This window comes from Mercenaria mercenaria, chromosome 9, assembly GCF_021730395.1.
Source record: "Mercenaria mercenaria strain notata chromosome 9, MADL_Memer_1, whole genome shotgun sequence".
Taxonomy (NCBI): domain Eukaryota; kingdom Metazoa; phylum Mollusca; class Bivalvia; order Venerida; family Veneridae; genus Mercenaria; species Mercenaria mercenaria.
This window is the reverse complement of record NC_069369.1, coordinates 74,289,591-74,431,408: the sequence shown is the minus strand read 5'-3', so window position 1 is coordinate 74,431,408 and position 141,818 is coordinate 74,289,591. Positions and strand designations below refer to the sequence as shown.

The window sequence follows — 141,818 nt, the reverse complement described above, 5'->3', positions numbered from 1 at the left end:
GTTTTAAGCAAATAATTTAAAATTCATACACAATAGATTTCATATTTTCACAGTGTGAGCGATGAGATGTGAAAATATTTAACTGATAGAATACAGTATTTCATTAGTTAGCATAAAATAAACCCTTTTATTACATGTTTGACGTCGCGGGTCAAATAAATCCATTGCATAAATTTAATAATACACTAGTGTAATAAAGCTTTGACATTGACGTCGTTTATTTACAGGAGACGTTGGGCGAATTTACTCGGTCTATAATAGGTAAAGAAAGAAGAAATTTAGATGTTTCAACAAGAAAAGCGTACACGTGAGAAAACGAATATTACATTTGTGTCTTTCCACATTTAAAAAATCAAAAGAAAAGTTTGCGTTATTTAGAACAGCCCTCGTACTCCAGAGGTTTTGAATAGATTTGCAGTGATCAGTAACGATAAACCTTATTGTTTAAAATAGAGAAAAATGCATTCTTTTTACAGCAACAGAATGGCAGAATATGAGTAAGACAAAACCCAAACTGAATAGATCATACATTTTTACATTTTCCATTTTTTGGAACATTTTGCTTCTATGAAATATTTCGGGTTTCACACCTTTTTTCCAACGATAATAAGTTGTTAGAATCTCACCAATCGTATAAATAAATTTGTTTGTCTAAATGTGTAACTTTTAGGGTTACAGAACACCATTATGTAGCTATTTAACCCCTATTGTCTTTCAAATTATTTGTATATAACTTTTATGAAAAGTAGGTTCAGGAAAATTAACATTCTTATAAAATGAGTAAGTTAGTTCCGAAGTAATAATATATTAAATTAAATGTATAAAGATGTATAAAGATTTAAATTAATGACCCTTAACTTACAAACATTTACGGGTTTTTTTTCCCCCAAATATTCGAAACCATACTGGCCTTAAACGTTTGGGTAGCCTAGTTGTAGAACGTACACTTCGAGTGCGGGAGGTCGTGAGTTAAATCCCCGGCTGCATCATACAAAGACATGAAAAATGGTACATTAGCTCGCTTGCTTGGCGCTCAACATTAAGGTATACAGACACTAAATAGGAAAATGTCACGAAAAATAATATAGTCGTATACTGGCGGATTCAAACAGTTCTCAGATTGTTTAAAAGTAATTTTCTTGATTCAAACATGATCTCTAGTTTTCTTTTCATTTTTACTCAGCACTGAAAACATTCTTCAAGAAAATGTAATTTACCAGCATTTAGAAAGAGCCATAAAAGATCAACTATAAAAAGAAGTTAGGTCGTAAAGAGTATCTGACCTCTTCTCCCATGCCCTCGTGGTGATGGATTCCGTCAGGAATGAGGTGTTGAGAGTGACTGATACAAGTTTTACAACTTGTCTTACAAAAGACTTAAAATACATTAGTGTAAGCTAAACTTCTCATTGATCTATAGAACGGAGCTATCAGAAAATAATGCGCTTCAGAATCAATGTGTAAAAACTAATAAATGACTATATTGTCTCTCTACGTCGTTAAATTTACATGAAAATCGCGGGAATGTTCGGGTGGCGCCATTTCCTTTTGAATTACCCGTTTTGGGGCAGTTATACCATTATGCTTACAAATGCTCACATTTTATTCTTTTCTGTTTCGTATGTTTCAATATCCATTCAGGAATAATGAAATTATCGTTAATAACCTGAATCGACGTTAAAATAGCAACAGAGGTGGTACCGTCACATGGAAGGTAATATATGGAAAGTTTATTGACACCCCAAATCATATGTAAAAATGACACAAAATGGGATATGCCGACTGCATAGCTAGCAAACAATTCTTGTGAAGATTTATTGAAATCTGAACAGCAATGGTTGTATGATGACAGAATCTCTATGTAGACTGTTGTTAAACCCTTACTTGAACTAGGTGCTATGTTATTTCTGGTTCTTCGGGATCATTGAATTCATCCAAAAGGTATTTGTTGTCATGCCCTTATTAAAAAGACCTTCTAATTACTGATCCGTTTCTTTTATCAGCAATTTAGGGAAAGTTGTGGAACGTGCATTTGTTTGTTTTGGGTTTTACGCCGGTTTTCAACAGTATTTCAGTTATGTAACGGTGGGTAGTTAACCTAACCAGTGTTACTGAATCTGTACCAGTACAAACCTATTCTCCGCAAGTAGCTGCCAACTCTCCACATGAATCAAAGGTGGAGAACGAATGATTCCAATTTCTTTTATCAAATCGTCAAGTAGAACATACGCCTCGCCCGAGGACCGAACTCACGATCCCCGATACTCGCAGACATGTTCTCTTCCTATTGAGCTAAACGGGCAGGCGTTATAGAACGTGTAAAAAATGTTTAAATATATCTATATCTATTTTCATGCAAAAAATGTTTAAAAATCAATCAGGATTTATCCCTAATTAATGTATCAGTTGATATATATTTACAACAGTATTTGTTAAGCATTTGAGGACAAGAAAAACTACGTGCATTGCTTTTTAGCGATATTAGCAAAGCCTTCGACCATGCCAGTTTGGCATAAGGAACTAATTTTCAAATTGAAGCAAAACGGACTGTGTGGAAATATACTATTACTATTAATTGGATCTTTACTTATCTTAAAAGCCGTAAACAGAAAGTTTTCGTTAGGGCTACCTATTAGGCAGTGGAACTAAAAGTACAAACTCCAAGTAGGCACTATCTATTTTAGATATATGTGTAGCTTACTGCATCAAAGTACACAGTGTGAAAAAAATATTGAAAATATCATTTTCTGAAAAAAAGTTACTTGAGCTGTAAAAATGATCCTGGGTAAATATTAAAAAAAATAGAGAATTCTGCTAAAAATTCATTGTAGGCTTAGGTGACTATGTACAAAGTATCTCATGCAAACTATGCACTTTTTACCCCTAGGCATGAAAAATCATGCATAATTACTGCAGTTGAAAAGAAAATTATGTAAAAATGATATCATTTAATGCCCTGGAGGAAAGTTTGACATTTTTGTGGTGATATTTGTCAACGAACAGACGATTAAAAAAAAAAACACACAGAATTTCACATGTTAAAATACGTTGAGAAAGCTATTGCTGGAAAGAGAACAATCTCTGCTAGTGATATATATGCGTCAAATATCAGAAAAATATCTAGAAATATGAAACAATTAAAAAAAAAACAATTTTAGGACTATTAGATGCATGACTGTTCTCTTGTATAGCATGTACATAGATAGCTTACTTTTCCATTGCGCTGATATAACATGGACAGGATTAAGATTCACAAAGGGTGTTCACTCAACAATTTCATTCTCTAAACAGATTTTTTCCCTTGTGTAAAGAAGGCATAGGGTAAGTCTCTATACCTATTCTGAAGAAAACATCAGAAATACCGGCGTGCCATAGGGTTCGGACCTTTACTGTTTCCTGTATAAGTAAATGATATTGCTGATTTATTTGCTGAAGACATTTCATTTTCAGTTAGTTCTATTAATATCAATCATATAGAGATTACTTAAATATCGTATATCATATTAGACAAACCAAAACCAAATTAAAACCGGCCAAAACCGAAGTATTATTTACTTCACTCGCGAAACAAAATCTGAATTTGCCTTTACTTTATTTATAGAACACTCGTTTAACTTTTGTTGATATTCCTAAATATTTAGATGTTAATTTAGCAAAGATGGCTCCTGGCACAACATATTTCTAATATAACTTTACCAGCATCAAAAGTTTTAGGAAAAATGACAATGTTAAATTTTAAACTTAAACGAAATACTTTGAATCAGATATACATTTATTATTTTCGACTAATAATTGTGTAATTAATTGACAACATTCAGTTTGACGCGTTGCGAATAGTTACAGGCTTTTAAACGAGATACGATTGCTGTTTCATTATCCGGCTGAAGACACATGCAAAAACTATTTTTCATTTATAAATATAGCCGCGGCAAATTACGTAGATATCTCTCAGGAATTACCCAATGTCGTATTAGAAACCAATATCATACGTTGATGAACAATGCAGATTACGCTACTATAGCATGCCGGCTTGTAATCTATGCTAAATCTGTAATATCGTAATCTATTAATTATTATATTATTATTATACCAGATTTATATAGCGCCCTTTTCATGATAAACACGTTCAAATGCGCTTTACATATAGCAAACGCAGCTACACAGGGCGCAAAATTCATCCTCTACTAGTACAGACACAGAGCGATCTGACCAGAGGGACAGAGTGAGATAAAGCCCCCCAGAACAGACGGAGAGGAATCATTTAGATACAGGCCTGTCCGGCTAACTTAGTACAGGCCTCTTAGTTGGGCGGGAGACACTCAAGAGCATCTCAGAAATTTCCAGTGCCTGGACCGGGATTCGAACCCCGGACCTCTGGATTGACAGTCAAGCGTGTTACCACTAGACAACAGTAGTTAGATATATAGCGTTTTTGGCGTTTTGACCTCGTATGACCCCCCCCCCCCGTGACTCCTTGTCCATATTCTAAAAAATCCAATGCCGGACAATTTAAAATCCACAGGTTTTAAACCCAGCATTTAACCCAACCCTAAACTTATAATACTAACTCGCGAAGCTAAAACCTTCGGGGTCTTTGACCCAGTCAGACCTACAGTCTTCGGTTGCACTCGGTACACTTGTACCCTCAAAATCTAACGACACCGGTGTCATTTTCTTTAACAAGTTTATCAATCAATATCGTTTGTAAAGCGGCACCGGTGTCGTTCTATTGGTATTTACTTTCATTCATAAAGTTAACCGATATGTTTACATTTGTAGTACAATTCATTTAAACTTCCTTGTGATCGATTTACGTTTTACAGCTGATTTAATATAAGTGTCAAAGATAAATTAAGTGCATTTTTTAAAAATGATAATGCGGGAAACCACAAATTCAACCAATCAAAAGCCTGCCATTTTTCTGCCAAGTTGGCAGACACTGCCACATTCCTGCCACTTGGCAGAACTTTGGCAGATTATTTTTATTAATAAAATGTAATGTATTTGATTTTATTTTCAATTAATAAGTATATTATTAGGGTACACATAGTAATTAAAACTTTAATTAAGCTTTTAATTCAAAAGTTTGTTTCCATCATAAGATACAGGTTCATCCGATATGTAGAATTTGATGTAACTATCCGCCAAAAGCGAAAATGTTACTTCTGTAGATTTTGAATCGTCATAAGGATGAATATCAATCACTGTCTCTTGTTTTAGATAAATTTTAATTTTTTTCTTATACATAGATATTAACAGATCAGTGTCAAAGTCCTCAGCTGTGATATTTACATTATCAGATGTATTCAATAAAAGAAAAGTTGGAATAATACTCCGCCACCTAAATATAAAATGTGATATTGGGCTTTTAATCGGTTTATCCGGTTCACCTATAGGCCTGGCCCCCGTTAATAAAATATTAATATCTATTATATAAATTCAGGTTTTTTCGACTATAAACACACCCCTCAAAATCACATCTTGTACAATTAATTTATATTGTTGGTTTGTTTTTATAAAATCTTTATAATCTACAATAATTCCAGGTCTAAATTGAAATGTATTTAAATAGTTCAGGCCGGTCATATTTTCATATGTTGAATATATCCAGGCACCACCACGGTTAAAATACTTTTTCATTTTTACATAATCATAAAAACTTTTATTATAGTATTCAAAGAGAAACACTTCATGTCTCACTTTTTCTATTTCTTTTTCCAATTCTTCTTTTATTTTTTTGTCTTTCTTTTTAAGTTTAAGAATTATTTCAGCTAAATCATCAAGTCGTTTTGTTGTAGCAACTTCAGAAGCAGATAAATTGTCAACAACACCTTTTGTTCTGCTAATTGTGTTTCTTTTTTAAAAAAACTTTTTCTTTTGTAATTTTTTGATATTATGGTAATTTCTTCGCATTACGGTTATTGCTTTAGTATTAGCAGAATTTACTTGGGTTTTACATGATTGATTCCCTTTTTTTAGCTTTTTTTTTAAAACTACAGAGTCTAAATCATTTATTATATTTTAATTTTTTCTTTAAAATTTTACATAAATTCATTAATATTTTTTTTGTAATAAACCTTAAGTTTATTTAACCTTCGTATTTTATTGTGACGTTTAACATTTTTAAATCATGTTTCAAGTTGTTTTCTAAAATTTTTCTAGCTGATTTTTAAACTGTGTTAATTGTTTCAGTATTAGCAAATTAACTTCCTTGTTTAACTGTTTTTTAAACTACAAAGTCCTTTCTTTTTTATTTCCCAAATTTTAGCTTTAAATTTCAAATACATCTTGTAATTTTTTGAAATAATTAAGCTGCATTTTTTAAAATTATGAGGGTCGTCAAAATACTAATCCTTTTCAAATTTTTTTTTTTAAAGTAATTATTTTGAATTGAGCTTTTTTTTAAAGTCCCTAATGCTTTTCATATCATCACCTCTTTGTGAAGCTCCCTTTTCCCCGGGGTAGTTTTATTTTCTGCAAGTTTATTTAAAATTTAAATTTTTAATAAATCTTATGTTTTATTTCGTTTCAGTATTTATTTTATTTATTTCGTTCGTTTTAACTGATACTTTTTTGAAATTTTTTCCTTTTTCAATAATTTGTCTTTTAGTTCTTAGTTTAATCATACTTTTTTTTAATTCTTGAATTTGGGTGAATAAAATGTTTAAATTAACTCGAAATCTTTTTTATTTAATCACGCAAAAAAAGTTTCTCTTAAAAGTTTTTAAAATAAATCAACCATAGCTTTTTTCTTTTCAATTTTTCCCTTGTAACGTTTAATTAAATAATAATTCTTTTAAAATTTTTGTTTAATTCTTCAATTTTCTTTATTTCTCTTCAGTGTTTTTTTTAATGTTTTGTTCTTCAAGTTTATATCACTATTACCCCTTAAATTTTTTTTAAAACTAAATCGTCTTGAAACACATGGGTGGATTTATCTGGATTTCCTAGGTTGATTTTTATTACCTCCCAATCAAATGCTCTTTTCGGGTTTATCAATTTTCCTTATTTCTGTGAAGATAAAAAATTCCATGCCCCTTTCAAGTTTTTTGATTGTTTTTTTAGTAGCTAACACTTAAATAAAATCAATTTAACTTTACTTAACTTTCGGGTTCACTTATTTTTTTTAACATCATTAAAACTCCCTTATACTTACCATAAAGTTTTTTTTTAAAAACTTCCTTGTTTTTCAAATATAAAAAATCATACTCTGTTTTGTTTTAAAAATTAGCAAATGAATCACGATCTTATTTGTTCACAAAATCCTATCATTTTCCTTTAACCTGGACTTTTCAAAAAAAATAATGTGAACATTAATTCGAATATTTTTTGGGTGTTTTATAGTAAACTGATTAAATAAATAACAAAATTTTTTGTGTCGCCCTTTGAAAAAAGTTTTTTTGTTTTTCATTTTGAACTTTTTTTATTTTCACATACAAAATCATCAAAATTTTACTATTTTTTTGTTTTTTCTGATTCAAGTTTTCAAAAGGGTTTAAATTTTGGGTTTGGGGGTCACTGAATATTCAAGTATTTCATTTGATCATTTAAATTTTTTTTTTGCAATTTGGGTTAAATTTTTAAATTAAAATCCTGTATTAGAGTTCTAGGTTTTAGCAAAAAGTAAAATTTATATAATATAAGAGGTTTTCGAAGTTATGTTTGTTTTTTTTTTTCCCAGATCCAAAAATTTCCACATATTAACTTTCTAAAACATGAACGGCAAAAAAAGGATAAAATTTTTTTAAAGTTTTTGGGTTTTTATCATTTTTTTGTACATAATTGGAATTCCATTTAAAATAATTTTACATTATTTTACTTTATTTTACAATACTTACATTATTTTACATTATTTTACATTATCTTACATTATTATTAATGCAATAAAAATTTAATGAAATAAGAATAAGAAAAAAATTAGTCGGCAAAAGATAGAGATCTTAAGAAAAATAATGGAAAAAAAAAAAAAAATTTACAAATGGGGAATGTATAGGGGAAATTTTATAACCCAATTACTAAAGGGAATAGAAATCAAAAAGAACAATTATCAATCAGTTTAAAAGCATTACCGGGAAATTTAAAAAAAAACTGCATTAATTCCAGAACAGTTTGCGATAAAAAATAAATAAAAAACTAAAAGTTTGGAAGGCTTTCCGAAACCCCAACACATTATTACCCCCGAAAGTCAAGGGGTTTGAGATGAAGATATGATTCAAGACACTAGAAAATTTCCCTGAAGAATTTCCAAAAATTGTTGGAACCAAAACCAAAAGCAAGGAAAAACTACAGAATTTTAAATGCGGTTTGGATCTGATGTTTTAGAAGAAATGGTTTTTCCAAAACCGCTGAAATGTTGACTTTTTTACGAAATGTAATTACCCTAAAAAAAAGTAAAGGCATATTGAAGAACAAAATGTGTTAAACAATACAAAAAATTAAATGGTTCAAAACTAGCAAATCAAATCGAAAGATCCAAAAAAAAAAAAAAAAAAAAAAAAAAAGAATTAAACATGAACAAACAACTGAAAAAGTACAAAAAACGTTGAAAAAATATTTTTAATTTAGCTCCTCATAGGACAGGAATAAAACACATAATCCATTAAAGTTCGCCAAAAATGGAAAATGGTAATTTAATTTTTAATTTAAATAAATTTATGGTCAAAAAAATTTTAAATTGCTAAGGAGAAAAACTGGAAAGGGAAATTAATTAACATAAAGTGATGATGATTTAATTGATTTGATTAATAAAGATAAAACAAAAATAAAAACATCAATTCATCAAAAAAAATATTAAAAATTAACAAAAATCGGATTACTATCAATAAAAGACTATAAATTTAAAAGAGTAATTAGGGGAAAAGGGTTTTATGACATTGTCCTTTAACCCAAAGGGAATTGGTTAATGACTTGGAGTTAATTTGTGGTTAAATTGATGCGGAAAAATAATGAAGAACAAAAAAATGAAGGTTTAGAAAATTGATGAACAAAAAATAATTCATCTTACCGAACAACATAAAAAGTTTTAAAAAATTATTTTTCTTAAATTTAAAATTTTTTTAAAAAGATATGTTTGAAAATTAATAAGGAAACAAAAAAAAGTATAAGTTCGAAACAGTTAAAGAAAATAAAAAAACTCCGAGTGATTTACAACATTTTATCGTTCTTTAATTTAGATAAAAAAAAACTTTATTTTGGGTTTGGATAGTTTTAACACAGACCATTTTTGGCAAAAAAAGTGATGTATGACAATAAAAAAATTTCTTACAAAAGGAAAGGGATTGAAAGAATTATTTTTACAAAGGGGTTCTTACTTTTTTTTTTCACTGATATTAAAATTACAAAAGGGGGAAACATTAATAAGTAATGAGATTTTGAATTTAAATAAATCAAAAATTTGCTCCAAAAATTTGGGAATTTGTTTAATAGTTTTAAGTTTTTGTTTAAATTTACAATTTTTTAAAAAGTGGTTTTGGAAATATCAATTTTCATACATTGCTTGGATTTGAGAAAAAAAAAAATTGGAAAATCTGAAGGGGGAACTACAACCCAAATATAACTAACTCGTGGAAAATTTTTACATTATTGTGTTTTTATTGAAAATTCACTTTTTGATGGAAATTTCAGTGATATACCCTTTTAAGTACTCAGATTAAAAAGAGTTTATCCTTTTACAAAAGGGGAACCACAAAAAGTTGGATATTCTAAAATTAAAAAAACTTTTTAAAATTTTCAATAAGAATATTTTTTACAGATGATTCGGTAAAAAATTTAAATTTTTTAAATGAGGTTAAAAACAAGTTTACGCAAATTTAAAAAAGAAATTAATTAAAACAAAATTTTAAAAAACTTTAATTAACTTTTATTAAACTTTTTTTAAAATTTTTAGTTTTATATAATTAAAAAAAAAGTTTTGAAAAAAATAAAAAATATTTATTTTGTTGATGCTCACACGGGAAAAAAATTACACAACAGGACTTTGACATTTAAAAACAAAATTTTTTTCAAGGGGAGTTGCATCTTCTTTTAAGCACAGCGGAAAAAAACTTGGGGAAACAGCAGGAAAAGCCACTTGAAAGTGGAACAAAAAAGGTTTGGAACAGAATTTGGAAATTTACTGCAGCAAAGTTTTGGAAGCTTCAGGGAGATACTAATAAAATTGTTAAAAAATTTTAAAAAAAAACCCTGCTCCGATTTGGTTTTTTAATTGCCAAGGAATTCAAAAAAAAATAAATAAAAATATAAGGAGGAGGGGGAATTTTCATATGAGAAAAATAAAAATTGTCAGGATCTGGAACCCCACCCCAAAACAAAACGTATTAAAAATTAATTTTATAAAAACAAAAGGGGTTTAACTTAATAAAAAAAAAAATAATATAAATATATACTGTTTAAACAAAACAATATGCGAAAAAGAATTTAACTCCTATTCAATTAGAAAACCTTTTAATATCGTCCTGGGAAATAATGAAAAACAAAAAAAAAAAGGATATCATTTTACAATTAATGATAGAATTCATATTTTGTTTGGGTTTTAAAATTGTTTATTTGAATAATTTTAAAAAAGTAAATAAGTTTGTAATGGAAAAATTATGATGTTAATGAAAAAATTGCTTTAATTAATAATGCAGCTTCATTAATTGATCATTTAGGGGTTAAAACAAAATAAAAAAAATTGTTTTGATTGTAAAAATTTTATACAAAGTAAAAAAATTAAAAGTTTTTTTGAACATTGAGATTATGCAAAATCATGGAACAAATGATTTTATTTTTTGATAAAAACGCTAGCACTGAACCAGACCCCCAAGGGGATATAATGGGGTTTCCTATTAAAAAGGGCTTTAAATCCAAGATAATAAAGGGGTAAATGCAAATCCATTAAATAATTTTTCTTTTTCAGGTTTAAAAACTATTTTTTTACCTCCAAGTCAAATTCAATAACCTACAGCGACAGATGATGAAAAATTAATTTTAGAGTAAGCTGTGATGGGGGTAGAGTAATTGTAAAAAAAATTAATTCTGGTTCCACTTTTAATTTTAATAAATTTGGGTTTGATCTAATTACTACGAAAGTTTTAAAAAAAGCAAGGGGGTCATCCCTTCGGTGTGACGAAAACCACGAACACAGAAACTAAATAACCTTTAGAATAACGGCCGGGTAAAAACAAAACCACAACATTATTTGTTTTTTTACAAACCTGACAAAAAAAAAAAGAACAAACCCCACATTTATTAGTACATTTAAAGTTAATGCACCCAAATAAAAATTTCCCTTTTGAGTCTTGCGTTTTGAATTTGGTAATGGTGTTTTTTTTTCCAAAAACAGAAACACAAGTAATCAAGAATTTAGTTAATTAATTAAAATTATAACAAAAAATAAACTCTGGAAGTTTTTTAAAAATAGACAAATTTTTATAATTATTTTGGATTGTTCTTTTTAACTTGAATAAAAAAGGAAGTAACTACAGAAGATCCTAAGCAATAACTTAAAACAGCTAAATTAAATTTTCCCCCCAGCAGCTAAATTGGGTTTTTACGCAATGTAATATGAGGAAACAGTTGAAATAAATCTTTTGGGAAATAAAATTTTTATTGTTTAAATAAAATAAATATAAATTATTATAATGATATTAAAAACAGGGTTTGTAAACAACCACACATCAAATTATATTGAATATAAAATTAACCTTACGATGGACAAAGAAAAATTTAGCACAAGCTTAAAATAATAAAATTCCCCCATATTTTTAGATTAAAACATGAACAATTCGGGGAAAATTTCCCTTTACTTTTAACAAAAACAAAAATTAATCAAAAAAAAAAAGCGTTGCAAAAAATAAGGTTTAGAAATTAAAATTTTCAAAAAAACAAAATGTCCTCAAGGTAAAAATGGGGATTTTGGGAGCTTTGGCTTTTTTTGGGAAAACAATTTTTTCCCAAATGGAGCAAAAATACCCAAAAAAAAACCCCCTTAGGCTTTGGTGCTTTGTCTGGCTAGCCATACGGTGCAGTAAAATATTTGGAAAAATGGTATGATTTCGGAGCTAATGAAAGAGAAATATGATATCACCATATTTTACCCCTAACAAAAAAACAACTAGTAGGATCGGATGTTTAAATTTAACACAAAAAAAAAACAAGAGGGGGGGGGGTTTTGGGGTATTTTGCTATCTAGGGATACCTTTGATAACATCTTTGTTAAGGGGAAAAGGACTACGATTATTCACAAAAGGGGACCTTTTCGACGAATCCCATGAAAAAAAAAATAAAATTTTTAAACAAAAACCCATTTTTAAATTTTAAAAATTTAACAAAGGGGAAACCAAATTAAAATTAAAACTTTAGGGGTTGTTTGTAGAAATAATTTTTTTAAAATTAAAAAAAAAGGGGAATGTGGAATTATAAATTTGACGACTCTGTTGTCCGAAACTTGGTTTTTACTTAAATAATTATCTTTATCCGTTTGGATTCCCCCCACCAAAAATAATTCAGTATTCCAAAAGTAAAATACAACAATGTTAAATCCGACAAAACAATATGCTTGCGGGGTATTTTTGTTTACCTTAAAAGACAAGATAAAGTACCGTTGTAAATTTTGATAAAATACTAAAAATTTAAAAATGATAAAAAGAAAAAACTATTATAAATTATTTTTTTAAAAATAAGGCATTTATTTAACGAATAAATTAATATAAAGGAAATTTAATAATATAAAATGAAAAAGGTAAAAAAATAAAAAAAAATAGAAAGCAATTAATAAAAAAACCTCCATTTTTTTTAACAATTATACCCAAGATACTGATGGGGATTTTTTTCAAAGGAAAACGTAAATCTAGCCTGTTTTGTTCAGGGTGGAATTTGCAATTTAAACAAAAATTCATCTTTAAATTTTTCTTGTTGATGCAATTAAAAATTGATAAAGGGGAAGCTAAATTACAAATAAAAAAAAAAAAAGTTAATTCTTAAAGTTATCCGTAAAAAAAAAAAAGAAAAAAAAATCTATTTCATTAATTTTGCAAATGATTTAAAAGATTGTTTTTTATATAAATTTTTTTAAAAAGTTACGAGTATTCAGTTAACAATTTATGGTTTTATTATTAAGTTTTAATTTAAATTTTAATTTAAAGTTTTTAATTTTAAAAGTTAATTAAGAAAAAGCAATTAAAACCATTTCAAGAAAATTTTCTTTACGTTAACATGATAAAGTGTTTTATTTTAAAATAACTGGGGAAAAATTGTGTTATCAGAAGAATAATTTAAAGGTGTGATTACTTTTTGTTGAATAAACAAAGTATCTTTATAAATTTTTTTGAAAATTGTTTTCTTAACAACATTTTTTAATTCCTTTCTTTTTTTTAATTTTAAATTCATTCTAATAATAAGAATACATTTACTTCTTAAACCACAAATCAAAATGGGAATGCCGGCAGCTTCTTTTAAATTTCCAAATTACTTTTTTATTATTTCAAAAAAAATTTTGAATTCATGTAATCATATTTTTCAAATAAAACTTTGTCCTATAAAATCCTCATATGCACTTTGGTTTTTATTTTATAACATAAGAATCATTTAGTGAATATAATTTACAATTAACCCCCATACTTTTCCTTTTGTAATTTAATGAAAATCTACTTTAAAAAATTTTTATAATCTAGAAGCACATTCCAACATAACAAGGGCTGTTTTTAAACCCCAATTTCTTTTATTTTTATGAAAACCAAAAGGTTGAGTTAAACATCTTGAAAAAACAAATGAAGGTTTGGTAGGGATTTTAATAAATTTTTCATCATGAGTTAATTTAAATTAACCCCCTTGCTAAATTCTCCTCTCTTACGAATACAAATTTTCATTAACTTAAAAAAGTCTTTTCAAAAGAATTTTTTTGCTTTAGATCTTTTTTTAGTATTAAAAACAATATACTTTTTTAACCCAAAACTTTCGTCAAAAATTAATATTTTGTGTTTTTTGGGTTTCTTTTAACCCTAATTTTGTAATAGTTTAAGATTTTTATAAAGAATACATAAATTTTTTTTTTTTCATTAAAGTTGGAATAATTTTTTTTACATTACTTTTTTCCCATTTTTAAATTTTTTTTAATATTTTTTCAAACAGAAAGCCCTTTATCGGTATTTTAAAAATTTTTTAGGAGCAAAGGATAAACGTTGGGTTTTTTTAATTTTTTTGGATTTCAAGATCACATTCAACATAAAGTTATTTTACCTTTGCAATTTAATTTCTTAAATTGTTTTTCGGAAAAATTTAAAATTTTCCCAAGGTAAGGGTTTACCTGCCCCCGTGGTTTTTTGGGGTCGAGGTAATAAGTATTTCTTCTTTTTGAATTATAACCTTTTTTATTTATTTTTTGCTTTACTGTATCTGTTTTTAAATATAACTTATTTCCTCCATCCCTTTTAATAAAAAGTTTAAACAATATCGTTATTAAAACTAACTTAATTTAGTCATTTTTTAACTTTCATCCCCAAATAACCCGGCTCTAAAAAAATGCAAGGGCTAATTTGGTACCCAAACATGTTTTTTAAAATTTCGAAAACACAGCTTAAAGTAATCGTCAGTTTTTTAAATATAGATCATGATATTCCCCTTGTTTTAAATTTTTTTTAAATTTTTTTTTCCAAAAATTTTTTTCATGTTCATATTCTTTTCGATATAGTGTTTCATTTTTAAAAATTTAATAAAACTCTCTTTTAAAGGAATTCTGTTTCTTTGAATTTTTTTTAAAGAAACCATGTAATCATATGGAAAAAAACCTTTGTTTTTTAAAAAATTAATGCTTTTTGCAATCAAATTCATTGAAGTGTATTTTAATTTTGGAAAATTTTTTTTCTAAGTTACCAATGATTGAGAATAAATTGGAATGAATCAATAAAAAACCAAGTCAAAACAAAATGCCCTAATTTTTTCCATATTGTTAGGAATAAATAATTTCTTTTTTAAATTTCCCCATTTTTGCATAATAAAATGACCGTCATAACCTCTTAAAAAATTAAAAAAAAGGAAATTTTTTGTGTAAGTTTAAAATTAATATTACATTTTTGAGTGAGCACTTCCTCTGAATTTTCCTTTAATACAATGATACACGGCACTTTACCTTTAAAATTCTTTTTCAGATATCAAAATTTTTTTTTAAATTCACTTTATCTTTTTTTTGACATTTTTAGTTCTTTGTTTAAAATTAACACTAAAAATTCTTTCAATATTCCCCTTCCTCAACATTTTTTAAAACATAAAATGCATTAGGGGCCTCTATAAAACTGGGGGGGTTTAGTTATTTTCATCATAAAAAACAAACAACTTTTTAACCTAACCACAATCTAATGATTTTGATATGGTTTAGTAAATGAAGATTCGTTGATGGAAAGCAGTTAAAATTTTTTTTGTTATTGATTCAAAATCAGCATAAATTTCAAAGGTAAAAATGCAAACCTTTTTTTAAATTTTTAAAATTTTACTTTTCTTCCCCTTTTTTCATTTTTTTCATTGGTACCATTAATACTAAACAATTTGGAATATGTTCATTTAATATTCTTTCTTGTGAAAAATTTGTAACATGATTTTCAAAAAAGTTTTTTATTTGATATTTTGTTTTTTTGAAACATTAATTTTTAAAATCTTTTATCCAAAAAAAATGTTCACTACAGTTCTTAGGGCTTTACAGTCATCACATTATTTTTTTTTTTTATTTTTTCATTAGTAATTAGCAACATTCACAGTGTTCTTCGATTGATATTTTGTATTATAATGGGTAAATCTTTTTTTTTCATACCAAAATATTAAAAGATATTTTTTAAAACTTCTATTTTAGGTATTTGATTTAATGTAAAAGGAAATTTAATTCCAGTATAATCAAGATGTTTTTAAAGTTTTTTTTAAATTTTAAATTTTTTCAGGGTCTTTTTTAACAGGAAATTTGTAAGCTAAATGACACCTCTAAAAAAATTCATTACACATTCTTTTTAAAAATTTAAACCTTTTTTGGAGTTGTAAAAAGGTTTTTGGGAATTCTAAATAACCCAAGCAGCCAATGGACTATACTATATCTTTTAATAATGAGAATCAACTGACTCTATTCTCCAGCCACTTCCTTCAGAACCAATTTCCAATTTTATTTTTTTTTCACAAAAGCTTGATGAAAGTTTTTTTTTTTTCGTTGTGTTTAAAATTTTTAAAGCCTTTTATTTGAAATAAGTGATTTTAAAATTTTACAGTTTTTAAACCCTTTTTTCAAAAGTTATTTTTAAACAATTTTTTTTTATATTCTAAAGTTTTAATTCAGATTTAAATATTTTATAAGAGTGTTTTTTGTTAAAATAATTGATTTTTTGGGTCTTGTCTATATGAATTTTAATTTTTAAATTTCTTATAAATTTTTTTGTGGACTCTCGATTCCATCTATATATTAATTTAGAAAAAAAATCTTAAGCAAAAAAAGGGTTAAAAATAATTAAAAAAATAATTAAAAAAATAAAAAATAAAAAAAGTTTTAAATTATCTTTAAAAAGAAAAAAAATATTTTAAAATTTTTTTTCTTTTTCCATTTAAATTTTTTTATTCCCCCATTTTACCCCGGGTTTGTCCCCCTTTTTTTAAAAACCCTTTTTATTTACCCAGCATTAATACCCAAATTTTTTAGATGCTTTGTAAGTGCTTTTATATGTTTTTTCTTCATTGTACAAACGGTTACAATAACTTTTTTTAAAGGGTTTTTATAAATTTTTTGGTCTGGGACAACATAATCTTTTGCATTTTCTTTTTCAGTTAATAGACAACCCCGTCCCATTCAAATAAAGTTCTTTAAAGAAATAAGGATCTATAAATTTTGTAATTTTCAATAACGTGATTTTTTTATTTACGCTAACTATTTGACAAGTTTTGATTTAAAAACATTTCTTCTTTTAAGAACTTTTTATAGAATTTTTGTCTGGATTCATTTTTCCCTAAGTCTAGATAATTTTTTGGGATAAACATTCTATCTACCTTTCTATTAACCCTTATATAAATAACTTTAGAAAAAAAAACTTAAAAAAAGCACCTAAGAAAAATATTGATTTGAGAAATTTGTTTTATTTTATCTATATCTTTTGAATAAGATTTTAAGTCATTTTTTAAAATTTTTATCAATGTTTTAAAATTTTTAAACCCTTTTGAAACATTCTGTTTAACCATTCTTCGGGTTAATTTGTGTATTTTTCTAAAAAATCTAAACAACTTTGTTTTCTTTTCCCTTCTGTTTCTTTTTTTTAAATCTTTTTAAAAAAATATTCTGGGGGGTTTTAACATAAACAAAACCCCTCATTGGATTTTTTCCGTTGGTTTTTTATATGATCAGTTTAAGAAAAGATTTTAACTGCCCAATCGGGGGATTTATAACACCATTGCGTGATGTTGTTTTGTAAAAACGTTACTGTTAGTTAAAAAACATTTTTAAGGACAGAAACACCATCAAACTGTTTGCAAAGAAACATTTTTATAGACGTTTAAAGTTGTTAACTGAAAAAGGGAAAAAAATATTTGGAAAGGTTTTTGAGCAGCAAGCAAAAAGGGGATAAAATTTTAATTTGCGGGAACTGGACCCCCGGTTGCCGTGGGCCATAACATTTTGCCATTTTGTGAATTTGGGCTGGAAATTTAAATTAAAATTAGGATTATATTTTTAATAATATCTAAAAAGTACTTTTTTTCCCACAATATTTACCCTTCAACTGATAAATTTTTCTCATTTTTTAAAAACTTTTAAAAAAATCTTTAATTTAAAATTAATACAAACCTTTTTCTTTTTACTTTTATACCGTTAAGTTTAAATTTCCTTTATGGATTTCAAGAGGTGTTGAAAATTTTTTTCTTTCTGCATTTAATATTTTTGTAAAAATATCCTGAAAAACTTTTTTGGATCTTCTTTATTTACTTTTCCGATCCGTGCTTTTGTTATAGTTGTTTTTTTTGTGACGATGTCTTTAAAAATAAATTTCTTGTCGGGCAAATTTTAGTCTGTTAGTAAATATGGTAATTTCTGATGGAACGCACCGAACTGCTACAAATACAGAATAGCTGAACAAGTACTCACTGAACAACCAAAAAACCTGCTTTTAAAATTTAATCCGGGACTTACTCTCCCACAAAAATTTTTAACTTTTTCTGAAGCAAAGCTAGTTAGTTAAGTGAATAAATTTTTGTTATTGTTTTTATCCATTTTATTAAAATAAGATTTTTATTTCTCTTTATTAATTAAACTTTTTTTTTCTAAAATTTTAAATTTTTTCAAGATCGCAAAAGGGAACCCAACATTTAAAATTTTTCATTTTACCCTTTCCCCCCTTTTTTGTTTTTTTTTTTCTTATAGTCCGTTAAAAACTTTTTCTATTTTAAAACTTCTTTGTTAGGAAAAAGTTCTTTTCAAAAAAACCTAAATTTTTTCATCATTTTAAAAAATTTTTAGTGTATGTTCTGGGGTTTTTTAAATTTTTAATTTAAAAAAATTTAAAAAAATTTCCTCGTCCAATTTGGGGTATTCCTTTTTTTAAAATGTCTTTAAGTTTTCTTAAACGAACCGATCACCAATTTTAAAATTTTTTTTTCTCTTTGTATTTTAATCACCATTAAAATTTAAAATAAACGTACCTTTATTTAAGTTTTTACTAGCTTCGGTTGGTGTCATTTTTATACTAAAAATGTTTTGTTTTGTTTTTATTTATCAACCATATCCTGTAAATTATCTAAATAAGTATAAGTATTATTTGCTGTAAAATATTTCCACATTATTCTTTTGAAACTTCTTTTAAAATCTTTCTATTACTACAGCCTTTCCTTCATTAAATGTATGATACATATTAATCTTATTTTTATTCAAAAATGATTCAAACTTTTTATATAAAATTCTTTTCCTTCATCTACCCATAAATTTACTGGTAATCGTCTTTCTAAAATTATTTTTTCAAATGCTTCAGTAACAGATTCTCCAGTTTTATTCTTTAATGGAATAACCCAAGCATATTTACTAAATATATCAATAACGGTTAACAAGTACTTTACTCCTTTATTATATTTTGAAAAAGCTTGCATGTCAACTAAATCAGCTGACCAAGTATCATCAATATCATTAACTATCACTCTTCGTTTCCTAAATTTCCTTTTAATTGGTTTGTGTAATTCTTCTGCTAATTCATCGCTCCAGCGGTAGCTTGGTGCAGTGATTCCGGGGGTATACTCTACCCCCTTTTCCCGTTTTTTGACTTTTGTTTTTGTCCGAGACCAAGTGTGTATTTCGTTTTGATAGCTGGTTTTACAACCAAATGTTTTGCAATCTTTTCTCCAAATGTTTTTGATTTAGTTTTATTTAAATTGGAAAGCATTTGCTTATCACATGTACCCTTTTTTACACCACTGTCATAGCAAAAATCATGGTCCATACATACTGCATCCAGTTCATTGACAGGGGTCCATTATCTAGGGGATTTCCTGGCCCACAATAATTATATCCTGGAAGTGTTAAACCTTTCTTAGGTAATAAAGGTAACATTGCTTTGTGAATATCTAAATTACCCCCTGTACTTTTAACAAACTTTGATTTTATTTTTCCACAAGATGAACAAGTAGCCCTTATCATTTTTCTCCCGTTTTTTGTTGTAACATAATGAGGATTTATATTATCAGTAAATCTTCTTTCTTTCAAACAATATATTTTATTCTGTAAACTCATCTATATCATATGTATTTAAAACTTTTAATTGGGTTTAAAACCTGTGGATTTTAAATTGGCCGGTATTGGATTTTTTAGAATATGGACAAGGGGTCAGGGGAGGGGGTCATACGAGGTCAAAACGCCAAAAACGCTATATATATAACTACTGACAACCGGCCCACCTGTATTTACATTGGAATGACTTAAGTTTCCACAATGTGGACACTATATCAGCCTTTAAATACAATTCAAAACTTTAAACGGCACAAAGTCTTTCTTTTAACCTTTCTCGTGACAGATTTTTTTCAGGTCCATCAATCAAGAATATGACAAATGTAGCAATCCACATTAAGACTTATTCTATAACCATTTACGTAATGGTCAAATGTGTAACAGTGGATATATCACAGAAGACTCAGAACACTTGTTTTTCAGTTTTCCACTCTTTTCTCCACAACGTCAACTGTTATCATTTGTACTTGTCAGTACCACCCCTTAAGTTCAAACAAATGCTTTTTGGATTCGATAACCTTTCATAAGAAATCAGTGGCACCATTTTTGGTCATGTACACAAATATATAAAGAAAACTAAACGTTTTAGCTGAAATATTGTAACCGGAACCGGAAAATGAACCTTCACATAATGTTGAGTGTGCAGCGGCAAGCAAATGATTCTATTTCTGCTTCTTTTAAGTTTTCTTTTATTGGTTTGTTAAAAATAATTACTCATATTTTGTTCTTGCTTCCTAAATATACATTGTTCAATTTATTAATTTTGGCCAAACTTTGCTTTCAACAAATTACATGTTTCTGTTTCCGCGTTGTTCTATTTTGTACTAATTATGTTACATTTTTTTTAAAGCTATAAAATATGATTAAATCAAATATTTGTTTCTAAAGAATAAAATTCTAAAGTTCATGTGGGATCATGTCTATTCAACTGTTATGAGAAATCGGTTATAACATATAAATGTGGGGGCCTCATTGGCTGACTTAAATCACTTGCCCCGTTGAATTCTACATGTGAGGAAGCCATCCAGCTGGCTTACGGAAGGTCGGTGGTTCTACCCAGGTGCCCGCTCGTGATGAAATAATGCACGGAGGGGCACCTGGGGTCTTCATCCACCATCAAAGCTGGAAAGTCGCCATATGACCTATAATTGTGTCGGTGCGACGTTAAACCCAATTACATAATTAAATAAATAGCATGTAAATGTATACAATTGTATTTCTCAAATGAGAGCAAGGTTTTCCAGTGATCTATATCAATGGTAATGTCATTTACATGCGAGTTGTTTTGATGAAAACTTAGTCTAGTGATCCAGTCTTAAACTTCCAATAAGGAACTGTTTGATATATATTGATAGGCATGAGCCGGAATTGGTATAATATTTGATATTCTCAATGCCTGTCCTCAGTCAGAGCGGATGCTCTGCTTTAACTGGAAATCATTCAAATACTTAATATTGTCAAGTAGAATTTGATACAATGCTACATTTTGTACATTCAAGATAACAAGGCGGCGTGTCATGTGACAGTGAACGACCAAAACCTTTGGATCAAATATCAAAGTGACACGTTTGAGTTATTTCTTTAAGTGTTTTACATATTTTCACTAAAACGTTTTTATAAAAGAATAAAAGAGAAAACCAACATAGTGCATTTGCGACCAGGATGGATCCAACCCGCGCATCCGGGCAGTCTGGTCAGGATCCATGCTGTTCGCTAACGTATCTCTAATTGCAATAGGCTTTGAAAGCGAACAGCATGAATCCTGACCAGACTGCGTGGATGCACAGGCTGGTCTGGATCCATGCTGGTCACAAATGCACTATGTTGGTTTTCTCATGGTGCGGCTCATATATCCTATATATAGTTAACTATATCCTTTCCGCTAGCGTAACGTAGAAAAACGTCTTAGCGTCTGATGGCCCTTTCACGCTTCCGTAGAATCAACATTTATTGCAGGAAATTTATTTTAAAAATATTTCTGAAATGTATAGTCAGTAGCTCTCAAATAAGGAAATATATTACATCCGAAGCATATAATGACACTTTCAGACAACATCAATAAAGACCTTTTGAACGAAGTTCCAAAAATCTCCATATACCCTTGCTCCGTTACGGACCCCTGTGGGATTTGTCTTTATTACCAATGTAGCGACGAATTTTAGACAAAGGTTTGCTCTACCTATTTTGCTCGTATTTTTTTTAGATTCTCACTATTTGCATAAGTCTGAGATTAACTCCGCCCCGCAAGGTCGAATAAGATGTACTATACCTGCAATTTATTTTTTGTTGATAAAATTTCAATTATATGTACCCTCTTGCTGTATTTGATGATACTTCTGACGATGGATGAAAAAAAAAAACACACAGATACCCACCCGTTTGTACATAGATACTGTCCTCGTTATGTCAATGAACATTTATAAAAACTCCCCGCAGCGATAACTTCCTCTTACGGTACAATGTGTCGTAAACTCCAGTTCTGGGGTTACATGTTCAACGAGGACATAAATTGTGGTTGTTGGCAATGGTCTTATTGCTCGGGTTTTTTGGTTAATACTTGAGGATGACCGACACCACTGGCTAAATTATTTTAAGGAAAAGCCAGATTCCTTATAAAGCCACTTTCTGGGCTATTTCAAAGTTATTATAATGCCAAGTGCTGTATTAATAAGTTTAATTATTATAACACCTCTTATATTATAAATTGGAAAAGTCAACACATTATGTAGAATTAAATGAAGACACAAGAGTAAGTTCAGTTTTATAAATCTATTTTGGTCTTTTCTTTTCTGTATTTTTCCCGTCAGATATATTTATATTGTACAAGTTCAGAATCACCAGAAATAACAAAAGCTTGAATGCAAGTGCACTAAAGTTGTAAAAGTTCTACAAGTTTTCCTGTTAATTCTAAAATTAAAGCCTGTAAAACACTTTACAGTTGTCCAAAATTGCAACCCACTGTTCCTGATAATGATAAAAAGTATAATACAAAATTGCACCCAAGATAATTGCTCCTAAAACTGTAAAATTCAGAAGAAGGTTAAGAAACAGTGCAATAGTTATCAGCCACATTTTTCTAAAGTCACAAATTGATTTAATTAATATTTAAATAATTTCAAGTCCAAATTTCTAAATAATATCCACAAAAATAATTTTACCAGTTAAGTTTTCCAAAAAGATGTTGCTGCTTTAATATAAGATCCAAAAGTGAAAAGTTCTCTGACCTAGATTCTGTTTCCTTGTATAGACAGGGAGCCTGACCGCTGCGTTTTGATTGGCTAATAATTTTCAAAGGAATTTCAATATTTTCCCCATTTAATACAAGAATTAGAATATGTGTCATCAAAAACAAATAACATATTCTACAGAAAAAACTACATCATCACAATATGTTTTAAATACAAGGTAACAGATAACTCTGTTAAACTGATAAAATTAAGTGTCAAAGAAATTGCATAATTTGTCCCCCAAATCCAATATGGCGGCCAAATTCCACACTCACTTCTAAGGGCCTTTTTTAAGGATTACAAGAGAACAAAGCTTGTAAAAAATCTATAAAATTCACTACAACTAAAAACATCATTCTTGACATGGTAGTAGAATTTCCTTCATGAAAAACGTCTTTAAATATTTTTAATAAATATATTAATTGGCAAGCTCTAGTTCCAAGGAATTGACTAGAGAAATTGCAGACAAAAGGACATTTTCCAAAATTGCTCTAAAACTACAAAATATCATGTCCCTAAATTTTGCATAGGTATTAAGGCATATATTAAGAACATATATAATGAGAAATGGCACCAGAAAATATATAATATGACTATAAGAGCATTTAATGTTTTCTGCTGATAAACTTTCTCGAAGTCCGGAGTTTTTTTTTATATTTTTGGGAATAGCTCGAACAATATTTACTCAATAAGGTTCAAATTTTCAGCAAAGCTCCGTCATAATGTATTCTTTAATGTATGGTAAAAGACCATGGTAACTAAAACTATTTATTTAGATATGTTAAAAAAGCAGAATATTTCACGGCCAAAACCGAGGTTTACCACACATGGAAGGTACCGCTATGAGAAACGTGGTAATTTGTAAGAACTAGATGATGGAGTACATCATGTGAAACCCGACCTTTAGTAGATCTATATGATTAGAATGTTAACTTTTAAAATGTAAAGAAGTGAGAGTGGACCGTGTTGACAGTATTTCACCAATATTAAGACTTCCCTTACACCCACACTCTACCCCTACATATTATATCCTCTCGTCTTCTTGAAGTTCTTCTTCTTTTTTCTCCTTCAGTCTATTTCTAAAAACGACAAAATTTGTGGACGCACCATGCACTTGTTCATATGGTAAGACCTTCCCTTTCTTCCTGAAAGATAATTCGGACCCCCTCTCCTGATCTGCGCATGTATGCGTATAGGGAGAGGCTTCGGCTTCATCAATTTGCCTTATATCGTATCGGGTAATATTCGCCTCGTTTAGGCGCAACCTCCATTAAGGTAGTGCTCATTGCGCGACTTATTTACAAGTGCATACAATATACACAAATTGGTTTGTTCATACTTCAACTTACTCCCCGGCTTCAGATACATATTTATAATTTGCAATACATGAATTCACAACATGACGACAGACGCCATGTAAGATGATATTTTAATAAAGTTTAAGTATCAGACGAGCTGTAATACCTTTGAAATAATAAACAAATAGTTACCTAGAACAAGCATAGGGTTGATCCAGGATTTTTATCAATGGGGCCAAAAAGTGTACAGTCTCACCAAAATTTCTCGTCGTTTTCACTTTTTTTTCATTTCCCACCATTTTAGGTCCGATTTTCAACATTTTGATTATTAGCAATTTTCTTGAGGCTTGATTGTGTCCGACAATCCTGCAAACCTACTAGAGAGGATAACAATGAAACATTGTTGTTACTGTCAGTCTCAATTTCAATTTCTGCAGAACCTATGGTCCAGGTCTCTTCGCTTCATAGGGGCGTAGGAACGGGGACGGGGGCAAGGGGGCTAGTGCCCCCCAATCATGGCCAAAGTTCGAGTAGCAGACATTAACAAAAGGAATGTCAAATTTACATCTCCAGTAAGGGAGCGTCACAATGTCTATAGGCAATACTTCTATCTGTAGACACCGCTGCAATGAAATATTAGTGGAACAGCCAAAATCATATCTTGATGGGTGAATATTTTGAACAAGACAAACAGATTCTGCTGCTTCTGAAGTCGCAATTCAATTGGTAATTACACACAAGAATATGGATGGATCTTGGTAGCAAATTTGAAGAAATTATGCCGGAAGAAGTTTTCTTCGGATAGGCTGCTTCCAGTAGCTGAAGGGTATAGAAGACCCGTGTTTTCTCTTTATCTTGGTTAGTCATTGCATATTACAGCTGAAACTCCGAAAACCGGACCCTGTCCGGACCAAGTCAAAAGTCCGGCTTTCAGAGAATTCCTGTTTTTAGAGGGTTTTGCACAAGTTTCTGTGAGGATTTATATATGTATATTCTTATTTATTTCATTTGACTTATCATGTCCAATGTCTTTTAGTTTTTTATCTTTTCCCAAATCTGCATTGTATGTCTATGTTATATATTAAAACTGAATTATTTCTAACAAAAAACATCACTTAAAATGATACTTTATAATAAAAAGAATGCTTTGCTCCTGTAAGTCATTGAACACGCCTACAACATCTTCGTTTTTGTCGTGTTGAGCGACCTGTGAAAATTCCACTTTTCTCTATTTTATTATCACAGCAGCGTTGTTTGTGCCGTGTGGCGGCCGTAAAAAGTCTACCCGTACATTGAATCAGGGCTGTTATATTTCGATCTTCTCAGATCGTTCAGCACGACTTTTATGTCGTGTTATTAGTACTGTTTAGTTTCTCAATATGACCATTTCGGCCCGGGTGGTTCCAATACTCCCGCTTTCATAGACTTGGGTATTGCATAATCACCGCTTGGATATGGTGCCTGCTTTTTAATTTTGTCTTTTGACAGTTCCTGTGATACGCAGGCTCTATAACCTCAGATCCCCTTCCTACATTCCATTTTGTTTAGTTCTGCCCATTGTTTTCTCGTTTGGGGCAAACCCTTTACTTTATCTGGGGACCAAACGCGCTCTTCATGGAATTACACGCCTCAACACGTGTATTATTGAAGGTTCCATGTTCACCGCCGTTTGAATACATCTGCGGATGTCTTTAAATTGCTTTTTGTACTTTTAGCATGTGTAAATGTTGAATTCTGCTCAACCCGGGGCTAGCGGGCTTGGACGGTAGCATGCATTTCCACTACCGTCCATGAACAGGCTCAATCAAACCGAGCCTGCAACATTTTCGTTTTTGTCGTGTTGAGCGACCTGTGAAGTTTCCACTTTTCTCTATACATGTATTATGTAAATATCGATATTTAATAATTAATACCATTACCAATAGTAATTAATAAGAATAAAAATCTTTTTCATATTAAAAATTTTATGAAACGTCACCTGTACACAAATAGACCAATTAACTTCTCTCTATTAGATTAAAATGTTTTGCGCTTTATAAGGTAATCTTTTATATACAAACACACAGATGAATGTGTTCACACAATACTTAAGTTACATTTTTGAATGTTAGTTGGTGAACAAAAGATTATCACCTGCTTGAGATTATGTTTTTAAAATCAATTAAAAAAGTGTAACACACATTAGTTTTGACACTTACTGTCCGGTTGTCAGAGGATTTTTTATATATAATATTCCTTTGTGGCCATGAAAAATCGTCCGGTTTTCAGAATTCAGTTTCCTGTATTCAGAAAGCTTTTTCAGAAATTGAACTTATAAGAGAAAAACTTGGGACTTTGAAAATAGCCCGATTTTCAGACGAATCCGGTTTTTGGAGGGTCAAGTTTTCGGAGTTTGTACTTTATCGCTAATTTTTAGAAGAAGGGGTCTGCGTCAATGTAATGTTCATTTAAATAACGGGGACAGTATCCGCTCAATTGACAAAAACAACGAGGACTGTATCATGGTACATCGTCAGAGGTATCCCTTTTTCTACACACAGTCTTATTACCTTTATAGTGCTTCCAGTTTTTGTGAAACGAAAGCAATGGTTAACACACAAAATTCCTGCTTTTCATTTTCTTAACAAGGAATTTCTAATGAACTCGCATGGTTTCGTTCATACATAAATGCAGAACATTCCAGAGTTCACAATGTTCAATAGGGTAAAGTTGTGTACGCCAGTTTGTCATATGACGTGACGTCAGGACGTTTTCTCTTCCAACAGCCGCTGCTTGTTGACGATTTTTTTAGTTTTGGAAATCAACATTGGATCAATTATTTTTTTTTTTTTTTTGTTGGATTTAACGTCGCACCGACACATGATAGGTCATATGGCGACTTTCCAGCTTTAATGGTGGAGGAAGACCCCAGGTGCCCCTCCGTGCATTATTTCATCACGAGCGGGTACCCGGGTAGAACCACCGACCTTCCGTAAGCCAGCCGGATGGCTTCCTCACATGAAGAATTCAATGGATCAATTAAGATGTGACAGGAGTAAACAAAGCATAGACCACTGTATAATAATTTCCATTTGGGTATTAAATATATGGCTGTGCTTAATTAAAAGTGCGTGTGGTGGACTTGTTTCACAACAAATCTATATATATTTTATACCTATATGAAAACCACTATATCGCGATTTATTTCTGTTCCCTTCTATTTATTTGCGCGAAGAAGGGCACAGAGGGAAATAGTAGTCATATTTCAAGAATGCGCCAACCCTGTATGAATGAGTAGATGATTGACTGTAACTTAAACAAGAGGACCAAAGGGTCCTAGGTCGCTCACCTGAGAACAGCATCATCAAATTTAATGAATATCCTGCTTAAAATGCTAATTTGATTTGACTGGGTGACCTAGTTTTTGACCCCAGATGACCCATTTTCGAATTTGACCTAGATTTCATCAAGGCAATCATTCTGACCAAATTTCATGAGCATCAATTGAAAAATACAGCCTCTATCGCATATGAAAGGTTTTTCTTTGATCTGTCCGGATGAACTAGTTTTGACCCCAGATGATCCATATTCAAATCTGACTTAGATTTCATCCAGACAAACACTGTGATCAAATTTCATGAAGATCAAGTGTAAAATGCAGTCTATATTGTATACACAAGGTTTTTCTTTGATTTGACCTAGCGACATAGTTTTGACCCCAGATTACCGATATTCGAACTTGACCTAGATTTCATCAAAGCAACCATTCTGACTAAATTTTATGAAAATCCAGTGTAAAATGCAGCCCCTATTGCGTAAAACAGGTCTTTCTTTGATTTGACCGGGTGATCAAGTTTTTGACCCCAGATAACCCATATTCTAACTTGACCTAGATTTTGCCCAGACAAATATTCTGTTCAAATTTCATGAAGATTCCTATAAAATGAAGCCCCTATTGCATACACAAGGGTTTTCTTTGTTTTATCCTAGTTATCTAGTTTTTGATCCCAGATGACCCATTTTCGAACTTGACCTAGATTTCACCAAGGCAACTATTCTGACTAAATTTTATGAAAACCTAGTGTAAAATGCAGCTCATATTGCGAACACAAGGGTTTTCTTGATTTGACCGGGTGACCTAGTTTTTTACCCCAGATGACCCATATTCAAACTTGACCTATATTGCATCCACAAAAACATTCTGATCAAATTTCATGATGATCCAGAGTAAAATCTAGTCCCTATTGCATACACAAGGGTTTTCTTTGTTTTGACCTGGTGACCTAGTCTTTGACCAAAGATGATTTATTTTCGAACTTGGCCTAGATTTCATCAAGGCAATCATTCTGACCAAATTTCATGAAGATCAATTGCAAAATACAGCTTCTATCGCATACACAAGTTAAATGTTGACAGGCGACAGACGCCGGACATCGAGAGATCACAAAAACTCACCTTGAGCTAAAATTTGTTACAAATGAAAAGAACTGGAAACAAAGATGAAACAATCAAAGGAATATACTGGGACGCAACTTGGGATGGTCAGTGACAAAACACCACTGAGGAGTGTTATCCTTTTTAGCTCGACTGTTCATAGAATAGTAGAGCTATTGGACTCGCCCATGCGTCGGCGTCCGCGTCGGCGTCCCGATTTGGTTAAGTTTTTGTATGTAAGCTGGTATCTCAGCAACCACTTGTGGGAATGGATTGAAACTTCACACACTTATTCACTGTGATAAACTGACTTACATTGCACAGGTTCCATAACTCTGTTTTGCTTTTTTTACAAAATTATGCCCCTTTTTTGACTTAAAAATTTTTGGTTAAGGTTTTGTATGTAAGCTGGTATCTCAGTAACCACTTGTGGGAATGGATTGAAACTTCACACACTTATTTACTGTGATAAACTGACTTACATTGCACAGGTTCCATAACTCTATTTTGCTTTTTTACAAAATTATGCCCTTTTTCGACTTAGAATTTTTTGGTTAAGGTTTTGTATGTAAGCTGGTATCTCAGTACTCACTAATGGGAATGGATTGAAACTTCACACACTTGTTCACTGTCATGATCTGACATGCACAAAGCAGGTCCCATAACTTTATTTTGCTTTTTTACAAATTATGCCCCTTTTTCAGCACAGAAATTTTTGTTAGTTTTGTATGTAAGCTGGTATCTCAGTATCCACTAATGGGAAAGGATTGAAACTTCACACACTAGTTCACTGTCATGATATGACATGCAGTGCAAAGGGTCAATAACTCAACTTTGCATTTTACAAAATTATGCCCCTTTTTGAACTTGGAGTTTTTGGGTTAAATTCTTATATGTAAGCTGGTATCTCAGTACCCACTAATGGGAATGGATTGAAACTTCATACACTTGTCCACTGTCATGAGCTGATAAACACTATGCAGGTTCCATAACCCTATTTTACTTTTTTACTAAATTATGCCCCTTTTTCGACTTTCTTATTCATTCAAGCGACAAGGCTGTTAAATAGTCGAGCGTTGCTGTCCTCCGACAGCTCTTGTTTTGTTAGCACTTCTCAAATTGAAGACATTGCGATGACCTAATTATTACGTTAGGTCATTTGATGACTTCTCCAGATTTTGTTGGTGAATGAACACCCTGGGAACCACCGACCTTCGGTAAGCCGGCTGGATGGTTTCCTATCAATCGAAATTTCCAACCAACGACGGAAATGATTCGAAGTCAGCGACCTTAAGCACTGGGCTAAAACGTTTGAAAAGAAAAAAAAACATTAAAATGGGAACATTTGCAGTTGTTTTATTCTTATGATTATTTTACTCAAATATGTTGTAATGTTATATGTTATAATCTACAGAGTTTAGTGTTTTTTTCCCTAGAACATTTTCATTGTTTGTTGATGTACTTTCAAATTCTAGTTCGCATTGTTACAATTTACCTAGAATTATATACATTTTATGGCTATTCTTATTCCATCAGCAGTTAAAACATCTAAAGAGTCCGCATGACTTTCCTATATTTGAGAAAAACCTGGCACCAAATTTAGAAGTTGCTAGTTATTTAGGTTTAATGTTTGGAGGGTCAAGGGACAAACAAATGTACAGTACAAAATACCGCTTTTGTAAAATCATTGTGTGACTATGATTTTTTTTCGAAAAATATGTAACTCATACTGTCATTCTACTACATACATCATAGCATGGTTTGTTAAAATTAATAGAACAGAACAAGATATATAGCTAGCACTGCTGCACACACAACGTTTAGACTTATTTAAACAAAACGAAAACCAGATTGTGAAATTTTATTTAATCAAAGAAAACAAAATCATGACATAAACATGGTGATTATCGAGCTCTGTTATGAAAATATTTCACAATATTTGTTATATCAGTTTATATTGTACGAAGTAAACATCATAAGTAAAGACATCGATATCTTGGAATGTGCTGTTTGGTCAGATACGTACCTTTATGTAACATTTAAGACCACAGCTGTTACATCACAAATATCCTGTATCTTTAATGAAGACTGGTTAAAATGTATAAACTTGAAGAATTCTACCTTAGCTTAACAGATTTCTTATTTCTCAAAAAGTTACTAAATGATAAATAAGCAAATCTGATCTGAAATGCACCTAGTTTTTGCTTTACAATCAACAAAGTAAGACATACAAGGCAATACTTTAAACAAGAGGACCATGATGGTCCTGAATCGCTCACCTCTTCCCACACGATCCAGTTTTGAGAATGACGTCGTTTTTTCTATTATTTGACATAGTGACCTAGTTTTTGAGCTCATATGACCCAGTTTTGAACTTGACCTAGATATTATCAAGATAAAAATTCTGACCAATTTTCATGAAGATCCATTGAAAAATATGGTCTCTAGAGAGGTCACAAGGTTTTTCTATTATTTGACATATGGACCTAGTTTTCGAAGATACGTGACCCTGTTCTGAACAGAGAGGTCACAAGGTTTTTCTATTTCAAGACCTACTGACCTAGTTTTTGATCGCAGTTGACCCAGTTTCAAACTTGACCTATACATCATCAAGATTAACATTCAGATCAACTTTCATACAGATCCCATGAAAAATATGGCCTCTAGAGAGGTCACGTTTTTTCATTATTTGACCTACTGACCTACTTTTTGAAGGCACGTGACCCACTTTCGAACTTGACCTACATATCATCAAGATGAACATTCTGACCAATTTTTATGGAGATCCATTCATAAGTATGGCCTCTAGAGAGGTCACAAGGTATTTCTATTTTTAGACCTACTGACCTAGTTTTTGACCGCACATGACCCTGTTTCGAACTTGACCTAGATATCATCAAGATGAACATTCAGACCAACTTTCATACAGATCCCATGAAAAATATGGCCTTTAGAGAGGTCACAAGGTTTTTCTATTATTTGACCTACTGACCTAGTTTTTGATGGCACGTGACCCACTTTCGAACTTGACCTAGATATCATCAAGATGAACATTCTGACCAATTTTCATACAGATCCCATGAAAAATATGGCCTCTAGGGAGGTCACAAGGTTTTTCTATTATTTGACCTACTGACCTAGTTTTTGATGGCACGTGACCCACTTTCAAACTTGACCTTAATATCATCAAGGTGAACATTCTGACCAATTTTCATGAAGATCTCATGAAATATATGGCCTCTAGAGAGGTCACAAGGTTTTTCTATTTTTAGATCTAGTGACCTAGTTTTTGAAGGCACGTGACCCAGTTTCGAACTTGATCTAGATATCATCAAGGTGAACGTTCTGACCAATTTTCATGAAGATCTTGTGTAATATATGGCCTCTAGAGAGGTCACAAGGTTTTTCTATTTTTAGATCTATTGACCTAGTTTTTGATGGCACGTGACCCAGTTTCGAACTTGACCTAGATATCATCAAGGTGAACATTCTGACCAATTTTCATGAAGATTTTGTGAAATATATGGCCTCTAGAGAGGTCACAAGGTTTTTCTATTTTTAGACCTACTGACCTAGTTTTTGATGGCACGTGACCCACTTTCGAACTTGACCTAGATATCATCAAGATGAACATTCTGACCAACTTTCATAAAGATCCCACAAAAAATGTGACCTCTAGAGTGGTCACAAGCAAAAGTTTACGGACGGACGGACGGACGGACTAACGCACGGACGGACGGACGACGGACGCTGCGTGATCACAAAAGCTCACCTTGTCACTATGTGACAGGTGAGCTAAAAATACTACAAATATTTCCATGTATCATTAATGCCATTCTTTAATTGGTGACCACTTAAAGCAGATTTAAAGTTCAACTGACGTTTTTTTCCAAGCAGAAATCACCTCCAAATTTTCTACACTAAACAAGATTAGGGAGTGCAGTTTTCGTATAACCGCAGGTAATTTTTCATCTAGATTCAGAACAATCGACTTAATAACTCAAAAGAAAACATTCAAAACTTAAACTGTAAACACAAGAACAAGTTGATAGTTAAATCATTTTATACTAATATAAATATTTACAGCGGTGAATTAACACAGTTTACCATTAGAATTATTATATACGAACAACCTCATGCCATATTAACGAAAATATACGTTAAGTGATTCTAATTCTAATGAAATATAAATTAGATATTTTACAATTAAATATTAATTACAGTTCAACGAATAGATATAAGTTACATGTTCTACGATCAATTCACCAAAAAAGGTTCCGAGTATAACGTAAATCAATCATAATCCGCAAGACACGATAACGACAGGAAAACAAAAGAATAAATTTCACTAATGTGACAGAATACACCAAGGCCGAGAAACTGGTTTATGAAAATTATCACAGAACCAGAGTAGTTTGGAAGGCACTACTGTTTTATTATGTACTAATTAGACTAAAATTTCAAAAACAATTTTGCTCCATTATAACACTGCGTCATTTTTAATGCATACCACATTCAGTTAGGTATTTCAAATACTTTATGAAATAATGACAAAAGTCTAACAGCAAGAATCATATTCAAAGAACTCATCCTTCAAAACAGCACTGTGCAGGAAATGAGGATGTCTAAGTCTTTACATACAACACAACACAGCGAAATAGGGGTACAAGTAAATTTGTTTTAAGTCCTTCCATACAGCACTCCACAGGAAATGAGGATGTCTAAGTCTTTACATACAACACAACACAGCGAAATAGGGGTACGAGTAAATTTGTTTTAAGTCCTTCCATACAGCACTCCACAGGAAATGAGGATGTCTAAGTCTTTACATACAACACAACACAGCGAAATAGGGGTACAAGTAAATTTGTTTTCAAGTCCTTCCATACGGCACTCCACAGGAAATGAGGATGTCTAAGTCTTTACATACAACACAATACATGGAAATAGGCGTACAAGTAAATTTGTTTTCAAGTCCTTTCATACAGCATCCATCATCGAAACAGAACTATTTGTAAACTTAATTTTAAATTCCTTTCATACAGCAGTTAACAAGAAAATAGTGATACGTGGTGTAAACTTTCGTCGACACTCCACATGAAAACAGAGATACGTGTAAATTTATTTAAAAGTCATGTTTGTTGAAACAAAATGTATTAAGATAAAATATACAACACTATACTTTTTTAGCTCATAATCCTCTGAACATACGTCAGTTGGTAACGTTACCCCATATGAGTCGTAACAAGAAAGTGCGTTCACACTTCTTGTTTATAAAACAGTATATTTACGTTCTGTTTTAGAGTCATCGGACTTAACTCGTAGGTCAAAATATATCGAAAAAGAATAAGACTAGAAAAATACATATTCCGAATATGATAAATATTTTAATGAAATTTTCTTCAGAATAAACAAGACGCGTAAATGAGGCAACAACGTCATTTGATGAGGCCCTTGCATTCCGGACATTGTGTTAAAAGACGTTTAGTGAACATGCATGAAGCGGTTCGTTAGAAAAAGTTATTAAAAGGTTTTTCTTTCTGCGTCTACCTCTGGTAGTCTCAAAGCAGAGTACATGTAATTTGAAAACAAATCAGGTGTAAACGGATGTTTCTTATAAAGTTTGATAAACATCTATATAGAGGCTTTTAAGAAATCACTAAAAACTGTTCTTTGCTTCGCCCTGGCAGTCCCTGAATACAGTCAAGCAGATTCAACTGAAATAAAATTGATAATGGTCCATACATGGTTCTGGTGAACATCCAGAAGTCGGTTCATGAAAACACGCCATATTATTTTTTGTAATTCATTTAAATCTCTGACGACATCTAAATGGAGCCAAACAGGCGAAGTTACCTAAACACTTTGAAGAAAGATCTAGGCAAGAATGTGTCTGACAAAGTTATCATCTTATTCATGTCATGCAGTTGTTTGAAATAAAACGTACCCTTACGACGGGTGCCGGACACAGAAAAGGAAACTGCCTGAAAATTGTGACTGCGCATTAGTCTAATTCGCCTGCAAACGGAAACGTAATAAACAAGAGCTGTCGGAGTACAGCAACGCTTGACTACTCAACATCCTTGTCAATATAATTAATATAAACGTCGAAAAATATGAAACAAGAGGGCCATGATGGCCCTATATCGCTCACCTGTTATCATTGCACTTGAGGTCAAGAAGGTCCTCAGAAAAAATATCTAAGTCCAAAGGACAGGAACAACAAAGGGAAGAAATTTAACCAAAAAGAAAAAAAAATCTTACAAGGTATAGATATGTTAAAATACACCTAAAAATTGGAGGTACCATCCATGTTTTCCCTACGGCCAATAATAAAAAAGTTACTAAAAATAAGCTATTTGTACTAACGTAAAAGGGAAGTAATTAAAAAAAATTGTAAGTGGACAAAAGAAGGATCTGCCAAATAAATCTGTTGACATAAATGAAATTTCAGATCAGTATCTTCATTAGCTATGGAGATATAACAATTTTAATTTGAAATAAAGGGAGGTAATTTGACATAAAATCAGTCCATAGTTATCTACCCTGATTGTCTCAGTCCAACTAATAACAATAATGAAATTTCAAATTAGTCTTGTAAGTACTTACTGATACAAATCCATTTTGATTACAATCAGGGGAGGTAATCAGATATAAAATAACTCTGGAAACTATGATTGGATCTGATTTGTCATGGAATCCAAGATTTATTGTTGTTGAAGATATTTTGGAAGTTTGTATCAAATAAAACCATAAATGAAGTCTCTATTTGGCTGCAAAAGCCAAAATAGCCAATTTTGGACCTTTAAGGGGCCATAACTCTAGAACCCATGATAGAATCTAGCCAGTTGAAGAAAGGAAGCAAGATCTTGTGGTGATACAAGTTGTGTGCAAGTTTGGTTAAAATCAAATCATAAATGAAGCTGCTATTGTGCAGAAAAGGTCAAAATAGCTAATTCTGGCCCTTTCAGGGGCCATAACTCTGGAACCCATTAAGGGAACTAGCCGGTGCAAGAAAGGAACCGAGATCTTATAGTGACACAAGTTTTGTGCAAGCTTGATTAAATTCAAATCATAAATGAAGCTGCTATTGTGCAGACAAGGTCAAAATAGCTAATTCTGGCCCTTTCAGGGGCCATCACTCTGGAACCCATAATGGAATCTCGCCAGTTCAAGAAAGGAAGCGAGATCTTATCGTGATACAAGTTGTGTGCAAGTTTGGTTAAAATAAAACCATAAATGAAGCAGCTATTGTGCAGAGAAGGTCAAAATAGCTAATTCTGGCCCTTTCAGGGGCCATAACTCTGGAACCCATAATGGAATCTGGCCAGTTCAAGAAAGGAACCAAGATCTTATGGTGATACAAGTGTGTGCCAGTTTGGAAAACATCAAATCATGAATAAAGCTGCTATTCTGCAGACAAGGTCAAAATAGCTAATTCTGGCCCTTTCAGGGGCCATAACTCTGGAACCTATAATGGGATCTGGCCAGTTCAAGAAAGGAACCGTGATCTTATGGTGATACAAGTTGTGTGCAAGTTTGGTTAAAATAAAGTCATAAATGAAACCACTATCGTGCAGACAAGAAATTGTTGACGGACGGACGCACGGACGGACTGACGACGGACGTCGGGTGATCACAAAAGTTTACCTTGTCACTATGTGACAGGTGAGCTAAAAAAGCTTGAAAAAAAATTAAAAAGCAGAGTTGTGGAACTTATACAGTGCATGTCAGGTCATTACAGTGGACAATTATGTATTCCCATTTGTGGGTAACGAACTACTAGGCTTAGCTTGCATACAAAAACTAAATCATCACATGTTATGTCAAATGGGACATATTTAAAAACATCGCGTTAAAGTTAGACCCATGTTGTGCAATGTCAGATCATCACAGTATGTGAAGTTTCAATACATTCACATTAGATGGTAATGAGATACGCTTACACACAAAAACTAAAACAAAGACTTCTTAGTCGAAAAAGGTGCATAATTTTGAAAACCTGCAGAGTACAGTTATGGAACCTGTGCACTGCATGTCAGATCATCAAAGTTAATTAGTGCGTGAAGTCTCAATCCATTCCCATTAGTGGTACTGAGATAACAGCCTATATACAAAAGCTTAACCAAAAATTTCTATGACGAAAAAGCGGTATAATTTTGTAAAAAGCTAAATGTGTTATTGAACCTGTGAAATGTAAGCCAGTTTATCATTGTAAGTAGGCGTGCGAAGTTTCAATCCATTCCCACAAGATCAGCTTACATACAAAAAAACTTAACAAAATCAGAAGGCCGACGTGGACGCCGACACATGGGTGAGTCCAAGAGCTTTATCTATTCTTCGCATAGTCGAGCAAAAATGAATGTTCTATTCAATGAAGCCCTTCGTGACAACTGAAACCAAATCTGTCTCCAGAAAAAATCTAAATATGCATCTTAACTTGAAAAGGTTAACAATATAGTCAACAAAGCATACTGTTAAAATGGAGGTGTATGTGTACAAAACTAGAGATGCTTTTGAGAAAAGCGCATGTCTCCCACAACTGCCCCTATGAAAAATGTCTAGTGTCTCTAGATGGCTTAGATGAGTGGATCCAATTAGATGGTCTGGACGAGTGGATCCAATCAGTAATTCAAAGGACCATAAATCAAAAAAGCCTGGGCGGATTTGGCTAGCTATCGAACCTGGCTAAGGCCTTATGGAAAAACACATTTTGTTGAAGTTTGGTGAAGTTCGGATGAGAAATGTTCGACTTAGAGAGCGGACAAGAGTAAAAAGGCAGATTTTTCAGTAATTCAAGGGCCGTAACTCCAAAATGCCTCGACCGATTTGGCTAGTTATCGAACTTGGCCGAGGTCTCATGGTCAAACACATTTAGTTCCAGTCTGGTGAAGATCGGATGAGAAATGTTCGAATTAAAGAGTGCGGACAAGAGTAAAAAGGCAGGTTTTTCAATAATTCAAGGACTGTAACTCCAAAATGCCTGGATCGATTTGGCTAGTTATCTAACTTGGCTGAGGTCTCATGGTCAAACATATTTTGTTCAAGTTTGGTGAGGATCGGATGAGAAATGTTTGAATTAGAGTGCGGACAAGAGTAAAAAGGCCGATTTTTGATAATTCAAGGGCCATAACTCAAAGACGCCTGGACCGATTTGGCTAGTTATCGAACTTGGCCGAGGTCTCATGGTCAAACACATTTTGTTCAAGTTTGGTGAAAATCGGATGAGAAATGTTCGACTTAGAGTGCGGACAATCTTTGTGACAGACACACACACACACACTGGAGTAAATCAATATGTCTCCCACACCACTGTGTGGTGGGAGACATAATAACTTGCACAATAATAAACAAATATTATCATCGATTTCTTATGACATTTCATTGAAAACTAAATGAAGGAAAATTGTAATACGTAAATATCAGAACGTATATGCCTACATTATAACATGCATGATAATAATGATTTAACTAGAAAGTAACACGGATTATTTTGATAATTCTTAATTAAAATCTAAATACAGACACAAAGAAAACATTAATTGTCGTTCAATATACATTTAACTTTTACAAATATTAATGCACCCCCCTCTACCACCCCCGCGACAACAAAACAACTATCATGTGTATATAAACGTCAAAATGTTAAAAGAAAACCACACTTGCAGTTAAGTTAACAAGCAATCATCTGTCAAAAATAGTACTGATCACACTAAAACTGACTGGGATTTTCACAGGCTCATATAATTGCTGACTTTATTTTATCAAAGTCATAAAAACATTTTGATTTGTTTACTTTTCACATGTTCTGTTAGCATGTGTCAAAAGTCGATTAAGTACTGTTAGGTCCGTAATAAAAGTGTACGCTTTATTTTAAATTTCTAGTTTTACTTGTCTGTTTGATAAATATTGGTGTATTTCAACAATCTGCACCAACAGGCAAGACTGAAAACTGTATGTAGCTTCGGGATTATGGACTTCGTTTTTTGTAATGTAAAATGGTTGCAAGAGGTAATTATTTTACAATTTTTCATCTCCAATTGTTCTAATTCATATAAAGTAAAGTACATTAATCAAATTTATATATATGTTAAAATTCTCTATCGTAGTAGGGCAACCAGGACAGAAAAATACGTACAGTAAAAATCTATGTATTAAGATCTTAGTGAATATTAGTATGTCTAACTGATTAGACATTAGAGTTTCAAACAAACCTATAACTTGATAAAACTCAGGTTGGTCACATAAGTATTCGGTATATATTTACTGATACATCATATAAGAGTATCCATTAACTAGTGAACTAAAAACCTATCTGTTAGTCATGTTTTACAACCATAATGTACAAAATCAAGTACACTAAGACAACAACGTAATGACACGTAGCTCCGACATTAATTTATAACTGCATCACAAGCCATATTTAGTAAATGTTATACTTGTATTTATTACTAGAAAATGTTGTATGCAAAATATGTAATCTGTTCATGTGGTAAATGTTATGATGTACGCAGGGTATGCCTGTGTGTCATTAAATATGACAAACTCCATCGGGTTTTGTAGATTATCAACAGCGCAATCATACAAGATAGTGGGATCTTTGGTGTCAACTGCCGGTAGATACCTCATGCCTTTCTTGCCTTGACACATTTGACCTGTTAAAGTGAAAATAAAAGATACTTTTAAAATGTCGTTTTATTACAATGAGAACAATCTCGACAAATGCCGAAACTGAATGTTTAACGGTTTTTGTCAAGTATACAGAAATAAAAGGTGCGAGCATGAAAACGTCATGAAAAGACAGTTGCTGTCAGATATAGCTTGTTTAGCTAACTATTTCTAAAAATGAATATTACCGTAGGATTTTTTTTTATTTTTTGCATTTCCTAAATGATTAACGTTTTCATTAGTGATAAAAACATGAACTTCACTAAAATCATCGTCTTAGCTTGGTTTCCAAAAGGTATATATGAAAGAAGTGACGTTACAAGATCTGTTCTAGAGGAGTTCTTATTAATTGTTTCAAGGGTTCATAATTCAGAAGTGTTGCAAAGTAACATAGTTACAGAACACTTACCAGACAAAGTTTTGACAAGAAACATGTATCCCTTGCTACCGGCGCCAGCACCAGACAGCCAACCTCGTGCGGAATATGACGCATTACCAGCAAAATATACCCCTTCTCCGTACCATGGATCACCTAGAAAATGAAATAAAAAATTAAAAATAGTTTTAAAAAAGCAAATAAAATGTAGAATCATTCTTGAATTGAAAAAAAAATAATAGAGAAACAGTGCATATCTATATGAAGTAAACAAATGAAGTATGAAGTGACGATAAGAACTATGACAAAGCAGGGTCATCTTCGTTATGATAAAAACTATGACAAATGATGCATGAGCCATGTCATCACATATGACACAACAAGAGGGTCATGATGACACTGAATCGCTCACCTGAGTAATATGAGCAACACGTTTCAAATGTCAAACTGATGCTAAAATATTAAAAAAGTCGGTAGGTCACATTCATAGTAAATGCAATTCAGTTTTATTATCGGTGTGCAAAACTGTACATGTCATCCAAATTTCAAGGCTGTATCTTAACAAGAGGGCCATGATGGCCCTATATCGCTCACCTGAGTTTAATTGCTTTCTTGAAAAAAATTCTTTGCTAAAGCTAAACAAATAACCCCATGGGGTGGGGTCAATTTGACTCCGGAGGTAATGATTTGAACAAATTTTGTAGAAGTCTACTAGGCAATGCTACATGTCAAATATCTAAGATCTAAGCCTTCTGGTTTATTTTTAGAAATTTTTTGAAGATTTTCCTATGTAAAATCAAGTGACCCCTGGGGTGGGGTCAATTTTGACCCGGGGGTAATGATTTGAACAAATTTTGTAGAGGTCCATTAGACAATGCTACATGTCAAATATCTAAGCTCTAAGCCTTCTGGTTTATTTTTAGAAATTTTTTGAAGATTTTCCTATGTAAAATCAAGTGACCCCTGGGGCGAGGTCAATTTTGACCCCGGGGTCATGATTTGAACAATTTTAGTAGAGGTCCACTAGGCAATGCTACAAGTCAAATATCTAAGCTCTAGGGCTTCTGGTTTTTGAGAAGAAGATTTTTTAAGATTTTCCTATGTAAAATCAAGTGACCCCCGGGGCGAGGTCAATTTTGACCCTGGGGTCATGATTTGAACAAACTTGGTAGAGGTCCACTAGGCAATGCGTCACACCAAATATCTAAGCTCTAGGGCTTCTGGTTTTTGAGAAGAAGATTTTTAAAGTTTTTACTTTTGGTTGCCATGGCAACCAGAATTCTGTATGGAATTCAATTCTTTGAATAATTTTTAAAGAAGACCATCCAAGGAACAACCCTGTGAAGTTTCATCAAAATTGGCCTGTTGGTTTAGGAGGAGATGTTGTTTAAAGGAAAGTGTGGACGGACGGACGGACGACGGACGGACGGACGGACGACGGACGGACGGACGGACGGACGCCGGACGGTGAGTGATCACAATACCTCACCCTGAGCACTTTGTGCTCAGGTGAGCTAAAAAGAGGGCCATAATGGCCCTAAATCGCTCACCTGAGTGGAAGAGAACATATGCAATACTTAATCAGATCTGTGTTACTGCCAATAATAACTGTGTTCAGTGATAATCCAGAGGGTGACTGTTCATAACCAACAGGATATCATTTCTATGGCAAGCAAAATTTTAAACATTGCAGACCTTTTTGACTCAAATATGACTTCATTTATCAATTAATATTTTTTTATTTATAGACAATTTAACATTTTAAACTTATCAACACATTCACAGATGACACTAAACTTTCAGAGACATACATGCTTGATATAACTCATATAACAAGTGACCCCTGGGGCTGGGCCTCTTTTCACCCAAGGGACATAATTTGAAAATCTTGTTAGAGATCCACTAGGCAATGCTACATACCAAATATCAAAGACCTAGGCCTTGAATTTTCAGACAAGAAGATTTTTTAAAATAATTCCTATATAAGTCTATGTAAAACTTGGGACCCCTAGGGCAGGGCCTCTTTTCACCCCAGGGGCATAGTTTGAACAATCTTGGTACAGGACCACAAGGCAATGCTACGTACCAAATATCAAAGGCCTAGGTCTTGTGATTTCAGACAAGAAGATTTTTAAAGTTTTTTTCTAAATAAGTCTATGTAAAACTTGGGACACCCTGGGTGGGGCCTCTTTTCAACTCGGGGGCATTATTTGAACAATCTTGGTAGAGGACCACTAGGCAACGAAACATACCAAATATCAAAAGCCTAGGCCGTGCAGTTTCAGACAAGAAGATTTTTAAAAAAATTCCTATATAAGACTATGTAAAACTTGGGACCCCCGGGGCAGGGCCTCTTTTCACCCCAGGGTAAAAATTTGAACAATCTTGGTAGAGGACCACAAGGCAATGCTACATACCAAATATCAAATGCCTAGGTCTTTAGGTTTTAGACAAGAAAATTTTTAAATTTTTTTCCTATATGTCTATGTAAAATGTGGGACCCCCGGGGCGGGGCCTCTTTTCACCTCAGGGGCATAATTTGAACAATCTTCATAGAGAACCATTAGATGATGTTACACGCCAAATATAGAGGCTCTACGGCTTGCGGTTTTAGACAAGAAAATTTTCAAAGTTTTTCTTTTTGGTTGCCACGGCAACCAGAATTCTGTATGGAATTCAATTCTTTGAATAAGTTTTAAAGAAGACCACCCAAGGAACATCCCTGTGAAGTTTCATCAAAATTGGCCTGTTGGTTTAGGAGATGTTGTTTAAAGGAAAGTGTGGACGGACGACGGACGGACGGACGGACGCCGGTCGGTGAGCGATCACAATACCTCACCCTGAGCACTTTGTGCTCAGGTGAGCTAAAAAACAAAAAAGTAGGTCAGCAGGTCAAGGCCACAGTCAAGTGACATCATACTTCTTAGGGTCATCAGGTAATTATTATTAAAGTCTTGGAAATAGGATCAGATAATTTTGCAAGTATTTTTCCTATATGTCTATATAAACTATGTGACCCTCGGGGCGGGGCCATATTTGACCCTAGGGGGATAATTTGAACAATTTTGGTAGAGGACCACTAGATGATGCTACACTCCAGATATCAAAGCCCTAGGCCGTATGGTTTTGTACAAGAAGATTTTCTAAGTTTTCCCTATATAAATCTATATAAACTATGTGACACCTGGGGCGGGGCCATATTTGACCATAGGGGTATAATTTGAACAATTTTGGTAGAGGACCACCAGATGATGCTACACTCCAGATATCAAAGCCCTAGGCCCTATGGTTTTGGACAAGAAGATTTTTAAAGTTTTTCCTTTCGGTTGCCATGGCAACCAGAGTTCTGCATGGAATTCAATTCTTTGAACAAATTTGAAAGGGGGCCACCCAAGGATCATTCCTGTGAAGTTTTGTGTAATTCTACCCAGTGGTTTTCAAGAAGAAGATTTTTTTAGAAATTGTTGACGGACGACGGACGACGCACGACGGACATCAAGCGGTCACAATAGCTCACCTTGCCACTTCGTGAAAGGTGAGCTAAAAATAACAGAAACTAGAACTATCACTAACTTTGATACAGGGAAAGTTAAATATGTGTGTGTTCGGGTTTAACGTCTTTTTCAACAATTTTTCTGTCATATAAACGACGGAAAGTAAAATATAGTGTCCATGACCTTTGACTTCCGGGTGTGACTTTGACCTAGGACCTTGTGCCCTTGATCATGCACACCACGTTGTCTTGATGAAATTAACAACTGATACTGATACCTGGTTAAAAAATCTAACGATTTATCAGATATGAAGCGGACACAAAATAAAGAATTTTCACAGCAAAGTGTGACACTAAACTTGGACTTATTGACCTGGGTTATGCGTGATTCTCGTTGTATATTTGTGTAGTATTTATATGAAACTTATTCCAGCGATTGAGAAGACATGGAGCGGACACGAAATCAGGCAATTTAATGTTTAACTCTAAAGAACGACATTGACCTTGCACCTAGTGATCCTGATCATATACGGGTTTGTCGTATTATGATCATTAAAGTATTTATGTAGTTAATTGAAATTCCATCAAATGGTTTCAGAAGAAGCCTCTGGAAAGGGCTTAGGACCGACAGACGGATGTCAATAGAGCCCGATACACTTTGTATCTGGAAGCTAAATAGTGAGGCGTTTAAACAGGCTTACCATTTGCATTCCCACTGTAGCTCCTGTTGAAGCCGTGCATCTGTATACTTGTAACTGCATCATACTTGGTCCCGTGCCATAACTCTCTCTCAATGGGCATGTTTGCTGGCAGGTTAGGTTTCTGCTCAGTCATTTGTCTTCTCTTTGCCTGGTATTGCTGGTACAGTGTCTTGTTTTGTATCCTTTCAATCTGTTAAAGACACATAGAAATAGTGTACTTCAAACAGATTAAACAAAGACTTGAATATGTATATACGGTCATTTGAAGGTAGCAAAATATTAGTAGACGCGGTTTGATCAAATCTGCTTGTTTGAGGTTATGAAACGAGTCAAAATCCTCACAACTTATAGTATCCGTGAAACTGCATCCTGTTTTTTAAGTATCTACTGTTAAACAAGAGCTCGTAGAAACGAAATGCCCCCCTTGTTGCATTCAGTAATTGCACAAGGAACAGAAATTATGTGGTCACTGTGCACAAAAGTTCTACTGTTCTTGGTCAAAGTGACATTGACCTTTGACCTATTGACCTCAAAATCAATAGGGTTCATCTGCTGGTCATGATAAACCTCTCTATTAAGTTTCGCGATCCTAGGCCCTAGCAGCATTCTCAAGATATCGTCCAGACACATTTTAACTGTTCCAGGTCATTGTGACCTTGACCTTTGACCTACTGGCCTCAAAATCAATAGGGGTCATCTGCTGGTCATGATCAACCTCCCTATTAAGTTTCGTGATCCTATGTCCAAGTGTTCTCAAGTTATCGACTGGAAACGGTTTTACTGTTCCATGCCCCTGTGTCCTTGACCTTTGGCCTACTGACCTCAAAATCAACAGGGGTCATCTGCTGGTCATGATCAACCTCCCTACCAACTTTCGTGATCCTTGGCCAAAGCATTCTTGAGTTATCATCCGGAAACCGTTAAACTGTTCCTGGTCATTGTGACATTGACCTTTGTCCAACTGGCCTCAAAACCAACCTCCCTATCAACTTTCATGATCCTAGGCCCAAGCGTTCTTGAGTTATCATCCGGAAACCGTTTAACTGTTCTGGGTCACTGTGACCTTGACCTTTGACCTACTAATCTCAGACTCAATAGGGGTCATCTGCTGGTCATGACCAACCACCCTATCAACTTTCATGATCCTAGGCCCAAGCGTTCTTGAGTTATCATCCGGAAACTGTTTAACTGTTCTGGGTCACTGTGACCTTGACCTTTGACCTACTGACCTCAAAATCAATAGGGGCCATCTGCTGGTTATGACTAACCAACCTATGAACTTTCATGGTCCTAAGCCCAAGCGTTCTTGAGTTATCATCCGGAAACGGATTGGTCTACATACCGACCGACCGACCGACATCTGCAAAAAAATATACCCCTCCTTCTTCGGAGGGGGGCATAAAAAGAACTAGAAATAATCGCAAAACTAAATCGCTGGTTTATATGTCATTCAAATGCTGTTGTGTTTTATTTAAGACAGCTCTCAGGAAGAATTTTTTAGCTTTTATTATTTAACGGACAAGAAAAGCCTGACAATAAGTCTATTTCATATAAAAGTCATCTTCAAAACTTTCATAATGCTGAAAGAATTTTTAAAACCGGACCACTATTGAAAAAGATATGGCAGTCTGAAATTTAAGAAAATTGCTGATCATGGAGGCAGCCGTTGTGTGTTTATGGCGTCATTTAAACACTGTTGAATTCCTTACTTAGCTAATAACCTTTAAAATAGATTAATTTAATATGTTTCTTGAGTGTAAGATGCAACACATGGTAATTTCTTTCAGTTTAGCTGGAAAAAATAGAGAAAATATTTTACTGAAATAAGTAAATACAATTCAAATGTGTCTAGAAATTTAATAAATCCGCCATTTTGTTTTTTGTTGCCATGGAAACAAAATGGCCGCCAAGTTGATGAAATATTTAAATGCTCATAACTTTCTCATTTTTAAGTCGATTTTGAAAATTCTTTCACTTCTCTAAATGATTAGAGAAATCCCAGCAGATGGAATTAACATCAAAACAACATTGCCTTTCCCTGTAATGTTCAAAGTTTACTACTACTTTTATACCTTTAGTCCCTTTACAATGAAGAATTCATTCATTTTGCACATGGGTGAAATGTATATAATACTGAATATGACGGTTACGCAATATGACAGAATTTCAGTAATATGAACTCGCATTGAGGATGGTTTAACTGTTACACTAGTATGCTAATATTCACCTTGTTCACTTGCAAATTGTTTGGATTAAAATTAAGTCTGTGTGCGTATGATCCAGTCTTAACTTCTGTAAGGAACCTGTTTGAAATATCTAGATAGGTCTGGTCTGTATTCGGAATTGATACAACTTTGATATTTTCATTGTCTTTCATGGCTGCCCATTCCTCAGGAAGAGCTGACGCAGCAGCTGAAATTTGACAGTAAACTTGTTACGAACAAACAATAGTAATTATTTGTTTTAATAACTATTAAAAGTATCTTTGAAGTAGTTATGTTGATCTTTCATGCCTGCCTGTGCAATTCTGCATTTCCGGAGTGGCAATGGAGAGTGAAAAATAGTTTTTTTATCCGCGGTGTACCGACTGTTAGAAAAACAACTGACACTGGCAGACATATAAGGTCATTATCCTTGGCTACCGTTAAAATAACGGAAACATTTCCAAAGATATTAAAATTACAAGAGGGTCATGATGACCCTGAAGCGCTCACCTGAGTAATAAGAGCCACATGTTTAAAATGGCAAACTGATGCTAAAATATTAGAATTTAGAAAGTGGGTCAGTAGGTCACATTCATGGTCACTGAAAGTCAGATTTAAGATCGGCGTGCAAACCTGTACATGTCATCCAAATGTCAAGGCTGTATCTCAAAAAAACAAGAAAGTAGGTCAGTAGGTCAAGGTCACAGTCAAGTGACCCCTAATCACTTGGGGTCATCAGGTAATTATAATTAGCAGTCTAGGAAATATGATTTGATAATATTTGAAGTATTTATTCCTATATAACTCATATAACAAGAGACCCCCAGGGCTGGGCCTCTTTTCACCCCAGGGGCATAATTTGAACAATTTGGTAGAGGACCACAAGACAATGCAAAATATCAAATATGAAAAGCCTAGGCCTTGCAGTTTCAGACCAGAAGATCTTTAAAGTTTTTTCCTACTATATATATGTAAAACTTGAGATCCCCACGGGGCAAGGCCTCTTTTCATCTCAGGGTTATAATTTGAACAATTTTGGTAGAGGACCACAAGGCAATGCTACATACCAAATATCATAAGCCCAGGCCTTGCAGATTCAGACAAGAAGATTTTTAAAGTTTTTTCCTATACAAGTATATATAAAATTGGGACCCCCGGGGCAGGGCCTCTTTTCACCCCATGTTATAATTTGAACAATTTTGGTAGAGGACCACAAGCCAATGCTACATACCAAATATCAAAGGCCCAGAGTTCTGCATAGAATTCAATTCTTTGAACAATTTTGAAAGGGGGCCACATAAGGATTATTCCTGTGAAGTTTAGTGTAATTCTGCCCAGTGGTTTTCAAGAAGAAGATTGTTTAAGAAAATGTTGACGGACGGACGACGCACGTCGCACGTCGCACGTCGCACGACGGACACTGAGCGATAACAAAAGCTTACCATGAGCCTTTGGCTCATGTGAGCTAATAAAAGCGCATACAGTTTATAAATTCGCATGATGTCTTGGAACTGGTTTTCCAGATGCAGAAAATAATGTGACCTTCTACTCAGATAACCATCTCCTTTCCCGCTAGGGAACCAGGGAAAACTAGTCAGAAAACTCTACATTCATCATTAATTTTTAATTTTGGATGTTTTATTTGAGCTAATTTGTCAGTTAATTGCTACATGACAGAAAATAAGTATGATTTTATTTATCTTAAAACTCCTGTGTTTAGATTTCCGCATCGTTAAACAAGAGGGCCAAGATGGCCCTAGGTCGCTCACCTGAGTAACACACCATAACAGTGTAAACATGTTACACCTAGTGATTTTACGGAGACAAATATTCTGACCAATTTTCATAAATATTAGACCAAAAACGTGGCCTCTTGAGAGTAAACAAACATTTTCTTTGATTTGACCTAGTGACCTAGTTTATTATCCCACATGACCCAGATTCGAACTTGTTTAAAATTTCATGAAAACATACATTCTGACATAGTTTGGGGAAGATTGGAGCAAAAAAGTGGCCTCTAGAATGTATACAAGCTTTTCCTTTGATTTAACCTAGTGACCTAGTTTTTGACTATATTTATTGAAATCGTCCAAGACTTCATGATAAACATTCTGACCAAGTTTTATGAAGATAGAATAAAAAATGTGCCCCTAGTATGTAAACAAGCTTATTCTTTGATTTGACCTGGTGACCTAGTTTTTGACCCCACATGACCCAGATTACGATTCATCAGAGATTTCATGCAGACAAACTTTCTGACCAAGTTTCATGCACATCAGATGAAAAAAGCAGCCCCTACTGCATGCACAGTGTTCCTTTGATTTTGACAGGTGACCTAGTTTTTTACCCATGATGATTCAGATTCGAACTTGGGCTAAAGATCATCAAGTTAAACCTTCAGAATAAGTTTCATAAAGATTGAGTCACAACTGTAGCCTCTAGTGTTCACAAGCTTTTCCTTTGATTTGACCCATATTTGAGCTTGACCTAGAGGTCATCAAGACAATCATTCTGACCAATTCCCATGAGTTTCGAACTTAAATTGTGGTTTCTAGAGTGTTAACAAGATTTTCCTTTGATCTGGCCCAGTGACCTTGTTTTTGATCCCACATAACCCACTTTCAACCTTGACCTGGAGATCATCAAGACAAGCATTCTGACCAAGTTTCATAAAGACTGAGTCACAACTGTGGCCTCTAGAGTATTCACAAGGTTTTCCTTTGATCTGACCGGGTGACCTAGTTTTTGACCCCACATGACCAAGATTTGAGCTTGACCTAGAGGTCATCAAGACAATCATTCTGACCAATTCTCATGCGTTTCGAACTTTAATTGTGGTATCTATAGTGTTAACAAGACTTTCATTTAGTCTGGCCTACTGACCTAGGTTTTGACCCCATAAAACCCAGATTCGAACCTGACCTAGAGATCACCAAGACAAACATTTTGACCGAGCTTCGTAAAGATTGTTTATTTATTTATTTGGGTTTTACGGCGCACCAACACAGTATAGGTTATGTGGCGCCAAACAGGACTACAAATTTTGGTTTCACATCTCATTTACATCGAAAAAAAACAACACATGAGGTATGGAACCAACATTTGCATACCTGCTGGAATCACATAGTTACAACAAAACCAAGTGTTAAGACCCTATTAGTCGCCTCTTACGATCATGCAAGGGTAAGGCAGTGGCTCCAATTCTTTTCATACACAGATCGTCCCAGAACCACTTGGGGATCATAAAGATTGAGTCACAATTGTGGCCTCTAGAGTGTTCAAAAGCTTTTTCTATGATCTAGCCTATTGACCTAGTTTTTTTATCCCACATGACTCAGTTTCGAAGTTTACCTAGAGATCATCAAGACAAATATTCTGACCAAGTTTCATAAAGATTTAGTCATAACTGTGGCCTCTAGAGTGTTCACAAGCTTTTCCTTTTATTTGACCGGGTAACCTAGTTTTTGACCCCACATAACCCAGATTCGAACTTGACCTAGAGATTCTGACCAAGCTTCATAAAGATTGGGTCACAACTGTGGCTTCTACAGTGTTCACAAACTCTTTCTATGATCTGGCCTGTTGACCTAGTTTTTTGATCCCACATGACCCAGTTTCGACCTAGAGATTATCAAGAGTAACAATTTGACTAAGGACGACGCATGACGGACGACGGATGACGCAAGACGGACGCCAGACAATGACAGGTCACAATACCTCACCTTGATCACTTCGTGCTCAGGTGAGCTAAAAGCTAGCACAGCAAATGTGCTTCGTAGACAGTCTTATTGCATAGGGAAGAGAATCGAGTCAACAGCTGTAAATTATCATCAAAGAAGAACTCTGATATAAGCAAAACTAAATACATAATTAACCTAAAAACACTTATAATCAATATGAGCAAGAAAATGCAAATAAACCCCTACATTTCAGAATATCCTTTCTCAGTACTCTTAGTTTGTCTTGGTCATCAGACTTCCGGTATTCTATAAGCTGTTTGAAGTCAATCACAAATTCATCACCGTCGTCATCTTCGAACTCGAATGCAGACTTATTGGCTTTATATGCATGTTCGATCTTCTGATTCAAGGTTTTGTTATATGGTATTAGTTTAAATTCAGTCATTGTAACCTCCTCGTATTGCCACTGTACAAGTTTAAAGAGCTCTTCTGCAGATTTGATATCATGCCTTTTACGCTCTAGTTTCAAGAGTTTCATTTGTAACTCATGTGTAACGTCAGATACTTGCTTTGTTGGTCCTTCTATTGTTATTACACCTGATTGTGGATCTATATTGATATTTGCTAGCGCAATTACGTCTAGTTCTTGCATCTGAAATTAACACCAATTGTATACTAGTATTTATACTGGAATCTGTTATCAATAGTATGATATTAAGCTAAAGTCCAGGGGAGAACAGAAAACAGATCCACTGATTTCTAGTTATATATTTTGCTTCTTCTCCCTTTCCCTACCCACCACACCGTTTATATCTTGTATTAGGTCTAAACAGTTCTCATCTTCACTTTATCTGAAAGCAATTATTATTCAAATACCATATGAGCCACACAGGTCCATAATCATGATGTTCAGGTATTATTCATTATATAACAAGAGCTGTCACTGTTAGTGACAAATGCCCCCAAAGCATGCCCGAGAATGTTACAGTTGTCTGCGCAAAATATGCCAGGAATCATTTTGGGACCATGAATGACCTTGACCTGGGAAACCCTGGTCATATGCGCGTCACACCTTCTCGATATGGTTAACATTTGTGTCAAATTATTTTCAAATCCCTTGATACATGGCAGAGTTATGGACACAACAAGAAACTGACCATGTTAACCTTCTGAGTGTGACCTTGACCTTGATGCTAGGGATCTGGTTCTTGCGCATGACACGTTATCTCATTATAGGGAACAGTTATGCCAAGTAATCTTTAAATTCCTTCATCGAATTCAGAGTTGTAGAGCGGACAAGAAACAGACCATGTTAACAGTTAACCTCTAAGTATGACCTTGACTCTAGAGTTAGGGGTCTGGACCCTGCGCATGACACATCGTCATGAAATGAAATAAATGAATGGTGTTATAGACCGGACACGAAACAAACCCTGTTAACATCTGACCTCTAAAAGTGACCTTCTTTTTGGAGCTAATGGTCTGGGTATTGCGCATGACACGTCGTCTGATCATGGTGAACAATTATGCCAATATTGTTTTTAAAATCCCTTCATGGATGAGTTAAGTACAGCAAGGCCAGACAATTTACACGGACGCGCATACACACATACGCAGACGGACGCAGACGAAGTCTAATATATTGCCCGCCTCAGGGGCATAAAAAGTCCAACAAATGGGAGAAGTATTTTCCAAATATATACAAAATGCACCAAGCGTCTGCTCAATTTTTTTTCTACGGACTTGATCATGAAGCAACTCAACAACCCTCAAAATAATTTTATACCATGCTATGCTAGAAAAACTACATTACTGTTCCAATTACGGTACTGTAAGTTCGTCAAATTGCTCTATAGATCGATATTTAATCAAAGAGCTTGCATTAGCTAATTCATATGTCACAGACGAATACTCAATACAGAATGCACGACTTGGTCGGCTTGTTAAATTTTGAATACTTAAGTATATACAAAGATTTTCAGATAAAAAAAATGATATTATCTTTGAATATATTTGATAAAAACTCTGGTTTTTAAGTTTGGAAAAAATTCTTACTGCCAACAAGCATTTTTCTTGCTCCAGTGCAAATTCACCTCATCCACCGCCATCTCCACTGAGTTCGAATGTCGAACCTTAGCGGGTCCATATATATCGATTTATGACACAAAGCGCGAAAGCGGATTATAGTAATTTTTGCAGCGACAAGTTACTGTCAATGTTTACCTCTGTCTAACATGAACAAAGAAACTGATGGAAAGTTTTTGGTTGGAGTATTAGGTAGATGGTAATCCAATAAATCTCAGGTAGCACAAATATCAATCCTGAATATTTCAAAATGGTTCTATGACACATTTCAAATTTTTTCAAGATATATGCAACGCTAAACATATAAGCACTTCGTGCATATTTTTCTACTAAGTCAAGGATCATAACTGAATAACAATCATATAAGGTTAAGTGAACCTATATCTAAACTTTTTGCGTGCGACATAAACTTTAAAGCTCTATAAGCAAATTTAAGTCAAGAGCCATATTCCTGGTCTGGCAGAGTACAATCCGCAACCAAAACCTCATAGTGACCAACATCCTCTCAATAAATTCCTCAATTTTTCGCGATCCCTATGCAAATGCACAAAAGAAACGCGTGACAAAAAGCCTTTATGCCTTTGTGCATATTTGTTTTTACTAAGTCAAGGGTCATAACTCTGGCTCTCCTAAATCATTAAACACCAGGAGCATAACTTCATACACTGAGTAACAGACCTTTTCGGACTCTAGAGCAATTCTTTTTGAGATATGCACGATCCAATCTCGAAGGATGGGCATTTAAACGGACGGACAGCTGTACACACAAGCAAGGGAAAATCTAAATACCCACCCCCCACCCACGCAAAAGAAAAAAACACCACAACAAAATTTGGGAGAGGTTTTAGATCGTTTTTCAACGGGACTTCAGTCATATTACGACGGGTAATTACCCTAACCAATGATCCTGGATTCTGTACCAGTATAAACCAGCTCCCGTAAGTAACTACCAATTCCCCCACATGAATCAGGGGTAGCGGACCGATGTCAGACACACTGTCTTTTATTAAATCGTCACGGAGAACATACGCCCCATCCGAGGATCTTTTTTTCCAAATAACCTACCATCCAAAAAACATGTTTCATATAAAGTTATTGTAATGTAAACGTATCTTTTGTGACTGACTTACGGACAAAACGGCGGGCGAACAGACTGACAACATAAAATGTGCGCATGTTCTACATATTGCCTTCTATATATGTTCCACGTTCAACAAAATGATCTTTAAAGTTATAAAAGAACAAGTGAATGAAGTATTGCCATGCAATACAAAGTCCCCTACTGGAAGGCACCTAATTTTCTCTACTGTAGTATAGCATAATGAACTGATATCTGTCAATGATGTATAAACATTATTGTACTATATATAGAGTATGTTATAAACAAAAGACTTGGATTAAAATTTGTATAAATAAAACTCTGTAGCTGTTTTCATATAGCATTTTTGGCTGATTATCAAAAAGGTAACGTTATTCATAGTAAAAAAAATCCATATAAGTCCACATAAAACTACTTACCAGGTAGAGATAGGTCGAAATACACCTAAAACTTGGATGTAACATAGTGGTGAACATTTGTTACATCAAAATCCCTCCATACATAAAGAAGAAATGCTCCGGACAAAGTCATTCTTCAATTTGGCATTTGACCTCTAAGCGTGACCTTGACCTTAGACCTAGGGACCTGGTTCTTGCGCACAACAATTCGTCTCATGATAGTGAACATTTATGCCAAGTTACATCAAACATCAAAATCCCTCCATGCACGAGGAAGTGTTCCAGACAAAGTCATTCTTGTATCTAACCTTTGGCATCTGTGTGTGACCTTGACTTTCGACCTTGGGACCAGGTTCTTGTACATGACACTCCCTCTTATAGTGGTGAACATTTGTGCCAAGTTATATTCAAATCCTGTTTTGCATGACAAAGTTAAGCACCGGACAGGAAAAAATGTCCCATTAACCTTTAATCTCCAAGTGTGACCTTGACCTTTAAGCTAGGGATCTGGGTGTTGCGCATGACACGTCGTTTTATCATGGGGAACATTTATGCCAAGTAATATTAAAATCCCTTCATGGATGGCAGAGTTATGGACCGGACACGAAACAGACCCTGTTCATGCCATGTTAAACTTTGACCGCAAGTGTGACCTTAACCTTTGAGCTAGGGTCTGAAAGTTGTGCATGACATGTCGTCTTATTATGAGGTACATTTGTGCCAAGTAATATTAAACTCCCTTCATGGATGACAGAGTTATGGACCGGACAGGAAAAAAGCCCTGTTGACCTTTGACCTCAAATTGTGACCTTGACCTTTAAGCTAGGGGTCCGGGTTTTGCGCATGACACGTTGTCTCATCATGGGAAACATTTGTGCCAAGTAATATTAAAATCCCTTCATGGATGACAGAGTTATTGACCGGACACGAAAGTGAGGACGGACGGAAAAGCGCATTCCTATAGTCACCGAAACTGGTTTTCAACCAGTAGGGGACTAATAAACTATTTGTGACTGACAAACAGAACAAGAGGGTCATTGACCCTAAAGCGCTCACCTATGTACAAGGCTTCAAGTATGCTTGTATAAGATTCTTCTATGTTAACCTATATTACATACATGTCACATACACTTTTGAACCTAGGGCAATAATTTGAACAATTACGGTAGACATTACAAATCTGATATCACATGCCAAATATCAAGGTTCTCGCTATTATTGATTCAGCGAAGAAGATTTTCAAAGTTTCTAATATAAAAGCCTATAATAAGTACATGTCAGACACAGGGGTGTGGCCATCTTTTGACTTTGGGGCAATAATTTGGACAAGTATGGTATACATAAAGGGAAAAGTGACCACGCCCCCTGGCAGCCATGATTTTTGACAAATCGGAATAATTTTAATAATCTTGGTAGAGGGTCACACAAGAACCATTTGTGTAAAATTATTTTAAAATCGGGCTTCCAGCTTCACACATGAGTTGTAAAGTTTCCACTATATACGTATAGGGAAAAGTGACCACGCCCTCTGGCGGCCATGTTTTTTGACAAATCAAAATAATCTGAATAATCCTGGTAGAGAGTCTCACAAGGCCTATTTGTGTAAAATTATTCCTAAATTAATCGGGTGCCACCGCAGTTTTCACACAAGATGTTTTATTACAATAGTGCACTTCCACAATTTAAATTACATATAATAGGGAAAAGTGACCACGCCCTCAGCCTGCCATGTTTTTGACAAATCAAACTAATTTGAACAATCTTTGTAAAGGTTAATTCAAGGACCATTTGTGTAAAATTATTTCAAAATCGGGCCAGTAGTTTCACACAAGAAGATTTTTAAAGTTTCCACTATATACATATAGGGAAAATGACCACGCCCTCTGGCGGTAATGTTTTTGACGAATCAATATAATTTAGACAAGAGCGCCGCCAAGTGGGGCAATATACGCCTGAAGGGTTACATCAGAGGATGGGAGAAAAATTAAAAGAACTTGACGGTTGAAGCCCTAAGGACAGGAACAGCAAAAAAGAAGAAATTCAAAAAAAAAAAAAAAATATTTCTAAGTCCACAAAAAAATTCTTACCAGGTAAAGTTATGTCAAAATACATCTAAAAATTGAATGTACCATCCATGTTGTACCACAGAAAAGTGGTCTCGGTTTTTCCCTACGGCCAATAATAAAAAATGTTCAAAATAAGCTATTTATAGTAATAAAAAAGGGAAGTAATTCAAAAAAAATATTGTAAGAGAACAAAAAGGGATCTGCCAAATAAAAAAAAACAAGAGCACTGCAATGCAGAGCAATATACACAAAGCAAAGTCATATATGACATTTGATCCCTAAGTGTGACCTTGACCTTGAAGCGAGTCATCCAAAATATGCGCCCTGCACGTCATCTCAGTGTGGTGAACATTTGTGCCAAGTTTCTTTGAAATCATTCAAGCAGTTCAAGAGTTACAGAGCGATCACGAAACACACTCATATGACCTTTCACTCCTAAGTGTGACCTTGACCTTGAAGCTAGTCATCCGAAACAAGCGCTCTGCACGTCGTCTCAGTGTGGTGAACATTTATTCCAAGTTTCTTTGAAATCCTTTAAGCAGTTCAAGAGTTACAGAGTGGACACGAAACACACTCATATGCCCTTTTGACCCCTAAGTGTGACCTTGACCTTAAAATGACACATCCAAAACATGCGCTCTGCACGTCGTCTTGGTGTAGTGAACATTTGTGTCAAGTTTCTTTGAAATCCTTCAAGGGGTTCAAGAGTTACAGAGCGGACATGAAATTGCTAACGGACGGACAGACGGACGGACACCGGGACCATTACATAATACGTCCCTTCGGGCGTATAACAATCTTGGTAGAGGACATAAGGACCATTTGTGTGAAATTATTTGAAAATCGGAAAAGATGTGTTTGAAGATGTTTCTATTTTTAGCGCTGGCGGCCCCTATGTCCAACCAAGCGGAACCGTTTGAACAACTTTGTTAGAGGACCATCCAAGGAATATCCATTTCAAGTTGCATCAAAATCTATTCAGTGGTTATGGAGAAGATGTCTTTTAAACACAATTGTTGACGACGGACGAACGGACGACTGACACCGCGTGATCACAACAGCTCACCATGAGCAATGTCAGGTGAGCTAAAAATGAACATACCAATGGACAAACCAAGACGATTAAATACCGTGTATATTATTCACCTTGTCTTCTATCAAACTTACATGAAAATATGTCTCGTAGTTAAAGCAGGATCCAATTTTTGTACTATCTTTAACTATTTATTGCTATAGCAACCACATTCATAGACACAGCAACAAAAAAGGAAGCAACGAAAGATGCACATATTTTCAATATCGCCAGCAATTCATATACCCAATTACATGAAAAATATCTTACTCTATTCAAAGCGCAAGGAATGCCTGATGATAATTTAGTTTTATATGAAAGCCATCCTCAAGCCTTTCATAACGCTAAAATATTTTTTAATAATCGGTCAACTATTCAAAAAAATATGGCACTTTGAACTTTTAGAAAATGGCCGACCATGGCGGCTAACATTCTTCTGTTTTTATGACGTAATTTACAAACTGCTGAGTTCTTTCTTCAGCAAAATACAAATGTAACCTTGTGAATAGATTAATTTGTATGCATCTGGAATGTAAGATGTAAACATGGTAATTTCTTTCATTATTGCTGGAAGAAGTAGAGAAATTATCTAAAATTTGCAGAAATAGGTAAATACAGTTCAAAGATGTATCTGGAAATTTAATAAATCCACCGTTTTGTTTTTTGTTGCAATGGAAACAAAATGGCCGCCATTCTGATAAAATATTTAAATGCCCATTTTGAAAATTCTTCTACTTCTTTAAATGCCTTATGAAATCCTAGCAGATCGAATTAACATAAGAAAAACATTGCCTTTCCCTTTAAGTAACAGAAGAATCCACTTTTGTCATATCTGTGAATACCTGCTGTTATGGCAAACAATTTTGTAGTCATCGCAATAAAATAAAAGAACTTGACTATTTTCCATTTTGCCATCAATCCGGGAACCAATTTTCATCACAAAATATCTTAAATATTTTACCAGAAGCCACTTTTTTGTAATATTTTTGATTTATGTTTGCCATACAAACCGAAAGCGGTGCCTATTGTTCATGCAAAATAGCTTAAAGTCATTACAGGATCGAACTTTGTGTGACGGGCGGGCTGACTGATTGCGGCAAACCATGAATCACTGATATGGGACTAAAACTTCTGGTACGGTAAATAAGTATCTATTAATAACAATAAAGGTACCTCTTCTTGTTTAAGAGATTTAACGATTTCTTTGTAGTTTTCGATTTTTTTCTTCGTATACAACTTTTCTAGTTTAGCGTCCAGTTCCTTTTTGCACTTTTCAATATTAGTCTTGCTGTCTGAGTAGATCTGAATTTCCATCGACGATGTTTCTTGAAGGATTTTCTGCATGTCTTGTTCGGATATAGTACCTTCTTCCTTGCCACTTACAGCAGCTATAGCCTTCTTCGTATATTTTGCAAAAGCTGTAAAATGATACCGTATTTAAACATTGTTTTTGATTTAATTGATATGGTTGTACGTGGGCAATTCTAATCACAAAGACAATTGACATGCAAGAAACTAGTGTTTTACATGAATGATACACGAATGACTCCTATATAACGCTGCAAAATTTAAATGAGAACTATTAAACCATTTCGGAGATTTTTAATTTTGTACAAGGTGTAGTCATACACACTAGTAAGGAAAATACATGTAACTATGAAGAGCGAACAAAAATCTGAAATTACAGCGTACACTAAACAAGAGGGTCATGATGACCCTATATCGCTCATCTCTTAAATTTGGCCTAGGAATCAGGATGATAAATATTCTGACCAAGTTTCATGAAGATAAATGTCGCCTCTACAGTGTTAAGAAGCTTTTCCTTTGAGTTGCGTGGTGACCTAGTTTCTGACCCCACATGACCCAGTTTCGACCTTTGCCTAGGAATCATCGCGATAAATATTCTGTGCAGGTTTGTGTCAAATCAATGCATAAATGAAACCTCTATATGGCTGAAAGGGTCAGAATAGAAAATTTTGCATTTCAGGTGCAGTAACTTTCGAACGTATGATGGAATCCAGCCGGTTTTCGAAAGGAACCAAGATCTTATAGTGACTTAAGTTGTGTGTAAGTGTGGTTAAAGTCAAATGTAAAATGTCACTTCTATTGTGTTCACACGGTAAAAATTAACAAATTTTGTCTCTTTCAGGGGTGAATCAGGGGCTGTTACTCCGGAACCCATAATTGGATCTGACGGATTGCCAAAATGTATTGTTGTTAAAGATATTTTGCAAGTTTGTATCAAATCAAACCATAAATGAAGTCTCTATATGGCTGTAAAAGCCAAAATAGCCAATTCTGGCCTTTTAAGGAGCCATAACTCTAGAACCAATGAAGGAACCTGGCTAGTTTTCGAAAGGAACCGAGATATTATGCCAATACAAGTTTTGTGCAAGTTTGATAAAAGCTGATTGCAAAACGTGGTCTCTATCGTGTTCACAAGCCAAAAATAGCAAATGTTGACCATTTAAGGGGCAATAACTCTGTAACCCATAGTGAGATCTGGCCAGTGAGTTTTCGAGACGAACCGAGATATTATGCCAATACAAGTTGTGTGCAAGTTTGATCAAAGTTGATTGCAAAATGTCGTTTCTATCGTGTTCACTAGCCAAAAATAGCAATTTTTGGCCTTTAAGGGGCCATAACTCTGGAACCCATGGTGGGACCTGGCCAGTTTTCGAAAAGATGCCAATACACGTTGTGTGCAAGTTTCATTAAAATTGATTGCAAATGTGGTCTCTATCGTGTTCACAAAAAGCTGTGGACGGACGACGGACGGAACGACCACGGACGAAGGGCGATCACAAAAGCTCACCCTGTCACTACGTGACAGATGGGCTAAGAAAAACAAATGCGTCCTCGGACTGATCTCCGCAGTCTCCAGTTGACCCATGACAACGCTGCGGCTCACAAAAGTGCCATCGTTCAGAAGTTTCTGCGAGATGAAAAAGTGGTACAAATCAACCATCCCGCCTTTCCTCTTTTTAGAAGGGAAGCTGACTAGGTGCAAATATTTATCAAATAATGCATTTGGAGCGGCTTTTGTAGTTATTAAGACCACATCAAGGGGATACTAATCTGCAGCGTTCATCTTTTGTATTCCTCGACTGGGGAAGAGTATTAAGTCAAGGGCGAGTACTTTAAAGTGATAAACTAAATTTGAAGTCTGCACAAAGCCTTTGTACCACATTCCAACACGATTGTCATTATTTGTACAATCACCCTCGAAACGTCATATAATCCAGCTGATAATTCAGTTAACCATTTTCTTTCTATTCTCTGCTTCACGAGTCAACACCATCTATATATAATATATCTTTTGAACTGATTATTCAGATTCTACGAAATATCGGACCTAATATCAGATGTTGATTCCTAAAATATGTCATGGGTGATGTTAATTCTGCAAAAGGTAAACCTTTCTGCTGAAAATTTTAAGGTTAGTCTCCTGAACAAAATTCACTATATAGAACTAATAAGTCAAAACTCCCTATTATAACCCTTTAAGAAGTAAACTCACTTTTAGAAAATATTTTAGCCAACGACCCGTCTTTTCCTGAAGCTGTAGCAGCGTCTTGAACTTTCTTATGCAACTTATCCATAATTGGAGTGAACATTGTGGGCTGTCCTTTGTAAACAATTAAGCGAATATCCTTGATTGATGGATTCCTGTTTGCCTTCATGAAGTCATCGATTGCATCAAACATACAACCAGCAATTGCCTCTGGGTGGAAAGTTGTAAATCCTTTTCCTAAAATGAGAACAAATCCCACGTTTTCTACCACTCATGTACGAGATATTAGGCAAAATCTACGATGCTCAAAAGTTGTAAAGATTTTAAGAAAGTCAGTCCGAAACTGCTTTTGTACAACTGAATGAAAGGGGTTAATTCTTTGATAGTGTTTTTATCCAGTAAATCTTAATATACAATACACCAGGAACAAAGCTCCGAAAGGCATATTTAGGAATATAAACTCTGCAGCAGTGTATGAATTGTTGTGAATATAACAAATTTGATATGAACACAAAAGCTTAGACAAAGTAAAACTATATTTTTAAGAGAGAACAAACACAGAAAAGGAAAATGGCTCACTACCTTGGAACAACACAACTTGGGAGAAGAAACCGGTTTATTGTACAGTAACACTTTGATTTTAATCCCTACCATATTACAAAGTTATATAATAGTGTAGATTAAAGGCTACCTCCCCATGAAAATTTCTTGATAAAAAGGGATCTAATTGTCGCAAACTTGAGAATTAAAATTGCTAGCATTATTTCAAGTGGCCAATACACTGTTCTTTGTTAAAGTAATGTTATCCATAGACTGACTAAATGGGTTTTGAAAGTCAAAGTAATTGGTGTTGTTCAGATTTGAAAAAAAATGTATTAACTACATGAATTTCCAGCTAGCAGGTGATATCACATGTGTGACATTAAATTTACATTTAATTTTGATGTGTTTCTACCACCATCTTCCATGACGCAGGCATTTGTAAAATATTTTACACGACAGGCGGCGACTGGTCAATTACATTCTGCGTATGTTGTTCAGCAAAATATTCACTGCATTTAATTTTCAAAAAATAATTACGCATCATATATTCCAGAATGAAACTTCACACATTTAAGAATAAATCTCATAAAAAATTTAAGAATGAAATCTCAAACATTTAATAAATTTGGAAAATACAAATACCTCTAAGTGACAGTCAACATGGCGAATGTTTCACAAAATACATTTATCATCTTACCTGTACCCAGCACAGGAAAGGCAATCGTCTTTAAGGACTTTTTGTTTGCTTTCTCTAAACATTTACGGAACCGATCTTGCCATTCGTCGAGTTTCTCTGCATATCTTACATGGATAACATATTTTGCACGAAGTTCAAAACCTTTGGTCATCACAACACCCTGTGTATGCAGCTTTTGCACCCGATCTACAGACACAAAAATAAATAAATCATTCAATAGAAGTAGAATATACATGAAAATGTTGATTTATCATTTTTTGGCTAACTGACTTTCCATTAGGTAAAATAAAATATCAGAATCATATTTTCCAACCTATTATTTACAACACCGAAATCAAATCAGACAAGTAAAATAGAAAAAGTAGAAACTCCACAGGTCGCTCAACACAACAAAAACGAAAATGTTGCAGGCTCGTTTTGATTGAGCTTGTTCATGGACGGTAGTTAAAATGCAGTAAGTCAAAAACTGGGAAACGTTTGAAACAAATATGAAGTTTGAAGGCAACATCGCCATATTTTATCAGTCTACGCTATTATCCATTAATGACATGGTAATTACCTTTTCTATTACACTCGGGTTCCATCTTCGGGCATTTCTTTTTCAATTCAAGAGCTACAGCGCCTGCAAAATGAACAAAAGATCCAAAAGAGATTCATGTAAGATCTCAGAGATAAATTAATATCTGAATTAAGCTTTTTTTCACTAACGTTACGAAGATAAAGCATTATAAATTTTATCTATAGTTTTACAAGAGTTAAGTATAGTCAGTGAACAAAGAAATAGCATCAGCTATTATACCATTGGTAAATAGTGCTTAGAAACTGTTTACATAGGCACAAATAATTTACAATAACAAACTAACCTAGGAATTCAAAGTCCTTTCCAACACTGGATACAACTGCATCTGTCTTCTGTGACAGAATATCATCTTTGAAAACACTTAACTTTATCTTTCCAATATGTACACCTGTGAAAAATATGGAAGAAACAATCTAATTGCTTATGCTTTAAGAGGTAAAGATTTTACAGGATATGATTTATATCTGGGCAATATGGGAGAAATAATGCAGTTGGTAAATCTAGTGGTATTACAAGATTTATGTCCGACACAACTCGGAATAATGACACTGACAGCTTAATTTCAGGAACTAACTGTATCTTAAACGTATAGAAAAAATTCCCACCATCGGGATGTGCATTGTAGAAGGACGTTTGTCGTGGGGCAGGAGCTGCTGTCTTTGGGCGAGAGCCTGGATATTTCGGATCTATAGTTGAATGCCTGCTTTCTCTTCTTCCCCTTCCTCTCGCATTCAATATGTATGACTTGAACCTCTAAAGAAATATAAAAGATGACAATATATGATCTACAAAATTAAAATCGCATTTTTACAGACTTAATACATTCACATTTGTTTCTAAACACATTCAAATTTTCATGTGCATGAAGAGATAAATTTATCAAACATTTTAATTGATTTAACCATTTCACTCAAAAAAGAGCATGTATTAATTTACAACAAGAGGGCCATGATGGCCCTATATCGCTCACCTGTTATCATTGCACTTGAGGACAAGAAGGTCCTCAGAAAAAATATCTAAGTCCAAAGGACGACAGGAACAACAAAGGGAAGAAATTTAACCAAAAAGAAAAAAAAATCTTACAAGGTATAGATATGTTAAAATACACCTAAAAATTTGAGGTACCATCCATGCTGTACCACAGAAAACTGGTCTCGTGTTTTCCCTACGGCCAATAATAAAAAAAGTTACTAAAAATATGCTATTTATAGTAACGTAAAAGGGAAGTAATTAAACAAAAATATTGTAAGTCTAAAGTGGACAAAAGAAGGATCTGCCAAATAAATCTGTTGACATAAATGAAATTTCAGATCAGTATCTTCATTAGTTATGGAGATATAACAGTTTTAATTTGAAATACAGGGAGGTAATTTGACATAAAATCAGTCCATAGTTATCTACCTTGACTGTCTCAGTCCAACTAATCACAATAATGAAATTTCAAATAAGTCCTGAATAAAGCTGCTATTGTACATACAAAGTCAAAATAACTAATTTTGGCCCTTTCAGGGGCCATAACTCTGGAACCCATAATGGGATCTGGCCAGTTCAAGAAAGTCACCGTGATCTTATGGTGATACAAGTTGTGTGCAAGTTTGGTTAAAATAAAATCATAAATGAAACCACTATCGTGCAGACAAGAAATTGTTGACGGACGGACGACGGACGAAGGGTGATCACAAAAGCTCACCTTGTCACTATGTGACAGGTGAGCTAAAAATAACAGTGTTTCGAAAGGTATTTTTAAACAAACATGGTATAACTCAAATTTGAAATACTTTGTTCTGAAACGACTACTATAACAGAACTTGAACAAAAAGAAAAATAAACCGAAACGTATTTAAACATTACCTGAATCACAGCGTGGTCCTTTGCGTGCATTATGAATCGGACATTCTGTAAACTCGAGTTGGGATTTTTCTGCGACCATTCAATCACAGTCTCAAACATACACTTGCAAACCTCATCTTTTGGATAACGCAGAAAACCTGTCCCAAGTGCTGGTAACGCCAAAGATTTCAGACTTTTTGCCTGGGCTAGTTGCAGCAGTGTCTGTATGACTTTCGTTAAGATCTGGGAAAAATCATTAAAATTTTGCCTAAATATAAATTATACTGTAATAAGAGTAATTGTAGAAATTGATAAAGTCATTCTTCAATGGTCAGTTAAGAATTAACATTTTCTACATGACAATGAAATGTACATTTTAGTCTATTCCTTAACTGTCGTTTTATCATCTTTATTAGAGTACTTTGTTAATAGTTGAAAAATACATACACTGATAGCATCAGCATTATACCCAGGAAGAACAGTCAAGAATACAGACTTGCAGGATAACTTTCCACCTCCAATTTCAACCACATTTCCTTCTTCAAGTTTGTTGCTGTATTTTGCTTTGCATTCGTCTTGTAAGGTGTTTCCACCAGCTCTAAGAAGAGCTTGACATGCACCATTACGGCTTAAATCCATGTTTGGAGATGTGGAGCACAAAATACCATCAACCTTTCCGTAAAATAATAAACATTAATCTAAAACAAAAGGTAACAATTCCAACCAAGCTGTATTAAACTTGTATACAACTTAAGACATTATAATGTTTTGTTATACGTTTCACAGACATCTACTAAAATTGCCCAGCAAAAAATACCCTATCCGAAGTGACATTTGTCATGCATGTATTTGCTGCCGAAAGAACCACATTTTCTATACTGAAACTAAATTAAAAGACATGCATATTCTACAAATAACCCTGTTTTGAGTATGACGTCGTTTTTTTTCTATTATTTGACATAGTGACCTAGTTTTTGAGTTCGTGTGACCCAGTTTTGAACCTGACCTAGATATTATCAAGATAAAAATTCTGACCAATTTTCATGAAGATCCATTGAAAAATATGGTCTCTAGAGAGGTCACAAGGTTTTTCTATTATTTGACCTATTGACCTAGTTTTCGAAGGCACGTGACCCTGTTTTGAACTTTACCTAGATATCCTTAAGGTGAACATTCTCACTAATTTTCATGAAGCTCTCATGAAAAATATGGCCTCTAGAGAGGTCACAAGGTTTTTCTATTTTTATACCTACTGGCCTAGTTTTTGACCGCAGCTGACCCAGTTTCGAACTTGACCTAGATATCATCAAGATGAACATTCAGACCAACTTTCATACAGATCCCATGAAAAATATGGCCTCTAGAGAGGTCACAAGGTTTTTCTATTATTTAACCTACTGACCTAGTTTTTGAAGGCACGTGACCCAGTTTCAAATTTTGCCTAGGTATCATCAAGATGAACATTCTGACCAATTTTCATGAAGATCTTGTGAAAAATATGGCCTCTAGAGAGGTCACAAGGTTTTTCTATTTTTAGACCTACTGACCTAGTTTTTGACCGCACTTGACCCAGTTTCGAACCTGACCTAGATATCATCAAGATGAACATTCTGACCAACTTTCATAAAGATACCATGAAAAATGTGACCTCTAGAGAGGTCACAAGCAAAAGTTTACGCACGGACGACGGACGCTGCGCGATCACAAAAGCTCACACTGTCACTTTGTGACATGTGAGCTAAAAACGCATAAATTTCGTAAGTAACTACCAACCTTCTGTTGAGCAATGTTTTCAACTGACAATTCTATCGTCATGTTTCCGGCTTTTAGATCTGTAAAACAAAACACATACATGTACAGCAGGGGTGGCGAAATCCGATTTTGACTTGCTTGTCCGTTTTTGTCAATCGCTACTTTGTACTTGTCCGTATCACTGGCGCCAGATCAGAAAGAAAATGCCTCTGTACATATTATACCCTACCCCTAGGTATTCTATAAGAACCATGGTCGTGAACGGGAAAATATACTAACCCGTTTCAATCGCGCATTTCATACCTAAAACACGCAGTGGGGTAAATGTGTACTATGGATATCAAACAAGTGGTAATTTATCTTCCATTGTGCACCGGTCACATTTTTCAATACATCTTATCTTATAAAAACAACGCGTAGTTTATAGTAATTTCAACATTACACAAAAAACTTGCTTGAACTTCCCTGGTGAAGTTCCGTTCTAGATTACAAAACCATTCTGATTGGCTGTTGTAAAAATGTATGTCAATCGTCATTTTACTACACGTGTTCGCTAAAATGTGAAAATGCAGCAAAATGTGCAAAATGAATAAAATATACAGAACAGACGCAGACCAATGTACGATTTCAAATTAAAGATCATATACAAGATGAATTTCATTCATCATTTCGAGTTTTAGTGTAAAATTTTGATTTTTTTAAAATCTGTTTTTGTTTGTTTACGTTTCGCCAAACATGTGCGCACTGCCGTGACCTCTAGACCGGATGTTCATTAGGGAAGTTCAAGCAAGTTTTTTCTGTAACGTTGACGAAAGCATAAAATATGTTGATAATCTCAGCAATATGGAATATTGAGACAATGTGACTGGTGCACGATGGAAGATAAATTATCGCTTGTTCAATATACTAGGTACCCATTCACCGAACTGCGCGTTTAAGTTGAGAAATGTACGATTGAAACGGGTTAGTGCACTTTCCCGTTCACGACCATGGTTCTTATAGAATACCTAGGGGTAGGGTATAACATGTACAGAGGCATTTTCTTTCTGATCTGGCGCCAGTGGTCCGTATGATAGTTATATAGTAGATTCTGGTCAAGCTTATTAATTAAATTATTGTCTTGTAAGCTGTCACTTTATTTTTCGACCATAGTAAATATTTTATAGTAGACTGTACTTACATTTCTAAGATATTCATATGATCATACGATATCAAATACTTACCAAATGTTGGTCTTTCACCACCACCTTCTAATCTTAACCTTTCTTCCTCTTCAAAAGCCTGAAATTCAAGAAAGAACACAACAGTTAACACATGTTCAATAACCTCAGCGCTCGATTTATTTGTAAAATAATACCTTTTAAGTAAAAGCAATCACTATCATGAAAACTCTAGTACACATGAAGGATGTTCGACTAACAGTGTGAAGCAAGCTATATTCAGATAAGCTTGTGCACCTGAGCAACTTTGAATCCATTCCTGCAATAAGTGTACAAGTCAAATGGTTTATCGCAGCCAGAAATTTGTACAAACCGGACAGAAGTTGCAAAATTGTCATTTGTGCAGGAAAGAAGCGTTTACCGTAATGTCCAGTACTGGACAGGTATTATAGTGACCATGCACGGACACAGCCAATTTTCCCAGAGGGGGCCGATCCCCTGCCCCCCCCCCCCCCCCCACCCTGGACATTTTGAAATTTAGCACTTCATTTTTTGCATTCTGGGACAGTTTTATAGACTAACTTGTTAAATTTGGGAAAATGATAAAATCAAGCTTTCTTGAAGGTAAAATTCTTAGTTTCTTTTAGATAAATAATATGAATTATGTCGGGGTCGTATGTAGCAGCAGCCGCATATACTTTACATGCAGTCCTAATGTTGACTTTTTCGAAAAACATTTTCTTTCCTTCTTGTCTTCTTTCCTTTTCTAAAGATTTTCCAGCGGGGGTCCGGACCCCCGGTACGCCCCCCCCCCCCCTTGATCCGCGCATGGCCACATATCATGCTTTCTGTTTATGGAGGTAAACTTGTGTTTGGTTAAATTTCAACAGAGCACAGTTGTCTGAACAGTGTACAAACTCATTACTGTTTTTTCGGGCAAGGGTGGAAAAAAAGTAGTAAACAATGAAAGCAGTAACAGTTTTATTAAAAAGAATAAACAATAAGACAAACATTTCCAACATCTTTGGCCGGTTCAAAAATCCCATGTTAAACATACGATAAAGCCCGAAACGCGTGAAAATGTTCCGAATGTAAATCGGGTGAAATAGACGCTCGTATAGTTAGATTATGCGTCTAGATTGATTAAACTGGGCGAGTCTACTTACTTATTACTTGAGGATGAAAAAAACGTGTTTTTTAAATGTTGCTCTTAAACATGGGTGGCGGTTGAACTACTAAAAGTACAACAACAGTTAATTCACAACAAATCGTACGGTATGTTTTTATAATCAGTAGAAGCTAGTCGTATTTACGCTTATGAGACCTGTTTCACCCATAAGTAAAGAATTGACAGGTCCATCATGAAATATTTTCCCCAGCGTGCAAATAATTGTCCTATTCAATATGATCATCGGCCGCGATCAATGAGGAGTTGAACACACCAGATTTCTTCACTATGGCCTATTTTGTGAAGTTTAGAAAGGGCAATAATATCAAAATAATTTTTAATACAAACCTTCAAGGTATTCCCCTTTACCGAAACACATTTTTGTAAATTATTAACCCAATCGCGTAAAGCAGACAAATAGTTTTCTTTTGGTATCTGTTTGAGACACTGATAAATGGCGCTGCCAAGAGAACTTTGGACGTTTGTTTCTTTCTTAAGTCTTAGAAATAAAAAAAAATCACAGGAACTAAGGTCAGGTGAATAAAGCAGATGGTTTACAATTTCCACCTTTTCAGAAGCCAAAAAAAGACTTAACAACCTCGCACTTATGAGGGGAGGCGTTGTCGTGTATAAGATGGACTACTGGCCATCCTTTGCCGGGACGTTTCTTATTGTAAAACTGTTTTACTTTCTTCAGTACAGAGTTCTTGTAGAATTGTCCAGTGACTATAGTTGAAGAAAAATTTCGTGCCACATCTTTTTCAAAGTTACCGTTCTCTTGACGACACAGGGGCGTTTTTGATCTTTTCGCTTCCACTGCTTATTATCAGCCCTTCTCTGTGGCTTAAACATATACACCCAGGTTTCGTCACCTGTTAGCAAGTTAGAAACAAGAGCTCGTAGAACACGAAATGCACCCCCCTTGATGCATTCAGTAATTGCACAAGGAAAAGAAATAATTTGGTCACAGTCCACTGGAACCTTCTGACTTCAAATCAATAATTTTTGGTCATTTACCAGTCAAAAGAAAACTCTGTATCAAATGTGATCTTAGACCATTTTCTAGTTATTTGGCTAAAAAAAGTTCTACTGTTCTGGGTCAATATGACCTTGACCTTTGACCTACTGACCTCAAAATTAAAAGGGGTCATCTGCTGGTCATGATCAACATCCCTATTATGTTTCGTGATCCTAGGCCCAAGAGTTCTCAAGCTATCGTTCGGAAACAGTTTAATTGTTCTGAGTCACTGTGACCTTGATCTTTGATCTACTAATCTCGAAATCAATAAGGGTCGTCTGCTGGTCATGACCACCCTCCCTCTCAATTTTCATGATCCTAGGCCCAAGCGTTCTTGAGTTATCATTCACAAACCCTTTAACTGTTCCGGGTCACTGTAACCTTGACCTTTCACTTACTGACCTCAAAATCAATAGGAGTCATCTGCTGGTAATATTCAACATCCCTATTATGTTTCGTGATCCTAGGCCCAAGCGTTCTCAAGTTATAGTCCGGAAACGGTTTAATTGTTCTGGGTCACTGTGACCTTGACATTTGACCTACTAACCTTAAAATCGACAGGGGTCATCTGCTGGTCATGTCCATCCTCCCAATAGACTTTCATGATCCTCGGCCCAAGCATTCTTGAGTAATCATCTGGAAACCGTTTAACTGTTCTGGGTCACTGAGACCTTGATCTTTGATCTACTAACCTCGAAATCCATATAGATCGTCTGATGGTCATGACCAACCTCCCCTCAATTTTCATGATCCTAGGCCCAAGCGTTCTTGAGTTATCATTCACAAACCCTTCATCTGCTGGTTATGACTAACCTCCTCATCAACTTTAATGATCCTAACCCAAGCGTCCTTGAGTTATCATCAAAAAACCATTTAACTTTTCCGGGCCACTGTGACCTTAACCTTTGACCTACTGACCTTAAAACCAATAGGAGTCATCAACATCTCTATTAAGTTTCGTGATCATAGGCCAAATCGTTCTCAAGTTATAGTGCTTAAGCGGGTTAATTTTTCCGGGTTACTGTGAACTTGACCTTTGACCTACTAACCTCAAAATCAATAGAGGTCATCTGCTGGCCATGACTATCCTCCCTATAAACTTTCATGATCCTAGGCCCTAGCATTTTTGAGTTTTCAACTGGAAATAGTTTAAATATTCGGGGTCACTATGACCTTGACCTTTGACCTACTGACCTCAATGTAAATAGGGATCATCTACTGGTCAAGACCAATCGCCCTATTAACTTTCATGATCCTTGGCAAAAGCGTTCTTGAGTTATCATCCAGAAACCGATTGGTCTACGGACCGACCGACATCTGCAAAACAACCCTAGCTAAACTACCACAGCCTTTGTATGTTTTCAAAAGTTCCCGGGCACTTTTAAGGCGTTGTTTCTTTAGCGCCTCCGCAGTGAGCAAATGAGGTACCCACCTAGCGCACACCCTTCTCAGGTCCAAACGCTTTTTCAGAATTGTTTGCACACTGCCTTCTGATATGCCAGTACAACTGGCGGCTATATCTTTCACCGACAATCGCGCATCCTGTTCGATCACAGCTTTTACAGCAGCGATGTAAGTGTAAGGTTGGCATGTCCTAAATGCGTTTAAACCCCCAGTTTCCTTTTCATAGGTTACTGACCATTTCAAGGCGGTGCCCCTATTTTCAACTTGTTTTCAGTCCGCCTCATACTTTGTGTTGTGTCTGTTGTCTTGTTCGTTGTTAGCGTTTGTTTTCTCTTTCTCCTCACTACCCCCATTACCCCCATCGCCCCATCCCTTTCCCTTTCATTTATGCTCCCTTGCATTTGCTGCCTTTCTCTTTTTACAATGAGTTAGTTATCGTGTCCACCATAATTCTGACCGCCGGTCGTCCTTAAGCGGTGCCCAACTGCTGTTTTTTCCTGCTTATATATGTGTACGTGTATTTTTGCGTTTGTCATGGGCAGTGCCCCATAGTGTTGTTTTTTTTATCTGTGTATGTTAGTTGTGTGTGTGTGTGTGTGTGTGTGTGTTTCTTTGTCTCTTATACGTGCGTGTCTGCGACATTGTAGGAATACTGCGTTTAAGGAACGTGGCTTTCCCTGCTGAATATTCATCTTTGCTCCACCTTCCCCCAACATCCGACCCTTTTATCTACCCCTTACCACCCCATCCACATTTTTCTGTATTTTGCATATATTTATAATGTACTTGTTGATGCATTTTTGAAGCAGCCCGTCTACAATATTTTTACGTTACAGCTTCTTTTTGTTGTGGCCATACTTTGCGATGCATGGCTTTATGGCTGTGTTTGGGGTGATGCTCCGTGTTTCCGGGAAATCTACCCTTTCTTTTTATCTTTGGTAACAGAGGTGACAGAGGTTTTAGGCCTACCAGGACGGATATCATATTCGACAGATAATTTCCCAGCTTTAAAAAGCTTTAACCCACTTAAAACCTGTACGCATTGAAATGGCCCGAGGTCCATATATATACCACACAATTCATCAGATATCTGCTCTGAATCTATATCAAGCCTAATTGCTACGAATTTCAGTCTTTTCGTCCAGTTTACAATGTGACGAGAAATTACAAAATGTATATAAAAATTCTATATACATATATTATTTTCATATCTCGAGTTAAAAATAACATACATTCGCAACAGCATACTCGTGAAGTGTGGCGGTCATATTATCGCCATATGCACACCACGGGTAGTTTGGTACGATGAATAATCACCGCTATTATTTGCCAACTTTTCTGGTAGTTAAGTCTGGGATATTTCAATGTGTACGGTGATGCTTTGACGTAGTAATGCGGGTTCGAGTCCTGGCTCCGACTAAAGTAATTTCCATTTACATCTCTTTTTTTGTATTTTTCGGCAAAAATAAATTCCATACAAATGAAGAATCAATCGGATAACAAACTTAATAATTAAATTGGTGGGATTAACAACCAGGTAATGAAAATATAAAATTAAACATTTAATAGGTAGCAGCCGGGTACAAGATTTCTTAAAACCGATTCAAAGCAAGATCTGATACAACTCGGCATGAAATATATACCTTGATCGTTGAATAATCTTTCTGATAAAGAACAAAGCTGACTTCCTTTAATGTAGTTTGTGGATGGCTGAGGTCGAAATCAATTACTGCCTGATACATAATCATAGCTACAAGATCAGTTGGATATTTGAGTTGTCCGGTACCCATTGCACAAAAAATAATAGAATACATCTTATATTTCGAGGCTAATTCTAGAGAATCTTTCATGACTTTTTCCAAAACCTGTAACATACAATAATGGCATATTATGAAAAGTACCATGTAGGCAAATATTCATCTAAACTATTGTGTATAAAAACTTTACATGATATTCAAATATTTACAACAGAAAACCAACACTTAAAGAAATAGTCACCATTATTGCACTATTTTAGTTTGTGATGTTTCAAGTTATTAACTGGGCATGTTAAAATGTTATATGTTCACATATCATGTTCTGGTTTATATCATAAATTATGCATAGATTACTTTTACTCATTTAAAAGAAATGATAAAAGGCTTGACATGGTAAATATTATCCGGAGCTGAGTATAACCCTATATAAGCACACTGATAAAAAATGAACTGAACCTCACTTAAGGAACATTCGATGGAAAATCTAAAATGTTACCTGTCTCGGATTGTGGTCAGAATTCCAGTTTGGCAATGTTGTCAAATAAACTTTGTTGCATTCAAGACTTCCACCACCATCAATAACTGCTATTTCGCCAAATTCTATTCCATTTGGGTAGTTTTCTTTACACTGATCTTGGAGTTTCTTTCCGCCTGCCTTAAGCACCGACTTGCAAGCATTGCCGCTACTCAAGTTAAGATTTGGTGATGTTGTTACAACGATAACATTACCCTATTATTAGAAAAGATATGGACATATTAATTTCATGTACTAGCTTTACAATTCTAAAATGCCGAATGAAAATTGAATAAAAACAAAAACGGTCTACCCAGATGGTCTTCACTTCTGAATCATGTCAGGAGGGCACCTTGAGTCTATACTAAGCTTTATAACTGGAAAGTCCATGTTTCGGCATGATTGTAAATACAACAAAAACGTATCGCTTTTGTCATTATTGTATCTTTATAAAAGATACAACGTTTTGCAGTTAAAATGAAGCCTGTTTAAAATATTAAACATAAAATACATGTTTTCTCTACCGCAAATATTGATGTAATTATGTATTATGCCGAACCTAAAAAACTATTTGTTTTGCAGCAATTATGTCCAGTTTTAGGCTAAACAATATCTCTACATATACGTATATAAATAAATAAATATAAATAAATATACATCTTTTTGCCCGAGTTCTCCTTTAACAAGATTGACTTTTACTCCGTTAGGTGCTTTGAACCCTTGATTTATAGGTTTCGCAGCTGTTGCTGAACCAAACCCATCTGAAAAAGTGAAATGTTGAGCTATTCCTAACTGACAATAAATCAAGTATAATGTACACAAATTTTGTCGTAAATAATGTATTTTCCAAAGACACCTTAATAACTATTTTCCCAAACCTTCATAGTTAATCCTAATTTCATTTAAATAATCGATAGAAATACCATTTTTATTGCTTAAGAACTACTCGCCCCAGTCGGCTTGAATTTTTTCATTTCCACAAGGTTTGGCAAAACAAGAGGGTAATGATGGCCCTATATCGCTCACCAGAGTTGGTCTGGCCTACTGACCTAGTTTTTGACCCCACATGAGCCAGTTTCGAATTTAACCTAGAGATCATCAAGACAAACATTCTGACAAAGTTTCATGAAGATTGAATCACAACTGTTGCCTTTAGAGTGTTCACAAACATTTCCGATGACTTCACCATGTGACCTTGTTTTTGACCCCAAATGACCCAGATTAAAACCTGACCCTGAGATCATCAAGACAAACATTCTGACAAAGTTTCATGAAGATTGAATCACAACTGTTGCCTTTAGAGTGTTCACAAACTTTTCCGATGACTTCACCATGTGACCTAGTTTTTGACCCCAAATGACCCAGATTAAAACCTGACCCTGAGATCATCAAGACAAACATTCTGATAAAGTTTCATAAAGATTGAGTCACAGCTGTGGCCTATAGTGTCCACAAGCTTTCCATTTGATCTGGCCTACTGCCCTAGTTTTTTACCCCACTTGACCCAGTTTCAAAACTGACCTAGAGATCATCAAGACAAACATTCTGACAAAGTTTCATAAATATTGGGTCACAACTGTGACCTCTAGAGTGTTCACAAGCTTTTCCTTTTATCTGGCCTACTGACCTAGTTTTTGACCCCACATGATCCAGATTCGAACCTGACCTGGAGATCATCAAGACAAACATTCTGGCCAATTTCATAAAGACTGAGTCACAACTGTTACCTCTAGAGTGTTCACAAGCTTTTCCTCTGTTCTGGCCTACTGACCTAGTTTTTGACCCCACATGACCGAGATTCAAACTTGACCTTGAGATCATCTAGGCAAACATTCTGACAAAGTTTCATAAATATTGGGTCACAACTGTGACCTCTAGAGTTTTCACAAGCTTTTCCTTTGATCTGGCCTACTGACCTAGTTTTTGACCCCACATGACCGAGATTCAAACTTGACCTTGAGATCATCTAGGCAAACATTCTGACAAAGTTTCATAAATATTGGGTCACAACTGTGACCTCTAGAGTTTTCACAAGCTTTTCCTTTGATCTGGCCTAGTGACCTAGTTTTTGACCCAAATTACCCAGATTCAAACTTGACCTAGAGATCATCTAGGCAAACATTCCGGCCAAATTTCATAAAGATTGAGTCAAAACTGTGACCTCTAGAGTGTTCACAAGCTTTTCCTTTGATTTGGCCTACTGACCTAGTTTTTGACCCCACATGACCCATATTCTGATTTGCCCTAGAGATCACCAAGACAAACATTCTGACCAAAAATCATAAAGATTGAGTCACAACTGTGACCTCTAGAGTGTTCACAAGCTTTTCCTCTGTTCTGGCCTACTGACCTAGTTTTTGACCCCACATGACCGAGATTCAAACTTGACCTTGAGATCATCTAGGCAAACATTCTGACAAAGTTTCATAAATATTGGGTCACAACTGTGACCGCTAGAGTTTTCACAAGCTTTTCCTTTGATCTGGCCTAGTGACCTAGTTTTTGACCCCAAATTACCCAGATTCAAACTTGACCTAGAGATCATCTAGGCAAACATTCCGGCCAAATTTCATAAAGATTGAGTCACAACTGTGACCTCTAGAGTGTTCAGAAGCTTTTCCTATGATCTGACCTACTGACCTAGGTTTTGAACCCAAATGACCCAGATTCAAATTTGACCTAGAGATCATCAAGACAAACATTCTGACTAAAAATCATAAAGATTGAGTCACAACTGTGACCTCTAGAGTGTTCACAAGCTTTTCCTTTGATTTGGCCTACTGACCTAGTTTTTGACCCCACATGACCCATATTCTGATTTGACCTAGAGATCACCAAGACAAACATTCTGACCAACAATCATAAAGATTGGATCACAATTGTGACCTCTAGAGTGTTCACAAGCATTTCCTTTGATTTGACCCCGTAACCTAGTTTTTGACCCCACATGACCCAGACTCAAATCTGACCTAGAGATTATCAAGACAAACATTCTGACTGATTCTCATGGGTTTCAAATTGAAATTGTGGTCTCTAGAGTGTTGCCAAGATTTTCCTTTGATCTAGCCTAGTGACCTAGTTTTTGACCCCACATGAACCAGTTTCAAACTTGACCTAGAAATCATTAAGACAAACATTCTGACCCAGTTTCATAAAGATTGAAACACAACTGTGGCCTCTAAAGTGTTCACAAGCTTTTCCTTTGATTTCACCGGGTGACCCAGTTTTTAACCCAACATAACCCAGATTCGAACTTGACCTAGAAATCATCAAGACAAACAGTCTGACAAAGTTTCATAAATATTGGGCCACACTTGTGGCCTTTAAGAGTGTTCACAAGCTTTTCCTTTGATTTGGCCTACTGACCTAGTTTTTGACCCAACATGACCCAGCTTCGAACTTGACCTAGAGATTATCAAGACTAACATTCTGACCAAGATTCATAAATATTTGGTCACAAATGTGGCCTCTAGAGTGTTCACAAGCTTTTCCTTTGATCTGGCCTACTGACCTAGTTTTTGACCCCACATGACCCAGTTTCGAACTTGACCTAGAGATCATCAAGACTAACATTTTGACCAAGTTTCATTAAAGATTGGGTCACAAATGTGGCCTCTAGAGTGTTCACAAGGCAAATGTTGACGGACGACAGACGCCGGACAATGACCGGTCACAATAGCTCACCTTCAGCACTTTGTGCTCTGGTGAGCTAAAAATGTAGAAATGATGCTGAAAAGTGGTAAAATGAGTGAAAACAAGTGAATGAAGTATTGCCATGCAATACAAAGTCCCCTACTGGAAGGCACCTAATTTTCTCTACTGCAGTATAACATAATGAACTAATATCTGTCAATGATGTATAAACAATATTGTACTATAAATACAATATGTTATAACAAAACACTTGGGTTAAAATTTGTATATATAAAAAACAACAGTTGTTTTCATATGCCATTTTCGGCCGATAAAGGTATCATATAAGATATTTATAGTAACAACAAAGGGAAACTAGAACTGTCACAGGAGTGACTCATACCCCCACCATACGGTCTTGTCACAGAAGAATGGCAACCATAAGAAATTTTAAAAATACTTAGTCTTTGGAGTACTTCATCCTGGGCTTCCACATATAAGTAATACTAGTATAATACTAGTATAGTAATACTAGTAAATATAAAAAATCTCTAATATTAGAGATACACTGAAAGTGAATACAAAAAAAATGTCTTACCGACCCATGTTACCACAGAAAAATGTATTTACTTTTTACATAGGACTTATAATAAAAAAGTTAGAAAAATACCTAAAATATTGAAAATCTAAAAATAGGATTTCTAAAAATAGACTAATTCCTTGAATTTAAGAGGAAGAAACTCAGTACAAAAGTTAAAAAAAGGTTACTTCCCTCTGGCTCTAAGCCAATCAGAATAAGATATAGTGAAAATACATCAAAATTAACCTTAAATTCTAGGTAAAAGGGGACACAATTCAAGAAAAATTAGTGTCAGAGTTATGCACCTTGTGTCACATGATGTGGGTGATGAGGTGGAACATCTATTTTAAGTCTGAATCAAATCCATTCAGTAGTAACCGAGATATAGTGAAAATACATCAAAATTAACCTTAAATTCTAAGTAAAAAGGGGCATAATTCATGAAAAATTGGTGTCAGAGTTATGCACCTTGTGTCACATGATGTGGGTGATGAGGCGGAACATCTATTTTAAGTTTGAATCAAATCCATTTTGTAATAACTGAGATATAGTGAAAATACATCAAAATCAACCTTAAATTTAAAGTAAAAGGGGACATAATTCATAAAAAAAATTATGTCAGAGTTAAGCACCTTATGTCACATGATCTGGGTGATGAGGTGGAACAACTATTTTAAGTCTGAATCGAATCCATTTAGTAATAACTCAGATATAGTGAAAATACAACAAAATTAACCTTAAATTCTAAGTAAAAGGGGACATAATTCATGAAAACTTAGTGTCAGAGTTATGCACCTTGTGTCACATGATGTGGACACATGATGTGGGTGATGAAGTGGAACATCTATTTTAAGTTTGAATGAAATCCATTTTGTAGTAACTGAGATATAGTGAAAATACTTCAAATCAACCTTAAATTCTAAGTAAAAAGGGGCATAATTCATAAAAAAAATGGTGTCAGAGTTATGCACCTTGTGTCACATGATGTGGGTGATGAGGTGGAACATCTATTTTAAGTTTGAATCAAATCCATTTAGTAATAACTGAGATATAGTGAAAATACAACAAAATTAATCTTAAATTCTAAGTAAAAGGGGACATAATTCATGAAAACTTGGTGTCAGAGTTATGCACCTTGTGTCACATGATGTGGGTGATAAGGTGGAACATGTATTTTAAGTCTGAATCAAATCCATTTGGTAATAACTGAGATAATAGATTTCGGGACGCGACGGGACGGGACGCGACGGGACGCGACAAAACTGACTCCTATATACCCCCCTCAAACATGTTTGGTGGGGGTATAATTAATTAAAGATTCTATATAATATAAGTCCACAAGAAACTCTTTACAAGGTAGATAGGCCAAAATACACCTAACAATCGGATGTAACATGCATGTTGTACCACAGAAAACTGGTCTAGATTTTTCCCTACGGCCAGTAATAAATAAGTTACAATATAATCTATTTATAGTAAAAACAAAGGGACGTAATTCTAAAAACAAAGGTGTCTCATGGTGGTGAACATTTGTACTAAGTTAAATCAAAATCCCTCCATGCTTGAAGAAATGCTTAAGACAAAGTCATTCTTGAATTTGACCGTTGACCTCTAGGTGTGACCTTGACCTTAGACCTGGGGACCTGGTTCTTGCGCATAAAAATCCGTCTCATAGTAGTGAACATTTATGCCAAGTTACATCAAAATCCCTCTATGCATGAAGAAGAAATGTTCCAGACAAAGTCATTCTTGTATTTGACCTTTGGCCTCTGTGTGTCACGACCTTAGGCCTAGGGACAAGGTTCTTGCGCATGACACTACGTCTCATAGTGGTGAACATATTAAAATCTCTATAAGGATTGCTGACTGGACAGGAAAAAATCCCTTATGGCCTTTGACTTCCAAGAGTGACCTTGTCCTTGAAGTAAAGGGTCGGGTTTTGCACATGACACATTGTCTCATTCAGGGGAATATTTGTGCAAACTGATATTTAAATCCTGTTTTGCATGACAAAGTTATAGACCGGACAGGAAAAAAGTCCCATTGACATTTGATCTCCAAGTGTGACCTTGACCTTTAAGCTGGGGTTCTGGGTGTTACGCATGACACATCGTTTCATCATTGGGAACATTTATGCTAAGTAATATTAAAATCCCTTGATGGATTACAGAGTTCTGAACCGGACAGGAAAACAAGAGCTGTCACAGAAGACAGCGCTCTCGACTATTTCGATGCTGAATAGTGAAACTGGGCACATCTGAGGAAACTGGAGTCGTCACTGGAGTGTTTAATGACTCCAATGGTGGGTGAAGATATTGCACAATAGCTTGAGTCTGTGTCAAAAATATTAAGTAATAAGAGAGGTAAAGATAAAGTGTATCAAAACACTTTAAGTATAATTCTAAGCAAAAAGGGGGCATAATTCATAAAGAGTTATGCACCTTGTGTCATATGATGTGGGTGATGATGTGGGACAACTACTTCAAGTTTGAATCAAATGCATTTCGTTATAACTTAGATATAGCGAAAATGCATCAAAATTAACCTTAAATTCTAAGTAAAAGGGGGCATAATTCATGAAAAATTGGTGCTACAGTTATGCACTTTGTGTCATATGATGTGGGTGATGATGCTGAACAATTATTTTAAGTTTGAAACAAATCAATTCAGTAATAACAGAGATAGAGTGATATGACTGAAAAAATGTTGAAAAAGACGTTAAACCCGAACACACACACACACACAGATAGAGTGAAAGTGCATCAAAACTTTAACCTGAAATTCTAAGTAAAAAGGGAGAATAATTCATGAAAAATGTGTGCCAGAGTTATGTACCTTGTGTCATATGATGTGGGTGATGATGTTGAACAACAATTTTAAGTAGAAATCAAATCCATTCAGTAAAAACAGAGATAGAGCGGAAGTGCATCAAAACTTAAACCTGAAATTCTAAGTAAAAAGGGGGAATAATTCATGAAAAATTTGTGCCAGAGTTATGCACTCTGTGTCATATGATGTGGGTGATGATGCTGAACAATTATTTTTAGTTTGAATCAAATCAATTCAGTAATAACAGAGAAAGAGTGAAAGTGTATCAAAACTTTAACCTGAAAATCTAAGTGAAAAGGATGGATAAATCATGAAATATTGGTGCCAGAGTTATGACCCTTATGTCAAATGATGTGGGTGATGATGAGGAATAATTATTTTACGTTTGAATCAAATCCATCAATTAATTACAGAGATAAGAAGAAAAAAGAGAAAGTGTAAAAAAAACTTTAACCAAGGTGGGGACGCGGGAAGACGCCGACGCCGACGCCGGGTTGAGTAGGATAGCTCTCCTTATACTTCGTATAGTCGAGCTAAAAAAAACCTTTGACCTCCTCCAACTGTGACCTTGACCTTTGAGCTATGGCCCCGGGTTTTGCGCATGACACGTCTTATCATGGGGAACATTTGTGCAAAGTAATATTAAAATCCCTTCATGGATGGCCGAGTTATGGACCGAACAGGAAAAAAAGCCCTGTTGACCTCTGACCTTCAATTGTGACCTTGACCTTTGAGCCAGCGGTCCGGGATTTGTACATGACACGTCGCCTCATCATGAGTTAAGGACCGGACACGAAACAGACCCTGTTCATGCCATGTTAACATCTGAATGCCAAGTGTGACCTTGATCTTTGAGCTAGGGGTCTGAAAGTTAAGCATGACACATCGTTTTATTATGAGGTACATTTGTGACAAGTAATATTAAAATCCCTTCATAGTTGGCAGAGTTATGGACCGGACAGGCAAAAAGCACTGTTGACCTTTAACCTCCTATTGTGACCTTGAAGCTAGGGGTCCGGGTTTCGCGCATGACACGTCCTGGTAGACATTCTCGTAATTAAAAACGTTACCATTCAAATTCAATTAACACATTCTTTATCATATGAAATTGTAATGTTCAGACCTTGACTGGTTCCGGTGGCGCCTCTAGCAGATATGGGGACCTCGTAACCATCATCACTGTCTTCTGATTCGCCAGCAATACTCGCTTGCTCCATGAAGGTAGCATTTTCACCAGGTAGTTTAATAAGACAACTGTTTGAAATATAATATCATTTTGGTTAAAATCATCACCTACCTGAAATCGTTGACTACGCGGACATTATTTTTTCTTGACATGAGAAGTGTTTTCATTACATGGACCTTATAATAAAAATCAATATTTTGCTGCACGGCCAGAGTCCACAAAAGAAATCCATGTTCATGTGAGAAATGTCAGAAAAAAGCCACTTAGTAAAAACAAGCAAATTCAGTAAATTTATATCCCCCACCGGATAAAGTGTTTTGTGAATGAGGGGATTATATTTTAAAAATATTCAATTTCCAGATATACACAAGTAATGTACAAAAGGAATGTGCAGTGGTTTGTGGGTTCCTATTTTTTACCAAATCAAGGGGGAAATATCTGTCCTATAGTGATCTATATTTGTATTAAGTTTCATGAAGATCCATCAATGTGTTACTTTGTTTTGTGGGAATTTCTGAATTTTTAAACTATTAAAGGGCAAAAACTTTGCAGTTTTTAAAGAGATCCTGATGAGAACTACGCTAGCACCGCCGCCCTATTGTGACAGATATTTGTGTGAAATTTCACGAAGATCCATCAATGGATTACTTTGCTATGCAGGAATATATGGACTACAAAAATAATTAAATGGCAATAACTCTTGTTAATGAAGTTATCCCGACGAAACTGTGCTTGCATCACAAACCTAAATTGATCTACATTTATGTAAAGTTTCATGAAGATCCATCATTAGATTACTTAGATTACTCCATCAACTGAATATTACTATATGTGAGCAAATGTTATGTGCTTTTTCATCATTGTGTGTGTACGTAACGACTTTTTCAACAATTTTTCAGTCATATAAACGACGGTGTCTACTTGTAGCAGCGCGCACAATGCCCGACTTTATAGTGCTGTCTCACTGGAATATCACGCCGTAGACACGTGACATTATTCCCCACCCAGTCACATTATACTGACACCGGGCTGACCAGTCCTACCACTATCCTCTTATGGCTGAGTGCCAAGCAAGGAAGCTATTATCCATGTAGCTAGTACTAGTACCATTTTTACGTCTTTGATATGACGCGGCCAGGGATCGAACCCATGACCTCCCGCACTCGAAGCGGGCGCTCTACCACGAGGCAGTTATATGTGAGGTTTGGTAATTCCAGCTAATTACTTTTTGAATTATAAGCATTTTCAATGTTTTTTTTTCACACAAAGCAAGGAGAAAAACTCTACTTTTATTGAGTCAAGGGTGATAATACTCCATGTGAGCAAAGGTCAGGTGCTAGTTAATAATTATGTGAGGTTTGGTGATTCTAGCCGAAATACTTTTTGAATTATAAGCACTTTCATTTTTTTCCCCAAACAAATCAAGGGGAAAAGCTCTGTTTTTACTAGACAAAGGAAGATAATACTATATTTAAGCAAAAGTCATGTGCTAATTAATAATTACGCACGGTATGGTGATTTTGGCTTAAATACTTTTTGAAGTATAAGCATTTTCAATTTCTGACGGACGGACACACGGAACTCTTTACAAACAGATACTTATGTGGCTACCCGTTTGTTCTCTCTATTGTTATTTTAGCCACGCAAAGAGAAAAAGAAACAGGCACAATGAATGACAATGAAGAAACATCACCGTTACCTTTTATTTCTACAGCCACCTAAGTAAGCATGGACGAATAGCCGGACGGACAATGTAAAAAATAATTTTCCTCCACCTTCGGTGGTGAATAATAAAAATTAGTAGTTTTTTTATTATAATTCCGCGCCCACTTATTGACATTAGTGACATCTTACTCCTATTACTTTAGTGACACCGTATTCTTCTCACTAAACAAACAGGCATTATCCTGTTATTTGGTCCGCGGACCAAATAAATTCCACAACATTTAAATGATATGTTTAGCTTCGGCTTTGTAAAAACATCATAGTGTATCCATCCACCATTCTAAAAAAATCATTGTGTATCCTTCCGCCATTCACTGTTGAGGTCATGTAAGGTCGCGTAGGAATACACATAATAAATTATACATGTGCGGACCAAATACCAGGAGTATATATAGAGAGACGAAAATGTTTTCCAATAGATTCATTCTAATGCCTTTTAAGGGGAAGTATCCTCGGGAAAGGGGTTTTCTTTGGGGGATCATATTTTCAGAAAAAGGGGCTTGGTAGTTTTTTGGGGGTGACATTTTTAAAATAATTCGTTAATATAGAAGTTTTCAGGTGCGGACCAAATACCAGGAGTATATATAGCGACGAAGAATTTATTTGGTCCGCGGACCAAATACCAGGAGTATATATAGAGAGACGAAATTGTTTTCCAATAGATTCATTCTAATGCCTTTTAAGGGGAAGTATCCCCGGGAAAAGGGTTTTCTTTGGGGGATAATATTTTCAGAAAATGGGGCTTGGCAGTCTTTTGGGGGTGACATTCTCAAAATAATTCGTTAATATAGAAGTTTTCAGATGCGGACCAAATACCAGGAGTATATATAGCGACGAAGAATTTATTTGGTCCGCGGACCAAATACCAGGAGTATATATAGAGAGACGAAATTGTTTTCCAATAGATTCATTCTAATGCCTTTTAAGGGGAAGTATCCCCGGGAAAAGGGTTTTCTTTGGGGGATAATATTTTCAGAAAATGGGGCTTGGCAGTCTTTTGGGGGTGACATTCTAAAAATAATTCGTTTATAAAGAAGTTTTCAGATGCAGACCAAATACCAGGAGTTTATATAGCGACGAGGAATTTATTTGGTCCGCGGACCAAATACCAGGAGTATATATAGAGAGACGAAAATGTTTTCCAATAGATTCATTCTAATGCCTTATAAGGGGAAGTATCCTCGGGAAAAGGGTTTTCTTTGGGGGAGCATATTTTCAGAAAATGGGGCTTGGTAGTCTTTTGGGGGGTGACATTCTTAAAATAATTCGTTAATATAGAAGTTTTCAGATGCGGACCAAATACCAGGAGTATATATAGCGACGAAGAATTTATTTGGTCCGCGGACCAAATACCAGGAGTATATATAGTGAGGTCAGGCATTCTGCAGACAATGTTTACCCATAATTTTACGTTCAGATCAAAAGATAACCATGTACTTCGAATGAACCCATTAACATAGTTCACAGAGATGTTAATATGCCTTGATTTTGATTGCAAGTTTCAATTGACCGTTTGCTATGGAAGAAGAAAAATTTACACACAATGGATGATAATACAAGACATTATTGGAGATGCTAAAAAGTGGCCAAAGCTAATTAGATGACTATTTTGGTAGATAGGTGTTAAACATTTTGATCGTTTATTATTAGCTGCATTCGTGTATGTCAATAAATTAAATCCAGATATATTTCTATAGTGGGCTTATCTGACAAATTTGTGCAGGGATGAGAGCGGATATAAACATTTTCGCGATTTATTCCGTCTGTTTGACGAAAAGAAATACAATCTGTATGCATTTAATGTCACAAATAACCGATACGAGTATATTGATTTTTTGTGTGTGTACGTAAACAGTATCTCCGAATGAAGACTTTACTAATTTTGTGCTGGAACTGTTCCTTTAAAACTTGTATATTTCGTTGTTCATTTGCTGGGAAGTAATTTTGGACTTCTAACTGACATGTAAATAGTTTTCATATTCGGTTACTTTACGGAATAAATAGCATTAGTCTATTGATACAGACTATAGTCACCAGAGGTTAGGGACTATTTTTTTCAACACTGTACGGAATAAATAGCATTAGTCTTTTGATACAGACTATAGTCACCTGAGGAAGGTACTTTTTTGCAACACTATAAGAACTACTTTTTAGGATGGACTACTTTTTGACCCCAATACGGTGAGAAACACCGATATATAATTTCAAGAAAGTTACATTAATACAAGAAAATAAGACCGGAGTTTCTGGTCCGCGGACCAAATAACAGGATAATGCCAACAAACATCGTACACCTATTACTTTAGCCACATTGTACACCATTTACTTAGTTACATAGTACTTCTGTTACTTTAGTGACAACATACATCTATTCTTTAGTGGCATCTTACTTCTATTACAATGACATCGTTCTTCTGTTTCTTATGTGACATAGTTCAATTATTACTTTAGCCACATCGTTTACCTATTACTTCAGTAACATCGTACTCCCATTACTTTAGAGATATCGTAAACCTGTAACTTTAGTGACAGAATACATCTATTTCTTAGGTGACATCTTACACCATATATTTATTGATATATATAGTATACCAAATATTCAGTGACATCGAACACCTAATATTAGGTGACATCGTACTCCAAATTCAGTGACATTTAGTTAAAGAGACCTTGTACTCTAACATGTCTCGACACTATACTCCTAATACCCAGTGACGTCGTACACCTATTCCCAAAGTGACTTAATACTTTTGTGACATTATGCAACTATAACTAATATCAAGGTAGAGTTTTTGAATATATATACCAACCTTGTTTCTTTTTCAACAATAGCTATTGTCCCTTGTTCCTTTTCATCTCTGAAAACATCTTTCACCGCAACTTTCTGAATGGTGTATTTTTCACATTGGATTGCATCAAAAAATATCTTAAACTCCTTTTTGGCTTCTGATATACCCTTTTTGTTACCCCTGATGTTGACACAGTCGTCTAATGAGTAAAGAAAGTCTCAATTCAGTATTTAAAGTTAAATAAATAACGTTCACATGTTAAAAAGCCGGAAGTCATATTAATGTTGTTCATAACGCTGAAACGTTAAAAAAAGCAAAAAAGCCTTACTTTTACTTTATACCAGTACTCTAGGTACAGATAAATACAAAGTTTTAGGTGTGGCTTTGGCCTAAATAGGCCAGTATTAAATGCAAAATAACGAAGTCACAACAAAGGCAAAACGTTTTTATTGCATCTTTTACCGTCAGTATATAATAAAATATTGTCAGGCTAAACTGTTGAATGGTACTGAAAAAATATCTCAAAATTGCCCATTTGCACAACTGTTTGAGACAAAATTAATCCAAAATAAGATTTTCAACCATATTTTCTGTCTTTTTTAATTTCCTATAATCAAAAAAGGCAGTAACTTTTTGATGTTTAAACTGGGTTAAAGGGGATCGAAAACTTTCTACTTGTTTACGCTGAAATTGAATGATCATAGACACATTGTTAAGTAAAAATAATGTACATTAACTTTTAAAGGGGGTTAATATAAGCCACAGTCATAATAATCGTAAAAAGTAAAGGGTGTGTAAAAAGTTCGTTCCTATTTTCACCACAGGCTTCATTTTCAAATGAGTAGCCAAATGAGTAGGCAAGTGCCGCTGTAATTCAAACATTCAAACAAGAACATACATCAGTTTTAGAAAATTGAATAAAAATATTATAATTTCCGGACAAACTGGATTCTTTGTCTATAAAACATATATATTTTGAAATCACTCAAGTTCGAAAAGGCAAATATTTTCACTGCCCCCCATCCACTTAATTATACAGTTTACAAATACTGGTCACTTAAATAAATTCATGATTCTGGCTTAAGTAGCTAATAGGTATGTTCATCCGAAAATGAAAAAGTTCAATCAGTATCAGTTACGAAATGTTAAAGCTACCCTTAGAAATATTCAACAGCTTGATTTTATCCGAAATGGCATTATCCAAACTTGGCACACTTTTTAAATGTGAAATCTACCTTATGGTCTATATGCCAAATTGTATTTGATGACATTCTTGTATACCGAACAGGTATTACAGTATAAATGCAAGACGTGCAACAGAATCTATTCGACACTATTCAGTTTATCAGGGGTAACAAAACGAATAGGAACAAATTTACTACACACCCTTTAATTATTATTGCATCCCATACTATATAACCTATCACCGGCATCTATGCTTACCTTGGAGTTCAATCTTTACTTTCTGAGGTTCAAACTTCTTCTCTAACCTCTCGACGAAGTCTTTTCTGTGCATCTGGATGAATCTTACATTTATTGTTCCACTTTGAATTGTTTCGCTCCTGATAGCATTTTCGTCTAAGAAGTCTTTCATTTTCTTGTGCATCAAATCTGTTTCTTTTTTCATCCCATAAATGACAATTTTTCCTAGACTTTCTTTAAATTCTATCTCTGCATCTTCTTCATAAGTTTCTGTCATGTTTTCAAGAAATGATACCCATTCGGGTGATGTCAAAACTTCTATTATACTATCTTGGACGGTTTCCTGCATCTCTGTAATGGCAGATTTCAAAAGTTCCTTTGCATTTTTGCCAACGCTTCTATCATCAGGAGAACTGTAATGGTCCTCATCGAACACTTCATAGTCATTTTCTCCTGACATCGATGCCCCCAAGCCTTCAAATGCACATACCTCTATATCTCGCATATCTATTTTCCACACTGCAGTCAAATTATTGCTCTTTAAAAGGGTTGATATTTTGTCCAACAACTTCCTTTCAACAAAATCTACACAATCGTTGGAAAACCCATGACTCCATTTGGTTATTGAAATCTGGTTATCGACATCGTATAGTTTTACACGGACGAATGATATATCATCTGGTTGTCCTTCAATCGTTACTTCGCCATCACCGATATATACTTCAGTATCCTCTATTTCCCGTTTCAAATCTTGGAAAAAACCAATAGTATCTAATAGCCTTAATTTCAAAGAGTCAACCCAGACCGTCTCCGTTTTTCTGTTCAGCCGCTTTTCAATTTCTGCATGTTTTCCCTTAAGTTTCGTCAATAAATCTTTGACTGGGCTGTTGAAGCCAATAAGTAGAATTACAAAACCAGAACTATCACAGGTAGCAACTACATCTTCTCTTACTTGGATATTTTCTGAAATGAACATTTACAAGTACATGTATGTTATTTCCAGCAATATTTACACTGAAGTCTGAAATGAACATTTACAAGTACATGTACGTTAATTCCAGGAATATTTACACTTAAGTCAATGAAGCTAGTGCCGAGTGTAATAATAATAATAATGACTAGAATTGTGTCCATAGGACACGGATGCCCTCACATACTATCATATTCAGAAAAGGATGTGCATGTGAGCAACTTTGAATCCATTCCTTCAAAAGTATATGAGACGCACCATGAGAAAACCAACATAGTGCATCCGCACAGTCTGGTCAGGATCCATGCTGTTCGCTTTCAAAGCCTATTGCAATTAGAGGAAGCGTTAGCAAACAGCATGGATCCTGACCAGACTGCGTAGGCTGGTCTGGATCCATGCTGGTCGCAAAGCCACTATGTTGGTTTTCTCATGGCGCGGCTCATATGATGAGTTGAACACACCAAATTTCGACCTTTTTGTGAAATTTAGAAAGGACCATTATTCACAGCAAAAAGTCCATTATTTATGGTTATCTTCACATCAACGTTCTTCATCTATGAAACGTTCAAGTATATCCTTTCGGAGTTGGACACACAAGATTTTCCACTAAATTCAATAAAGCAAAACTATCAAAGGGCCATAAGTGCGGTAAAAATAATCACTGCAAAAATGCCTTCCTTTATGGTCATTTGCACAACAAGCTTGTTCATCTGTAAAAGTTGGAAGCAAATCAGGTTAATAGTGTGGGAGGAGTTGGACAAACAAAATGTTACTCTATATTCTATACAGAAAACTTTACTGGGGTTAAAGTAGTCACAGCAAAAGTTCCTTCCTTAAAGGTCATCTGTCCATAGACTTTGTTCATTTGTGAAAGTTTGAAGCAAGTCAGGCTAATAGTGTGGGAGGCGTTGAACAAACAAGATTTTGGGACGCACGTATGAACGTATGGAGAGCAGCAACGCTATATTCCCCCACAAAGATGTTGGGCATGAAGTATTGACATACAATACAAAGTCCCCTACTGGTAGGTGACTAATCATCTCAACTGCAGTATAACCAAATGATCTGAAACTGAAAGGTTGACCGTTGAGCTAGGGGGTCTAGGTCTTGCACGTAACTAATCGTTTCATTATTGGGAAAAGTTTTGCCAGGTTAAATTAAAATCCCTTCACGGAGGGCAGAGTTATGGACTGCACAGAAAAAAATGACCTTTGGTTTCCAGGTGTAACCTTGACCTTTCAGATTGGGCCCTGGGTTTGCATATGTGAGGAAAATCTGTGACAGGAAAAATCCCTACTAACTTTGACCTCAAATAGTGACCTTGACCTCTGAGATAGGGATCTAAGTGTTGCACAAGACGCATCGTTTCATTATGGGGCATAAGTACACAAGTAATATTAAGATCCCTAGATGTACGGCAGAGTTCTGGACCGGACACGAAGCAGACCCTGTTCATGCCATGTTAACCATTGACCTCCAAGTGTAACCGTGACTTTTAAGCTAGGGGTCTGAAAGTTGTGCAAAACACATCGTCTTATTTCGGGGAACTTTTGTGCCAAGTAATATGAAAATCCCATAACTGAAGACAGGGTTACGGACTGGAAAGAAAATAATATATTGACCCTTGACCTCTAAGCGTGACCTTGACCTTTGAGCTTGGTCCGGGTTTTGCGCGTGACACGTCCTCTCACCACTATTAGGAACATTTGTGCAAGGTAAAATTGTAAGCTCTTGAGTACCGACAGTTATGGACCGGAAACGAACTTACGAACGTTTTGAATGACGACAGACGGAAAATCGGAATGGTTTATTCCCAAGGACAAGTTTTCAACCAGTAGGGAACTAATAATATCTTTATTTTATACAGGAAGACACGGTTAAGACTTGCTCAACCTTCGCCGTGCTCCTCTTTCAAACACAATTATTTACATTTACAAAACAATTATGTGTCAACATAAAATACTAAATAAATTCAAAGCAAACAACCTGATTTAAAGAATTCCACCAGCTCTCCCCAGACTTGTTCAGAAGACTGTAACGTTCTTTCAATGATATTTTCCGCTATATAGTTGTCAACAATACGTCTTGAGGATTCTTCCCAATCTTTAGCCAGACCTTTAAAGCCAGTTGTTTTGGGTGTAAGAGTACACTCGAGCCGAAGTCCTTCCTCTGTAAATATTGGGTTACAATGGTTCTTCTGCAGGTTTGCAAGAAGCTCCTCACAACATTTCCTAAAGTCAGATAAATAACAATTTAAATGCATCAGCATCAATTAACTAAATTTTCTAACATTGGCTATCTGTTTTGTTTAAACTTGAATAAAAAGTAAAGGACCCACTGTTGTGCTGTTGACTTCGATGACTTTAACTAACTACCTAGTCAGCACCTATTTGACCGATGAAAGTAGTTTAACCGGCCTCTGTAGTCCTAACAGTGTTTGTATTCATATCTATTTATAGTCGCCACCGATAACCAATGCTGGTGACTCCTCTAGAAGACTACTAGCATTTGTAGAGGGAGGATTATGCAAGATACAGAAGACGCTCCGATTCCAGCATAGGCATTCGGCACATTTGTTTGTTCAATAATGTATCTATGATAAAAAAAACATCTATAGACAGTCCAGGACACTTATATAGGGATACTTAGCCCCTTCTAGGGTCCACTAGTTTCTCACTTACGCAACTGTCAAATTTTGTCAAACTTTAAAACTTTTTTCTCAGAAATGAACGACATGTAAATGACCTACCCGGGAAATGAAAGATATAGTCAATGGGTGTTATTGCATGCGGACATTTGGCAATATCTTTCTTTGATTGAAAAATAAAAGAGCGTGAAACGAAGGTGGTCGTGCAATGCAGCACTACAGAATTAAATATATTTTATTCAATTAATATATTCAATTTTGCAGTGCTGATTTTCACCCACTGGATATATCTTTTAGTTCCCAGGTAAATTATAAAGAAAACAAATAAATGAAATATTGCCATGCAATACAGAGTCCCTTACTGGAAGGCAAATAATTTTCTCGCTGCAGTATAGCATAATAATCTGATATCTGTCAATGATGTATAAGCAATATTGTATCATATATACAATATGTTGTAACACAAAGTTTGGATTAAAATTTGCATACATAAAAAATGTGCAGTTATTGGTTGCTTATAACATCTATAAACAAGAGTGCCAGAATGTCACAATATACGCCCGTCACAGCAAATTTCTTTACACTAGCACCTTTGTAATTCTTTTGTTTTTCTAAGTCCACAAAAAAAACTCCTTACCAGGTACAGATACCTTAAAATACACCTAAAATTTGGAAGTAACATCTATGTTGTACCACAGAAAAGTGGTCTTGGTTTATCTTTACGGTCAATTATAAAAAAGTTATAATATAAGTTATTTATAGTAACAACTAAGGGAAGTTAATCTTAAAAAAAAAATTCCCCCCAAAAGATTGTAAGTCCACAAAAAATCCTTACCAGGTAGAGATAGGTCAAAATACACCTCACAATTGGATGTAACATGCATGTTGTACTACAGAAAACTGGTCTCGATTTTTCCCTATGACTAGTAATGAAAAAGTAACAATACAAGCAATTCACAGTAACAACAAAGGGAAGTAATTCTAAAGAAGGGACCTGTGCATGACACTCCGTCTCATGATGGTGTACAATTGTCAAGTTACATCAAAATCCCTCCATGCATGAAGAAGAAATGCTCCGGACAAAAACATTCTTGTATCTGAACTTTGGCCTCTAAGTGTGACCTTGACCTTAGACCTAGGGACCTGGTTCTTGCGCATGACACTCCGTCTCGTGGTGGTGAACATTTGTGCAAAGTTATATCAAAATCCCTCTATGCATGAAGAAGAAATGCTCCGGACAGTTTTCATTCTTGTATACTTTGACCTCTAAGTGTGACCTTGACCTTAGACCTAGGGACCTGGTTCTTGCGCACGACACTTCGTCTCATGATGGTGAACCAGGTCCCTAGGTCTAAGGTCAAGGTCACACTTAGAGGCCAAAGTTCAGATACATGAATGTTTTTGTCCGGAGCATTTCTTCTTCATGCATGAAGAAGATATGCTCCGGACAAAGTCTGTGGACGCCGCCCGCCCAACCGCCCACCCGCCAGGGGCGTTCCCATAATACGTCCCGTTTTTCAAATGGGCGTATACTATAAAAAAAGTATTTAATTTCAATTCTGATATCATTTCATTTGGAATTGTGGGGAAAATTGCGAAAGAAATGTAAGAAATCATCATATTAAAAGGAAGTAATTCTGGAGGAAATACACGAACATTTTTTTAATTGCGCCCATATGACACAGGAGCTTATAATAAAACATTTTACAGACTGGACAGGAAAAGATCAATGCTGACTTTTGACTTTAAAGTGTGACCTTGACCTTTGAGCTATGGCTCTGGGTATTGCGCACAACATATTGTCTCATAATGGGGAACATTCATGTCAAGTTATATTAAAATCCCTTTATGGATAACAGTTAAGGACCACACAGGGCAAAAACCCCAAAGAGCTTCAACCTCTGACTGTGACCTTGACCTTTTAGTAAGAGACATGAGTTTGCGCAAGACATGTTGTCTCATTATGAGGAACATTTGTGCCAAGTAATAACTGAAATCCTTTAATGTATGACAGACTAATGGACCGGACAGGAAAACCCCAAACTGACCTCTGACCTCTAAGTTTGACCTTGACCTTTTCAACAGGGGTCTGGGTGTTGGGCATGACATGTCATCTTATTATGGGGAACATTTGTGTCAAGTAATATCAAAATCCCTTTATTGATTATCGAGTTACAGCCCGGACAGGAAAAAAAACCTCTGGACATTTGACTTCCAAGTGTCACCTTGACCTTTGGGCTAGGGGTCTGGTTTTGTGCTAGACATGTCAACTTATTATGGGGTACATTTGTACCAAGTAATATTAAAATCCCTTTATGGATTGTCCAGTTACAGACTGGACAAGAAAAAGGCCCTATTCAACTTTGATCTCCAAGTGTGACCTTGACCTTCAAGCTATGGGTCCGTGTTTTATGCATGACACGTCGTCCCATCCAGGAGAATATTTGTGCCAACCTATATTTAAATCCTGTTTTGCATGACAAAGTTATGTACCAGAAAGGAAAAAAAAATCCTACTGACCTTTGATCTCCAGTGTGACCTTGACCTTTTACTAAGGGTTCTGGGTGTTGCGCATGACCGGTTGCATGATTATGGCGGACATATATGCAAAATAATATTGTAATCCTCTGATGGATGACAGTTCTGGACTGGACACAAAACAAACCCTGTTCATGCCATGTTAACATCTGACTGCCAAGTGTGACCTTGACCTTTAAGCTAGGGGTCTGAAAGTTGTACATGACACATCTTCTTATTATGGGGTATATTTGTGCTAAATAATATTAAAATGCCTTCATGGATTGTTGAGTAACAGACCAGACAGGAAAAAGGCCCTGCTGATCTTTGACCTCCAAGTGTGAGCTTTACCTTTGAGCTAAGGGTCCGGATTTTGCGCATGACACGTGTTCTCATCATGGGGAATATTTGTGACAAGTAAAATTAAAATCCCTTAATGAATGACAGTGTTATGGACCGGACAGGAAATGGCGGACGGACAGAATGATGGACGGAGAGACAGACGGACGGACGGACAGAAAAACGCAATCCTAAAGTCCCCGAAAGGCTTTTCAGCCAACGGGAGACTAAGAAAGAAACGATACAGACCAAGTAAAACAAGAGCTCGTAGAACATGAAATGCACCCCCCCCCCCACTTGATGCATTCAGTAACTGCACAAGGAACAGAAATTATTTGGTCACTGTGCACTGAACGTTTGACGTACTGACCTCAAATCAATAATCATGGGTCATTTACCAATCGAAAGTGACCTCCGTATCAAATGTGATCTTAGACCAAAGCATTCTTTAGTTACTTGGCAAAAAAGAGTTCTACTGTTCTGGGTCAATGTGACCTTGACCTTTGCCCTAATGATCTCAAAATCAATAGGGGTCATCTGCTGGTCATGATCAACTCCACTATTATATTTCGTGGTCCTAGGCCCAAGCGTTCTCAAGTTATCGTCCGGAAACGGTTTAACTGTTCCGGGTCACTGTGACTTTGACCTTTGACCTACTGAAGTCAAAATCAATAGGAGCCATCTGCTTGTCTGGACAAACCTCCCTATCAACGTTCATGATCATAGGCCCAAGCGTTCTTGAGTTATCATCCGGAAACTGATTGGTCTACGGACCGACCGACCAACATCAGCAAAACAACATACACCTTTTTCGAATTGAGGCATAATGAAGATCCATGAAGCGATTTATGAGAAGAAGTTGTATAAAGGTATCACTATTTTTAACTCCTGTGGCTACTAAAACGGCCAAGTGTCCCCATCTGAAAAAAAGTGTGAGAGCACCTTGCCAGGATGATACAGACCAAGTTTGATGAAGATCCATGGAGCGGTTCAAGAAAAGAAGTTCAAAGTTCATAGTTTATTTTCAATTTTAGCTCTAACAGCTCTTAACAGGGGCCAAGTGAACCCAATTTGAAAAATAAACGAGAGAGTACCTTGCCGAGATGCTAAAGACAAATGTTCTTGTAATTCTAAAAAGTGTGTTGACAACAGACAAAGGACGATGGATGCCGGATAATCCGCCTACATTAATAGCTCACCCTGAACCTGTGGTTCCGATGAGCGAAGAAATTGTATCTGGATGAATAAACAGGACTATGTGTTTCAAAACCCTTTAGAAGAACACCTGATTTTCAAGGGTTTGCGAGGTTTTTCCTCTCAACATTAGCAATATATTTCTTCTTCTCAGTATGTTCTTGTATACTATTGCAGGGACTGGGAGATCGTACACAATAACTTCAGTTTTTGCGGGTCAGTGAACAGTTAGAAACTGATCTGTCATGAAACTGCACAAACGTACCTCTGTAAGATGATGAAATAATTTGGCTGAAATGTCACAACCGCTGGTTCTGGTATCTTCAGGACATGTAGCTCAGAGTTCCATATTGAACCAGCTTTACATTCGAAGTAAGGGGAAACTCGTAGTCTTTTATTTTCCCATACATGAGGAGTCTTCATTGCACACACTCTTTTAACGACTGCAATATTTATTTCAAGAAAACGGATTAAACACGAACACATGTGCAGTTGAATGAAACGTGATAATATACAATTATATAAAAAGTCTGACACAAATAATGATTGACAAAATACACCGAATAACAATATTCAAACAGGTGCTGAAATTGAATGATACAAATAATGACAGATTCAATACACTGGATACAATGAAAGAAATGATAGACACAATTCACTGGATTTGTGCTGAAATTGTCTAGTACAAATAATGATGGGCACAATACACTGGACTGGTGCGTAAATGGTCTGATAAATATAATGATAGACACAAAACACTGCATTGGTTTGAAATTGTCTGATACAGATAATGATATACACAAAACACTGCATTTGTGCTGAAATTGTCTGATACAGATAATGATATACGCAAAACACTGCATTTGTGCTGAAATTGTCTGATACAAATAATGATAGACACAATTCACTGGTTTTGTGCTGAAATTTTCTGATACAAATAATGATAGACACAATACACCGGAATTGTGCTGAAATTGTCTGATACAGATAATGATATACGCAAAACACTGCATTTGTGCTGAAATTGTCTGATACAAATAATGATAGACACAATTCACTGGTTTTGTGCTGAAATTTTCTGATACAAATAATGATAGACACAATACACCGGAATTGTGCTGAAATTGTCTGATACAAATAATGATAGATACAATTTTCTGATACAAATAATGATAGACACAATACACCGGATTTGTGCTGAAATTGTCTGATACAAATAATGATAGATACAATACGCTGAATTTGTGCTGAAATTGTCTGATACGAATAATGATAGGCACAATACATAGGACAGGTGCTGAAATTGTCTGATACAAATAATGATGGGCAATACACTGGATTTGTTTTTAAATGGTCTAATTCAAATAATGACAGACACAATACACTGGATTTGTTTTTAAATGGTCTAATTCAAATAACGATAGACACAATACCCTGAACAGGTGCTGAAATGGTCTACTACAAATAATGATGGGCAAAATACACTGGATTTGTTTTTAAATGGTCTAATTCAAATAATGATAGACACAATACCCTGAATAGGTGCTGAAATTATCAACTACAAATAATAATGGACACAATACACTGGATTGGTTTTTAAATGAAATGGTTTAATACAAATAATGATAGACACAACAAGAAACGCGGCAATGCCACGAAACCAGGTTTTCAACACTTTTCATAAGAATAAACAAGATTGCCAGAATGTCACAATATACGCCCGTCACAGCAAATTTCTTTACTCTAGCACCTGTATTTGCAGATGTAATTTTAATTTTGTGGTTGTTTAGTAATCATTGTAATTCTTTTGTTTTTCTAAGTCCACAAAAAAAACTCCTTACCAGGTAGAGATACCTTAAAATACACCTAAAATTAGAAAGTAACAACTATGTTGTACAACAGAAAAGTGGTCTTGGTTTTTCCCTACGGTCAATTATAAAAAAGTTACAATATAAGTTATTTATAGTAACAACTAAGGGAAGTTAATCTTAAACAAGAAATATCTTTAAAAATGAATTGTAATAAGGAAAGAAGTTTAAGAATTTTTCATCTAACATTCATCTTTCATCTAACATTTTTCAAATTGCAAAACTAAACGCCGCACTTCAACAATTTAAATAATTCTCTTTTAATTTTTCGCAAAGGTTTCGTAGGGTTGCAATTTTGTTTCGTTTATCCTTAGACGAATAATTACAGCAGTAGTTTGATGAAGATTCATGAAGCGGTTCATGAGAAGAGGTCATTAAACGTGTTTATATGTTTAGCTAAATTGGTCCCTATCCCCATTTGTAACAAAATAGCAGGAGACCTTACAATATTGTTACACATCGAGTTTGATAAAAATCCATTACATTTTGGTGGTTAATGCGAAGAAATGCATATCTACTTTTAGCTATAGTGGTCCCTAATAGGGCCCAAGTTCCTATATAAATAAATTTGGAAGATGACCTTATAATGATGCTCCAGACCAAGTATGACAAAAATCCACCGAGCTGTTCATGAGACGCTGTATAAAGGCATTTCTAGTTTTAGCTCTAGCAGCCCCTAAAAGGGGTTAAATGTCCCAGCTGAACAAAGTTGGCTGCGGGCCGGCCTAATAAAGATGCTTCAAATCAAGTTTGATAAGGATACATGAGAAACAAATCAATTAAAGTATTTTTATTTATTATTTTTATTCATTTCTAAAATAGGCCAACTGATCCCGCTTTAACAAATGCATATTCGCTATTCATGCTATTCATGAATCTTTGGACAATGACGTCACACCTATCAAAAAGTGAAGGTCAAGCAAAACATACAATTGTAATTATTTCATATTTCTGCTTCATACCGTAGTCATATCACATAGATAAACTGTATGCAGCGTACCTTCATTTCAGTTTAATGAGATTCAGTCATTATATAGCATATATATAATAAAACAGATTTCAACTGAGTTCAATATTTGCATACCATACTAAAGAAAAATATTCATATATAATAAATCAGTTAAATAATTTATAACAAATATATCAAAGCAAACAGGTACTCATTTTAATATGCAATCTGAATAAGTCACAAAAGCAAGAAACCTTTTCATATACAGACGACAATTATAACAAGGAAAATCTTTTGAGCACTTCTCTACATAAAAGACTCTTATCACACCCTTATTCATGTGATACGCAGACCGTATTCAGCTACTCTTTAATTTGATATATGTTGGTATTTGAACAGGTTTTTATCATATTTATTAAACTTATTTATCATTTTGAGATATATCAATATTCTTGCTAAATATAATGAGCCAAAGGTAGCTTTAAAACTGTGAACAGCGTCGTTTAGGATAAACGCTTTGTCTTCATTTCACTCAGCGTAGCACAATCAACAGAGTGAAAGAAATTGACACTCTCGTCCAATCAGGCAGAGTGTTGCATAAATCTTCCATTTTGATAAATTATCTATAATGCATTATCAAGTAGTTTGATTTGCAAACTGAAGTCACGTGGCATAGTTAACGAAAACGAATTTAGACGGCGTCGCCGGAAAAAAAAAAATAAATTGTAAGTCCACACAGAAATCCTTACCAGGTAGAGATTGGTCAAAATACACCTCAAAATTGGATGTAACATGCATGTTGTACTACAGAAAAGTGGTCTCGATTTTTCCCTAAGTCTAGTAATGAAAAAGTTACAATATAAGCTATTTATAGTAACAACAAAGGGAAGTGCGCAAGACACTTCGTCCCATGATGGTGTATAATTGTGCAAAGTTACATCAAAATCCCTCATCTGCATGAAGAAGATATGCTCCGGACAAAGTTTTCATTCTTGTATCCTTTGACCTCTAAGTGTGACCTTGACCTTAGACCTAGGGACCTGGTTCTTGTGCATTACACTCCGTCTCATGATGGTGAACAATTGTGCCAACTTTCATCAAAATCCCTCCATGCATGTAGAAGATATGCTAACCCTAACCTAACCATAACCCTATTTTTAGTAACAATGACCTTGACCTTGATCCCAGAAACCCCAAAATCAATCCCAAGCTACAACTTTATATAAGTTTTCTATATACCAAGTTTCATCATGATAGCTCATTCCTAAGTTTAGTTATTGACCGGAAACCCTTTTTCTATTTTAAGTAACAGTGACCTTGACCTTGACCTCAGAAACCCCAAAATCAATCCCAGCATTTGTCTTGATATAAGCTACATACATACCAAGATTTATTCAAATATCTTTACCGAAACAAAAGTTATTGACCGGAAACCCTTTTTCTATGTTAAGTAACAGTGACCTTGACCTTGACCCCAGAAACCCCAAAATCAATCCCAGCCTTTGTCTTGATATAAGCTACATACATACCAAGTTTTATTCAAATATTTTTACCGAAACAAAAGTTATTGACCGGAAACACCAAACGCCGCCGCCGCCGCAGCCCGCCCGCCCGCCCGACCGACATCTACCCCAATCTAATAACTTAGGTTTTCGTTGAAAACCTGGTTAATAAACTGAATTGGTGCTGAAATGGTGTACAGTCATAAACCTTAGAATAAATCTTACCCTTGGGATCTCCAAACTCTACAACAAAACAACTTCCATCCTCAGATTCATATGGCTCTTGTTTTATTTCAGCATCTTTTTATGAAATGAAAATGGCATATGTTATTAGAAACTTCGAATGGTACTAGTGAAAAATCTTTATTCTGGTTTAAAGTTATATCCTGTAAAATTTAGTACTACGTTTTCAACAAAAGTTAATTACTGAATAAATTCAGGAAGCATGTGGTGTATTTTGTAACACAATGACTCAAAAGCTGTACTAGAATAATTTTGCCATAAATGTTGGGAGTTTTTGACTATCTGATTATATATTTCATTACCCGAAATGAGAATACAAATTAAAAATACCAAAAAATAATCTTCTAAGAAGGAAACTTTTTCAAGCCATGTTTATGTATTTTTCATTCTTTTGGATATATACCTCCAACTCTACGGCTTTCAAAGTAAAGACCAAGTGATTCAGGGTTACTGATGTCCTCTTCACAGCTCACGGCAATACTGCCTGGTGATTGTACTTCGTAAACTTCAGGTTTTTTCGTGTCTATACCTCGCTTCTGTATTCTTTCCTCAATGCTATGCATATCTGTCACAAAAGACAATTCTTATATGCTTTCTATATGACACTGCGCAAATAATTTACATTATTATCATACTGTTGCTGTACGAAGGTTTGTTGTTTCTGCACTACTGCCCTGTAATCACGGACAGATACTGCCGAAATAGAAGCTGTATTAAATTTGGAGGCAATAAATATTTATAAGATTTAAAATATTTTCCCAATTAGTAACGGCTGCAGGGGAGGTCTGTTTAATGCAAATGTGCTCGGCCTAAAAAATTCCAGTTAGAGCTTCTTTATCTTTTATCATCTTTCACCTTTGAAAAGGTAAGCTAATTACAAACGCTGACTGTATGGGCCGTTTATCTGTTTAAATGTAAAACAAAACTGTAATAACCAATATGTTATATGTTTTAACCAATTCTACATCATTTACCGTAAATGAAATTTACCATCCTCCAGGGCTACTCAAAACATCAGTGATTTGGTCTCTATATGATTTCAAATTCAAAGTTCCATTTTTACTCATCAAAAAAATATTTGTAATAAGAATATACATACCTGGTTTTTGAGTCAATGACACGGTGACAAGAGCACATGTCCTTGAGTAATCAAATATGACTTTATTCGAGTCAACTTCTCCATGAGTAGTCACTTCCACAAAGTTGGCCAAATTTTCATTTCTTGTATCTGGATTGATGCCTTTGAAGTATATGAAGTAATCTTCCGCCTCCTCGTGGTCCTGCAAGTAAAACATGAAATCACTAGATCTATATAAAACATGGTTAATATAATTTAGAAAAACACCCGATGCAAGAATGCTTGCACAAACGTAAATGCATAGAATTTAGGATAACACAACTCGTTTCATAAACAAGTATACGATTCAGTGCGTCAAATGCACGCACGTGTCTCAATGGCACGGGTGAATATTTCCCCGTAATTCTTGAGGAAATTTTATACCCTAGGAATTTTCAAGTCAGTCGAAGATTCCAAGGTCAGACAACAAACTAACAATTTTTAATTTGTTTTGTTTTCTCTAGTTCTAAGTAAAGTCGACACAGAACAAGATACATGGTGACTTTTCAAGCTTTACTGGTGTATACTGAAACGGCGTCATAGCCAACAAACAGAATGTACCCCGAACGCCGTACCCGGCTCTAATTAACATAAATGACCATCAAATGATTCGAAGTAAGAAACCTTGACCTCTCAGCCACAGAGCCCAATTAATACTTGAATTACAAGTTTAGTACGTTACTTTTGTATATCATTCTCTGTTATCTTGAAAATGTAATAAATACCTCTGGAACGTCTTCTTTAAGTCTTCTTCTAACATTTTTCTTCGCCTCCTTGCCCCTAGCTGAAAAATAACGGCACTTTAATGTTAATTTTTCTAGGAAAGCTGTTGTCATTCTGTTGATAAGAATTTTTTAAGAGCACACAATTAATTTTACATAGAAAAATACTCAATTCAGATTAATCATGCTCTATGGCTGCTTTCTCACAATTACTTTTATTCCTGTAGAACATTCATTGCCCAAAACTGACAAGGTGTAAACAAAAACAAGAGGAACATGAGTGCCCTTTTCAATCGCCATAGTTTCATCGCTCAAACTGATATAACAAGATATAGCAAGAAACATTTCAGCCAAATTACTTGGAAAACTGGCTTGCTGCAAGATCAAGAGATTTCTATAGAGCTTATAGAATAAGCTAGAGCCATCCGTCTCTGGCAGCTATTTTTAAGACATTACCAGTTTAGTAGAGGGTCACCCAAGAACAATTTTGTGAAACTAGTTCAAAATCGAACCAAAGGTTTAGGAGATGGCTTTTGAACATTATTCTAATTTAGCTCTGGCGGGCAAGATTTTTGACAAATCTGGGGCCGTATTCACGAAGCATCTTAGAAATTTTCTTAGATTTCACTAAGAAACTTCTTAACTTAAATATTTTGACTTAGTAAAGAATTTTTCTTAAAATTGTATTCACGAAGCATCTTAGAAAATTACTTAGCTAAGAAAAACTTTTTCGTTAAGAAATTTCTTAACTCTGTTGCTATGGAACAAAAGCTGCGCGCGCAGCATCATCAATCGAAAAAAAATGGCGGACGACGTCGACTCGCTGCGTATTTTTCAGATGTTTTAACGAAAAACACAGACAATGACTTGATATTTACGTTCATGTTGGTGGTAAGTAATTTCTATTACATTACTGGTATAAATGACATCAACTATTGGTTTGTGAAACTTCGGAGCCGGAAAATATTTGCCCTTTGAACACGACTTTTCATCATGTCATGATGGATTTCTGCGGCGTGTTAGTCATTTCAAAAATTGTCATTCGCGATGTTGGTTATGGTTATTTGTGTAATATAAATGTGTAGGTAAGACTAGTAACGTAAACAGATATAAATATATCAATTTAAATTCAGACAGAACAGCATTTTTAAATTTCAGTTCTACTTTCACTTTCGGTTTGAAAATTATGAAATTATTTGGAAATTATGTATATATACATGGTTTGCATAAAGTAGTTTACCAAGACTAACTAGAGAATGATATTTTACCAGACAAGGTCTAAGGGGGATGATTGATCTTTCAGGGAGTTACAAGATACAGCATACTTGTTGTACACACTCACACAATGACAGCTGTCTGGCAACAATCATCACCTTTTTGTTAGTTTTGATTACAAGATGAAAATTATGTTTTTGGACAGGTGTATGTGTGTGAATGACAAGTCAATTGTGCTTTAGACCATAAAATTTATAGGGTGTTAAATTCATGTCCCAGATTTTGGTCAGGTGACAAATTTTTCAGGTTTTTGTGCAAAAGTGACTGCAGCTAATTGCATTTTGTTCTGCTACATGTATTTGATATATTTTAATATGACTTATTTATCTACAAGAAAGGAAGATTTCCCTAGTTTCTTTAGAGAGATCATGCAGTCATTCAATATAAAAATGAAATTTTAGTCCCATTTAAATACATGATTACTTTCACTTTGAAGAACAGTGTATAATTTCCAGTCTGCATACTTTCCTGTCTTAAAAATTATTCAGTATTTAAGATACCCTACATGCAACACAATAAGCAAGATTTAAACAGTGAAAGTGAGTTTTTTGTGGTCACATTTTTTAGAAATGCTGAATCAAGTGTTTGCAAGAGTTATCTTTCCAGAGGTTATTGCTACTATCACCTCCACAATTGTCACTTGTAACACAATAAATCCAGACATGTTTTAAAGAAAACAATACAGTTAATTTTTTATATAATATTATCAGATTTAAAAAGCTGACATGTTTATGTTACACAAGGTTTCCAAATCTTATAATATCACACAGTCAGGCTGGTATACTTCAGTGACTCCACCATTTCAAAATTAATGAAATTAGTACAACAATGCTAAAACTGGAAACAAAACTGAATGAAGGCTCTTATTGGATATGGATAATTTGATAAAGATTTTTTTGAAAATAGGCTATTTTTTATGTTAAGTTAGGCAATTTGGAACAAATGTTTAATCACAAGTTTGCAATCAACTTCTACATTCAGTAACATTTAGTTTTGGTAAACACATGTCATGGGTTAAAACTGTATATACTTGAATTACAAGACATGCTGCCAGGTGAAAATTTATAGGCTTTGAGTATCAGAAAATCACTATATTAGATTCACAAATTGGATATAATGAATAATGATAAATGTATAACAAAATATCTTCAAACAAGTTGCAAGAATGGATATTGGCCATGAATTGAAGTTGCAGTTTTAGTTTTACTTTTCTTGACTATGTGTAACCCTAGCTCCTGGTTGTGACTTGTGTATGCTATACAGTAGCTGCAGTTAGCTCAGTACGTAGACTCTCACTGTAAGCAGGGAGTCCTGAGTTAGAGCCCCATAGTGACTGCACATTTTCTCTATGTTTCAGAATCTTCAGTGTTCTATTCCTTTTTCAGGCAAAGTCACTAAATAAAATGTAATGTCTTGCTGCATATTAAAATTCCATTTCATTAATATTTGGTGTTGATGTCACTATGACAAAATTGAATTATTACTTTTTTGATTACTGACATTTCACATTTATAGTAACAACTTCATTGCAGGAATGGAAGATGGTCTGTCTTGTTGTAGCAGATCAGCACTGACAGTGAGGTATTTACAGAATGAATGACTGTAACATGTGATTTCTTGATTAATCTGGAAAAGTAAGTGATACTTTAAATTTATAAGGTCAGTAAACTTAACCCACCCATAATGATAATAATGAAAGTTATTCATCCATTGCATTTCATTTTTACCTTTCTGATCACCTACTGAATAGATTAATCTGTAAGATTGAGAAACTAAACAGTATTACATTATTAATACAAGATTTACAGCAACAACTATTTTTGTACAAAGTTTCTTTTATTATTAAATTCATAAAAGATGTTTTATTCCTGTAATCACAATTAGGAGTAATGTTGATAAAATTACAGAGGTTAATTTGTCTGGCTCAATATTTGAACCTGTGACTGTTGCAAGATTCAGTTGTTCAATGTTGGATTTCTAGCCAGAAAAATCCTGGCAAATGCAAAGCAGGCCAGGTATCAGACTGAATAGGATTCCAAAACAAGTTTTGCTTTGTATAATAGTTTTTTACTGCATAGGTTTTATTTTGAGTAATAGCTTCTTCTAACATTGATTTATCAATACCCTGAAACAGTTATTGAAGTATAGTAAGTGCCTTTTTAAAAGAAATTACACTGATTCATTTAATAATGTATACATACTTGATTTTTAGATAATTCAATTGTTTATTTGTTGATGCATTTTGTAACTTCAATGTCAAAGTGTAAGTTTTATAATTTTATTGTATATAAAGGTGCAAGTTCACATTCTGGTTGGCTGTTCAGTGTAATCAAATTCCACCCACATCAGAGGTGCTCAGGGAGAGGCAGCAATGTAAGTGGTTCTCAGTTTGTTTATAATTGCTCTTCCCTAATGTTTTTACATACCTGTTACAGATTTTTTATTTTATTATTTTTTTGGAGTGGGGTAGGGGGGATGTGGTGAAGGTTTGATACCAATCAGTTTGGGAAATTTTGAGATGCTGAAGTAAAACATGCAAATTGGGAGTTTTATTCTTTAAATGTTGCATTTCACAAAAATTGTTTACAAATGACTTAATTAATTGAGTACATTACATGTCAGGCTGTTTCAAATGTTTCAGTCTACATAGTGTCTAAATAGTTAATTTTGTTTCTGAGAGCTCCCTGCACTCTAGCCAAATGTATTAATACTATGTAATATATCCAAACAGTACAAGCACTTCACTCAACAGCAATACTTGACAAAGCTTGATTATCATTATCTTTTATTTCATGTGGTAGTGAAGTTATAAATAGCCAATGTAAATGTCTCCAGGATTCATAATACTTAAGCTGACATTTTTACAAATTGTGGAGTTACTGGAAGTAGAATAGAATGATGCATCAATACTGACAATTGTAATTTAGTTTCTCCATGCTAGAGATTTTATGTTGCATTGTCAAATCAAGGGTTGATTGTATATATATAGGACCATGATAACATATTTAAAGATGTGCTATGCTCATTTTCACTAGTAAGATATTTTATTTTAACATGTAAATTTTAATCTAGAAAATCCTCATCTGATCAGTTACATTCAATTTTACTGAATAAGTCAAACAAGAGATCACAGAGTGATCTTGGCGCCCACCAATGTGCCATTTTTGAGTGTTCCAAATTTCAAGACTTACTGACTAGCTCAAGGTCAAATTTCATTTCCATACACAACACTTCGCATGTGGTCCAAATTCGAAAGCTGTAGCTTGAGAAATGTGAAAGTAGGTCACTAGATCAATTTCAAGGATGAAATGTGAAAGTAGGTCACTAGGTCAAAATCAAGGTCAAATTACACTTCAGAACACAAATTTATGCATGTGGTCCAAATTTAAAGCCTGTACCTTCAAAAATGTGGAAGTAGGTCACTAGGTCAATGTCAAGGTCAAAGTTTGTTTCGGTACACAATCCTATGCATGTGGTCTAAATTTGAAGCCTGTAGCTACAGAAATGTGAAAGTAGGTCACTAGGTCAATCTTAAGGTCAAAGTTCATTTCGGTACACAAAACTATGCATGTGGTCCAAATTTGAAGGCTGTAGCTCGAGAAATGTGAAAGTAGGTCACTAGGTCAAAATCAAGGTCAAATTTTATTTCGGAACACAGAACTATGCATGTGTTCCAAATTTGAAGCCTGTATCTTCAAAAATGTGAAAGTAGGTCACTAGGTCAATGTAAAGGTCAAAGTTTGTTTCGGTACACAAAACTATGCATGTGGTCCAAATTTGAAGGCTGTAGCTTGAGAAATGTGAAAGTAGGTCAGTAGGTCAAAATCAAGGTCAAATTCCAATTCAGAACACAAAACTATGCATGCGGTCCAAATTTGAAGCCTGTACCTTCAAAAATGTGAAAGTAGGTCACTAGGTCAAAGTCAAGGTCAAAGTTTTTTTCAGTGCACAAAACTATGCAAGTGGTCAAAATTTGAAGGCTGTAGCTACAGAAATGTGAAAGTAGGTCACTAGGTCAAAATCAAGGTCAACTCATGTCAAGGTTCATCTTGCCACTCAAAACCATACATGTGGTCCAAATTTGAATGTTGTAGGTTATTGACAAGAAGATTTTAAAATCTTTTCCCTATATAAGTCTATATGAACCATGTGACCCCCAGGGCGGGGCCATATTTGACCCTAGATGGATAATTTGAACAAACTTGGTAGAGAACCACTAGATGATGCTACATTACAAATGCCAAAGCCCTAGGCTTTGTGGTTTGGACAAGAAGATTTTCAACGTTTTTCCCTATGTAAGTCTATGTAAACCATGTGACCCCCGGGGCGGAGCCATATTTGACCCTAGGGGGATAATTTGAACAATCTTAGTAGAAGACCACTAGATGATGTCATATACAAAATATCAAAGCCCTAGGCCCTGTGGTTTTGAACAAGAGGTTTTTCAAAGTTTTTCCCTATATATAAGTCTATATAAACCATGTGACCCCGGGGCGGGGCCATATTAGACCCCAAGGAAATATTTTGAATCATCTTGGTAGAGGACCACTAGATGATGCTTCATACCAAAAATCAAAGCCCTAGGCTCTGTGGTTTTGGACAAGAAGATTTTCAAAGTTTTTCCCTATATAAATCTATGTAAATTATAGAAATAAACAAAGGGCCATAACTTACTAAAAAATTGTTGAACCAGTCTGATTTTCAGGGGGACACAACTAGGGTACCAATACATCATTCTGACAAAGTTTGGTCAAAATCCCCCAGTTAGTTTGTGAGGAGATGCGATAACGAGAAATTGTTAACGGACGGAAGGACGGACGGACTGACGGACGGACGGACGGACGGACGGAAGGACGACGGACCACGGACGCAGAGTGATTTGAATAGCCCACCATCTGATGATGGTGGGCTAATAAATATGTTTATATAAAGCTTCAGCCACAATTAAATTTTTAAAGCAATTGCACTATATTAAAAAAAAAAACAACCAATAACATGTATGTTGTGTTTACATATTCACTGTATAGAAATTGCTCATATTTGCATAATATGAAATTTGGGCACAATATACCTTTAAGTTGTGAAGCACAGTTACAATTTCCATTAACTTTCTTAATGTTTATGTACCTTTCTGTAATTAATAGAATCAGTATTTCAGATGGAACATAGTGGACAAGGTGATAGCACATAGACAGAAACATTTTGGTTGACAGTTGATTCAAGGTTATACTGTGGGTAAGTTAGATATTTTGTTTTTAACACTGTTAACACAAAACTTTGAGCAAAGCTGTCTACAATACAAGTAAACACATGAGATCAAAAACTAGGTCTTTTGGTTAAATGTAAAAAAAACAAAAACTTATCAACATTCCAGAGGCCACATTTTATACATAATCTTCTTAAAACTTGGTTACATTTTTTTGATCAGAAACTAGGTCACTAGGGAGAGTCTTGGAAAGAGGTTGTTGATAACTTTAGATACCACATTTTCTACTTTGTCATGATAAATCTTTGTCAGAATGTTTATGCCTAAAAAATTAAGTATAAGTCTAAAACTTGATTACTCAATGTCTAAAACTAGGTCAAATCATAGGAAAACATTGGTAACACCACAGAGGCCACAGTTACTACTAGATCTACATAAAAAAATGTCATATGTCAGAATGTTTCTCTCTTTGAAATCTAAGTCAGGTTGAAAACTGGGTTACCTAAGGTAACAGGGTCACTTGGTCAAATCACAGAAAAACATTTTTAACACTCTAGAGGCCACATTTATGCTTAATCTTCATAAAACTTATCAGAATGTTTGTGTATGTGAAATCTATGTCAAGTCTAAAACTGAATTATCTAGGTCAAAAACTAGGTCAGTATGTCAAATCATAGAGAGTCATTGTGAACACTTAATGACCACAATTTCTACTTGATATTTATGAGACTTAGTTGAAATGTTATTCTGGTTAAAATTTAAGATAAATTTATAACTGGGTCACTAATGGGAGAAACTAGGTAATTAGGCCAAATAATGGAAAACATTTTTAAATACTTCAGAGGTCACTTTTTGTAAATACTTCATGGGTCACTTTTTCAACTTGGTCATCATAAATCTTTTCAGAATGTTTGTCTGTATGAAATCTAGGTCAAGTTCAAAAGTGGGTACCTTAGGTCAGAAATGTGTGTCACTTGGTCAGTCATTGAAAACCATACTGAACTACCTGATTTTCATAAATCATGGTCAAAATGATTGTCCCTGAAATCTAGACCAAGTTAGATGCTAGGATATCTTGGGTAACTAGGTCAGGTGAAAGCCTTCTTGTTTATGTTTTTAAGGAAGTTTTCACTTTATATGTAAATTTTTAACAATTCATGATCTGGATATATATAAACTTACATGATGTCTTCTACATTTCAGTATGTTGAGGTGACTTCTGCTTCATAATTACCAGTACAAAACACAGGAAGAAATTAAGCAGTGGAAGCCTGATATTAAAAACATATTAACATTTGTGTAGTGTGTTATGGAAAATGTGTATATCTTACACAGTATCTAGACAATAAAACTTGATCTCAAATAGAAGAAATTTCAAGAATACTGTATGGCTTACACCAAAATTATTGACATAGATATAACTAATGAGTTTTAGCTGAGTGATTCAAACTTTATTACCTGCATCATATAGTCAAGTACACTGTTTCTTTTTAGTTACGAACTTTATTTGCTTTTGGTAAATTACTGTTTGATGCTATGTTCACTAGTAAGTCAGTCTGTCAAATATTGTTCAGTCTAAAATACTCATTGAGAAGTGTTTCTATACTTATCAGAAAAATTGCCACAAATATCACACTAACCCTTGATTCATATCTCAAAGGTCAAGGTCACACTTACAGGTCAAAGGTCAAGTCAGATATTAGCCTGACTGTAAATATGACATGCATGAAGCCCTTTTATTTGGCAGATATAATTTCCAACAAGATGGAGTTTCAATGGGCCAGGGTCACAGTTCAGGGTCAAAGGTGGTGTCTGATACATCAAATATAATTGATGAACATCATCAACTTGGGAAAGTCAGAGACTGAAAATTGATTACTCTCATTAAAAAGTTTCAAGAAATCTTACTGTCTTGAAATATTTTGCTTAATTTGCTCACTTTACATGTAGTAACGCATGAAACATTTATTATACTGTGAACGTGTGGTGCTGTGGTTCAAAATTTCAAATCAAATAATCAAAAATCAGAATATACTGTATGGTGTTGTATACATACCACCAGAAAATTCTGATTTTTCAGTTGCCGATCCTTTTTCAGAAATACAGTTTGAAATTAATAAATATTCTGAAACATGCTCCAATATCTGTTTGTTTGGCGACTGGAATTCGCGGACAAAGCTAATTAGTGATACTGTTGAAGTTGATTATGACATTTTTCACGCAAATGATCTCGATGATTTATATTTTGAAATTAATGAAACCCTAGCTAAGTTTGATAAAAATGAAAATATTAGGTACCATAGAAACAATACTGACAAAAATAGTAATAATTATGGGTATCGATTTATAGACTTTTTGCAGTCAAACGATCTGTTTATATTAAATGGAAGAACGAGAGGGGATTTTGATGGTATACTTACATGTAAAAACGCCAGCGCGGTTGATTATTTTGTTTGTACCAGTAGCATGTTTGAGTCTGTTGAATGTTTGGTGGTGCACGATTTTTGTGAGTTATACTCATATGTTCACTGTCCAGTATCTTTAACTTTAAAGTTTGACATAAATTTTGTTGACAGAGGGTCTAAGAAGAACTTTGTTAAATATACCGTTTGGGACAATGAGAAAGCGAATATATATCTCGAAAATTTAGAAGAAAATAGAATTTTGGATATACATAGAAAATTGTTGACTTTAGAAAATACAGAGAATGAAACAGAAAATTTACTTAATGAAATAGCGGATGATATCTCAAATTTACTTACTGAAAGTGCAGAAATGACATTTGGTGTTAGGTATATGAATACTTTAAAAACTACTAACACAAATAAAAGCAAAGATAAAGAGTGGTTTAACAAGGACTGTCATATTGCTAGAAGAAGATTCCACTCTGCCAAGTATTTATACAAACTAAGAAACACTGATGAAAATAAACTCAATCTGAAAGTTCAAAGTAAAAGTTACAAGTCTGTTCTAAATAAAACTTTTAAGAATTTTATGGCTTCAAACGCTGAAAAACTTAAAAATCTCAAAGCAGATTCACCTAGAAAATTTTGGAAGATACTTAAGGGAAAGAAGGGTAGAAATGTAAGTGCTGAAATAAATGAATTGCACAATTACTTTAAAAATTTAAATTATGATCATCAAGCAGGAAATACAAATGATACTGAATTTCTACATCCCGAAACTAATGAGATGCTAAACCTTCCCATCAACATGGATGAAATTGAAATTGCTATTAAACATTTAAAAAACAACAAGGCTTGTGGAGATGATACTATCCTAAATGAACACATAAAGTATGCACTCCCAAAAATTAAAGAAATACTGCTTAAATTTTTTAATATTATTTTTAATAGGGGAATGGTACCAAAGTCTTGGACTGTTGGTCTGATTAATCCAATATTCAAAAACAAAGGAGACCCTACAGATCCAGCAAATTACCGCCCAATCACTCTTCTGAGCTGCCTAGGGAAACTTTTTACATTAATACTAAATAACAGACTCCAGAAATACTGCTCTGAAAATAACATCATTGATAGATCTCAAGCTGGTTTCCGTAGGGGATATTCTACGTCAGATAATCTATTTGTTTTAAATTCGTTGATTCAGATCTTAAAAAACAGCAAAAGGATGTTATTTTGCGCTTTTGTAGATCTAAAAGCTGCTTTTGATACCGTGTGGAGAGACGGACTTTGGTCTAAACTGATTTTGAACAGTATAAATGGTAAATTTTTACAAGTGGTTAAAAATATCTATGAAAACGCGAAGTCATGTATTTTTGTAAATGGGTTGCGGTCAGATTATTTCCCTTGTAATGTTGGAGTACGTCAAGGGGAAAATTTATCTCCCTTGCTTTTTTCCCTATATGTGAATGACCTAAGTGCTTTTATTCAAAACTGTAATCGAGTATCGGGTGTTACTTGTAATAAGCATGAAAGAGAATCACTTGCCATTAACTTTCTAAAACTCTTCGTTTTGTTATACGCAGATGACACTGTTCTGTTGGCAGAGTCTTCTGAAGATCTACAATTAATACTGAATATATATAGTGAGTATTGCGATGCATGGAAGCTAGAGTTAAACACAACCAAAACAAAAATTCTTGTATTTAATAAAGGAAGACAACGCAAATATGATTTTAAGTGCAAGAACACTTCTATTGAAATGGTATCTGAATATAAGTATCTTGGTATCCTGTTTTCCAGATCGGGATCTTTCTATAAAACTAAACAAGATATTGCCAAACAAGCTACGAAAGCTATGTATGCTCTAATAAAGAGATCAAAAAATCTTTGTTTGCCAATTGATATACAGATTGATCTTTTCGCCAAAATGGTTAAACCTATTTTATTGTACGGATCTGAAATTTGGGGTTCTGGTAATATAGACGTTATTGAAAGAGTGCAACTGAAATTCCTAAAGCATATCCTTAACCTCAAAAAAAGTACACCAAATGTTATTGTTTATGGCGAGACCGGTGTTAAACCTATCGCAGTTGATATCAAAGTAAAAATGCTTTCTTTTTGGGCTAAATTAATTGTCTCAAACCAAGGTAAATTATCAAGTGAAATGTACGCTATTATGTTGAGTAAATATAATCATATTGATACGAACCTAAATATTAACTTCCAGTGGTTGCACTGTATCAAAACAATACTTATAGAATGTGGAATGTACAATATTTGGCTATCTCATGATTTCCCAAATGTTAATTGGTTAGCAGAGTCTGTAAGACAGAAACTTTCAGATATATTCGTAAATGAATGGTACTCCGGCTTGTATAATTCTCCGAGCTGTAAAATATACAGACTTTTCAAAAATAAATTTGGATTTGAACAGTATCTTACTAAATCACCTCACAAATATTTGAGTTTTATGATCAAGTTTAGAACAAGAAATCACCGATTACCAGTAGAAATCGGAAATTGGCAAAGAATACCGTTGGAACTAAGAAAATGCACGTTATGTAATGGAAATATCGGAGACGAACTTCATTATTTGCTAGAATGCCCAATGTTTAATAACAGTAGAAAAAGACACATTAACAAATATTTTTATAAAAACACCAATATCATTAAGTTTGAAAAATTAATGAATACTAATCCTGGAAATTTTGTTACATATAAAAAGTTATGTATGCTTGTGAAAGAAATTGTAGTCAGATTTCAGTAATACGTATCAAATATGTTATTTTGTATGCGTGTATATTTTTGTTCTTTAGCTTAAGTATTTATTATGTTGACATCCAATACTGTATCTTTGTTGCATGCAGTTCTAATTAAATGATCAGCGTGTACTTCTGTAATATATGTATCCAAAGTATATATTCATCCACAGTTGACCTTGTGTTTTCGTTTCGTGCAAGGTTAACACAGCTGGATACGTTCTTTTACGCAGTATACGCAAGTATCAATTATTGTTGGTCTTATAGTTTCGTTTCGGTAAGATTAACAAAGGCACACAGTTGCGAATGCTTGCATTACGTTTACCATCCATCTATCCATACATTCGTCCACACATCCATCCATTCATCTACCCACCCATCCATCCATTCATCCAGCCAGTAGTACAGCCACCCAATGTTACAATTTTATATACTATTTTTGGAGTTATTATTATTTACGAATCATTTCGATATTGTTTAATTGTTCATCGTAAACAGTAACAGCTGGGACTAATTCTCCCTTTTTCTTTTAAAAGAAAGTTCCTTCTCCTGTCTACTACACTTATACGAACCTAGAATAGTGACTGCCGGTTTAAAGAATTACAAAACTTCGTTTTATTTATTGTATCTTATGTTTGTATGTGCCTCGCAATGTATGTATATTTGTTTGTACCTCATGTGTTACATGTAAAATGTACTGAGTGTATATGAATAAATCTTGAAATCTTGAAATCTTGAACGTGAAGTTTAAAATAGATGCAAGGAAGAGTGCAATTATCTCCGCTGAATAATATCAGTATAGGTGTGTGTGTGTGTGAAAACCATGATTTGGTCAATGAAAATACAAATTTCATTTGTCCTTGTTGATGATACCTTGATCTCTGGAAAGCGCTTAAATGCATTTTTGTTGTCTGATTTTCTGGTAGACAAATGTCTTGCGCTTAATTCACCTTTTATGGCACTTGTTGCAGATCTTGCTAGCTACATATCATGTTAATATGTAATGAGTGATATGTTCAGTAAAAATAATTCTTAGACGTTTTGTTTTCAATTTCATTATCTTCACTGGTATGTACGAAATGAAAAAAAGAGGAGTGAAGACCTGCAACTTAAGCTTGTCTGTGAGCAGTATTAAAACAGTTCACCTATTTGACCAAATCTCAATGTCTAGATTTTTATGCCTATTCCCCTCCCCCACCCACACACACACCTCCCATTCCCCTTCAATAGAGAAGACGCATATTGCTTTATTTATGTCAGTTGGTAGACAATCCTGTTTCTAAGCAATGACCAGAAAATAATTTTGTCTACCGTGATGAAACTTTATAGGATGATTGATTGTGGTCAATAGATTACATTTTTGCGTGTCAAGGTCAATGTGGTAGGAGACTGAAAAACGTTTCTAATGACTTAATTAGGTAACTTATTAGATAACTAATTAGACCTAGGATTGTAAACATTTGCATGTGGCCTGCAAAGAACCCTGCTCCCTTTAATGGGTAGTAGGTTCAGGGCACAGAACAGCATGCCGGATTTCTATCAACTGCTGAATAACTTTAAAAAATATATAATTATCATTCAAGATTGATAAGCTGCCTTTATTCATCAGTTCATGCAAACTACAATTTTTTAAAGTTTATGTATACGCATCTTGCGAAATGTTACATCTTTCTTTTTAATGATTCGCGCTATAGGTTATAATTTAATGAATCATTCGTAATCACAGGAACACATTGTAAATGGAATATATACCAATACTATAAACGAGTTTCATTTTTTGTATGTCATTGACTCCAGTTCGAAACACAAGTGACTTTTAGTAGCCTAGAGGTTAGCGCAGGTCATGCACAAATGTTGAAAGGATAACTTTTTAGTGAAACTCTGTAGGTATGATACAGTGGAATGTTTTGACCCATGTCGAAATTACGATGTTGAATTATGATCATGGTTTAGTGATGTCGTGTTTTCATCAACACTATATCGTATTCCCAACATCATAATTTCGATTGTCGGCTTTATCGTCCATATTCATGTTTTCATCACCAAAGTTACGACTTCCATCATCACGACTTCGAGCATCGTGGTCTGGAGAAAAATAAAAACGCGACACTGCAGGTAATGCATACGGCATGAGTGTGTACGTAAATGAACCTACTATACATTTTTACTGTAGGTCAGGAGGAGTCAACTTTGGAACCAAACATGTTACTACGTTTACGAGAGCTTAAAATACCCGTGACAAGTTGACTGTACGGAAAAATTCATATTTCGGAATTATAAATGGACTCTGACCTTGAGACTTTCTGACCGGATTCGAGCATATATTTACCTTAGACCCAATGATATGCGTCAGCCCTTTCTAATAGTGTATCATTTGTAGTGTATGAACACAACGTCCATCCCAAGCGCCAATACATTAACAAATAAGCATATTTTTCACAAACAGCGTGCTCGCCAGGACATACATAAGGATTTCAAAATGTAGTCGGTTATATTACTGAAGTTGTCATTAAATCACATACCCGACAGAGCATTCTACAATAATTGTTTTAAGCTGACAAATCATTTTCTGTACACAAACTATATTTTGTACAGACAGGCAAACATAATTGAGCCGCGCCATGAGAAAACCAACAGTGGGTTTGCGACCAGCATGAATCCAGACCAGCCTGCGCATCCGCGCAGTCTGGTCAGGATCCATGCTGTTCGCTCAATAGGCTTTGAAAGCGAACAGCATGGATCCTGGCCAGACTGCGCGGGTGTGCAGGCTGGTCTGGATCCATGCTGACGCAAAACAACTATGTTGGTTTTCCCACGACACGGCTCATATGAGGTTTGTTTTATTTCGAACGTTTAGATATTATTTTCTATGAAAGAAGGTATTCTCAATATTATTGATGTGAAATAAATGTGTTAAAAGTAGTTTTCTCCTTATTTTTTAGTATATCTTAAAATCAAATTTGTAAAAGTTAAGCAAATGTCCCCGATGGAGCAACCAACGGAAAAAATAATTATTTTCATATTCATTTAGAAAATTTATTCAGCTATATTTTAAAACAGATTTCAGCAAAATATCTTTTTCCCAACATTTTCTACAATTAGTAGAAGTCGGTGATTGTTTTAAGAATATGGCCGAAATTCCATTTATTCATATTTAAGAAATTTCTTAAAAGTTAAGATAGCTGCCTAGTTATCTTAAATTTTAAGTGAAAAATGCATGTTTTAAGAAATTTCTTAGCAAACTTAAGTTTAAAATGTTTTGTGAATAGGACTTAAGATATTTTCTTAAAACTAAGACGAAAATTGTAAAAACTAAGAAAAATCTTAGAATATAAGGAAAAACTTAATATTTAAGAAATATTTTTTTATCTTAGTTGCTTCGTGAATACGGCCCCTGATCACTTTTTGTGAAGGGTAAAACAAAGAATACTTGGATGAAATTATTTTAAAATTAGGCAAACAGATTCTGACAAGAACATAATTATAAGGAAATTGGAGGCCATGTTTTTGACAAATCAAAATGATTTGAACATTTATCTTGATATAAGTCACCCTAAAACATTTTTTTTTCTATTTTTAGCTCTGGCGGACGGTTGTTTGACGAATCAGAATAATTTGAAGACTCTTAGTAAAAGGTCACCAAAGGAACGTTTGTGTCAACTTATCTTAATTTCGCGCCAGATGTTTCTGCTGAAAAGGCTTTAAAAGTTCCCACAATTCATATATTTGAACATGATATGTATCCATAGGACACAGCTGCCCCCACTTACTGTCACTGTACGGTCTTCTGTTACTTGTTGACAATGCAAGACTAAGTAAACTTTTATATTACCTTAGGCTTGGTGTGATTGAGGGAGTGGGTTGGGGTGTATGTATACGATAAAACAAGAAACACAAAATAAAGAATAAAATAAACTGAGAGTAACAAAAATACGTTCTTTTTTAAATCTGTATCTTTTTGGTGGAGGTGTGGGGTAAGGGAAAGGGTGGGGAATAATTCCAACAAATTACATATGCTGAACAACATTTCAATAAAGTTCCATGACTCTAGGTCAATTGCTTTCTGAGATATGGTTGACACAAATGTTTAGGTCCTTAATGCATGTCTTGACTAAGTCGAGGGCGATAACCCAAGTGCCTAACTGCACATGCTGAAAAATATTCCTATACGGTTTCATAACTCTAGGTCAAATACTTTTTGAGATATGTGCGACGCAAACTTTTACGGCCTTTATACATATATTTGACAATGTCAAGGGCCATAACTCTGGTCTGACTATGTGAAATCCCAACAACAAGAGGGCCATGAAGGCCCTGTATCGCTCACCTGACCGACTCAAGATTAACATTCTGACCAAGTTTCATTAAGATATGCTCATAAATATGGCCTCAAAAGTGTTAAATAGCTTTTCCTTTGATTTGACCCGGTGACCTTGTTTATGACCCTACATGACCCAGATTCGTACTTGACCTAAAGATCATCAAGATTAACATTCTGACTAAGTTTCATGAAGATACAGTCATAAATGTGGCATCTAGAGTGTTAACAAGCTTTTCCTTTGATTTGACCCGGTGACCTAGTTTTTGACCCCACCTGACACAGATTTAAACTTGATCTATAGATAATCAAGATTAACATATAGACCAAGTTTCATTAAGATATGGTCATAAATGTGGCCTCCACAGTGTAAACTAGCTTTTCCTTTGATTTGACCTGGTGACCTAGTTTTTGATCCTACATGACCCAAATTCAAACTGGACCTTGAGATCATTAAGATTAACATTCTGGCCAAGTTTCATGAAGATACAGTCATAATTGTGGCCTCTAGAGTGTAAACAAGCTTTTCCTTTGATTTGACCCAGTGACCTAGTTTTTTATCGCACCTGACATAGATTTAAATTTGACCTATAGATCATCAAGATTAACAATCTGACCAAGTTTCATGAAGATATAATCATAAATCTGGCCTCTACAGTGTTAACAAGCCTTTCCTTTGATTTGACCTGGTGACCTAGTTTTTGACCCCGGTTGACCGAATATCGAATTCGTCCAAGATTTTATTGAGGGTAACATTCTGACCAAGTTTCATTAAGATTGGGTCCAAATTGTGACCTCTAGAGTGTTGTCAAGTTTTTCCTTTGATTTGACCTAGTGACCTAGTTTTTGACCCCACCTGATACAGATCTGAACCTGACCTATACCTATATAATCAAGACTAACATACAGAACAAGTTTCATAAAGATATGGTCATAAATGTGGCCTCTACAGTGTAAACTAGCTTTTCCTTTGATTTAACCTAGTGACCTAATTTTTGATCCTTTGTGCTCAGGTGAGCTAAAACCCCAGTGACTGTAGAGACCGTACCATAGCTCTTCGCATACTTTGATTTTTCAAACTAAAGTGATTTTTACAAGTGCACCGGTTACGATAAAAATGTAAACAACGGACTCTGTCTATGAAACTTGAAATGAATGAATGACAGTCGATCTGAGTCATAATACTGATTGACAGTGAATGCTAATGACTCCATGTGTTGCAGAAAGGTATTTAGTTTGCAACTGTAATTTCCCATCAATTGAAATCCTCTCAAAACTGGTAAAATAATTACTTATATTTGGACAAATCTCATCGTCTTTGCCGTTCGGCAGCTGCAAAAAGGGCAAATATAAAAGATTCAGTGTAAGTAATATTTCACTGGTACTGCCAGTTAGTAAGTTCATACTCTGAACAACACGTCAGAGAAATTTGGGCAGATTTGACCAATTATGACGTTTGCAGCATTAGATTTATATTTTTTCTTTACACAAAAATTGCCGTTAGGTAACAAAGCGAATACGCCGATAATCCGAGTTCACCGATTATTGTTCCAGTTCACGCAATGTAATCCAGCAATTAAACTGCATAGCTATTAGCTACTGCTGTTATAGGGAAGGGGTAGAGTGTCTGCCTTAGGGGTGAGAGGTCCTGGGTTCGAGTCCCAGTTAGAGCTTAACTCTATTTAGATTCTGCTAAAGCATAGTTTTGCTGTTAATAGACTGTTCCAGATGTTCTAAATTTTTAGCACACAGTATCATGGATCAGTATTTAGCAATCCAGATCAAAGTTGAATGTTAAATCAAATGCACCCAATTAGAAAATATCGACTATATTATGTCCCTTTGATGTCTATGCTCTCCATGTTCAAGAAGAGTTACATTTCCTTGATCACAAAATTTTCGTTATCATGAAAATATTAAATGCTCGTAACTCCGCACTTCTGGTTAAAATATTGTCTATATTTCTGTTTTTGAGAAATATATGGACATTTCTCTTCATTTCAAAGCTTTTTAACTTCAAACCTATGATTTGAAAAACTTAGGTACTATCTCTAAACCCAGGCGCACATCTACATATGCTGAATAACATTCCTAAGTTTCATGACTCTAAGTCAAAATCATTTTTCAAATACATGCAATACATACTTTTAGGCCTTTTATGCATATTTCTGACTAAGTCAAGGGCCATAACTCTGGTCTGGCTGACCGAAATCCCAAACAAAACCCAACAGCACAACATCATATGCTAAATAATATTCCTATAATGTTTCATGACTCTAGGTTCAACATTTTGTTTCGAGATACATGCAATACAAATTACAAGTCGAAAGATTTCCTGCGGCCAGAAGTTATACACACCAGAAATTGTTATGGATATATGAGTGACCACTCAGCCTAAAAGGTAACTTATGGGTAAATAAATTGCTTGTTTTTTATCATACCATTACGCTTTAATGTAGGAAATATTACTCCATTCTACATGTTTTACAAGTAATATCTATGAAATATGTATTTCTGAATTCTGAAAGTTATTGTTTTGAGCAAAACTAACTATATTTCCCTTTCATGTATAACATAACTTTTAGCTCAACTGGTCACATTCTTTGACTATTGAAAAACTTTACTAGAGCTATTACAAATGTGATTCATGCCTTCACCTGGAATTCGTTGACATATAGAGCAGAACAACACAAGACCATAATCCGGAGCAATTAAAAATATTCCCTTATGCACAACAGGTATCAATATTGATCATTGCTGAAAGTTTGAATAAGTTATATGAAATAATGAATGAGGAATTTAGGTCACAAGCATATCTCTATATATCATATAGAGTGGCAGCTATATTGCAATAACGGCGTTCCATAAATGCGATGAGCCAATCGCATATCGGTAAAAAATCACGTGAAATCACCCAGTCTCCATGTGCTACAGTACTTGTTGCTGCGGCCTCCTTATAAGACCTTTATGCATATTATCGACAGTCAACTGTCGTAACTGGATTTACAAGATTTTCCTATTTATAGGTCTGATGGGCATGATTTTGATGTAACAAAATAATTTGAACAATCTTTGTAAACCCGAGAACATTTGCGTTAAACTATTTTAAAATTGGGCAAGCAGTTTCTGACAAGAAGATTTACCTAATTTTCCGCCCTAATATAAAGGAAAAGTTTTTTTTATTGGGTGTAGAGTCACACCAACAAATTTAGGTCCTATGGCGACTTTTCCAGCTTTTGATGTTTGAGGAAGATGCTAGGAATATCTCCGGGTACTGTTTCAGGGTGGGCAGCTTTGAAGAATCACCCATCTTCCAGTCGCCTGGATGGCTTCCTCACATGAAGGTTTCGAACCCACATCGGTGTGTGATTCAAAGTCAGCGACCTTAACCACCCGGCAAAGGAGGCTCGATATAGGGAAAAGTAACCACGGTCGCTGGTGGCCATGATTTTGATTGAATCAAAATAATTTGAACAGTTTTAAAAGAGAGTCACCCAAGGATCATTTGCGTAAAGTTATTAGAGGCAATTTCTGAGTTTCTACTTTATACATATAGGTAAAAGTGACCATGGCCGCTGATGGTCATTTTTTGACGAAAAAAGGAACGTTTCTGTAATATAATTCTAAAATCGGACCAGCGGTTTATAAGGAGATGTTTAAACAACTCTGAAAGAAGACAATCCAAGGACCATCCAGGCAAAGTTTCATCAACTTACACAAATAGTTTCAGAGGAGATGTCGTTCGAAGAAACTGCAGAAGCCAACGCATGGACGACGGACGGACAACTGATGTTGAGTGATCACAATAACTTATCTTGAGCTCTGATAAGCTAAAAACAAGATCATCCTGGACGGAACAATATATATATTAAACAAGAGCTGTCACTATTAGTGAAAAAAAACCCGAAGCGTGCCAAAAATGCTACAGTTGTCTGCGTAAAATATGCCAGAATAGTTTAGATATGAATCATTTTGTGACCTTGACCTTGACCGGGTCATAAGCGCGACACACCTTCTCAATATGGTTAACATTTGTGTCAAATTATTTTAAAATCCCTTCATAAATGGCAGAGTTATGGACTAGACAAGAAACAGGCCATGTTAACATTTGACTTCTAAGTGTGACCTTGACCTTGGCGATAGGGGTCTGGGTCTTGCGGATGACACGGGAACATTTATGCCAAGTAATTTTAAAATCCCTTCATCGATAGCAGAGTTATGGGCCGGACAAAACACATACCATGTTAACCTTTAACCTCTATGTGTGACCTTGACCTTAGAGCTAGGGGTCTGGGTCTTGCGCATGACACGTCGTCTCATTATGGGGAACATTTATGCCAAGTAATTTCAAATCCCTTGATGAATGGCAGAGTTATGAACCGGACACGAAATAGAATCTGTTAACCTATGACCTCTAAGTGTGATCTTGACCTTGAAGCTAGGGGTCTGGGTCTTGCGCAAGACACATTGTCTCATTATGGTAAACATTCATGCCAAGTTATTTCAAAATCCCTTCAAGGATGGTATAGTTATGGACCGGACACGAAACAGACCCTGTTAACCTTTGACCTCTAAGTGTTAACCTTGACCTTGGAGCTAGGGATCTGGGTCTTGCGCAAGACACGTCGTCCCATTATGGTGAACATCTATGCCAAGTTATTTCAAAATCACTTTATGGATGGCAAAGTTACAGCCCGGACATCAATTTACACGGACGCACAGACGCACATACGGACGGACAGTGCGATTTTAATATGTCCACCTTCGGGGGCATAAAAAGCTCTTCAGCTGACGATAGAGACGGATAGCAGATATGGAAGAGTGATTGTCTATCTCACTACTTTAATAGCATGAAGGTGACCTCGGACTAAGAAACCTCAAAATGAAGTGGGTCCGTGGTGAATGTTTTATGTATTAACGGTCACTGTGACATTGACTTTTTACCCACTGACCTCAAAATAAATACGGGTCATCCAATGTCCATAAGCAATGTGTCTATCAAGTTTTAGGATCAAAAGTCAAAGTACTGATTAGTGATTGAGGAAAACTGAATAGCTGATAGACGGACAGACAACTGCTACCATATAATAGGTCAATCCGGCCACTTAGCATTGCAGAGCCAATAACCCTTGACTGAGAAACTCCAAAAAGAGGGGTTCGTGGTGGAACTTTATGTATGAACTGTCACTGTGACTTTAACCTTTGACCACGTGTCCTTAAAACAATAAGGTCATTCAATGTCCAGAGGTAATGTGCCTCTTTAGTTTGACGATCTTAGCTCAATCCATTCTCAATACATTAAACGGAAACAGGTTTTTGTACAGTCACCTTGAACTAGACCTTTGACTAACTGGCCTCGATTAATAGGGTAACCAACTTCACATAAGCAACGTGCTAGCAAAGTCTGAATATCATAGGTCAAGGTTTTTTTTCAAGATACTGAGTGGAAACGGGTTTAGTACCGACAGTCAATGTGACCTTGACCTATGATCAAGTGACTTCAAAATAAACCTGTCATCCCCAGTCCATAGACAAGGTTTGAAAATCATCAAAGCATTCTGAAGTTATTGAGCGGAAACTAAATTCGGGCGTACGCTTTACATTGTATTTTGCATCGTATTAGCAATATTGCTGATTAGTAAAGCTTTCAGGATTCCATGACTTATTTATTACACAGTTTTTCATTTTACAGCAATTATGTTTTGTATCCGTTCCAATAATATTAATTTCGCTGAGGTATTAAAGAAGGACATAGACGTTCTCCTATAGTATCAAACGTCTGTGATTTAGTAATGGATATAAGTAGGAAGTTATAATTATACCATTAAAGAACTACGTTTCATCAGTTTGGAAACATCAATTAATTAAAATAGACAAGAGGGCTATGATGGCCCTATATCGCTCACCTGAGTTAAGTTGCTTGCTTGAACAAATTTCTTTGCTAAAGCTTCAAAAACAAGAAAGTAGGTCAGTAGGTCATATTCATGGTCTCTAAAAGTTAGTTTTAAGATTGATGTGCAAAACTGTACATGTCATCCAAATTTCAAGGCTGTATCTTAAAAAACAAGAAAGTAGACCAGTAGGTCACATTCATGGTCACTGAAAGTCAAAAACTAAGATCGGTTTGCAAAACTATACATGTCATCCAAATTTCAAGGCTGTATCTTAAAAAACAAGAAAGTAGGTCAGTAGATCAAGGTCACAGTCGGGTGACCCCTTATTACTTGGGGTCATCAAGTAAATACATGTATAATTAAACAGTGTAAGTAATATGATCTGATAAATTTTGAAATATTTTTTCCTATATAACTCATATATCAAGTGGCCCTTGGCAGGGCCTCTTTTCACCCCAGGGGCATAATTCGAACAATCTTGCTAGAGATCAACTAGGCAATGATACATACAAAATATCAAATGCATAAGCCTTGAACTTTCAGACAAGATTTTTAAAAACATTTCCTATGTAAGTCTATGTAAAACTTGGGACCCCCAGGGCAGGGCCTCTTTCACCCCAGGGGCATTATTTGAACAATTTTGGTAGTAGACCACTAGGCAATGCAACATACTAAATATCAAAAGCATAGGCCTTGCAGTTTCAGGCAAGAAGATTTTTAAAGTTTTTTCCTATATATGTCTATGTAAAACTAGGGAACCCCGTGGCAGGGCCTCTTTTCACCCCAGGGGAATAATTTGAACAATCTTGGTAGAGGACCATATGACAATGCTGCATACCAAATAACAAAGCCTAGGTCTTGTGGTTTCAGACAAGAAGATTTTTAAAGTTTTTTTACTTATACAAGTCTATATAAACCATGTGATCCCCCTGGGCGGGGCAATATTTCAACGGTGAACCTAGGGGGATCATTTGAACAATCTTGGTAGAGGCCCACTATATGATGCTACATACAAAATATCAAAGCCCTAGGCCCTTTTGTTTTTGACAAGAAGATTTTCAAAGTTTTTCCCTATATAAGTCTATAGAAACAATGTGACCCCCCCCCCCCCCCCCCCGCCCAGGGCGCGGCCATATTAAATCCTAGGGTGATAATTTGAAAAATCTTTGTAGAGGCCCACTAGATGATGCTACATAATAAATATCAAAGCCCTAAGCCTTATGGTTTTGGACAAGAAGATTTTCAAAGTTTTTCCCTATATAAGTCTATATAAACTACATTACAAATATCAATGCCCTAGGCCTTGTGGTTTTGGACAAGAAGATTTTTAAAGTGTTTCCTTTCGGTTGCTATGGCAACCAGAGTTCTGTACGGAATTCAATTCTTTGAACAATTTTAAAGAAGACCATCCAAGGATCATCACTGTGAAGTTTCATCAAAATTGGCTTGGTGGTTTAGGAGGAGATGTTGTTTAAAGGAAAGTGTGGGCGGACGACGGACGGACGGACGTCGGACGGTGAGCGATCACAATAGCTCACTCTGAGCTAAAAGAACAAGAAATGTCAACTTACATGTCCTTTTTCCGTGTGGAGTATTAGACGGCATTGACGTAGACCTTTGCACAGATGGTGAGGCATTGTCTTTTTCAGCAGTTTCCTTTATCGTTTCAGCACTTTCAGACTTTGTACGTTCTGCTCTTTGAGCTTTATGAGATGTCCCGGTGTAATGTTCCTGACCATAAGATTTGCGCCGATCTTCTTTAGTACCATGCCGATTGTCAGCATGTTCGAAAGATTTCGGACGTGCCGAGCTTGTCGGCTTTCGAATTTGCGTATAATCGCCATTTTCTGGTTGTGCTTCCGTTCGTGGACCATAATCAGAATCTCTTTTGGATGTCTGTTCGTATGAACCCTCATCGTTTGATCTTCCATATTCTTCCCTCGCAGATTCTCCAACTTCCTCATAATCATTTTCATCTGTTCGTGTTGGCGTGTGTGAACTAAAGGCTGGTTTTCTTTCTTGTGCCTGTCCATATGGATTCCCATAATTCTGGTGAGAAAAATAAGGCTGTTGATAATACTGCATATTGGGATTTTGGTAAAACATCCCTGGGTTCATATTTGGATTGTAAAAAGCATATGGGTTCGTGTATTGAATATTTCCACTCTGATCCAGATAATAATATGGTTGAGTCCACATTGGAGGAGTTTGTTGTTGCTGTTGCTGTTGCTGTTGCTGTTCGTACGGAAAATTTGGATATGATGGCATCTGCTGCTGTTGTTGGTACTGCGGCATCTGTTGATGATCATAACTTTGATATTGCTGTGATAAGTGTTCTTCTTCTGAAGGCGACTTAGCAGGTATATGCTCTCCTTGTGATGGAGATGCATGCTCTGTATCAGGCAAAAATTCTTCTCCACAGATCACAAAACTTTCCAACTTTTGACTCTGTACATTTGTTTCATAGTTTACTTTATCATGTTCTTCATTACCTTCTGTTTCTAAAGTAAGTGATCTAGGTTGTACATTAGGTGAACTTTCTATTGCAAGTGACCTCAGGCTATCTAAGACCAGTTCAGATTTTGGAGCAATAGGCGGTGGCATTTGGTCCTGCATTGAATCTCCTTCGCTACCTTCATAATCATCTTGATGACCGGCATTCAACTCTATATTATGTTCTGGAGATTGTTGATGATCATAACGTTGATGTTGCTGTGATGTATGTTCCTCTTCCGAAGGCGACTTAGCAGGTATATGCTCTCCTTGTGATGGAGATGCATGCTCTGTATCAGGCAAGAAATCTTCTTCACAAACCACAGAACTTTTCAACTTCTGACCCTGTACATTTGTTTCATAGTTTACTTTATCATGTTCTTTACCTTCTGTTTCTAATGTAAGTGATCTAGGTGGTACATTAGGTGCCCTTTCTACTGCAAGTGACCACAGGCTATCTAAGACCCTTTCAGATTTTGGAGCAATAGGCGGTGGCATTTGGTCTTGCATTGAATCTCCTTTGCTCCGTTCATTATCATCTTGATAACCGGCATTCAACTCTATACTCTGTTCTGGAGATTGATGGTCATCGTCTAGCAAATGCTCGCTTTCTGTTTCACTATTTACGTCTGTCGGTGTTTCAGGATATGTATTTGGAATTGCTTGCGGTTCACCTGTTGCATCAGATTCCCAAACAGTGTTTGACTTTGGTCCAGTCGGTCGTGGTACATCGGTATCTGTGTTTATCTCGGCACTTTCTTCCACTTCAAAATCATGTTTTTCGGGATTTGCTGAAAACGTATCAGATTTTAATTCCGAGTCTTCACTACAGCTTGATAAAATTTCAAAGCTAGAGCCACTTGCAAAATTCCGTCTTGATTTTTCAAAATCTGGTTGATTTCCATTTTTGCTCTTTCCTGATGCTAGGCTTTCAAACATAGTTATTTTGCCAAATAAGGATTTTTTTTCTTCTTTTTCCTCTCCAATTTTCATATCTGCTGATAAGGTAACAGTGGTAAGATCACCACTAGAAACAGTGCTAGAAAGACTGTCATATCCGGCCTCTTTAATGGTTCCTTTCCCGATGACAACAACTGAATCTTCAAAAGCTTTGACTTTCTCTAAGACTGCGCCCTTCAGGAACTTGTCATCGCCAAATGGTTCTTCATCATCTGTCGCAGCTTTATCCATTTTAGTAGACTCTATTTCGTCCTTTTCGACGTCTTCATCTGGTTTTTGTTTTATATATACTGAATGGGTGAGTTTGCTATCATAAAACACGTCAGCTTCTCCCTCATCTTCTGAATGATTATCAGGTGTTCTAAATTCTCCTTCTGGTTCAGAATCAGATATATTCTGGTCCATTACCATATCACCTTTCCCTGAATCTGTATCTTGAAAGTCGTTCACAAATCTAGCTGTTTCCTCATTGTCGGAGTCATTTTCTTCAGATAGCATATTATCCCCTTCTCTGTCACGAGGACTGTCCATAGCTTCTTCAGTGTTAATTACTTCAAAACTGCTTCGGGCTACTGACTGCTGAAAGTTAATGTTTTCATTATTCACAACTGTACAGGATGTAAGTGTATCATCATTCTGGTGCAGGTGGCTGAAATTTTCAGTTATTTCCTGCTTTTCTGATAATATGTTTAAAGATGAGTCATCAAACACTAAATCTTTAGCGCTGCCAATATCTACAGTCTCGACTGTGGAGTCACTAACTGTTTCTTCATCATTATTCATTCCCTTTTTTTCATCCGTTGTTGTTGAAATTTCCTTTGAATCTGTCCTTTGCTTGTCCTTTTTTTCACTTTTTTCAAAATTTTCGGGTTCGTTCCCTGTCGAACTTAGTACTTCTGTCTCTTCTGATTTTCTTTTCGTTCTTGGAGAAGGCATGGGGCTGACCTTCTTGGCAGGTAACTCATCAGTCAGAAGAAGTTGCTCATCTGAATATGTTCCACTTGGTGTTTTCGATTTTCTTGGTTTTGGTTTCGGGCGGTTATCAGGAGATTCTATACCAGAATCAACTTTTACAACAGGCTCGGCTGGATTATAAATATCCAAGCTTGGTTTTGGTGGAACTGGAGGTCGTGGTTTCGACAATATCATATCATCCTCTTTTATACTCTGCTCTTCTGCCAGCATAGATGGAATAACACACATTGATTTGCCAAATATACCCGTCTCCGCAAAGTTCGATTCCATTTCCACTGACAATTGTTGGGCACCTTCCTCACCTTCTGTTTTTTCCTGTATTTCTACGCCAGCACTAACATCTTTCTGACTGTCAGTCGGTTCTTCAGTTGCTTCACTGTTCTCATCAGAGTGACCATCCAAAGATTCTACCTCGGCAATACATGCGGAATGTTTCTCTGTCTCTGGCTCTATACTTTGTTTATATTTTCCGGGGACGTGACCGGGTTTATAGATATTTAACATAGACTGGGGTTCTTTAGTTTCATCTGAATCTGAGTCCGAATACGATTCGTCACTTTCCAATTTTGAAGTCACGTGATGATGTACATCACGTGAATGATTCTCTTGGTCTGAACCAGATGAATCTGGTTCTTCCATTCTTCAACTTTGTGTAGATTGCTTCAAACCGCAATCTGTAAGTAGAAAAAATACCATAAATAGCTCTAGGTAGACTTAGTCTTAGTACTATGAATAAATCTAAAAAAGCTCGCCCCAAATATTCATAGCTATACACCCGGTCTGGTTTATATATATGACTCGGTCTTTTAAAATTCATTGGTTGTATTTAAATACACTCAGCTGTAATTTATGCCCCTTACTGATGACAATTTTATAACTTTGATTCAATTCTTAAGTGCTTAAAAATATCACGGTAACCAATTTACTTTCGTCATGTTAACGACAAAAATATTACAAAAAGTACAACATAATGAATATAAACAGCTAGTCATTTTCAGAAAATAACAAACATATTAAATGAACCTTGAAATTTAAAGTTCTGTTACAGAAAATTTATTTTTAGTAATAGATAATATAGCCTTTTCTTTTTTGAAATAAACTTCCTTTTTGAAAAAAGGGTCATCTGGGACATCACTGATATTTATTTGTTTACAAAGCATGTAATATTTCAAGGAATGCTTTACAAATATTTTTATATATCACAATAGTTAAACATTGTTTAATTTATCTGATATCATATGATATTGTGTATTTTATATACAAAGTGTTCTATTTTTTTTTAACCCAATCATGTTAGATATATATGATACTGTTATGTGCCATATAAACATGTCCAAAATGCACATACAGTAGTTTATCTTATACCTATAGTATTCAGTAATACAAATAAAGCAATTGATTTACGTAAACTTTTTACCATCACTCAATACGATACAGATTATAAACACAATCATTTAATTTTGGAAAAAGAAATATCAAAATTTGTTGATCTTTATGCATCAACATTTAACATTTTATATAATATGGCTAGGCAAGATGTCTATCTTACTACTTTGTCGACCATTGCCCTCTGAACTCCCAGCTAGGACTAGCCCTTACAATGCTAGACATGATTAATTCTGTCTTTGGGACCAGTGTAGATCATGATCAGCCTGCACATCTGCAGTCTGATCATGATCTGCACTGTTCGCCATTCAGTCAGTATCTTTTTGGTAAGCACCCCTCTGAATAGTTAATGGTAGATGGACAAGTCCATTATAGAAATTCTGCACAGTAAGGGTTAAAGCCATGGTAAATGATACTAGAGACCCTGGCAAAATTCAAAGTAAATGTAAGAAACGTCTAGGTCAAAGGTAAAATACTATACCTCTACAACCAAACAATTTAGCAAATAAAATGTAAATGTTTCTGACAGTGTCATACTTAGATTTGTGATACTGCCATACATAAATTTGTGACATTGTCATACTTAGATTTATGACACTGCAATCTGTGATAGTGTCATTCTTTAACTGCATATTACCATACATGAATATTTGATGTTGTCATATTCACATTTGTGATACATGCGTTTGTGAAATTGCCATATACAAATTTATGACATTGCTTTCCATAGATTTATGACATTAATTTTCTATACAGAGATTTGTGGTAATAGACTTATCTCATAAAGACTGTAGAAACTATGATCCATTAGGCTGTGTGTTCATGTTAGCATGTTTTTGCTTTGTGGTATGTTACAGGGTTATTATGTGACCTGTCAATACACATCACAATAACCAATCACAACATATAAAATTATCAAAAATGGTAAGTCAAATTTAACATATATTTGGAAGAACTAATGGACTTCAAATTTAAATAATGATTTTACTGTGTGATAAGCACAGATGACAAGGATATTGTTGTCTTTGGAATAGACTACTAGTATATGGGCAGTGAAAGTGCCTGTTACACAGGATTCTTAAGTCTTTCTCCTGAACAATTTTGTACAAAATTTATTTATATACAGATGTATATGAATAGCAATAGTCTGCAGTATAAAATTAAAAATCAAGAGGAAATAAATTCATAGCCACATATAATTGGCTACACAAGTATGTATTTGTATGGGAATCCTCTCAAACAAAACAGCCTCTCAACAGCAACAAGGAGCTGCGTTCAATAAACGCTTGATGCCTCCAGTGGCATCCTTGTCTATACAAAGCAAAGTAAGTCCAAAACGAGGTCAAAGTCAAACTGAGGTCAGGTGATGTTTGAAGATGAGGAATGGTCACAGGTTACATCTGTATTAGTATCAATTCATTCTTGTAAGCGGTATTGATGCTAGACAAAACAGTCCCATTTGGTTAACCAAGAGATGGCCCATATAAAGCAACCTAAGTCCAAAATGAGGTCAAGGTCAAGGTCAAACTGAGGTCAGGTGATGTTTGAAGATGAGGAATGGTCATAGGTTACATCTGTATTAGTATCAATTCATTCTTGTAAGCGGTATTGATGCTAGACAAAACGGTCCCATTTGGTTAACCAAGAGATGGCCCATAAAAAGCAACCTAAGTCCAAAATGAAGTCAAGGTCAAGGTCAACAGAACAATCACTATATGCCTCCCGCATCAGTAGATGCCGGGGGCATAATAAAAGTTCAGTTTTGAGGGGAGTTTGATTTAGAGTGGTTTTGTTGGTGGAATGTATGCTACATTATCTATATTCTACATTATCCAAATAACTGAACAACCAGATACATGTTTTTACATCTTTTCTAGTTACTGTATAAATCATACAGTCATGTGGCCTATTAAGATTTCATGCACAAATAGAGTAGATTCTGTTAATCAAGGTAAAAGACAAGTGGCCAAGTTTTGATTGCCTTTAAAATTGTTTGGTTTTCAAGGGTAATGTTGTGTTCGCCCTGGAAAATGTGTTCTGTTTCTGGAACAGAGGGGTTCTGGTTTACAGTGCCATTTTCTTGATGAAATAATCAAACAAATTTCAAGACTGCAAAAAATTTGTTCAGTTTTGCGGGATTATCGGTATGCAGAGGTTCCTGTTTAGAGGGGTTTTACCATACTAAAAATAGTACTTATAGTATAAATATTACATGTCTGAATAATGTTCAAAAATAATTAGGTTAACTTTCAAAATCCATGATCCTGGTTTCCCTAGCTGAATCTTGAGTGCATGGCATATTGATTGATCAAATATGAAAAAAAAACAAATCAAATGATCAACTTTATTATCTGGTGTGCATAAAATAATATACACTGGTCTCAAGCCTTTCACATATTATCACAAGTCATACATAAAGCTGTCACTGAATTGTATTGTTTATCTTATACTGTGTTATGTGTTCATTTTATCTGCAGTGCTCAAGATAATAAGTAAAGATTTCAATAATTATATGTGGCTATCATGAAATTCTGAGGTCAAATTTTCCTGCAACTATTGATACTGATCATCAAATTACCGAATAGTCATTTGAAAATAATCATTATCTAAATGGTCTGTACTCAGAGGACTCTACCAGATCATATAAAATTATATGTATAATTATTGTCTAATAACCTACAGCAGTTGGAGACATTGTATAACTAATATTGTGTCCATAAGACACAGATACCCCGCGTTCTGCGCAATTACGTATCAAGGTTCTTCACCTATGCAACTTTGAACCCATTCCTTCAAAGAGTATAAGGAGTTGAACACACAAAATTCCTTCACCATGCCTTATTTAGTGAAATTAAAATAACTTCATAACAAGTTGGTCAAAATGGTCAAAGCCCATTCTTGATGGCCGTATTCAGATAAGGTTGTGCATCTGAAAAACTTTGAATCCATTACAGTTAACTGTCAATCCTATGTTAAAGTCCACCTCTGAACAGAGACCTCCTGGCTCTAAAGACCACATGTTTTGTTTCCCATTTTAACATTTACAGTGTATTTTAACCTGTGAATAAAGACCACCTCCCAATAAAGACCATATTTTGGCTTTCAAGACAGGTTTGGCTGTAATTAAAAAAGTGTACGAGGAGTTGAACACACCAAATTTCTTCACTGTGCTCTATTTTGTGAAATTAGAAAGGGCCGTAATTCCAGAAAAAAACAGCCTCAGAAAGAAGTCTATTTTATCTATGGTAATCTTCACATCAAGGTACTTAATCTGTGAAACTTTCAAGCATATTCTTTCAATAGTGTTTGAGGAGTTTGACAAACAACTTTTTTCTTAATATTCTATATAGCAAAACTATCAAAGGGCCATAACTGCAGAAAAAACAGCCACAGCAAAACTTCCCACATTTATTGTCATCTGCACATTTAAAGCCTGTTCATCTGTGAAAGTTTGAAGCAACCATGGCTGAGGTACAGCTGAAACATCCATTTCTTACGTCTATCAGCTTTTGGACATATATCAGACCGAGGGTCATGGCGGCGTCCACAGGACTTAATCCTTAATTTCTTAAAGCTTCACTGGTATGACAGATTTATTTTCTAATAATATCTATGATGCCATCAATGATCCAATATTACTATAATATTTGCTGACTTTTCTAAATACCATGGCCAGCTAACAGTCATTATGTAAGATCTAATAAACATATACAACTATAAACATTAATTATTAATTTATACTTGGTTTAAATATTATGCAGTGTAACTTCACGACATAGAAAATTAGAAAAAACAACAAGAGATCACAGAGTGATCTTGGCGCCCACCATTGAGCCATTTTTGAATGTTCCAAATTTCAAGACTGGCTCAAGGTCAAAATTAAGGTCAAAGTTCATTTCAATACACAAAACTGTGCATGTGGTCCAAATTTGAAAGCTGTAGCTTGAGAAATATGAAAGTAGGTCACTAGATCAATTTCAAGATCAAAGTTCATTTCGAAGGCTGTAGCTTGAGAAATGTGAAAGTATTGTCACTAGGTCAAATCAAGATCAAATTTCATTTTGGAAAACAAAACTAAGAATGTGGTCTAAATTTGAAGTCTGTAGCTTGAGAAATGTGAAATAGGTCACCAGGTCAATGTCAAGGTCAAAGTTCATTTTGGTACACAAAACTAAGCATGTTGTCCAAATTTGAAGGCTGTAGCTTGAGAAATACAAGAGCCATGTTAGACATGGCCAATCCCCCCGCCGGGCATATTATAATTGAAGGCTAAAGTTCCTGGCAAGTTAGTGTCTGAAAGTATTCATTTTGGGAGAAGCTTTGAAAAACCGTTTAGTTGTGGTCCACATCAGGGGTTTTAAAGATGTGGAAGAAAGAATTATTCAGTGGTGATGTGGTTTACTGCTAAATTTTATTAATTTTCATGAACAGTATAGCTGTATGATGTTTTTCTATATGGCTACTGTAAAAAGAAGGAATGGAAAGCTAACAGGGAACAAGAGTGCCAGAATGTCACAATATCTGCCCGTCACAGCAAATTTCTTTACTCTAGCAGCTGTATTTGCAAATGGAATTTTAATTTTGTGTTTGTTTAGTAATCATTGTAAGTCCACAAAAAAACTCCTTACCAGGTAGAGATGTCTTAAAATACACCTAAAATTTGAAAGTAACATCCAGGTTGTACCACAGAAAAGTGGTCTTGTTTTTTCCCTGTGGTCAATTATAAAAATGTTACAACATAAGTTATTCATAGTAACAACTAATGGAAGTTAATCTTTAAATAAAAAATTGTAAGTCCACAAAAAAATCTTTACTAGGTAGAGATTGGTCAAAATACACCTCAAAACTGGATGCAGCATGCATGTTGTACTACTGAAAAGTGGTCTTGATTTTTCCCTACGACTAGTAATGAAAAAGTTACAATAAAAGCTATTTAAAGGGAATTCCTATAGTTTTTTATGCGCATCTTTCTGCGCAGCCGACACTTTCTATGGAAAACTGAACTAAAGTCAACATTTGTCGAAACATGTTACAGACAATCTTAAATATGAAGTTTCTTGAATGAAATAACATTTTTTGATAAGTTTTATCAGTAATCAAATGTTGATACTGGTTTATGTTGTATTGACAAGTATCATGCCTGACAGATATCTTGCTATTTTTGAGGTTGTGTTTCACATCGCATTTTAGTACAAAGACAGTGTTGTTCATATAATGTAAGATAAATGACTTAGTACTGATAAATCAATATCACCTTTCAGCTTATTTAGTATTCAATTATAGAAATAATTAAGAATTTTTAAAACTTTTTTTAACTTCTAGCGCACATACATGTAATCAATTTGGCCAGGTTCGCTCCACTTTCCGTCCTAACAGGTGTTGTATTCTAGCGGTCTTAACAAAAAATTTAGTCTGGTGACCAATACATTTTTAGCCATTTTTATGTTCACAATACAATTATCTATACAAAAGAAAAACAGGAAAAAATTCTATGAAAGAGTTTTTTCAAAATTTAAAAAAATATTCTTTACTATGGGTATTTTTCATTGAAAAAAGTTCACAAAAGTAAATATGAAACAGTATTGTTTTTCATTTGTACCAATAACTGTAAGGATAGAGTATTACAAATATGGCTATAATATCAAATAAGTATATAATAAAATTTGTAAAAAGAAAAAAACCTTATTGCACTGTCTTGATGTATATTTTGGTTGGTATTTATAAAAAAGCAGAAAATAATGAAAATGTTGAAAAATCGCTGGCAGTTTCAGCAACAGTGGGTGTGTTCAAAACAATTTTTAACAGAAACGAGCCTGGTGACCTATTGTTTTTATTTGTTCATTGTTTTCAGCACAAAATTTCATATCATATATGTGAATTTAAAAAAATTCTATGAAAGGAAAAAAACTATAGGAATTCTCTTTAAAGTAACAATAAAGGGAAGTAATTCTAAAGAAGGGAACTGCGCATGACACTTCGTCTCATGATGGTGTATAATTGTGCCAAGTTACATCAAAATCCCTCCATGCATGAAGAAGAAATGCTTCGGACAAAGTCATTCTTGTATCTGACCTTTGGCCTCTAAGTGTGACCTTGACCTTAGACCTAGGGACCTGGATCTTGCGCATGACACTCTGTCTTGTGGTGGTGAACATTTGTGCCAAGTTATATCAAAATCCCTCTATGCATGAAGAAGAAGTGCTCCGGACAAGGTTTTCATTCTTGTATCCTTTGACCTCTAAGTGTGACCTTTACCTTAGAACTAGGGACCTGGTTCTTGCGCACCACACTCCACTTCGTGGTGGTGAACATTTGTGCTAAGATATATCAAAATCCCTCCATGCATGAAAAAGATATGCTGCGGACAAATTTTTTTAAGAAAATATGATAAAGGGGAATAACTTAAAAAGTAGGCAAGGTAGAGTTATTGTTCTTGCACACTGCACTTCCTCCCAATGTGTTCTATCAGTGTATGAAGTTTGAAGAAAATCCCTCCAGTACTTTTGGAGTTATGCTCCGGACAAAATTTTTAAAGAAAATATGATAAAGGGGAATAACTCAAAAAATAGACAGGGTAGAGTTATTGTTCTTGCACACTGCACTTCCTCCCAATGTGTTCTATCAGTGTATGAAGTTTGAAGAAAATCCCTGCAGTACTTTTGGAGTTATGGTCTGGACAAAGATCGTTGCGAACGCACGGACGGAGAGCATTTCTAATATCCCCTTCGCCTTTGGCGGGGGGATAAATAAAAGTAGGTCACTAGGTCAAAATCAAGGTCAAAATTCATTTCGGAACACAAAACTATGTATCAAGGGGTGAATGCGAAAGAGTTCTAAGTGCATATAAATAAAGAAGCACTTTTTCGCATTCACCCCTCGAAATTTAGTCTATGTGGTCCAAATTTGAAGCCTGTACCTTCAAAAATGTGAAAGTAGATCACTAGATCAATGTCAAGGTCAAAGTTCATTTTGGTACACAAAACTATGCATTTGGTCCAAATTTGAAGGCTGTAGCTACAGAAAGGTGAAAGTAGGTCACTATGTCAAATTTCATTTCGGAACACAAAACCGTGTGTGGTCCAAATTTGAAGCCTGTACCTTCAAAAATGTGAAAATAGGTCACTAGGTCAATGTCAAGGTCAAAGTTCATTTTGGTACACAAAACTAAGCATGTTGTCCAAATTTGAAGGCTGTAGCTCGAGAAATGTAAAAGTAGGTCACTAGGTCAAAATCAAGATCAAAATTCATTTCAGAACACAAAATTATGCATGTGGTCCAAATCTGAAGTCTGTGCTTTCTTCAGAAATGTGAAAGTAGCTACAGAAAGGTGAAAGTAGTCACTAGGTCAATCTCAAGGTCAAAGTTCATTTTGGTACACAAAACTATGCGGTCCAAATTTGAAGGCTGTAGCTTGAGAAATGTGAAAGTAGGTCACTAGGTCGAAACCAAGGTCAACTTTCATTTCAGAATACAAAACTTAGCGTGTGGTCCAAATTTGAAACCTGAACCTTCAAAAATGTAAAAGTAGGTCACATTATCAATGTCAAAGTTTATTTCGGTACACAAACCTATTCATGTGGTCCAAATATGAAGGCTGTACCTACAGAAATTTGAATATTGTAGGTTATTGACAAAAAAATTTTAAAACCTTTTCCCTATAAATATAAGTCAATATAAACCATGCGACTCCCTGGGCGGGGCCAAATTTGGCCCTAGGGGGATAATCAGAACAAACTTGGTAGAGAACCACTAGATGATGCTACATTACAAATATCAACGCCCTAGGCTTTGTGGTTGGACAAGAGGATTTTCAAAGTTTTTCCCTATATAAGTCTATATAAACAATGTGAACTCCGGGACTGGGCCATATTTGACACTAGGGAAATAATTTGAAAGATCTTGGTAGAGGACCACTAGATGATGCTACATACCAAATATCAAATTCCTAGGCCCTGTGGTTTTGGACAATAAGATTTTCAAAATTTTTCCCTATAAATCTATGTAAATTATAAAAATAAATAAACCCAGAAATTTGAGTATTAATTCATCAATCTACTAGGCTAGTCCATCCACTGCTGAGGTGTAATAGGAAATTATTACATGAGTACCTATAAATAGTAACAAATTTGTGCTTAAAATTCTCCCATTACCGCATTGCGTTATGCATTATCACATTATCATAATAAGCCCCGGGGCCATTATCGATAATGGCCCTGGCGTTAGCGCGGGAATTTAACGTCCGTAATTTTACAGAAATGATGTCATGAGGTAAAAAAAAGCGAATATTTCAGTTTCTAGTTTTATTATACTGAGCGTAACTGCGTATATTCATGATATAACTTATTTTTTCAACCCTAAATTATGCTATAAGCAACAAAGTATAACTATCAAGGCATTTGATTTTATACAGCATATAGTCTCTTAAAGGCCCTACATATTTTACTACAGAAACTGAAAAGCTGAAAATTATTTTGCCAGCTAGTAGATGCCACTTCTCATACAAATAACACACTTAACTTTTCTTAAACATGTAATAAACAGGTAAAAACATGGGAGAGCGGTGCCTTTGAGTGATAATGGCCCTGGAAGAAGATAATAGCCCCGAGGCTATTATCTTCTTCCAGGGCCATTATCACTCAAAGGCACCGCTCTCCCATATATTAACCTATACATAATGAAGTCAACTTGAATCATTATGTCATTAGTGTCTGCAGACTTTATGACCCTTCTACAGGTAAGGCCATAAAAAACCAATGAATTACTTGGAGGGCAACTGGATATAAAATTATATTAGAAATCAAAATAAACAAAGGGCCATAATTCACTCAAAAATTGTTGAACCAGTCCGATTGTTTGGGGGACTCAACTGGGTTATCAATACATCATTCTGACAAAGTTTGGTCAAAATCCGCCCAGTAGTTTCTGAGGAGATGCGTAACAAGAAATTGAATGGACGGAAGGATGACGCAGAGTGATTTGAGTAACCCACCATCTGATGATGGTGGGCTAAAAAATGAACAGTTTAAGACAACTGATGCGAGATAAAATTACCTAGCATCTGTATATCATTTCTTCTACTCTGTCTCAAATGTGAACTAGAAATTGCTTTTGTAAAAAAGCGCATGTCTCCCCCAATGCAAAGTCCTATAGGCAAGAAGTCAAAAGGGGTCAGGAGCGAAAGTCAAAGAGACACTGATGGTTGGCTGCAATGGGGATCATCTACTTGGCATGTCCAGTCATCACGCTAAGTTTCAACACTCTTGGCCTAGTGGTTCTCAAGTCACTGTTCAGGCTCATGTAACCTTGACCTTTGATCAAGTGACCTCAAAATAAATAGGAGTCATCTACTCTGCATGTCCAATCATCCTATTAAGTTTCAACATTCTAGGTCAAGTGATTCTCAAGTTATTTTCCGGAAATGATTTTACATGACCAGGCCCCTGTGACCTTGACCTTTAATAGACTGACCCAAAAATCAATAAGGGTCATCTACTCTGCATGTTCAATCATCCTATGAAGTTTCAACATTCTGGGTCAGGTGGTTCTCTAGTTATTGATCGGAAATGGTTTTCCATGTTCAGGCTCCTGTGACCTTGACCTTTAACAGAGTGACCCCAAAATTGATAGGGGTCATCTACTCTGCATGTTTAATCATCCTATGAAGTTTCAACATTCTGGATCAAGAGGTTCTCAAGTGACTGATCGGAAATGGATTGGTTATCAACGTTCAGGCCCCTGTGACCTTGACCTTTAACGGAGTGACCCCAAAAACAATACGGGTCATTTACTCAGCATGAACAATCATCCTATGAAGTTTCAACATTCTGGGTCAAGAGGTTCTCAAGTTATTGATCGGAAACGGTTTTCCATGTTCAGGCCCCTGTGACCTTGACCTTTAACGAAGTGACCCAAAATCGATAGGGGTCATCTACTCTGCATGACCAATCATCCTATGAAGTTTCAACATTCCGGGTCCAGTGGTTCTCAAGTTACTGACCGGAAATGGTTTTCAATGTTCAGGCCCCTGTGACCTTGACCTTGAACGGAGTGACCCAAAATCAGTAGGGGTCATCTACTTTGCATGTACAATCATCCTATGAAGTTTCAACATTCTGGGTCAAGTGGTACTCAAGTTATTGATCGGAAATGGTTTTCAATGTTCAGGCCCCTGTGACCTTGACCTTTGAAGGGGTGACCCTGAAAACAATAGGGGTCATCTACTCTACATGACCAACCAACCTATGAAGTTTCAACATTCTGGGTCAAGTGGTTCTCTAGTTATTGATCGGAAATGGTTTTCAATGTTCAGGCCTCTGTGACCTTGACCTTTGATAGAGTACCCCAAAACAATAGGGGTCATCTACTCTACATGACCAATCATCCTATTAAGTTTCAACATTCTGGGTCAAGTGGTTCTCTAGTTACTGATCGGAAATGGTTTTCAATGTTCAGGCCCCTGTGACCTTGACCTTTGACGGAGTGACCCCAAAAACAATAGGGGTCATCTACTCTACATGACCAATCATCCTATGAAGTTTCAACATTCTAGGTCAAGTGGTTCTGTAGTTATTGATAGGAAATGGTTTTCAATGTTCAGGCCCCTGTGACCTTGACTTTTGACAGAGTGACCCAAAAAACAATAGGGGTCGTCTATTCCAGCAGCCCTACAACGCTATGAAGTTTGAAGGTTCTAGATCAAATGGTTCTCCAGTTATTGATCAGAAATGAAGTGTGACGTACGGACGGAAGCACTGACGGACAGGGCAAAAACAATATGTCTCCCCAGGAGAGTGGGAGACATAATTATTAAAAGTATACTATTGCTTAACATTTCACTGAAATAACATATAGCACAACAAAAGCTTTGCCAAGTGGGGCAATATATGCCCGAACAGTTACATCAGAGGATGGGAGCAAAATTTAAAGAACTGGACTGTTGAAGCCAAAAGGACTAAGGAACAACAAAGGGAAGAAATAAAAAAAAAAATCTAGGTCTACAAAAAAATCCTTACCAGGTACAGGTATGTCAAAATACACCTAAAAATTGGAGGTACCATCCATGTAGTATCACAGAAAAGTGGTCTGGCTTTTTCCCTATGGCTAATATAATAAAAAAGTTTCAAAATACCAGTAAGCTTTTCATAGTAACATAAAAGGGAAGTATTTTTAATTTTTTTTATTGTAAGTGAACAAAAAAGGGATCTGCCAAATGAAAACAACAGCACTGCAATGCAGAGCAATACACACAAAACAAAGTCATATATGACCTTTAACCCCTAAGTGTGACCTCGACCTTGATGGCTTTGCACGTCGTCTCGGTGTGGTGAACATTAATGTGCCAAGTTTCTTTGAAATCCTTCAAGCAGTTCAAGAGTTACAGAGGGAACACGAAATAAACTGATAAGACCTTTGACCCCTAAGTGTGACCTTGACCCTGAAGAGAAACTCCAAAACATGCGCTCTGCACGTAAACTTAGTGTAGTGAACATTTGTGTCAAGTTTCTTTAAAATCCTTCATGGGGTTCAAGAGTTACAAAGCGGACACGAAATTGCTAATGGACAGATGCATAAACACGGGGGTATAACATGTCCCTTCGGGTGTATCCAGATGTGAAGTTGATCTGAAGGTTTATGGATATTAGGCGTAAAAAAAATTTTGTTTTCGGTATCCCGACCTACCCTAAATTTTTGGCCTGACCCTATGTTATTATGGCCTTGGAGAATAGTTTTTAAAAATTTTAACAAAAAGTTGCAAAACTGCTCTTTTTATGCTTTAAACATGGCCAGTGATGTTAGAAATCAACTTATTGATGCTCTACAGGCATAACCCCCTTATTTGTATTCATCTTTCGACACAAAAATAATTTCCGAAAAGTCTCCCTTGATAAAAAAAAAATTCCCCCCACCCCCCCACTCCAAAAAAAAAAAATTTCCGTCCTACCTACTCTAATTTTTTTAAGCATGTTACCGGAAACAAAATTTTTTTTTAGGCCTTACCAGGCAATTCATATCCAGTGTGAAAGAAAAATCATAAATGTGCTTTAATGGCAGTAATTAAAGGTAATATTTTACCTTATTAATTATCTGGTTACTAAATTCTGTATGCTGCCAGTTGAAAATCTGAATACTCACTGTGGCAGTAATTTAACAGAGGGTGTTCCATGTGTAAACATCATGATTTGCATGTCAGAATTAATTTTTCAACAAAATCATCTTTTTTCGCTACCATACAGAGAAATTATAAATGTAAATAAACTTTCATTTTGCAGAAGAGACATATAAAATTCCTATGGATACAAACCGAAAATATACAGTTAAGATGAAAATAGATAAAAATTACAATAATGGAAATATTTGGCAGGAAATAATTTCCAAATAAAACAATTTTCAGATCAAATTTAAATGGTTCTTTTGATTTCGAAACAAGATGGTGGCATGGCAAATAGAAACATTCAATGTTAATTAAATGAAGAGACATTTTGTGGAAAATAATGGATTGTAAATCATTTTAACATTGCAGAAATGAAGCAAAGGTATTTTTTTCATTTACTTTTATCTGTTAACTTATAACAGATTTAATAATTTTAAAATGTTTAATAAATCAAATATATGCTACACTTGAATAGTATCTGTTTAGACGTCGAAAATGGCTTTGAAAGTAAAACTGTTATATGTCACAATATAATTGTTGAATGTCAAATGTCAACCTTTTCATGTCTAATTATATGAACCGAACATTTTGACATTTTTATACCAATGTCTATGTACTGATAAGGGTTTGACATTATCGGAAGAAAGACAGATATAGATTATCACAACTAATCATCTTCATTATTAGCAATCTCATAACAAAAACGAAAGATATTTCATTTCAAATGACATTATAAATGACTATATCATTCTGATATTACGGTATTGTTATTCAAATAAAGTTATAACCCGCATATTAAAACGAAATTAAGGCGTATTTTCCAAAAATGGAAAAAATCAAAAACGAAAGTAGATCATTATATCTTCAATTTTACCCCGAAATACTAGCTTTTCGTGTATAAAACAGAACATATTAACACCATTTAAAAGACATGTGTGTTTCTAATATATTTTAAATAAGCTTTGTACACGAAAAGATACTTTACTTACAAATTATCAATGATATATTTTTCGTCCTACCATTCTAGTCCTGCGCGAATGCTACTTTCGTTTTCGTATGTTGACTAGCTTCCTGCTCAATTGCAGCCGCGATAATAAGTCGGCAACCAGCCGAAGTAATGCCTAAAGTGCGAAAGGGACATTTTTAACACGAAAAATATTTTTATTAAATATAAATTCATATACTGCTTTTTGGAAATTAAAAAGTTTAAAAAATGCAACAAAATCATTGCAAAATTAGGTAAAGATGGTGGTCATATCAGTTATTAATAAAACCCGGCCTTGCCCGGACGAGCCCAAACAACGGAAATAGCCGATTCCGATTGTACGGAAACCGCCGGAAAC

The 141,818-nt window shown here is 35.0% G+C and overlaps 1 protein-coding gene across 1 annotated transcript; it reads right to left on the bottom strand.

The window, feature by feature from the left end:
- Positions 1 to 30,489: 30,489 nt before the first annotated feature.
- LOC123547472 (protein mono-ADP-ribosyltransferase PARP14-like) lies at positions 30,490 to 141,557 on the bottom strand. Its single transcript, XM_053551711.1, has 29 exons — positions 141,465 to 141,557; positions 124,082 to 127,612; positions 100,657 to 100,715; positions 99,914 to 100,094; positions 99,218 to 99,379; positions 98,797 to 98,871; positions 94,518 to 94,695; positions 89,542 to 89,786; positions 86,607 to 87,548; positions 85,185 to 85,362; positions 80,587 to 80,717; positions 73,079 to 73,182; positions 72,404 to 72,637; positions 71,794 to 72,015; positions 66,624 to 66,681; positions 65,422 to 65,480; positions 64,096 to 64,320; positions 63,670 to 63,891; positions 62,424 to 62,571; positions 62,102 to 62,206; positions 61,798 to 61,860; positions 61,239 to 61,424; positions 60,005 to 60,235; positions 57,658 to 57,902; positions 50,011 to 50,416; positions 46,108 to 46,292; positions 43,881 to 44,070; positions 39,720 to 39,842; positions 30,490 to 39,297 (listed from the first exon to the last, which is right to left on the bottom strand). The coding sequence occupies exons 2-29, from the start codon at positions 127,575 to 127,577 to the stop codon at positions 39,128 to 39,130; spliced, it is 8,823 nt and encodes a 2,940-aa protein (XP_053407686.1). The 5' UTR covers positions 127,578 to 127,612; positions 141,465 to 141,557; the 3' UTR covers positions 30,490 to 39,127.
- Positions 141,558 to 141,818: the final 261 nt, after the last annotated feature.

What these genes read in the sequence shown, in the direction of transcription:
- LOC123547472 (XM_053551711.1), bottom strand. Translation starts at nt 127,577, where the DNA reads ATGGAAGAACCAGATTCATCTGGTTCAGACCAAGAGAATCATTCACGT. An exon ending in CTGACCACAATCCGAGACAG is followed by an intron (nt 72,016 to 72,403) that starts GTAACATTTTAG and finishes TGTATGTTACAG; the next exon opens with GTTTTGGAAAAAGTCATGAA. An exon ending in AAAACATTGCTCAACAGAAG is followed by an intron (nt 64,321 to 65,421) that starts GTTGGTAGTTAC and finishes TTTTACGGAAAG; the next exon opens with GTTGATGGTATTTTGTGCTC.